This window comes from Syngnathoides biaculeatus, chromosome 2 (assembly GCF_019802595.1).
Source record: "Syngnathoides biaculeatus isolate LvHL_M chromosome 2, ASM1980259v1, whole genome shotgun sequence".
Taxonomy (NCBI): Eukaryota; Metazoa; Chordata; class Actinopteri; order Syngnathiformes; family Syngnathidae; genus Syngnathoides; species Syngnathoides biaculeatus.
In genome coordinates, this window is record NC_084641.1 from 2401168 (window position 1) to 2524664 (window position 123497).

General features: G+C 41.5%; 6 protein-coding genes across 14 annotated transcripts; 3 read left to right on the forward strand and 3 right to left on the reverse strand.

Annotated features, from left to right (window-relative positions):
- Positions 1 to 16596: 16596 nt before the first annotated feature.
- kcna10a (potassium voltage-gated channel, shaker-related subfamily, member 10a) lies at positions 16597 to 18318 on the forward strand. Its single transcript, XM_061807660.1, has one exon. The coding sequence runs from the start codon at positions 16597 to 16599 to the stop codon at positions 18316 to 18318; it is 1722 nt and encodes a 573-aa protein (XP_061663644.1).
- An 11650-nt stretch (positions 18319 to 29968) lies between these two features.
- On the reverse strand, positions 29969 to 33520 carry pnpla1 (patatin-like phospholipase domain containing 1). The gene is made up of 6 exons (XM_061808302.1): positions 33313 to 33520; positions 32985 to 33217; positions 32810 to 32875; positions 32032 to 32241; positions 30365 to 30425; positions 29969 to 30246 (listed from the first exon to the last, which is right to left on the reverse strand). The coding sequence occupies exons 1-6, from the start codon at positions 33518 to 33520 to the stop codon at positions 29969 to 29971; spliced, it is 1056 nt and encodes a 351-aa protein (XP_061664286.1).
- Positions 33521 to 34698: 1178 nt separating this feature from the next.
- etv7 (ETS variant transcription factor 7) lies at positions 34699 to 45224 on the reverse strand. Of its 3 annotated transcripts, none has more exons than XM_061812801.1 (8): positions 45101 to 45224; positions 43789 to 43939; positions 41931 to 42095; positions 41727 to 41852; positions 40972 to 41082; positions 35668 to 35813; positions 35490 to 35590; positions 34699 to 35395 (listed from the first exon to the last, which is right to left on the reverse strand). In XM_061812801.1, the coding sequence occupies exons 2-8, from the start codon at positions 43904 to 43906 to the stop codon at positions 35206 to 35208; spliced, it is 957 nt and encodes a 318-aa protein (XP_061668785.1). In that variant the 5' UTR covers positions 43907 to 43939; positions 45101 to 45224; the 3' UTR covers positions 34699 to 35205. The 3 variants fall into 3 exon arrangements, with proteins under 3 accessions (XP_061668785.1, XP_061668768.1, XP_061668777.1); XM_061812784.1 differs by lacking the exon at positions 45101 to 45224 and adding an exon at positions 44024 to 44299; XM_061812793.1 differs by lacking the exon at positions 45101 to 45224 and adding an exon at positions 44024 to 44299 and having other exon boundaries at positions 34701 to 35395; positions 35668 to 35810.
- Positions 44444 to 55440, forward strand: ube2t (ubiquitin-conjugating enzyme E2T (putative)). 3 transcript variants are annotated; one of them, XM_061812825.1, is made up of 7 exons: positions 44444 to 44581; positions 44900 to 45010; positions 51790 to 51859; positions 51945 to 52050; positions 53128 to 53226; positions 53515 to 53598; positions 53901 to 55440. In XM_061812825.1, the coding sequence occupies exons 2-7, from the start codon at positions 44902 to 44904 to the stop codon at positions 54018 to 54020; spliced, it is 588 nt and encodes a 195-aa protein (XP_061668809.1). In that variant the 5' UTR covers positions 44444 to 44581; positions 44900 to 44901; the 3' UTR covers positions 54021 to 55440. The 3 variants fall into 3 exon arrangements, with proteins under 3 accessions (XP_061668809.1, XP_061668817.1, XP_061668799.1); XM_061812833.1 differs by having other exon boundaries at positions 44462 to 44611; positions 53515 to 53592; XM_061812815.1 differs by having other exon boundaries at positions 44463 to 44611; positions 53901 to 55232.
- Positions 55441 to 55491: 51 nt separating this feature from the next.
- Positions 55492 to 96100, reverse strand: LOC133496776 (leucine-rich repeat-containing G-protein coupled receptor 6). Of its 3 annotated transcripts, XM_061812768.1 has the most exons (19): positions 95976 to 96079; positions 95585 to 95876; positions 82338 to 82409; positions 74953 to 75024; positions 71449 to 71520; positions 68525 to 68740; positions 68345 to 68416; positions 66067 to 66135; positions 65501 to 65572; positions 65302 to 65373; positions 64880 to 64948; positions 62449 to 62520; positions 62288 to 62353; positions 62140 to 62211; positions 61704 to 61775; positions 61428 to 61553; positions 61003 to 61157; positions 56866 to 56946; positions 55492 to 56735 (listed from the first exon to the last, which is right to left on the reverse strand). In XM_061812768.1, the coding sequence occupies exons 2-19, from the start codon at positions 95803 to 95805 to the stop codon at positions 55492 to 55494; spliced, it is 2895 nt and encodes a 964-aa protein (XP_061668752.1). In that variant the 5' UTR covers positions 95806 to 95876; positions 95976 to 96079. The 3 variants fall into 3 exon arrangements, with proteins under 3 accessions (XP_061668752.1, XP_061668742.1, XP_061668759.1); XM_061812758.1 differs by having other exon boundaries at positions 95585 to 96100; XM_061812775.1 differs by lacking the exon at positions 61704 to 61775 and having other exon boundaries at positions 95585 to 96100.
- A 19887-nt stretch (positions 96101 to 115987) lies between these two features.
- LOC133493815 (transcription factor Spi-B-like) lies at positions 115988 to 122175 on the forward strand. Of its 3 annotated transcripts, none has more exons than XM_061807690.1 (6): positions 115988 to 116140; positions 116221 to 116250; positions 118869 to 119079; positions 120898 to 121004; positions 121187 to 121343; positions 121444 to 122175. In XM_061807690.1, exons 2-6 carry the CDS (start codon positions 116242 to 116244, stop codon positions 121749 to 121751), a joined length of 792 nt encoding a protein of 263 aa, XP_061663674.1. In that variant the 5' UTR covers positions 115988 to 116140; positions 116221 to 116241; the 3' UTR covers positions 121752 to 122175. The 3 variants fall into 3 exon arrangements, with proteins under 3 accessions (XP_061663674.1, XP_061663696.1, XP_061663684.1); XM_061807712.1 differs by having other exon boundaries at positions 121241 to 121343; XM_061807700.1 differs by having other exon boundaries at positions 118872 to 119079.
- The last annotated feature ends 1322 nt before the right edge of the window (positions 122176 to 123497 follow it).

A 123497-nucleotide genomic window follows, 5' to 3' on the forward strand; every position in this document is an offset into this window, starting at 1 on the left:
CAGCTTTAAATATCTGCGCCGCATGAATTATTCATGAGCTCTAAAACTATGCAAACCATGCATGAGCCCCCCTTCAGATCTCCAGTACTCTCTGTTTTTTAACCTCCTCTATCTTCTTTGCAGGTGTGTACATGTGTTTACATTTGGCACTCGTCTCCTTTCCGCAATTATTTTTAATACCTCTAAAAGTATTCACCAGAAGCATCAGTAGTTCATTACATTATGGAATTGTATAGAATTGTGCATCAATTAGCAGACAGTAGTTTGTTTTACAATTGCATCCAGAACTCAAGTGTTTCTTAACTCTCACTCCATTAGCTTTGTCCAACCATGTCACAATAATAATAATAATAATAATAATAATAATAATAATATTAATAATGGCAATGCAACTGGTTGGAGCATTAGCCTCACAGTTCTGAGGACCGGGGTTCAATTCCGGCCTGCCTATGTGGAGTTTGCATGTTCTCCCCATGCCTGCATGGATTTTCTCTGGGCACTCCGGTTTCCTCCCACATCCCAAAAACATCCATTTATTGGAGACTGTAAAATCCCCTTAAGTGTGTTTGTGAGTGTGAATGGTTGGTCATTTCTATGCGCCCTACGATTGTTTGGCAGCCAGTTGCGTCTGTACCCCGGCTCCTGCACGATGACAGCTGGGATTGGCTGCCGCAACCCTTGTGGGGTTAATGGATGGATGGATGGATGGATGGATAATAATAAGGATAGATGGAAGGATATATATTAATAATAAGCGGCTCAGAAATTGATGGCAAGTTCACATCCTCATGAGGGTCGCGGAGAATGCTGGAGCCTATCTCAGGTGTCCACAGGCAGGAGTCGGGGTACACCCTGAACTGTTTGCTAGCACATAGAGACAAACAGCAGCACTCACAATCACACCAAGGGGGAATTTAGAGTGTGTAATTAATGTTGCATGTTTTTGGGATGTGGGAGGAAACCGGAGTGCCCGGAGAAAACCCACGCAGGCACGGGGAGAACATGCAAACTTCACACGGGGGGGGGCCAGGATCGAACCCGGGTCCTCAGAACTGTGAGGCTAACGCTTGACCATTCCCCATTTAGTTCCAATCTGTGCTAATCGTCTGATAACGTCCTGGATTTATTGAAATGTGGTGAAGTTGAATGTGAAATATGTGGGGACATTTTTATCTGGTCTTTTGAGAAATCATGAAACAATAATTTCTTGTGCAATCATCTAGCAATGTAAAAATAACGTGGATGCAAAGTAGTTAGTAGTTGAATGTTCTAACGTCATAATGTGTCTATAAATTTCAGATTTTTAACATCTTACCAATAGAAAGTTAATATCAATAATTAATATTAGCTACGGATATAATATGGTTTAAAAACAAGACAGTTTGTGTTAAAATAGACTAAAAATAAATAATTTAAAAAATTAAAAACACATAGTATGACATTACATCAAGTAATAAATTAGTGATTGTCACAGTGTGGTATCGTCAGCCGAGGGACCATTACTAAGGTTATCCACAAGGTAGAACCATGTGAGATTGAACTCAATTTGAAGGGTAGCATGAAGCAATTTGGGGCTATCAAACCTGGGGTCTTCACCAAATCCAGTCAAGCAAGAGGTTGAGATGTAAAAATTAACTAATGGAACATATCCACCATTGTACTTTAAAAAAATGTATTTCAACAACATAAAATTCATTTTCAATTTCAAGCTGTATTTTATTTTTAGCCATCCACCCATCCATTTTCTTAGCCACTTATCTTCAGGAGAGTCACAGAAGCATTGGAGCCTATCCCAGGTGTCAACGGGCAGGAGGCGGGGTACACCCTGAACTAGTTCCAAGCCAATCACAGGGCACATATAGACAAAAAGCCACAATCACAATCACACATAGGGGAAATTTAGAGTGTCCAATTAATTCTCTCCTTAGGATGAGCAAATGTAAATATCAATTTTATCAGCAAGCGTGGAGAGACCCTAATCTGACCTCTGATTCAAATAGGGATTGCATACTTTCAGAAATGTTTACATTTAGAAATGTAAAAGGAGTGATTCCTGCATCAATTATCCATCCATCCATTTTATTTGCTGCTCACGAGGGTCACAGGGAGTGCTGGAGCCTATCCCAGCTGTCAATGGGCAGGAGGCAGGGTACACATTGAACTGGTCGCCAGCCAATCGCAGGATACATCCAGACAAACAGGCGCACTCACTATCACACCTAGGGGCAATTTAGAGTGTCCAATTAATGTTGCATGTTTTTGGGATGTGCGAGTAAACCAGAGTGCCATAAGAAAATCCACCCAGGCACAGGGAGACCATGCAAATTCCACACAGGCGGGTACGGGATTGAACCCGGGACCTCAGAAATGTGAGGCCAACGCTTTCCAGCTGATCCCGTGCTAGCTTTATTATTATTAGTTGTAGTATTATTATTATTACCACAATGGTGGACATGGTCCATTAGTAAATATTTTGTGATCTCAACCTCTTGCTTAATTGTTTGGATTTGGTCAAAATTACAAATTTTAAAAATGCACACTGTGAGAGCAAGGCCCCAGGTTTGATTCCCTCAAAATAAATGGGAAACATTTAGTCACTGAACAATGTAAATTTTCAACTCTTTGTAATATAAGATAACACACCGAGGCCTTAGTTGACACTTCACAACATTAGCAATTAATGAACTAGCATTTTCACCTAAAGCAACACAAAGTTTCAAATATAAGTTCTCATTACATCATTGGGTCTTTGGTGTTTGTCAATATCCAAAATTTTCTTATGTGCGGGTGTCACTTCCTCAAGGTTTTTTTTTTTTTTTTTTTACCTCTCGACTTCTCAGTAGCACCTGTTCATTTTGGAAGTTGTTTTTCTTTTCTAGTGTTGTTAGCTGAAGAGTGATTTACAGGTGACAGTCAGCCCCCATAGCCAGGGATAAAACACGTGGCTGTAATTTGGTTTGTTCAGAACGGGGTGTCGTAAAATAAAATTGGTACACCCACAGGTGTCAAACTGAAGGCTTGGGGGCCAGATAAAGCCTGCTACATCCTTTAATGTGGCCCGAGAAATCAAATCATTTTGCTTAAAACACCATTATTCTTGGTAAAATATGGACAAAATGTCCTATGTAAAAAGTAATAGTCATGATACGGCAACCATGTTTTTGTTACAGACACCCTTTTTACAGTACAATAACTTCAATGATAATTGTATTACCCTTGACTTTTTATTTCCAAACTAGTTATTCATCAATTTGTCGTCCATTTAATAATATAAGGAGTTGAATCAACATTCATACTTTAGAGTCATAATGGCCCTCGAAGAGAATCTGTTACCACAATGTGGCCAACAGCAAAAATGAGTTTGACACCCCTAAGTCTAGACCCCAGTCTATCAATATTATGTGAACGAGTCACGACACTAAGCAGTGGGGCCAGCAGAAGGCAGCATCGTCTCACTCAATCTGACGCTGGCGGCTGATGCTTGAGAAAGGTCAGTAAGGTCAGCTAATAGGGATGTGTTTTGTGATGGGGTGACGTCACATGATTGGGGCTTAAGATGACACTTAACAATGAAGTGAATCGCTCTGACTGAGCCATATAGGATACAAACCTTCAAATTCAGTGGTTAACATTCAGGTATTGTGCTATTCTTTTTGAAGAATGATGGAGAACAGTTAAAACGAGATTAGATTTCATTTTGTTGGACTTTTCCTGTTATTTTTACCCTCCTTATTTTGTGTGTGTGTTGCAGTTTTTTGTTTGTTTGTTTGTTTGTTTTTTGTCAAAGACTCATTTTTGCATTTAAAGTTTAGGTAAAGTTTGGTCACTATGCAGTAATGGACCTTTCCGAACTGTCAATCACTCGTACAATAATAGCCAATCAGACAGGCGTATTGTCTTAACCCCTGGCTTGACACGCCCCTCTCACCATTTTCTCCCACAAGCAATGCTGGTTGTCAGTAGTGTGTGCTTGGAAAAGTTAATGTTACGAAGAAAGTGGTCCTCAGATGCACTTGGGGAACATGCAATTCTGATGAAAGATATCCTGTTAGGTTACAAGGGGCCCAGTTAATTCATCTTCCAAAGCCTAAAGCACAGTTGACAAAATTTCTACGGTGGATTAAGGTTTTAAATCAACAAACACAAGGCTGTATGTTCGAAGGTAAGTGAGGGAGAAGTATCTTCTCTGAGTTTGATTTCATTATTATCAGTGCTTTATACATTGCAGGAGAACAATTTTCACTTTGTTAGTGGATCACTTACCTGCTGAATGAAGTCTGTAATGTTTTATGCCAAAGGGGTGGGTTAGTGATGCGTAAATGCGCCACGTCATGCAAGAGAAATGTCTATTTGCCCATTTGTATCGCAACAGACTTTTAAGACAGAGCACTGGGTTCCATCACGAGCCAAGTCAAACTTTTTCATCTGGTGACTACGGTACTGACTGAGATAATCATCATTGTATAAATGCACTTGTAGAAAATTGAACCTAACTCACTTATAAAGAATACAATGATATTACTCATGATCTTTCCAAGTAAAAAGTACTTACCCTGCTTTACATGTGCAGTACGATTCCACAATTTTATCCTGTTGGATTTCACAATGAATTTTGTGAGGCGTCAAACTTTTTAGCATTGATCGCCAACATTTCGCTGTAACTCTGATATTGCGTCCTGCTCCATCCAAAATCTTAATTCCGTGTACATATCCTTGCGTGAAATAGTTGAGACCTCTCTATAGAACTCTCTTGGACAAGTCTGGCGCATTTGGCAAAAAAAAATACCGCAATATTATCTGGAATATGCGATAGAGAATCAACTTCATACCTGTTTTGTTCAGTCGCCATTTTGGAAGCTTCCGGGACATGGCGACTGTAGCTAAGGGGGGCGGAGCTTAAGATCACCAGTCGGAAAGGTCCATTGTTATCTACATCTAGATAAAAAGATATGGTTGGGTAGCTGTGGTATAAAACAATTTTATGTATTTTTTATGACCTGTTTGACTCCATTCAGCCATCCTTTTTCTAAACTGCTCATGCTGTTCAGTCTTTGGGGACATAAGACAGACCATTCACATCACCATTAAGTGGGATCTGAGCTAAACCGAAATTTGATTTGTTGATGTAATGCCAGTGATCACTTTGGGCTCCACTACTTCAATGTCACCAATTGGAAGTCCAAATCCAAAATATTTTCAAGGGCCTTCAGAATTGTCATCAGTTTTTTGTGGCTGTGAAATTTTCATTTATGGTCTCGAAATGGGTGTAAGGTGTGAATGAAATACTTGAGGGTCTATTGTGTGGTCATTGAAAATGGTGTGTATACATGCTCTAGAAACACTAAGGTTGAGGTAGAGGTGACCTAAAGGCTAAAGACAATGACGTAAGTTTAAATTTGAGCTACAAATACATTCACAAAAGCTTTGGTGTTGAAGACTTTTACCAAGCGGGAATAAGAAAAAACACTCACATTAACAACATGCATATGAAGTATTTCATAATGTTTGTAAACAATAGGCACCACTGTACTTCCAATTGTCAAATATGTGAAGAATTACGAAACAGGAAAGCCCAGTTAACATTATCAAAAGCTTTCTCTCCAGGTACTGACATCACAATTGCAGCTAGGTTTTTACAGTTTGACATGATTATTAAATTTAGCAAACATCTGACAATATGTGTGAAACGTTGAACTTTAATAGATATCTGGTAAGAGTGTACTATCAACAAGAGTACCATTTCAAGTCTCTTTGTGAAGGCTTTTGAGATAATCTTGAAATCGACATTAATCAGTGACCTGGGCCAATAATTAGCCAGAAGAGTGGGGTCTTTACCTGGGTTTAGTAATACCTTAACTAAAGCTGTATTCATAGAGCACATTCACCTTTATCATTTATCTTATTGACTGTTCTAAAAAAAAAACGTATTGGCCAAAAATGTTTAATGAATTCAACAGGGATTCCATCTGGGCCAGGGGCCTGTCCTAACCGCATATTTCTTTCTGTGTTATATAATTCTGTGATGTTAAAGTAGCATCAAGGCTGTGTCTGATTTGTAAATTTAATTGAGAAATGTTTAGATCCTTAAGAGTTTCTATTACTTTTTGATCTGGATTGTACGAAGATGTCTATTAGCTGCTATAAAAATTGGTAACATTTTCATTTATTTCTAGCAGTGACTGGGTACAGTTGCCATTTGTTTGTTGAATAGCTGAATTTAATGACTTTTCGTTAGGAATTTTACAGATTTATTATTGTGCTCAAAGTTAGTGTACCCTAAGTGTTATAGAAAATCCACTCTTTTATATAATCCTTCAATCCATCCATCAGAATCAGAAGCAGCTTTTTTGGCCAAGTGTGTAAAAACACAAAAGAAATTTTTCTCCAGCAGTTGGTGCTGCCCTGGTATAACATTCGGAACAAAGAACAAGAGAGATTTCTGTTTATAGGAACTATTCCCTTATAAGAGTCACAGATGTGCAATATGTAAAATCTTCATTTAGAAGAGATAAGAGATGAGAATGTGTCAACATCCCACACTGTGTTAAGCTTGTACAGAGTGCCTTTACCCGGTCGCAGTTCCCGTTATAGACCAGTGCAATGACAATTCCATCCTTCCATCCATCCATCCATCCATACTCTTCTGTGAGGTGTTTAATTTTTTCATCAGAAAGAACATGATATTATTTTACCTCTCAAAAGAGCTTTTCCGGTTTCCCACAACAGAGATGGGGATTTGGGGTGAGTTGTTGAATTTCAGAAATTTATCCCATTCCTTCCTCACAAAAGTATCATAATCTGAATCCTCCAATAGTGATGCATGGCAATGCCATGTTGGTTGGGGTCCCAAATTTGATTCTACTTTCAGATTAAGAGAAATTGGAGAGTGGGGCTCCAGGGAGAAGTGATAGCGAGGGCGGAGGACTTCAAATACTTGGGGTCAGCAACCCAGAGGAATGGTGAGTGTGGTAAGGAAGTGAAGAAACGGGTCCAAGCAGTTTGGAACACCTGGGGGAAGGTGTCTGGTGTGTTATGTGACAGAAGAATCTCTCCGAGGATGAAAGGCAAAGTTTACAAGACAGTGTTGAAGACAACCATGATGTAGAGATTAGAGATGGTAGAAGTGAAGAGACAATGGGAAGCAGAACTGGAGGTGGCAGAAATGAAGATGATAAGGTTATCGCTTTGAGTTAGCAGGTTGGATAGAATTAGAAAGGAGCTCATTAGAGGAACAGCCAAAGTTGGATGTTTTGGAGACAAGGTTAGAGAGAGCAGTCTTCGATGGTTTGGACATGTTCAGAGGCAAGAGAGTGAGTATATTGGTGGAAGGGTGCTGAGGATGGAGCTGCCAGGCAAAAGAGGGAGAGGAAGACCAAAGAAAAGGTTGATGGATGTTGTGAAGGAAGCCATGAGGGCAGTTGGGGTTAGAGAGGAAGATGAAAAATGTGGATTCTCTTTTTAGGGGGTTTTTCATCTTCTATATGTCAACGGGACCAAAGCCATCCATATCCTATTGAAATATATTCAGACATTGTGACTGGTTGCTACTTTTAAGATTCGTAAGATTAAAAGCTTTTTCCATAATAATGATAGAAGTTTAACAAGTCTGAAAAGACCATGTGAAACAAGGTTGGATCATCTTTATTTGGAGCATACACATTGACAATTGTATAAAGCCTGTTAAATTTTGTCACCTGTATAATTATATATCGGGCTTCTGGATCCACCCCTGTAATATTTATTGTAAAAAGTAATCCTTTATGGACTTTGAGACTCCTCTTTGTCTGCAGTTATAAAATGCCCCCCAAAAAAAAAAAAAACAGGAAAATTACAATCAATGAGGCAACTTAATTATCTTTGCCTATGATCAAATGCCATTGACATTCCAAGACACAGAAGCCAAGTGTGACATAAAATTGGTTTCTACACCATAATTTTAAATACATTTAGAACTCTGCATTCTTTATTGTTGCTTTTATGACAGGTTTCAGGAAATGTCTTATTGTATTGACAAATTTTATTTCGAAAAGGGGCTAAAGATGCTCTCTTAAAGTCCTGTAACGCCAGGGTGGATAGGAAAATAACGAAGAAACACTGAACATACAAAACAAAAAGCAACAAGAGGATAATATGATATGGGGTTATGGTGGATTGTGGTGCGCAAGGAAAATTTCTGCATGACAAGTGTGTTTAGTGCGTGTGCAAGCAAGCAGAGCAGGAAAGCAGAAAGACAAGAGTGAAGGTTCATGCTGGTGGCATGGGTGATTCAGTTTTTTGTTTATCTAAGTTGAAATCGAAGAATGAAACATAATATGATACCTTTACCTCCTATTGTCATATTTGGGTCTCCTTGGTATTGAACTATTATTAATATGAATGATTTTTTGCCCTAATCAGAAATGAGAATGAGTGTCATTGCGATGGAGTGCTGCCAAGAGAGCATGAGGAAGCTTATGACAGAGGTTAGGAAACAACCTTTTTTTTAATCTCCTAAGTCTCTCTCTCTCTCTCTCTGGCTCTCTCTCTCTCTCGCTCTCTCTCTCTCTCTCTCTCTCTCTCTCTCTCTCTCTCTCTCTAGTCTGTCAACCCTCTGCACAGTTGTTGTTGTTGTTTTTTTTTTTTTTTAAATGAGCGCGAGGAGGGCATGCGGGGAATTGGCCAAATAAAGAATAATAATGTTCTCGTTATATCACTACGACATCTGGCTCCAGAATGACCTCTACCTGCCCGCGGGGGCCGTATTCGCGGCGCTGGTGCAACAGCGCAAGCTGCGGATGTGCCGGCTGCGTCCAGTGTGCGCCCACCACACCTCCGGTTCGACCCTTAGAGCCAGGAGAGCCAGACCTACGCTAGAAGAGTCGGCAAGTTTAAAGGTCTCAGTGGCAACTGAGGTAAGCTGCTTCTGTGACTTTTCCATCCTTGCACAAGTGCAAGAAACTGACTGAGCAACATGTGCTTCATTTTCATTTACAATATGTTGGGTTAATTTTGAACACCCACTTTGTTAAATTGTTACTTTGCCAGTGACACAAGTTCACCTTAAATTCACCTGTACCAATAGAGATGTGGTGTCACCATCCTTCCCCCTGCTCATTGGTCATCTCTTTTGCACATTTCATATCAATCCATTCATCCATCCATTGATCCATTTTCTTCGCCGCTTGTCCTCACAAGTGTCGGAGGAGTGCTGGACCTTGCATTTCATGTGGTCATTCACAAAACAGTTATATCGATTTACCTTTACGAGACCATGGAATCTTATTAGGTGGTTTTGTATTCTAGACTTTTACAGCTTGGGAACATAAACATGTATTTTTTGGGCCCTGGAAAGGATACGAAGAGTCAGTCCAACACCTGATTTGATACTATACATTACTGTGGATTATTTCTGGAGATACACAAATTGACTCCAACTGTCCTTTAAATCCTCTACTCTTCAATTTCAAAAGCTATGATTGTCAGTAACATACACCCATGACTAATTATTGGAATCCAGGATAACTGGATCTACTCTAGAGGTAAAATGATGCAGCTATTATTTCTAAGAAGTAAAGGTTAAGTCCGACAAATGTATAGTATAAAATCTATAACTTTTGAATTCCCATTCAAGTGTCACATTACTTCACGCTTAAAGGTATCTGGAAGTACTACTGAGTCCACACCATTTGAACAGCCATGAAGTTGAAGTGACAGCTCACAGAAAGATGTAAAAGTCCTTCATGTTTTAAATGTTGTTAAACAACTAGATTTGTCGCATTGAACGTTAGAAAGCAGTAGGCGTAAAAGCACACACAAAGAGTAAAAAGAGTGTTGTGTTTTTTCCTGCGTTCACAACTGCTTTATATGATTGTGTGGCATCTGGGATTAGTGTAATAGTCGGTCCAGATGGCTATATTTTCCCTGTCTGGCATAAAAAGTGGGCTTCTGGAAAATAATGTAACATTTCTGTAAATGAGACAGACTTAATCTCTTTCTCTGGGAAGATGGAATGGCGGGAAGGTATTGTGAATTTGGTAGTAAATGAGGTGACTTCAGATAAACCCGTTTGGCCTTGTTAGCATACGTACACTTACAGTTCTCACAGTATTTGTGGTAAATACTACATAAAAGGAAGCAATGCAACAACAATGCTCACAGGTTTAGAGTAAATACAATTACTAATGTTTTCACGATGTTTATAGACATATAATAGTGTTTCCGTCCCTGGGCATTGAATTTTAAACAGGCGTCTATCAGTTTACTCCCTGTCCACCGTTTCTGCTAAAATATGTTGTTTAAAGCGTTCCAAAACTGCAACTAACAGTGCCAATCATTTCAAATGTTTTTTTTTTTTTTTACCATTGGGTGTCCTTTTTTAAGCAATTGTTCAGTAGACGTTTGACAGTAAACGTCAACTGGGAGTGGCATAAAACTTCTTGAAGCCTCTCTTTTTTTGACGCATTGTTCACTGTATGCCATAGTGTACCTTCTATTGTGAAATGAGTTTAGTTGAATTTACTCCCACCATACAGCGCTTGTATCTCAAGTTTGGGCTCGCAAGTCAAATCAAAAAATATTGGCAAACTATAGTCGAGTCACTAGTATTTCTGTGTATGTATAGAACCTAAATAGGCTTATATTTGCTGTTTATAGACATTTTTCCAAGACGCTTTTCTTTTATTTGGAAGTGATTTTGTTTTGCTCAAGCTGTTGTTTCAGTGTGCGTGCATGCGTGCGTGCGTGTGTGAAAAGGCCAAAGACGGATTTTGAACCCAGCTGCTGTGCACAGAATCTTGGCCTGGAGCCTGCTGACACACCCCCTGTCAGCATGCATCCTCTAAATGCCTCACGGATACTACACATAAACAACATATGTGCGCCACACATGTGGATGAGGAAAGAGCACAGACGTGCTGTGTATTATCCTGGAGTAGAAGCCATCTCTTGTGTATGCAACGTTGACACACCTCTGCAAAATGTCAGCTTTTTGTGGATGCGGCTGTTTTTGAATGGTCGACATTTTGACCATTCTGAACTTTGTCAACATTTAGTTGGCTCTTTCCTGATTAGCCCAGAAGTGGTTCAGCAAAGTGTTGGTTTAGGTGTATGCAACACCATAGCCATTCATTTTCTGAGCGAAATTGTGGGTACACTTTGGACTGGGTGCCAGTTAATCAAATGACACATACTTTAGTATAGGAAAATAAGTATTAAAATATACAACTATGGTCAATTTAGAGTCCCACATATGGGAGATACAAAAATACAAACATCTTTTTTTTCACAATTTTGCTTCTAAACTTTTCACCACCGTGCCCTGTCAACTTTCTGTATCTACAGTATAAATCCTTGAATATATCCAATGTAGCTGTACACAATAAAATCTGGCTGGGAGTAGGGTGGGGGTTGGGGGAGTGATTAAAAATTCAGCTAGTCGATTTCAAAAATAGATACTGCAAAATTTCTGCCTCGAAGATCCGCTGGAACTCCCAAAAATGTTCTGGAAACAATGTTTACGCCCCCAAAACCAATGTTTCACACGGACATTTATTGCAGACAGACGCAACATTGTGCTATCAATAAACTTTGACAAAAATGGTAGAGGACTGTGTGTAAGGGATTTTTGAGACACTATTAGATGTGCAATACAGAAATTTGTACACCAAGTTTATACCATACACTCAGTACCAGCATATTCTGTTCAAAGATCCAAATCCGTCCTTTACAAATGAAATTAAAATACATGTTAGTCGTAAAACTTTAATCATTTATACATGGGGGGATTATTATTAGATTATTCTACAAATAATCAGTTGGAGAATTGATTCTAAAAAGATGATAGTGTGACACCTACATTCAATACAAGCATGTAATCTTCATTTTTTTTTTTATAATTTGGCTTTAAACTTGTGACCACCATTAACTTGCTCATCACCTTTCAATTATGACCTCATTCATTTATAGGCGATGCCATGTGTTGCCATGGAAGGAACATGAATAACCCATTCAAACTGCCATCGTAGCATAAGAGGCAACTTGTATTTCTCTATCTCAAAATGCTGGAGGATACTTTTATTACACTTTGGATGAATTGAAACCTTGCCAGGAGAATACATGATTCGTGTTGACAACTTATAGCAAAGATGCTAGTACACGCAAACTGCACTATGAGGAATCCCACTCGTGTACTAGCCAGGACGTGCCTCCACTGCACCATGATTGGATGTTGCATCGCAAGAAGGTCAGGCTACAAAAATTCTACAATATAAATAATGAATATACTCTATGTAGCACATTTGTACATTGTTATTGAGAGGTTTGGGGTTAGGGGTTAGGGAAGTTTACAAGGAGGTCAGTTGGATTCATATTAATAAATGTGGTTCCTTGAGATATGACTGTCCCAACTTGTTAGTTTTTGGAGATGCCAGCCATTGTTCGGCCAATTATTGGCTTTGATTTGCACGCACAAATTTGAGATATCAATGTTTGTATGGTGGCAGTGTACTCAACTAGAAACAAGCCCCAGTGTGGCAGACAAACCTTTAAAAGTGTGGCATCAAGATGTTTATTGCCAGCCGAAGTTGTACTATCAAATCAACAAATAGTATTACACACTTTATTTAAAACCACCGCATACTTTTTCCTCCAGACTATAACAGTTTACCTTAATGCAAACAGTCTAAAATGCTGTAGATTTGCTCAAAAACAGCATCTGCGTCACGGTTAAAAACCCTTTAGGCAACCAATATTTGACGACAAACAGCAGTGCATTCCATGTAGATAGACAATATAATAAATACCGCATGCATATATTTTATTCTCAGCAAAGAACACCGAAAGTAATTGTTTTCACCTGTTCCATCTATAGCCAACCATCCATTATCTGAATCTCTTGTCCTCACAAGGGTCATGGGACCGTTGGAGCCTATCCCAACTATCTTTGGGCAGGAGGGGGGGTACACCATGAAATTGTTGCCAGCCAATCGCAGGACACATATAAACAAACAACTATTCGTGCCCACATACACGGATTTAGAGCCTCTAATTAACGCATATTTTTGGGATGTGGGAGGAAACCGGAGTGGCCCGAGAAAACCCATGCAGGCACGGGGAGACCATGCAAACTCCACACCCACAGGTAACCCTGGTCTTCAGAACTGTGAGGCAGAAGTTAACCCAGCTATCTTCGAGACAGAGGCAGGATATACCCTGAACTGTTTCCCAGCCAACCTCAGGACACATGGAAACAAACAACCATTTGCACACACATACACACCTAAGGGCAATTTATAGAGGTCTATTTTTCTTATTGAAAAACTCATTACACAAGTTTGAGCTTTTGAGGGTAGGCTGGAAAATATTAACGGCATTTTCATTCAATTCAATGGGGACAGATGATTTGAGTTACAAGCGTGGTCACAGTATGAATTCAACTCATATCTCGAGGTGATTTTGATTGGCTCTTTTATGTATTGGTTTCTAAAAAATATTTACACTAAACAGCAAGGGAGGGTGTCCAGGTCATCACTGAAAAACCTTGATCTACAGTGGTGTTTACTTTCCAAATACAATGCACATGCTTAAAAGTGCTAATCTTGTTTTTAGAACATTATACGTGCCTGCGTGTGTGTGTGTGTGTACTTGCGCAGGGTTGGGGGGCGGGGCGCATGTACTTTTTGCGCTTGTCTGCCTATCTATGATGGCGAGCTGGCATCTGTGTTGATCCGACAGAAGAGATCCCTCGGCTTATGGCACTGTGCTACTCATCCTGCATTAATCCCAAGAATCTTGTCCCAAAATATCACCTCTACCAACTAACGTCCTCCCACAACTAAAGACACACTCCCACCAAATTGTAAGCAGGCATAAGAAAGAGTTGACAATGTCCAAAGTCAGCTGCACCCAACAATGTCTGTGGAGGTTCTTGTGACAAAAGACTAAATTACCTCATAATGCATCACACTTTTTTGTACTCAGCTACAAACATCTGGGACACTGAGGATACGATGTAATTTGTAATATATTGACCAATGCTGTATTTAGTGTGCTCACACCCCAATAATGCACAACCTCAAAATGTATATCCAGGAGAGTTTATTTTCTTCAATTAAAATGAACAAATAAAATCTTGAGTGAGTGCATGCAGATTTATTTACTCCTACACCCAAATCCGCTCTACTTATGAACTAGATTTATAGGAAAGAAGTTGCAATTTTGGACGTATACAATAAGCACATCTGCCCGGCTATGGAAGAGTTGAAGCTAAGCTAGATCTAGCGGAACATCTGTTCATGTTTGCAAACATCTGGTGAAGTCACAGGGGTTAGCTCACTATAATGTGATGTTTCTCAGAGCAGCATGCGATACAATATTTGTGGTGCAAAATTCAGTATCTCCTGTGACGTGAGCCACTGTTGTTCAAGTACATTAAAGTGTCACATGTGCTGCAAGCTATTATGTTATGGCTTTCTCCCTCATTGACTCACTGTGTATTAATAGAATGACAAGAATAGACAGAGCCCCAGGCGTTCATGTGGGCCCAATGTGACACCTCTGTTTTAGGCTGTCCCGCCACAAGTCCAAGGGCATGGAGTTTCTTCAGAATTGAATCGTCCCCCCACTACAAGAGTATACTATTGTCTGTCAACTTAGCACAATTTTGTCAAGCCCTGATAACCTTTCAATGAATTCCATTACCATGTTGTCATACAATCATTAATCACTCACATTATTCTTTTCTTCAAATAAATATCCAAGTAGGGGGAATATTTTATTGTGAGAATAACAAACAAGTTAAGATAAAGACATTAGAAGGTGTTGGCAAGAAGCCTGCCGAAGTTGTTCAGACATGCTCATGTCACAAACTAAAGTCAGCTTCCTACATGCCCTTGTCTTTTACAGTGTGCTGACAAAGTGGTATGCTGCTGTAATTTGTGCATCCTGGAATTTGACATTTGAACATTCATGAGATCTGCAACGGCCAAAAAGAGTTCTGCTTTCTAATGAAGAAAGATTGTTTGGACTACACAGCAGAGCGATGGAGTCTGCCTCATCTTTTGTTACTGATGTCATGAATGAATCATTAAAAAAAGGGCATGTAGGGTGAGGTCGCACAAATTAAAACCTCCTTTACATGAGTATGTATTGATAAATTGAGTATTCCAGTATTCATTGTGACTATCAAAAAAATCATATTGTCCTATATATCACATTATATTGGATCAAAATGAATATTGACCTTATTGTCAACCAAGTCTCTTATTTCCGGTGCACAATTAAGATGATTCCATTAACTATAATAAGCAGCGTGTTTGCAAATTACAATATGGTGTTTGTGCTTCTGTAAATAAGGTCCTTGTAGCCCCAGAGAACAGGATGTTTTGAGAATTACTTTTTGAAACAAAGACCGTATTTTGCAGCTATTTTGTATGAAGTCAGATGCTTAATGTCGGTGATTCACATGAATAGAAATTGGACAATCAAAGGATATTGGGTGCTCCAAATAGATCAGTATTACCTTGAGCAAAGGGACATATGCTGCTTTGTTCCCATTGGGCCTTATATCTTTGAGAAATTTTCTAATTTAAATATAGCTTTTTCAGTTATACACGCAAACTATTTTTTTTTCAGTTTCAGTTTTTAATCTGTTCGTATTCCAAAAATTCATCCTTCTGTTCAAGTCACTAGCTTCCCATACCATATCTTACCCATCAATCTCATTTATTATTATTGTGTAGCTTATTTTGCATTGTTCTCACCCAGTTCTTCCACCCACATCAATTCTCATTGAGAATTTTCACGTCAGACTCCCCCGCCAACCCCCCCCCCCACTCCCCAACTCCCAGATGGACGATCGGTCTGTCTTTTTGTCACACCTCTCAAGTCTCATTTTTTAATTGAGCATTGGCAGGCCACATTCGATGATACACAAAGAGTATAAGCATGCCATTTATAATTGAGAAAGCCACAGTCATTAAGCATATCATCTCCATACTTCTCATTTCAAATGAATGAGTAATTGCGCAGTTTGAATGATTGTGTTGGTAATATAAGGAAGCAAAACCTATCCTCATCAAGTGCTAATGTACGATATGCAGAGCTCCGTTGACGCTGCACTATCCACTTTACACCCTGAACAAGGGTCATCTTCAGAATGCAGTGGTTGCCTCTTGACAGTCTCTTCCCAATGCTTTAGTACTCTATAACTTTGAAAATGTGACATTTTAGCTAGATAACTCAGCTCTCCGTGGATGGTACTCTTTTCATGGTTACAATGACTGTGCCTCCTCTGCGACAGAATGCAGCAAGAAAAATAAGAAGGGAGTCGTTGTCTAATTTTCTGTCATTCAAACTCCCTGCTCTGTATTTGGATATTTCTTTTGGCTCCAACATAACTTGCCTTGTTGAGGGTATTAAAATAGTCATGATAACAATTCTATGCCAAAGTGATTAACTTCTAATGTCTCTCATTCCACAGGTGTGAATGAGCAAAAAAAAGAAGAAGAATGAGGGTCCAGAAGTTGCTATGTGCTGACTGAGCCACTCATCTAGCTGTGTATGTTTTGGTTTTGTTTTAAATCTTGGGGCCTGTTGGTGTACTTTGGCTGAACCGGAGTCATGGATATGGCCCTGGTGGACTTTGGGAGCCTAGATGACCTCGATGGTAGCCTCGAGGATGAGGACACTTACGCGGATGAGACCACAACACTTACTTTGGATGTACGGCCAGAACAAGACACACCAGGAAGCAACTACCGACTGCGAGCTCCGCAGTTTACCACCTGCACATCAACCCAGCCCAGTCCTGTTCCATCGTGCATGTGGGAATCCACATCATCAACACCACTCCCATTTATCCAGACACTGGAAGTACCCAATTCCCCGATGCTTACTCCAAGCATAGAGGGCAGAAGTAGTCGCTCCAGCATGATCTCCAACTGGAAGCTGCTCCTAAGCAGTGAAGGCACAAAGGAAAGTGAGATAATCTTCAGCCAACTTGCTAAGGAGTGCTGCGAGGACCTTTTTGTGGATAAAAGAGGACTGGATGATGGAGACCAAAAAGTCATTATTAACATTGCCGGTCTTCGCTTTGAGACTCAGCTCAAAACATTAGACCAGTTTCCTGATACACTTCTGGGAGATCCTCAGAAGAGAATGGACTATTTTGATCCAATGAGGAATGAGTACTTCTTTGACCGGAACCGACCCAGCTTTGATGGGATTTTGTATTACTACCAGTCTGGGGGTAAGGTCAGACGTCCAGCAAATGTTCCTTTGGATGTGTTTGCTGATGAAATCATATTTTACCAGCTGGGAAATGAAGCCATGGAGCAGTTTCGCGATGAAGAAGGATTCCTCAGAGATGTTGACATACCACTACCTAATAATGACATCTCAAGACAATTTTGGCTGCTCTTCGAGTACCCAGAGAGCTCCAATGCAGCTCGGTGTGTTGCACTGGTCTCCGTGCTCGTTATAGTAATCTCCATCATTATTTTCTGCATGGAAACGCTGCCGGAATTCAGAGATGACACTGACATAGTTGTGCCCACCTCCATAAAGCCTATCAACCTCTCCAGCACTTACACTCCTGTGGCTGCACCTAGTGTGATGCCAACAGTTTTCTCTGATCCATTTTTCATTATTGAGACTGCCTGCATTGCCTGGTTCTTCTTTGAGCTCTGCATAAGATTTGTAGTCTGCCCGAGCAAAAGAGAGTTTTTCCACAATCTAATGAACATTATTGACATCATATCCATCATCCCCTATTTTGTCACAGTGGTGACAGAACTGGTTACAAAGACAGAGGAGAGCTCCGGACAGAATATGTCTTTAGCCATTCTTCGGATAATCCGTCTAGTCAGGGTGTTTCGTATTTTTAAACTCTCGCGCCACTCCAAGGGGCTACAAATCCTGGGACAGACCCTCAAGGCCAGTATGCGAGAACTGGGATTGCTCATCTTCTTTCTCTTTATTGGAGTCATCCTTTTCTCAAGCGCCATCTACTTCGCTGAGGTAGACGAGCCGAACACCCAGTTTGTCAGCATACCTGATGGCTTTTGGTGGGCAGTGGTGACCATGACTACTGTAGGCTATGGGGACATGTGTCCCATCACGCTTGGTGGTAAAATGGTTGGGACGTTGTGCGCCATTGCAGGTGTACTGACTATAGCTCTGCCTGTTCCTGTCATTGTCTCCAATTTCAACTACTTCTATCACAGAGAGACTGAAGCAGAGGACAAGATGTCCTTAGCAGATGCTGTTGAGCAAGCCATCATGGCAGACTTGGGTACCAAACAAAGGAGCAGCACTTCACTGAATAAAGCCAATGGCATCTGACAGAAGGACATACGTAAAAATCAATACTGTTTAGAAGTTGCTTGAATTTCCACACTTTTCGCTTATAAAGTGTAAAAATGTTGGAAAAAGAAAATCAATTAAACAATAACAGTACTAAATGACATCCCATTTGTCCATGTTTCATAATGAATCTAAGGGTAATGAGCAGATTAATCCACAAAGTAATAAATCATTTTGCAGTTCTTGATTCTTTTGAATCCCCATGTTTGAAAACTGTTTGTTTTAAATTTTTTAAATTTTAAATTAGTATTTTGTTTTTTACCTTGACAAGGGTCGGAACAATATTTTTTTTTCTTACTAATGAATTGTCTTTTTAGGTGTTATAAATGGTGGTTCTGTGGCCGCTGTGCCTCAAAGTTCTGAGGATCAGGGTTCCAATGGGGCCTCACCTCTGTGGGGTTTGCATCTTCTTTCCATATCTGCGTGGGTTTTTTTTCTCCATGTACTCCAGTTTCCTTCCGGAGTGCCCGTAGCTCAGTGGTTAGAGCACTGGTTTGGTAAACCAGGGGTTGTGGGTTCGTATCCCTCTGGGGCCTCCACTCCCTGAGAAGGGTTGCGTCAGGAAGGGCATCCGGCATAAAAATTGTGCCAAACATATATATGCGTTCATCTGAGATGATATGCTGTGGTGACCCCGAAAGGGACAAGCCGAAAGAAACACTCACACACACACACTCCAGTTTCCTTCCACATTCCAAAATCGCGCACAGTAGATTAATTGAAGACTCTAAATTGCCCATAGGTGTGAATGTGAATGATTTGTGGATAAGTGCCCTGTGATTAGCTGGTGACCGGTTCAGGGAGTACCCTCCCTCTTGCCCAAAGATTGGGTCCAGAATGCTCGGAACCCATGCGAAAAATTAAACGTCTAGAAAGGTTGGCTGAAATAGTCATATCATGGTTTCGGAATAAATCTGGAGCCAACACTAACCCCCCTCCTCCCTCCCATATAAAATACAAAGTAGTGTTTTTCTTCTCTTCTTTTAGTATCGTGAAGATTTTTTGCAAAGCAACGCAGTGGTCGTCCTCATTTTTTAGGTTAAACATTTTTCACTGTTATGACATCATTATACTTATATTTAGTGTGTTTCAAATTTATCTGTCATTTCTAGCAGTTGAAGTTATTGTGAAGAGGTAAGACGAGTTTCAATTCCATGCAAGCAAACAAAATCTTTCAATAAATAATTCATGGGCGAATTGAGCAAATTGTTCTTCACGTCAGTATAGATTTGAAACTGACATGATACTAAAAACCTTTCTGTGGTAGATGGATCTTATTTATCCATCCATCTGTTCATCCATCCATCCAACCTATCCAGTGGCTTGCAAATATTTGTTAACACGGGGGGCCAACTCATTGATTTTATGCTCCCAAAAGCTCAAGTATAAGGCCTTGTAAAGTGAATGCCCACATTCAAAAGTTTGCCTATTCACAGAATTTTGGGTGGTAACCCATCTGTTAATTACAAAGAAAAATACTCAAATGATAACTCCACCTGTCGGAACTTCAACTTTTTTGTCAGGTGTAGGAAATCCTAAAAGCTCCTGAAAGCTTGATACAACAAAATAAATAAAAATCTCACAAAGTTTCCTAATTACATTGGGGTCTAATGTGCTCATGAGCCAAACTAGTAGTTATGCCAATAAAATTATATATAAGAATAGCTAACAGATACAATTCAATCCGATTCCCTGAAGGGGGGAAAAAAGAAGCAAATTTGTTTGTGCATGGATAGTAAAAGATCATAATATGCTCTTTCATCACTCTCACGGAAGTGTCCTGAAGCAGCTGACGTCAGCAGATCTGCAGGTGGTTACACAGTGTATTGATGTGTTTATTTTTATCTCTTGGCTCAATGGATGAGGACATTTATTAAAGATGTTTGCGCAATGAAAAAAAAAAGCAGTGGCAGTGAAACAATCAACTCAAGTGTGCTTTGAGTCTCTGTTTTAAACATACTAAATACTGTACAGAGTGTCCGATAAGTCTCCATATGTAGGAAAAATAAATGTATCTTGACATAAACCATTTTTATTTACATAATATGCTCTATTGCTTCTATAATATGATGGGTGTATGTCTTTGACCACATCTTGCTTGATCCACTTCCCGTTTTCATTTTTTAACTTGACAAGTTTTGCCACAGTGTCATGTGTGATACTCATCTCACGTTTTCTGTTAAATGCGCTTGCAACCATACGACTGCTTGTTGAGCCGCCCATCAGGATGATCTCACTTTGTTTCTCTTGATTCTAATATGGTCTTTGGGTTAACTGAAATATAAAGAAATACATGTTAGAACCATATATATATTGAATGTATATCTGGTGTATGGAGACTTATGGGACACCCTGGAGATAGTTTTTCCTGCAATCCGTTCATTCATTATCAGAACAAGTCAAAAGAAAACTGCAAAATTCGTTCGAGGCATTATCATCTAAGCCAGTGGCTCCCAAACAGCATGTCATGGCACGTTAAATGTGCCATGAGAGCTCTTCTGGTGTGCCAAAGGTAATTTTCAAATTTCACTCATCAAACTGCGATGTAGGGTGACCTGGTGCAATGTGCACATCTGGACACCCTTATGTTTGAACATGGTGTTCAATAAGGAGCACAGAAGTCCAATAACAGAACACTGTTCAGGATCTCATCGTTGCTGGCAGGGGGGCATTCCTCTCAATCACATACTTCCAGGTCTCACTGTCATTGCTCAGGTGAGCATTGAAGTCCCACAGTGGAATGATGGAGTTCCCAGAAGCAGGCCTCTCCATCACCGTTTGTAAGGACTCCAAAAATGGGGGGTTATTGTTGTGGCCAAGAACAACAGTCGTTATTCCATACCAACGTCCAGAAAGTGAGCCACATCGGCCAGGGCACTCCACAGGTGGTTTTGAGCACAGTTGACTTTCGGATTTGGCTACTGGAGGAGGGTAGCCGCCCAACATGATGTTGGGTGTGTAGCCAGCGATCTCGTCGGCTACGGCGGTTGGATGGATTGCCGAGAGGCCGTGCCCGTAGTCGTCTGCATCGACGGACAGCCGATGAATGTACTGCTCGATCGATGGCTTGATATCTCAGAGGGTTTTGCCCAAAACTCTGGGGCACACTACTTGCCTTGTCATCTCATAAAATTGGGGTAGTTTCAACTGCTGTGTGGTGCCGTTTGAACGGCTGTGAGTTGCCTAGGCACAAAGAGCAGTCAGGACCCATCCCCCCACCTGAAGGCAGAGGGAGGATCTCCTCTCATTCACCAGGATGAACCCCAACATTCAATCACTGAGCAGCAATAAATATACCGTCAGCAACTCCACAGTGGAAGAGAGACCAACCCCTCTCTCAAAAGGACTGGTACCAGAGCCCGAGCCATGTGTGTTGGCGAGTCTGACTGAATGTAGTCAGATTTTCTCAACCTTACACACCAGGTCGGCCTCCTTCGCTGGCGTAGAGGTGACATTCCACATCTCTAGAGCAGGCGCCTGTTGCTGGGGATCAGATCGCCAAGGTCCCCTGCCTTCTGCCATACAGTTGGTGGTGTTTTTAATCATTCAAATTCGGCAGGGCTCTTCACAACTCTTCTCTGTACTCTGCCAAGACATTTGTATTTTCACTTTACAGAGAATTCAAAGAAAACATGCAAGGAAATGTCACCCTCAATAGGAAAATTCATCCATGAGAACCCTCAGTAATGCTGGAGTCTTTCTGCTTTGAATGCAGTCTCCTTCCAGGTTAAGTTCTTGTTTGCCTCCTTTCACCTTTTTCTAAGAAATCTGTTGAACAGTTTGTCAGTTGATGTTCACGGAACCGAACAACATTTTAGTGGAGGTTAATAGTCTGCGCTCACGCTATCATGTTTTGTTTTTCATATATGACCTGCGCTGAAGTTTTATCAGGTCAATTATTTATTTGGAGCTCCAATGATGATGACTATGACTGGATTAGAAACAGTACAGCAACTATCAATCTGTTTATTATTGTGCTGGATCATGGGATTCTGAGTAAAATCTAACAGATCCACACAAACACACACACACACACACACACCATTCATTAAAATGTAAATGGTGTTTCCCAGTAAAATCTAACATCTGTTTCACTCTGGTGATTGCGTGAACAGGATTAATGAGAATGATCCCAATCGGGCCTCACAGATTACCCAACTTCAAGACAGATAAACAAACTGTCAGGGTATGTCACAAGCATTCTGACACTTCTCAGTAAACATTTTCAAACTCATTTTCCTCTTTTTTCTGTCTTTCCCACCGTTTAAATAATCCATCAATTTTCTATACCACTTCTCTCTATGATCACAGGAGTGCTCAAGCCTATCCGATCTATCGTCAGGCAAGAGGTGGTACAGAGTACACCCTGAACTGGTTTCCAGCCAATTGCAGAGATCTTGTTAAGGTCTTCCTCATTTATGAATTCTCCAGTCATCATTTCTTTAACTATTTTGGTGCCTTTACACCACAGTTCCTCTTCACATTATATTGCTGTGAGAGGCAATGCTTGACATGTGGGGTCCTACTGAATTATAGAACTGAGTTTTATGCTCAAATTGAGTGGAGCACTGGCGGCACTGTTCAAATCCTAGGTTGATTTAATTTAAAATAAATTAAAATAGACCAAAGTAAACCTTGAATGTATAAAACAATTCAAGTTAAAGGTACTGTACAGTAAACATCTGACAAATTTAAGCTGCCTCAGAATCTAGAGCCTAACCACATTTGCCAAAGCACTTTGATTTTTAATGCTGCACATCTCCTGCCGTACACCAAGGGAGCTCATGGCATGAGGAAGGGCTTTACACACCATCAAGCACATAACGTGGCTTTAATGCCTTCAACCTCCCTGTAATCAGAGGATAAAGTATACACAAACACAAGCTTGCATGTATGATAGGAGAAATATAATTTTCTAGGAAGTAGCATACAAGTGCAACATCAAGATGCTACAAGCCTGAAAAGCAATATTTAAACTCCTGAATGAAATATTGTATCTGATTTTAATGTCTGCGTTAACAATTGTAGACTCACATTTTATTTCATTCCAGAGCTTTTAAGTGATGTTTTTCACTATATACTTCACTGTCATGACTCAATTATCATGCATTTTGGTGGCCCCCTTTCAATCAAATCTGGCATGGACTTTGTCTGCACCACTGTCTACAGTTTGTGTCACCAAAGACCACAAAAGTATAATTTTTCCATTTTCCTTGACATTTCCAACTAAAATAGGATGAATACGAGATGGGTTTGAAACACATTTGGTATTTGTAATTTTACTTCTCACAATGCAGATGCATGTGGTACAGACACACACAAATACTCTTTTTTTTCTGGTTTCTGGCTGACTGGCTGGATCAATGGCTTGTGCAGAAGAGCAGCAGATGTGTGTGTTATGCAGATGAGCCACCCACAATCATTATATAAGAGGATCTACCAGCAGGTAATAGGCCATCTGTATGACACAGGAGCAGATATTAAACAGTCTGTTCCAGATCAGTACCAACACATTCATTCATCCATTCAGACAAGACTTTGAAAGGTGAGTAGAGGGACAGGATATCCTTCTAAGGGATCTGTAAGTCAATGACCTCACAGTACCCAAGAATGTTTTAGACTCAAGCATCATGATCCTAAAATTTAGGGTCGCGTTACAACTATCAGCAAACAATATTGGGCATAAAACAAACAAAAAAAAAATCCTGCACTTATTTTTACATTGTTTGCTTCAAGTGTTGAGTCAATAAAACTATGGATTTTTTACAGTCTATACAGTATATATATACACACACACACATCCATTTCCTTCGCCAGTTATCCTCACGAGGGTCAAGGGAGTGCTAGAGCCTATCCCAGTTGTCAGGGTACACTGTGAAATGGTTGCCAGCCAATCACAGGGCACATGGAGACAGACAACAGTCACTCCCACAATCACACCTAGGGGCAATTGACCCCTCCGTACAGGGCACTTAACCACGCCTCCTGAAGTGACGTCACGCCACGTGCGCTCACGTAAGACAAACAGTAAAAATGGCAAATACAATACAATACATTCTGAACTGAGACAGACTCTATGCTTCTGATTTCATTCAAATCAACGATATATTATATATTCTGAATACAATACATTCTTAACTGAGAGAGATGCCATGCTTCTGATTTCATTCAATCATTCACACGTAGCAATGTTATGCTAGCGTAGAACGTCTCATTCATTTATACGAGACGTGTATTAAAAATCAAATTTAGGGCATATCTTGGTGCAAACACAGTCTGGTTAAGCTTCGGCCGTGAGCCAGCAAGAAATCAATATGTTTGTGCAGTCCGATCGTCGCTAAATATCGCTCAACAAAGAATAAGTGTGTCAATCGTTCACACGTAGCGGTGTTATGCTAGCGGAGAATGTCTCATTCATTTATACGAGACGTGTATTAAAAATCAAATTTAGGGCATATCTTCGTGCAAACACAGTCTGGTTAAGCTTCGGTTGGGAGCCAGCAAGAAATCCATACGTTTGTGCAGTCCGATCATCGCTAAATATCGCTCAACAAAGAATAAGTGTGTCAATCGTTCACACGCAGCAGTGTTATACTTGCGAAGAACTTTGAATTCATTTATACGAGACATGTATTCAAAATCAAATATAGGGCATACCTTCGTGCAAACATATGTGTTCCGGTTGATATTAGATGGATTTATTTGTTGATGCGGTCTTCCACAAAGTTTGATCCATCGAAGGCATTTTTCGTACTGGGTCTTCGGTTTTAGAAAGGGTACGAATCGAACTCCACCAACTAGCCTTTCAGGATACCTGTCGTCACTATTACAAAGTCCGTGACTACACCTCTTAACCATATTTTTTGTTAAATAACCCAAATACACGATAAAACGCTAATTAAACCTATACTGGACCATTCAATGTTGTCAGAGAAAATGGCGGGAGCAAAAACGGGCTTTGGTCTATGCAGATCTCTGGCCTCTGATTGGTCAGTGACGCGGATTGCGCAATATCCACGGAGGGGTCAATTTAGAGTGTCCAATTAATGTTGCATGTTTTTGGGATTTGAGAGGAAACCAGAGTGCCCAGAGAAAACCCACGAGAACATGCAAACTCCACGCAGGCGGGTATATATATATATATATATATATATTATATATATATATATATATATATATATATATATATATATATATATATACATATATAAACATATACACACACACACACACAGAGTATACATATGCTTTAACATAAGTGAGAATAAAGTGGCTCACCCTTTGTGCTCAACACTCCACTCAGTGGTTATTTTACAAAATTGCATTTTAAGAACCTGTGTACAGGCAAACTATTAGTTCTGTTCTGATTGAATAAAAAAGGATAGGTCTGCATTATGATTAAGGAAATCAAGGTTAGAATGCGAAGTACATTTGGAATGTATGTGAGTGAAAGAATGGAGTGCAATGCATAAACAGCTGGATAACCATTGTTAAAAATTCAACAACTGCAGCATGACTGAGAACGTAAAAAAAAAACAAGCAAGTTGTTCAGCTGCTCACAGTGCACAAGTATTTTTTTCATGATATGCATTAAAATCATTAGGTCTTTCTTCCTATATGTGCTAGTCGGAGTCATAGAAAGATGAAGTAGGTGACATTTCTAACTTTCTCCGAAGGAATTATCTCAAATTCCAGCAGGGACACAGAAATATTCAAAAACTGTGAACATATCCTCAATTAGAGGAAACACTGTGCGTTTCTCAGATATTAGAAACTCTGTTTAATGTTTTACTGGATAAAATTTCCAAAGCATTGTATTTATATTACTGTGACAAACGGTAAAATGTGAATATGCAGTTTATGGTAAAACAAAATCCCAAATAAAAGAGCAGAGAGGAGATGGAAACATTTGAACTTGGTTTATTGATGACTGTTATTATTTAAGTCCAATAACTTCATTAAAAAAAAAAAAACAGCTCAAGGAATGACAAGATGCACAAACGTTCATTTTTGTGGGTCTACCCGGACACAGCCAACTGAAGCAAAACAATTCCGGCAATCTTAATTGTAAAGTGGCATCCAAACATGAACCAAACATGAAGTAATCTTAGTAGTTCCTCTGTCAAATAATCTCACATACAGTAGGATACGTTTACAGCCTACACCACAAGGTCGGAATAGTCATCGGACGTTCAACAAAATAGGAACAGTCCTGAAATGAATTGGGAGTCTGATGCCTGACTTTACCAGGGCAATGCTGAGTTACCAACCACAGTATATGTCTGCACATATTTTGTGTGTACATTCAAAACTCTGAAAATGAAATGCTTTATTGAGTCACCTCAGTAATACGACTGTGTACACGTTGATAATGGCACCCAAACCCAGTCACACACAAATGACAATGGCATGATCAAGGGCAATCACTCAAGGCAGGAAGTCCATTGGAGAGGATGTGAGGAAAAATCGTCAGGCACCAATTTACTGCCACAAACCACAATTTAAATGAGGCACTCATTTACAAAAGAATAAACCCAACCAATAAACCCAACCATTCAACTCCTCAATGAAAATATGCACAATGCACTCAGGGTTTATTGTATGTATATATGGTACAGCACATATTACACAGTGTACATATTGTGAATAGTTGAGAACACTAACGAATATGCTTTCTGTTTGGAGTGTGTCAAAAAACAAGCCTTAGCATTCTTAATTCTGGCATTTCATAAACTGCGTAATGGAGGTTTTGACCGCATACTTCCACACTTGATACTTTCAGAGTGAGCAGGACAAGATGACTCCTTGTGACGCGGAGGGCGACTGTGCTTTTGTGGAACCTCGTCTTGAGCTTGCTTCAACAACTCCAACATCAGCAGGATGGGCAATACCCTGTATGGTAGACCAGAGCAGATACCAGGCAGTAAACACATCAGTACGTGTAATTCGGAAAGCATCAAGCATTACGACTGTGCTGTGTAATTATTCAATCAATAAGGTGTCTAACCTGTCCTTCAGGTTTTTCTTGAAGGTAAAGAACAGTATACCAAAAAAGAAGAATGCAAACTGTCTGAGGCTGCACCAAGTCCAAAAAGCAAATTCTGCACTCTTTTGGAACAGCAAGTTGACCCTGTGCGGGACAGAAAAGACCTCAAAGTGCGTCATGCTGCTTTTTAGACATATTAAAGACACTTCCAGTTAAGAATAACACATCATCTCAACGTACCAGGACAATCTTAACATAGCATTCACGGCCTTTAACAAGAAAGAAATGTCATGTGACATTTTATTCATTTAATGTCAGCGATTCAACCTGGTATTTTTTTTCTTTATGTCTGATATATCAGAGTTGGGGGGACACGTGTAATAACTTATTTAAAACAAGCCCCACATGTTATTGTTTGACTGAGTATTAAGATACTCAAGTGTTTTGAGAATGTGAGGTAAAACATTGACAAAAATGTATGTTTGGTCCTTGACAAACCCATTCAAAACTGTTTCACAAGACTAGAGCTGAAAGAAAAAAATACAATTATTTGATACATTGTTTTGCCAAGCACACTGCCTGCCACGAAGATTAACACATAGAGGTTTTTTGGCTCTACTTATTTAATTGTTCTTATAATGCATTTTATAAAATCTACATCCAACACTCTTTCTTAAAGGTGCTATAAAAAATAACTATCACTTTTGAAGGTTTTTTTTTGGCAAATTTTGTAAATCCAATTGAAGAGTTTGTTTTCAAAACGCGACATTGGCATTTTTTCAGATTTACGAAACTCGCGTCAAAATTATCCAGCTCCGAATGGTAGTTATCGGGATACTCTGATTTTTGTTGAAAGTGCGACATATCGTTCTATATCAGCCAAGGAAGATCGCGTTTTATTTCAAAATGCGACATATCGAGATCTTATTTAGAGCAAAATGCGATATAATTTCGTTCAATCAGCGTGCGCTGCTGAAGCAAGCAGCATCCAATCAGAATTCGTCTAGAGGGAAGTTCCAGTATCTTCCACATCATCATCCAAAATGGCTGCGCCCACGTTTGAGAGAGAACTAAGTCTTGTATTTTGTTTATCAATGTTTAATAATATCGAATAAATGAATCAGTGATTGTGCTGGTTTACTTGCATGCTGTCCCATTGTGAGGGTGCTTTTCCTATTTAATTTTAATTCTTTATGAAATTATTGCAATTTAATACTTCAGTTCTCATCCAAGTACCATTGTATCTGAATGTAATAAACATACTGTTTTGTCTATGATTGTGTAATGCTTGAAGAGTAATTTTGTTGTTCAAAATATTTCACCAACGATCATTAATGAATGAATAAATTTTTATAATTCTATGCAATCTTTTTTTTGCCATTTTTTATAAGGAAAGTTATCGGCTATGACTTAAGAAAAGTTGACATTAAAAGGAAATCAACACCCTTGGAGTAGACTCAATTTCTGTCTATGAGCATTATGAATACTGTTATTATTACTACAGAGTTACATCCTATTCTGCAGTGTTCTTTCCCCCGACAGCGACAGCTATAAATAAAATCAAAAGAAAGCAGACTCAATGAGTCAGATTTCAAACAGTGAATTTGTGAGTTTGAAACTGATTTCATTTTGGAGATGTGTGTATGAGATCGACTACCTATTTTTTTTCTGCTGGTATCCCTCGCAACCCATATTAACCTTGGTAGACTGGTTTGAAGCAGTTTACTTTCTTAATGATCTCACATCAACTTATAAACAAAATTAATCAACTGAGTGACACAATGCCTGCAGATGTCGGATTGCAGAATCGCATACAGATACACAAAATTACAATGATGTAAACTCAGCCTTTCCAAGACCTCATACTGAACAAACAAACAGTTTCTAAATAACTGAAAAACACCTTTTTAAAAGAAATTCCCATTTTTTCATCTCCTTTTTCAACATCTGAGATTAGTGAGCTAATTGTGAAAATTGTGACTGGTGACTGACCCTTATTTCTGATACCCAACTCTCTAAATGTGGTGGTCATGGTCTTAAATATTATTTTAAAATGCTTGAAATGTTGAAAGGCAAATAGTTTTCATGATTGCTTATCAAAAGCAACTGATTTTTTTTAAAAAAATTCAGCTGCTCCTGAAAGTTTAAGTCGAAATTTGGATATGTCTCACTTTGCCAAGAATAGAATGTTTGGATATGTCTCATTTTGGAGAAAAAATGAAATTTGTCATCAAAAAAACTCGGTGAATATTAAAGCCAATATTTTTTTATAGTATGGTGTTTAGTTACTCTTTAGCATCTCTTTCCATCCCCCAATAGTTAGAAACATAAAGTGAGTTTATTGTTTTCACTTCAATACCAAGGCCTTTTCTCAAAATGAAAAAAACGGATATGTCTCATTTTGAAAACAAACTCTTCAATTGGTGTGTAAAGTTAACAGGGATGGAGAAAGTGGTGGTAATGGTGATCACATTCTTACATTTCTTCAGTCTCAACCAGTGCCTGGAACAACAGCATCAAAGGCAGCAGCAAGTAGGTCAAGAATCCAAAAGGTCCCAGCATGCGCTCATATATCGCCACATTGCCCATCAGAACTGTAACATCAATACTCTCATTTGACTTGAGTGGTTTTTGAAATGCAGTTCAGCTAAGTGTAACTTCAAATGAGTGGATACCATTCTTTGCATTGTCCAAAGAGTTAGGACGTTCTGTCACTCTTAGTTTTCCAGTTGTGGATTGAAGTTCAGCAGAAGTGTTGGACCGCTTGCTTTCATTATTTTGGAGAAAGGACAATGCTGTTGTCTCCATTTCATCATCCTCTTCTTCCTCTGGAGTGGTCTCTCCAAATTTTTGCGTTTTTGTGTGAAAGTAGCTGTCTAGTTCTTGAGAAATTGCGATCCTTTTTATGTTTGACACAAGCTCTGCAAGCAAGGAAAAACGATCAATAGATTAGACACTAGTTATCTATTTAAGAACAGCTTTTGTTTGTGTGTGTGTGTGTGTGTGTGTGTGTGTCCCTTTCAGAGGTAATTGACCGACCATTGCCCAGAAGAAAATGAATGGCATCTTTGTAGCCACTGTGATAGGCTTGCTCCACCGTCTGAATAAAGAACACATCGTTTTGTAAGGATATGTGTATAACTTTAAAGGAGGACTTTGTTCAAAATTCAGATGTACAATAAACCCTTCAATGAGAAGTAATGTTATTATTACATATATTTTGGACATTAATTGAAAAAAAAAATTGAAAATAAAGAACATTTTTGAAATCCATGCAAAATCTGGATATGTCCCAGCTTTCAAAGCCAAACCTGGAAGTAACATCCTTAACCCCGCCCCTGACATCGCCGGTGCTTAGCGTTACAGACCATTCGTTCTACCTAAATCAAGATGCCGACGTGTTGTGCAACAAAACTGAGAAAACGCACCCAAATTTTTCCTTCCTTATCCTCCTGTGAGGTCGACCTGACAGGATAAAGCTGTGGCTGTCACAGTTGAGGTTCATTCATCAGCGGGGAAATTTGCATGCATCTAATCATTACTGGTTATTAGCCGCTTAGTTATAGCCTCTCGTTCTGGTACTGTGTAAGCAACAACATACTTTATGAGGGTGCACGGTGGGGGAGCTGCTCAATCCCGTACCTCCGTGTGTGGAGTTTGCATGTTCTCCCCGTGTCTGCGTGTGTGTAACCTCCCTCCTGCCCGTTGACAGCTGGGATAGGCTCCAGCACTCCTGCTCGTGTGGCGAAGAAAATGGATGTATGGATATATACGTGTAACACAAAACTTCTCAGTTACTATTTATGCCGATCCGTACGTGCAACCACCACCCACCTACACGTCGGCAGCGCCACGCCCCTCCCAACAAGTCGAGTTCCGCTTGTGTGTCAAACGCCTGAACATTAAACATTATTTTCGTTTTGTTTGCTCAATGGCGGGAGTATTAACAACACGGAGTATTGACTCGCTGTTATACTCGCTTTGTTGGCTCTTAGCAGACAACACTTCCCAGTTACTATTTACAGTGATCGGCGTGAACAACAAAGGCCCATCCACCCCGACGCCGGTCAATCGCGAGAGGCTGGCTGCTTGAAAAGTACATCTTCATAGTCCATATAATGGATTATTGTTCATTGTTCGCGCCACACCCCCTCTCCAACACGTCAATTGCCGACTGTGTATATTCAGGCTCAAACACATAGGTTTGAACATTGTACATGATGCTATTTTTGTTTTGTTTGTTTGTAATTATTTTTCACAAAAATCGGTCACAAAATGCCAGATAGTGGACGTTCTCTGTTTGGTGAAATCCACAAGCAATTGGGGGTCAGAACAGCAAGCACTGCAGGTGTGGCAAACGTTGATTGGCTATCAGTTTTCCAGCCGGGCTCATTGGAATGTCTGTGCGAGAGAGGAATTTCGATAATACTTTTCCAATTTAGAGATGTTTCTTGGTGAAATCAGTGGATAACTCTGTCATTAAAAGAAACACTGAACCATCATCTACTAACTTTAATGTGTGCTCCAATTCCTATTAGATTGGACAAAGTGTTCCTTTAAGTACAGCCTGGAGGTGAATCATGAGGTTTTAAAGTGAAAGAAACCATCATGTTAATTATTCACGCACATATTCTACTTGTAATTACTTGGAGCACAAAAAGGAAAATATCAGTTCTTCAGCAACTGGTTGACACTAAGAGACTCACCTCTGGCTTTATGGGGTAGAGTGCGTTCCAGAATCTTAAGCCGTTAGCCAAATTGCCCTTTAAGGTGAGCCCAGTCACCACCATGTCCAACATGCAGGGTTGGTCTGGGGGACAAATGTCAGTCTCTCCAGAGAATGGAGACACTGTTAAAGTACGGCTAGGTGGTGCCAGAACTGGCTGGATCTTGCTGAAACCTCCATCCATATAATGCTGGAAGATTGTACAAAATACACCAGACCGTTCATCAATTCATTGACAACTAGTTGCTTATCAAATTAATTGATTTACAATTTTAAATAATCGATAAATCGTTTATCTTAAAACTCACCAAATCCTCTCAACAGTAAATATCCACAATTTGATTTATTATAATAATAAAACACACTGATTATCTTTGCATTTCATCAAAACAACACATGCAAATATCTTTTACTCTAGAAAACAACAATAAACATTTTTCCCTTTTTTTCTGCGTTGTTACAGACCAAACCAGTAACTGGCTCAAAATCAACTTTGGCTTGTGCATTCTTTTTTCTTCCCATTAACTTTTTTAATAGGGAAAGTTGCAAAAGTATGTATGTGAATTTTCTGGACTGTCAATTTGAAGTAATGTCCTGCTTTTTAATATAGAGTGGGAACTTTTGAAACATTTTCTTTTCAATCTGATTCATGGATTAATTGAAAAACTAATTGCCAGTTTAATCAATGATTAAAATAATTGTTAAATGAAACCCTAAAAAACACATAACTCATTATTTCAAAGCTGTGAAATACTCACTACTCCATTCAGGGAGGGAGGCTGCATGCCGCAATATCCTGGGACAAAGCAGCTACAAAGGAGAGTCTGATGTAGAGAGTAGGGGGCAAAAAAAAGTAGAACTGCCTTAAATCATTGCTCTTGTATTCTTTAAAACATGCTAAAAATCAACTGTTCAATTTGTAGTCCACCTCACCTGTACAACATCATCTTTGGAATGGTACTCTGTTATAACGGTGTACTCGCCATTATCCAGGCGGGTCACACCCACAGTGAGGCGGCCATTTGCAAGGAGATGTGCATCAGTGGGAAGATATTTATGCAAAACATACTTTAACCAGCACAAAACATCAACAGAGGGGTTGAACGGTCCAAGTGTAAAGTCCTTCATTGCTTTTGCAAAGTGCAGCATCTCATTTCTCATCGTAACTGGGGATTATGTTAAGAAAAAGTCAATCAGAAACAATGTTTTTTCACCACAAATTTAAAGAAAAACACTCATAAGATAAGACGGAGCCACTTACTCAGGTTGATTTCACAGACAACGGCAGCAGCTACCAAAGAGCCCGCTGATGCACCGAGGATACACGGTGCCTTGCGTAGTATCCATGGTGCATTATGGAGAAAGCACTGGGCAACCCCCAACTGGTAGGTGGCCAGAAAACCAGATCCAGAAAAGGAAATGGATGAAGGCGCTTCTCGAAAATTGACGCTGGATACCTCGAGGACCATTTTACACCCGTGGATTTAAGAACTATGTCTCTGGTTCAATGTTAACGCGGTCTAGGAGTGGCCCCCCCTAAAAAAAAAGTCCAGTTTACAGATGTTATCAAGCAAAAACTGGGAGAAGGTTTTGGTGTGACGCCTTTTTAAAAAGATCTCAATTAGCCATACCATGTTAGTCAAGCACATGTGATTCTTACGTGCATACAACACTCTTACTGTCTATTTGTCTGAAACTACTTTCCATGTGACACCATTAGAGGAAAAGCCTTCTTTTGGAATGTAGATTTCAATCAGGACGTGTATCTTCAAATTTGTAAATATATATCTATCCATTTTCTTGGCCGCTTATCCTCACAAGGGTCACAGGAGTCCTGGAGCCTGTCCCAGCTGTGCCTGCCAATTGTAGGTCACATGGAGACAGACAGCAGTCGCTCTCACAATCACACCTGAGGGCAATTTCCAATCACTCCATGCTTTTGGGATGTGGGAGGAAAACCGGAGTGACCGGAGAAAACTATATATATATATATATATATATATATATATACACCGTATGTATGTATGTTTTTACAGTATGTTTTTTTTCTAAACTAGTCTAGCAGATCAGATGACACGTTGGAAGTGTCAGCTGTGTTTTAGTTAGAGTAGTAGTTGCACAGAGTGATAAATGGTAAATGGACTGAGAAACTCGTATTTCAAAAAATAGATCTTTGTTTTAATTCCAGCCACAACTGATATAACTAAAGCCCACCACACACCAAGCCCTGCAGCTAAAAGTGACTAAACCTGAAAACAAAATTAGAGTGGGTGACTCCCAGCTGCACATCAGGTGATTGATCGTCGGACATATTAATAATCTTGCTGCAATGGAAAAACTGCCTCCCTATGTTTTTCTTGGGAAGCAGTTGTATGTATTTTATTGAACCACAAACTGTACATCATAATGAAAGTAAGGAAGGAAGGAAGGAATTATGTAAGGAAGGTGTTTGTTCCATTCATGGATTCCATTTCTGCATTTCTGCGACAGACACTCTCCATGCTCTATTCGCCGACACATAAGGTATTATAATTATTGTTAAATATTTTTGGATAACTCAAAATACTAACTTTACTCTCCGTACTATGAACAGATTCCGTCTGGATGTCGCTTGGTACTCAGAAAACGTAAACTCATGTGCATTTTGGAAAGAGAGCCCCTATTTCATCTGCAGATACAGCACATATGAAATCACAACTGAAATTCTAAGTTTGTAGGTTTTACTATAAACACAACATATACATATACTCTATAGTATATATAAGTATTTAATAGGTCATGACAATAGTGACCCATCGCGAGAGACATGAGGGACAGAAATGGGATGGATAGACACTGAAGTCAGAAATTGCATTTAATTTTCACGATTAGTATTGCTGATGAACATGACTTAAATTAAAACAAAGTTTCGATAGATTTCTCATACAAATAATTACACACAGTATGTACTCCATTACAATTTGCCACACATACATTCATGACCATTTTAAAACATGATTCTTTAATAATGATTATGATTTTTTTCCCCTCTTAATCGTGTTTAGTGTAATGAAAGTAAAAGTAATGATTCCTCTGAGGGATAATAAAGAAAGAAAATGCAAGAGGATGTACAACAAAAAAAAAGTTTCATATAATTTGTTATCCAACAGTTGTTCTATCTCACCGGGAAACCACTTGGAAAACACTCTGGAGGGGTACGATCAGGGGAAACCTCAAAACTTTCTTCACTGAAATCAGAAAAAGGACTGCTGTCTGGAAAATGTCTGTCCCGATGGGACAAGTGTGCTGGGGCCTCTAGCTGGTCATCCAGCTCTTTCCCGAACTCTTGTGGTGTTTTCAGAAACCTAAAAGTAATCAAAAATAACATGAAACACTATTTAAGAATGTGAACATTTTAAGAGGATGACGGCAGAGTGGCCAATAGAAGAAAAAGGAGACCTGAAAAGGAGTTTTTGCCCTCGCTCTTTTTTGATGATGTTGAGTTTGTAATAGTGCCTCAAAGCCCGAGACATTTTTTCATAGGTCATATTGTCTCGGTTCTACAGAAGACACACACCATCATTAGTGCGGCAGGGACCACTTGTCAAATATGAACTGCACAGAACTCGGTGCTCACCTTGTGACGTCCCCAGAGACGGGCCAGGCCGTTGGGATCCACCACCCTGAACACTCGGCTGCTACGGTCTTCCCATCTGATGTATTCTTGATATTGGTCATCGGACAGAAGTTTATAAACATAATCCCACAGTAGCCTGCACTCTGCTTCAATAAAGGGACAAAAAGTCAGGTAAATATTCTTACATCACAGGAAAAGGTTAAAAATATGATCAGGTATTAATCAGCATTGCATCTACTGTGTAAGAAAAACACTTCAGGGTTTGAAATGTTCTGGCGACTCAAATGTACTGTTTCACTAACTTTGGTGGCTCTCCATGTTGAAAGAATATGTATTTTAAATTTTCACTACTGTACTTCTATTGACCTTATGCATTTTTCTAGTGAGAGGAACAAGAGCAACAGTTGAAAATGAACTTTCAGCTGTTTGCTGAAAAGTACAGTCTCACACACACACACACAAATGTACAAAGATAAGGAAGGCCCGTTTGATTCCCCCTTGAGGAAAGTCAAGGGAGAATCAAACAGGAATGATCCTGATTATCACTCACCAAGCCACAGTACTTAAAGGCACACATCCAACACAATCATTGTTGCTTTGACTCAGCTTGTCCCAAAGTACAGCTTTTTAAAACCTGCGTTTTTTTCCCCCATTCTCTTTTACTATTGTGTTAGTTTAAACATATCAAGGATAGCCTCTTGAGATGCATCATCTCATTTTCGTGTGGGGCCTATCAACGCAGGCCAATAATAATAAGCAAGCAAAATAAGAATGTTAAAGAGAAATCCAGAACTTAAAAACATTATACTGTATTTTTTATTTAAGACTAAGTTGATATGAGGGTTACAAGATAAAGGGGAATCTAGCCAAAAGCCTAAATATTCAAATTCCTCCACTTTTTCTAATTCCGTTCAATTACTGAAAGTAATATACCAGTTTTTTGGTAAATCTGTTTGAGAGCAAGACAATATGAAGTATAATTCTTTTCTTATTCCAAAGAATCATATCGTTAGCGAACCCTTGTTCGACTCTTTGACTAAAACCAGATTTTTTGCATAATGTCCGAACTCTTGGAGTATATTACTGTATCACCAGCATACAAATGCATATGGCAGTCACAACAGACTCATGGGAAGTCATTGACAAAGACTGAGAGAAATATAGACTGAAAGTTCTCCTCATGCCTGTGTGGGTTTCCTCCGGGCACTTCAGTTTCCTCCCACATTACAAAAACATGCAACATTAATCGGACACTCTAAATTGCCCCTAGGTGTGATTGTGCGGCTGTTTGTCCCGATGTGCCCTGCGAATGGCTGGCATCCAGTTCAGGGGGTACCCCCCTCCTGCCCGTTGACAGCTGGGATAGGCTCCAGGACTCCCCGCAACCCTCGTGAAAAATGAAGAAAGAAAATGGATGGATGGATATTGGGAAGTCCAAAAGTAAGTAATTTATTTAAAAAAAAAAGATAATCAAAGATGTCAAATGCATTAGAAAGCACATCCAGCCATATTATGATCAGATGCTGATTATATGTGGTAAATTTTGGGAAAGCATTGGTGGTCAAATAATTTAGTCTAAACCAGATAGGTGGGGACATAATAATTTATGCTCATTAAGATATTTAGAGAATGTATTAACGATGTGTTTTTAAAGGAAGAGCTGGCGAAGAATGTAGTATCAGATCGAGTGATGAGACTAAAATTTGAAATTGAGGGTGTTGTGTATAATGTGGTTAGCGGCTATGTCCCACAGGTAGGATGTGACATAGAGTTGAAAGAGAAATTCTGGAAGGAACTAGATGAAGTAGTTCTGAGTATCCCAGACAGGGAGAGAGTTGTGATTGGTGCAGATTGTAATGGACATACTGGTAAAGGAAACAGGGGCGATGAAGAAGTGATGGGTAAGTACGGCATCCAGGAAAGGAACTTTGAGGGACAGATGGTGGTGGACTTTGCAAAAAGGATGGAGATGCCTGTAGTGAACACTTATTTCCAGAAGAGGGAGGAACATATAGTGACCTACAAGAGCGGAGGTGAAAGCACGCAGGTGGATTATATTTTGTGCAGACGATGTAATCTGAAGGAGATTACTGACTGTAAAGTAGTGGTAGGGGAGAGTGTAACTCGGCACCATAGGATGTTGGTGTGTAGGATGACTCTGGTGGTGGTTAGGAAGATTAAGAAGACAAAGGTAGAGCAGAGAACCATGTGGTGGAAGTTGAGAAAGGAAGAATGTTGTGCGGCCTTCCGGAAAGAGGTGAGACAGGCTCTCGATGGACAACCGAAGCTCCCGGAAGACTGGACGACGACAGCCAAGGCAATCAGAAAGACAGGCAGGAGAGTACTTGGTGTGTCTTTTGGAAGGAAAGGGGAGGAGGAGACTTGGTGGTGGAACCCCAAAATACGGGGAGTCATACAAGGAAATAGATTAGCGAAGAAGAAGTGGGACACTGAGAGGACTGAGGAGAGGCGAAAGGAGTAATCGAGATGCGACGTAGGGCAAAGGTAGAGGTGGCAAAGGCTAAACAAGAGGCATATGAAGACATGTACACCAGGTTGGACACGAAAGAAGGAGAAAAGGATCTCTACAGGTTGGCCAGACAGAAGGATAGAGATGGGAAGGATGTGCAGCAGGTCAGGGTGATTAAGGATAGAGACGTAAATGTGTTGACTGGTGCCAGTAGTGTGCTAAATAGATGGAAAGAATACTTTGAGAAGTTGATGAATGAAGAAAATGAGAGAGAAGGAAGAGTTGAAGAGGCAAGTGTGAAGGACCAGGAAGTGGCAATGATTAGTAAAGGGGAAGTCAGAAATCCACTACAAGGGATGAAAAATGGAAAGGCAGTTGGTCCTGATGACATACCGGTAGAGGTATGGAAGCAATTTGGAGAGATGGCTGTGGAGTTTTTGACCAACTTATTCAACAGAATACTAGCGGGCGAAAAGATGCCTGAAGAATGGAGGAAAAGTGTTCTAGTTCCCATTTTTAAGAACAAAGGGGATGTTCAGAGCTGTGGGAACTATAGAGGAATAAAGTTGATGAGCCACACAATGAAGTTATGGGAAAGAGTAGTGGAGGCTAGACTCAGGACAGAAGTAAGTATCTGCGAGCAACAGTATGGTTTCATGCCTAGAAAGAGTACCACAGATGCATTATTTGCCTTGAGGATGCTCGTGGAAAAGTACAGAGAAGGTCAGAAGGAGCTACATTGTGTCTTTGTGGATCTAGAGAAAGCCTATGACAGAGTACCAAGAGAGGAACTGTGGTACTGCATGCGTAAGTCTGGTGTGGCAGAGAAGTATGTTAAAATAGTACAGGACATGTATCATGGCAGCAGAACAATGGCGAGGTGTGCCTTAGGTGTGACAGAAGAATTTAAGTTGGAGGTGGGACTGCACCAGGGATCACCTCTGAGCCCCTTCCTGTTTGCAGTGGTAATGGATAGGCTGACAGATGAGGTTAGACTGGAATCCCCTTGGACCATGATATTTGTAGATGATATTGTGATATGCAGTGAAAGCAGGGAACATGCAGAGGAACAATTAGGAAGATGGAGACATGCACTGGAAAGGAGAGGAATGAAGATTAGCCGAAGTAAAACAGAATATATGTGCGTGAATGAGAAAGGTGGAGGGGGAAGAGTAAGCCTACAGGGAGAAGAGATAGCGAGGGTGGACGACTTCAAATACTTGGGGTCAACAATACAGAGCAATGGAGAGTGTGGTCAGGAAGTGAAGAAACGGGTCCAAGCAGGTTGGAACAGCTGGCGGAAGGTGTCTGGTGTGTAATGTGACAGAAGAGTGTCTGCTAGGATGAAGGGCAAAGTTTACAAAACAGTGGTGAGGCCGGCCATGATGTACGGATTAGAGACGGTGGCACTGAAGAAACAACAGGAAGCAGAACTGGAGGTAGCAGAAATGAAGATGTTGAGGTTCTCACTCGGAGTGAGCAGGTTGGATAGGATTAGAAATGAGCTCATTAGAGGGACAGCCAAAGTTGGATGTTTTGTAGATAAGATTTGAGAGAGCAGACTTCGATGGTTTGGACATGTTCAGAGGTGAGAGAGTGAGTATATTGGTGGTCGGGTGCTGAGGATGGGGCTGCCAGGCAAAAGGGCGAGAGGAAGACCAAAGAGAAGGTTTATGGATGTGGTGAGGGAAGACATGAGGGCAGTTGGGGTTAGAGAGGAAGATGCAGAAGATAGGCTAAGATGGAAAAAGATGACACACTGTGGCGACCCCTAACGGGACAAGCCGAAAGGAAAAGAAGAAGATTAACAATGTGTTTTTAGGATATTTTCATTGGTTATGAATAATTGAGATATGTCTGTAATTATTGAGGTCTGTGGGGTCACCCCCATTATGGATAGGAACTACTCTGACATATTTTCAGCATGAGTGAGTATTACCAGTTCCCAAAGATAAATTAAATAGTCAGTCAGCCAGGAGAAAGGACAATACGTGTGAGACAAGTTTAAAGAACTTAATCTCCAGACCATCTGGACCTGCACTGCATGCTGAATTTATTCCATCTGTTGAACATCAGTTGGTGAGATAGTTCTCAAGAAAAATGTACTTGACAATCTATTTTGGATCAGGTTACCGTTAGAGTTAGAATAACAAGACAGGAAGCTACAGATTGCAGAGAAATAGTGGCAAAATTCCTCTACAATTAGTTCCATTGTTAATTCTGATTTGAGCGGTGAGATATTTTTCTGGCTTTATTGATTATATTGTTGATTCTCTTCCGAAATGGCTTCAACTTCTTGAAATAAGTTGACAGTCTTTAATTATAACTTCCTCGAGCATTTGTATTATGAGGTTTGCATTTATGTCTCACTCCTTTGTAAGCATTCAAGTCAATAGAATCATCCATCCATCCATTTTCTGAGCCACTTATCGTCACAAGGTTCGCGGGAATGGTGGAGGCTATCCCAGGTATCATCGGGCAGGACGCGGGATACACCCTGAACTGGTCGCCAAGCCAATCGGAGGGCACATAGAGACAAACAACAGTCGCACTCACAAACACACCTTCAGGCAATTTAGAGTCTCCAATTAATGCATCTTTTTGGGATGTGGGAGGAAACCAGAGTGCCACGAGAAAACCCACACCGCCACAGGGAAAGCATGTCAAATCCACACGGGCAGGGCTGGGATCTGAATCCCCAGTCCTCAGAACTGTGAGCCAGACGCTCCAAGCAGTTACTGCAGCATTCTGCTAGTTTTAAACTACAGTGCTGTATTTGAATTGTGGTTGTGAATGTTTGAAGGGTGATTTAATATGAGGGAACAAAGCGTTACCTGGCAAGCGCCCATCAGGTTTGTGCATTTGTCTTTTAGGCTTCTCTTGGCAAGACAAATTGACAGGTTCTTCTCCGAGGCTCCTTTCTGTTTTGTCTTGTTTTTGTGGAGCTACCGAAATAGAGAAGCCGACAATCGGTGAAAAGTCACAAACATCTCACAATAGCTGGTGAAATTGAAACAGTGATAACGTTAAACCTTTGCAACTGTGAGGAGTAAAACTGAAAGCAAGTTTTTTACAGCAGCAGCTCAAGTTTTTTTTCAAGCTATAAAAGGGGTGCATCGAAATTAACTGTATGGCCATTTCTATTTCCTGAAGGTGTAGCATTATTGGTTCCTAAAGCATGCTGGCATTTATCCGGGTTTCGACAATGAAACCGCCTTTTTATTTTCAACAGCCCATGAAAATGAATGCATAAAATTCTAGTCTAGCATACTCTTGTTCAGCTCTCTGGTGAATTATACATTCATAACTTACCATTTAGAAGGGCCTGTGTTTGACAGTTTGACACGCTGACGGGTTTGTTACGTTATTAATAATCAAACAGTCACACTATTTGTTATAGTGCTGGTCCCCAAATTAACAACAAAACAGTGCAAACTACATTCTATTGTCTTGAGAGTACGCATGCAGAGTCCAAGTTTTTAAATGTTCAATTCCATGTGTGAATTCTTGAGTGAGGTGTTTGCATGGGAGGCACTGAACAAACCATTAATCTGATCAAGGTGGAAAACTGATCAAATAAATGTCTGACCTTTCATGTTATCTGGAGATAGGGGGAAGCACTCCTCAGTTTTCGGGTCAGACGTTTTTGGGGGTTCACATACAAAACCTCTCCGTTGCCTAATCACACACTGCAGGATCTCATACAGAACATCTCCTGCGAGCAAACACGTGGCACTTGTGGAATAAGCAAATGTAAAACTTAGTCATGTGTAAGACCTCTGCTCAGCTCTACCTGAGCTGGGGCAGCGGTATCTGAAGTCCTCTTTAGTGAGCAGGCACAAGGCTCGGCCATTCATCTCAAAGAGTCTCTTCTCTGGCCTCCGTAGTGAGTACTCCTTGTGAGCCCAGTGGAGCCAGTGGGAGACATCTTGCTTATCCCACAAAAATGGATTTATCCCTGTTGCAATTGGATGAGGAGACTCACTTCAAAAACAGTGTTTGTGTTATGTGGAACGGTTCATTCCAGAATTGGAGGACATTTTGGGCATTCATATTTTTGAGAAATCAACCATTTATCCATTCATTCTCAGCCTCGGTTATCCTGTCCAAGGTCAGGGAGCGCTGGACCCTATCCCACCTGACTTCAGGCAAAATGTGGAATATATCCTGAACTGGTTGCCAGTTGGTTGCAGGGCAAAATTAGAAACACACAACCTTTCACAATGCCACTGAGTGGGAACTGAACTCCACCTGCGCCAGAGTCAGTAGGGTTGCGGGAGTACTGGAGCTAATCCCAGCTATTTTTGGCCAGGATGCAGGGTACACCCTGAACTGGTCGCCCGCCAATTGCAGGATAGATAGAAACAAACTAGCATTCCCGCACACAATCACACCTACGGGCAATTTAGAGTCTTAAATTATTGCATGTTTTTGGGATGTGAGAGTGAACTAGAGTGCCCGGAAAAAAAACCCACATAGGCACGGGGAGAACATGCAAACTCCACAAACATGGAGCAGGGATTTGAACCCCAGCCCTCAGAATTGTGAGGCAGACGCTCTAACCAGTCATCCACATTTTACATCCATCCATCCATTTTGTTTGCCGCTTATCCTCACAAGGGTCGCAGGGAGTGCTGGTGCCTATCCCAGTTGTCAACAGGCAGGAGGCGGGGTACCCCCTGAACTGGATGCCAGCCATTCGCAGGGCACATCGGGACAAACAGCCGCACAATCACCCGTAGGGGCAATTTAGAGTGTCCAATTAATGTTGCATGTTTTTGGGATATGGGAGGAAACTGGAGTGTCCGGTGGAAACCCACGCAGGCACGGGGAGAACTTGCAAACTCCACATAGGTGGGTCTGGGATTAAACTCAGGACCTCAGAACTGTGACACCAACGCTTTACCAGCTGATCCACCATGCCGCCCACATTTTACATTTCACATTATACATTTTCCAAGAAAACAATACGAATAGGTGGGGGATTGGATTGAAAATATGCAAATAAGCAGGCGATCAGAAAAAAAAAATACAGTGAATAAGAGAACAAGTGAATCAATCGTGCATCCAGAATTACGAATACTACATGGTTCTCCACTGTGTGTTAGCTGGTATGCTAACTGGTCAAAAATTAACTTGATTATATTATTAGTAACATAAATAACTTTTCTTGTTAATTGTAATAATAGGGTTGCGTGACACTCTGTTATGGCTGAAATAATAGAAGAGAGTGTTTGCCTGAATACAAAAGAGCAATGACTTTGATGTCATTTCTGCTGGGTCATGAGGCTCACTTATTTTCCTCTCTAGATGGCTAATAAGGTTTTACTAACAGGGTTGAATGTTTAAGTATATTGAGGGACACAACTCCCATGCATAATCAATACTATTTAAAATATCCATCTCGCTATATGCCTGTAAATAAAACAAAAAGTGTGAACATTTACAATGAAAAAAAAATAATCCCAAACAAAAGTTGATTTTGGAAATATTTTACGTTCTATCTGATGTGAAAGTTGGTCATCAAGAGAGAAAGACATTAAAGAGAGAGAAAAATGAAACTTTTGGGTGGTTCCAAAGAGTTGCCGCTCAAAAAATATTCGAAATCACTTTTCCAATAGCTACGGTTACATGATCAACTGCCAACTCACGTAGCTCTCCAGGTAGATGCCAGAGATCATCCTGTGTGGGGGTACTGAACCTTGGACGCTTCCCTGGTGGGTTGTGAAGATACCCACTTGGTGGAACGCTGATTTGCGTTCTGTGCATGAAAGTGGGGGGACTTCTTTTTTCATTGTCTTCCTAAAACAAAACATTCACGTTCAAAAATGCTCGCATTCGTGACGTCTGGTAATCTTCAAAAAACAAACAGATTGACTTTCTTACCTTTACTAACAATGACATCATAATATGTTCCGCAGAAAAGTTAAAAAAAAAGTGAAAAGTTTAAAGTTCAAAAGTAAATGACTGAATATGCGTTCCCAAACACAATAATTTTCTTTTCCGACTTCCGAGAAGCACAACTCTAATATTTTCGTATTCAAGCCTTGCGGGAAATGAAAAGCGAAAGAAAGATAATCCTCGTGTGGACGGTGCGCAAAATATCCTGATTGGGCGAAACTGTTTATTCGTCACAGCACCACATTTTACACTGTTCCACTAAAACAAGAATAATGTTTTTTTTGTTTTCTTACTCAACCTAGTGAGTGAATAATACTTTAAGAGGCGTTCTGTTCTTTTGAGGTAAACAGTTAGTAAAAAGTAGAACGAAAGCACGTTGAACTGCAAACAATAGATGGCGCCCGTCTCCACCCAGCCAGTAAACCTTCCCCTCATTCAAAGACGAAAAAATGTGCGGCAGCGGTTGTTATGACGAGAGGGAAATATAAACCGATCTGTTGTTGACTTCATTTGTTATCGTCATTAAACGCTCCTCGAGAAACGGTACACAAGTGGGCAAAGGGACTAACAGAAGTAAATATACCATCGCCTCGACTAAAAGTTGTGTAATGTTATCCCCCCCAGTGTGGTTATTGGAGGCGGAATGGAATACTGTTGCCATTTAGTTCGCGTCATTGATTTAGCGAGCAACAACTAGCTAGCAACCTGTAAGCACTGCGTAGCTGTGTTTGTCAAATACAGCCAATAGTCTTTAGACTTTATGTAATGCCATGCAATGAAAGATACATTTACACCCTAGGCTTGGACACACAAATCGTGCGTAAACATTTCATGTTTGTTGACATGGAGTTTTTCTAACAGAAATGCAGAGAGCCTCCCGTTTGAAGAAAGAACTTGCAATGTTGACCACCGAGCCACCTCCTGGAATCACATGCTGGCGCATCGAAGACCGCATTGACGACTTACGGGCCCGTAAGTAACTTATTATTAACCTGAGGAAGGATGCTCATCAGGTAACTTCAATTGATTGTACTTGTCCGTATACCATTACTTCAGCCTTACCGCTCACGTTCTGTCCTCTTTGCACTGGCTCCCTCTTCATTTTAGCATCCATCACAAAATTTCAAGTCCCTACAAAGTGTTATCAGCTTTTTTACTTACTGTACCCCGTTTGCCTCAGTACAACGGGAAGCAAAGCTTAATGATTCTGATTTGAATCACTGTACTTCCTGCCATCCGAAACGTTGACACGTCCTCTTTTTAAAACCAATCTCAGAACTGTTTGTAAAATGAATAGCTATTGTATGCATGTATAATTGTTAACAAGCACGTTTGCCCATTTTCTCTTGTATGATTGTAACCACTATTTTGTTTGGTGTGCATGGGTTCTTTGAAGGGTGCTTGAAATACATTGTATTGTAGCGCCGGAGAAAAGGAGTCGGAGGCGGAGTGTCGGACACAGGAAAAGAACTTGCTTTATTGTTCGACATCACCAAACTACTCGCATAACGGCGGGAACTCTGTTAACCTTTTACTCCGGAAGCGCAACAACAAAAACAGTCCGTGCGGAACCCCGCGCCCCAACTCGAGGTCCCGCGGGTGAATTATGTAAACACCACACAAGCCCCCCCAGAATTCACCCATAGTCAAAATCCTTGTGCCGTGGAGGGATGATGACCCGACCCCGGCGGGTGTGCACTGTAGGGGCCGAGGGGGGCGGGGCCGCACTGTCCATTGAGTCACGGGACAAGGGCTCAGGCGGGGTCAAGGGTACCCCGGCAGGCGCAGGGGCACAGGGCAAAGGGGGACGACCCCGGCGCGGGGGAAGGGCCAACCCCAAAGGCTGGGCAATGTCCAGGTGCGCGGGTTTGACCCTGTCCACGGAAACAGTCTCGGGTCTGCCGCCAATGTCCACGAGCAGGCTCTTGTCCCCGTGCTCCAGGACCCTGAACGGCCCGTCGTATGGGGGGCGGAGAGGTCCACGGTGGGCGTCATGACGAACAAACACAAAATCCGCAGAGCGCAGGTGACGGGGCAGCAGGGCAGCTGGGGTGCCATGTTGCGACGTGGGAACCGGCGCGAACCCTTTTGCGGCCTCCAGCAGGGAGGACCGTTGCCTGGCTGCGGACCAGGGCTCTGTGGCGTCCGGGATGAATTCGCCGGGGACCCGCAGTGGCTGGCCGTAGACGAGTTCGGCGGATGAGGACAACAGGTCCTCCTTGGGGGCGCACCTGAGGCCGAGCATGACCCACGGGAGCTTATCCAACCAGTTGCCGTCCGTCAAGCCGGCACGCAGGGCTGCTTTCATGGAGCGGTGGAACCGCTCTCAAAGACCGTTCGCCTGGGGGTGATAGGCGGTAGTGCGGTGCAGCTTGACCCCCAAACTCTCGGCGACTGCGTTCCAGAGTTCAGAGGTAAACTGAGGGCCACGATCTGAGGAAAGGTCGCACGGTGTCCCGAAGCGTGCAACCCACGTGCCGATGAACGCCCGGGCCACGTCTGACGACGTTGTCGAGGAGAGGGGAACGGCTTCGGGCCAGCGGGTCGTCCTGTCCACCATGGTGAGCAAGTAGGTGAATCCGTGCGAGGGAGGAAGTGGACCTACCAAGTCGACGTTGACGTGGTCAAACCTCCTCTCGGGGACAGCGAAGGGCTCCAAGGGGGCTTTTGCGTGGCGATGCACCTTAGCCCGCTGAGAGGCCACGCATGAGTCGACCCAGGCCTGCACATCTTTCTTGAGACCGTGCCACACGAACTTCTGGGCCACCAGCCTCACGGACGGTTTCCTTCCGGGGTGGGAGAGGTTGTGGACCGCCTCGAAAACAGCTCTTCGCCAGTTTGCAGGGACCAGCGGCCGAGGCTGGTCAGCTGAGAGGTCGCACAGCAACTTGACGCCCGAGTCACCAACCGCGACTTCCTCCAGGCGCAAACCCGTGTCAGAAGTCTTGAGGGCCTGCACCCCGTGGTCCGAGGCCTGGTCTGCGCTCATGCGGGAGTAGTCGAGACCCAGATGCACAGTGCCGACGATCGCCCTGGAGAGGCAGTCCGCGACCACATCGGATTTGCCGGCGATGTGTTGGATGTCCGTAGTGTACTCAGATGAACGACAGTTGGCGTTGCTGGCGGGCGGACCACGGCTCGGCCACCTTGGACATGGCGAAAGTGAGGGGTTTATGGTCCACATATGCCGTGAACTCACGGCCTTCTAATAGGGAGCGGAAGTGGCGGATCGCCAGCCAGAGGCCGAGGAGCTCTCTATCGAACGTGCTGTATTTGCGCTCCCTGGGGACCAGCTGACGGCTGAAAAAGGCAAGCGGTTGCCAGGCGCCGCCGACCCACTGTTCGAATACGGCTCCAACAGCGTAGTCCGATGCATCGGTAGTGAGAGCGACAGGGGCCCCGTGAGTCGGGTGGGCCAGCATAGCGGCACGACTCAGTGCGGCCTTCGTAGCCTCGAAGGCTTCCATCCTCTCGGCCGTCCATTCAACGTCCCGGTTGGGGGCCTTGTCTTTAAGAGCCTCATAGAGCGGGCGCATGATGTGGGCCGCCCGGCGGATGAACCGGTGGTAGAAAGTCACCATCCCCAGGAACTCCCGGAGGCCCCGAGCCGAGCGAGGTTGGGGAAAAGCGGAGACGGGCTCCACCTTTGCCGGAAGGGGGGCGGCGCCGTTCTTGTCTATGAGGTGCCCGAGGAACTGGATAGAGGGCACCCCGAAAACACACTTCGCCGGGTTGATGATCAGGCCATGGTGCTCAAGTCTTGCGAAGAGGTCGCGGAGGTGCATCAGATGTTCATCCTCCAAGGAGCTGGCGACGAGGATGTCATCCAAATAGACGAACACAAATGGCAAGTCCCTGAGCACAGAATCCATTAAACGCTGGAAAGATTGTGCCGCGTTTTTAAGACCAAACGGCATCCTCAGAAACTCGAACAGTCCAAACGGAGTGATTACAGCCGTCTTGCGAATGTCTGAGGGGTGCACGGGAATCTGGTGATACCCGCGCACCAGGTCGACCTTGGAGAACAAGATTTTGCCTGCCAGGTGGGCTGAGAAGTCCTGAATGTGTGGAACAGGGTAGCGGTCGGGCGTAGTGGCGTCGTTAAGGCGGCGGTAGTCACCACACGGTCCCCACCCACCACTCGGTTTAGGGACGATGTGTAGTGGCGAGGCCCACGGGCTATCCGTGCGGCGGACGATGCCCAGACGCTCCATGTTGGCAAACTCGGACTTAGCGACTGCTAGCTTCTCGGGATCAAGCCGTCGGGCCCTCACGTGGATCGGGGGGCCCTTGGTCTCAATGTGGTGCTCGACCCCATGTTTAGTCGTGGCAGAGGAGAAAGTGGGCCGTGTCAAGCCAGGGAACTCACCAAGGAGGAGTTGGTACTTGGTGCCGTCCGATAGCGAACTGGAGAGACCACCATAAGTCGCCTCATTGCGGACGCAGGCGACCGTGGAAAAAGTCAGTGCATCCACCAGACCGCCCCTCTTAAGGTCCACCAGCAGCCCGTGGGCACAAAAAAAATCAGCGCCGAGGAGAGGGAATGAGACATCCGCAGTGACAAAGTCCCATGTGAAGCGCTGACTCCCGAAACACAAGTCCACAGTCCTCATGCCATAAGAGCGGATAGGGGAGCCATTAGCGGACAGTAGGGGTGGCCCATGAGTCCCGCCAGCGGCGTCCTCCGCAGTGGCCGTCAGGACGCTCCTCTGGGCGCCGGTGTCGCAAAGGAATTTGCGCCCGGAAAGGTTGTCCTTGACGAACAGCAGCCGGCTCTTCGCGCCCACGCTCACGGCAGCTGCGAAGCGTGGGCTTTGGCGTTTCCCGACGCGTCGTAGTTGCAAGGGGCGCGGCACCTCTTCGCTTTCGCACCGAAACGGGCATGGAAGTAGCACAAGCCTGTGCCAGCACGGCCGTCGGTGCCGAAGGGGCCCCTGCTGGATGCCACCCCCGCGCCCGAAGGTGAGTAACTGCGCGTCGCGGCCAGCGTCTCAGGGGAGAAGCGCTGGGTTGCCAGGAAGAAACGGTCGGCCTCCTCGGCCAGGGCCCGGGGCTCAGTGACAGTACTGTTCGCGAGCGCCGTTTGAACATGCGGTGGCATATGCCTGAGAAACAGTTCCATGAAAATGAAATTGGGCTCTTCCGTGCCCAGCAGGTTTAGCATCATTTCCATGAGTTCGGAAGGTTTGCTGTCCCCCAGTCCATTAAAAGCCAACAGACGTCGGGCACGTTCCGGCCGTGAAAGTTCAAAAACCTTGAGAAGGTGAGCCTTGATCCCAGCATACTTATCTCGGGCCGGGGGAGAGGTGATGAAGTTCACTGCTCTGGCCGCCGTTGAGCTCCCGAGTGCTGAGACAACGTGGTAGTAACGCGTGGAATCATCTGAGATCCCGCGGAGGGCGAACTGAGCCTCCGTCTGTGCGAACCACGCTGCCGCGGACGTCTCCCAAAACTCCGGCAATTTGAGGATGGCGGTTGCCATGTTCGTTTCAGTCTCGAAAACGCCGGGACTGACGTCGGGGTCACCAGTGTAGCGCCGGAGAAAAGGAGTCGGAGGCGGAGTGTCGGACACAGGAAAAGAACTTGCTTTATTGTTCGACATCACCAAACTACTCGCATAACGGCGGGAACTCTGTTAACCTTTTACTCCGGAAGCGCAACAACAAAAACAGTCCGTGCGGAACCCCGCACCCCAACTCGAGGTCCCGCGGGTGAATTATGTAAACACCACAGTATTATCATTATTTAATATTATTAAAATGAAAGGTGGTCTAGCCTTGCAGTCTGTTGGCCACAAATTGTGAAATGTATGATGACTAAGTTTGAGCTAATAGCTGACTTCTGTCAACAACTTTAAAAAGTTAGAATTGGGCTTTCCAGGATACTCAATTGTTTTTGTATTTTTCTTGTATATGTGCAGTGCTTCTAATTATATATTTTAAAAATATAGATCACCTTTATGAAGTGTTTTATCTTATATCACAAAAACCTGACATTGGAGAAGGGGGCCTGTAGACATATCCATTGGAGATAAAATTGTATTCACTAATGGGACAAGCCAAAAGGAAAAGAAGAAGACTCACATAGCTTCATCCATCTATCCATTTTCTTTCCCTCTCATCCTCACAAGGGCCGCGGGGCATGCTGGAGCCTATCCAAGCTGTCAATGGGCAGGAGGCAGGGCACACCCTGGTTGCCAGCCAATTGACCCCTCCGTAGAAATTGCGTCATCTGCGTTGTTGACCAATCAGAGGCCAGAGATCTGCATAAACCACGCCCCTTTTGGGGTCCACCGTTACTTCAGACAACGTTGCATGGTCCAGTATAGCTTTTGTTAGCGTTTTATCGCGTATTTGGGTTCTTTAACAATAGATATGGTTAAGAGGTGTAGTCACGGACTTTGTAATAGTGACGACAGGTATCCTGAAAGGCTAGTTGGTGGAGTTCAATTCGTACCCTTTCCAAAACCGAAGACCCAGTACGAAAAATGTCTTCGATGGTTCAAACTTTGTGGAAGACGGCATGATCAACTGAATCCATCTAAAATCAACCGGAACAGATATGTTTGCACGAAAGTAAGCCCTATATTTGATTTTCAATACATGTCTCATATAAATGAATTAGCAGTTCTTCGCTTGCATAACATAGCTACGTGTGAATGATTGACACACTTGATCTGTGTTGAGCGTTATTTTGTGATGATCTGACTGCACAAACGTGTCTCTGTTCGGCGGCTAGGGAGCTAAGCTAAACCGGACTAGCGAGTCCTAAAAGCCTTCGACATGCACCGAGACACCAAGACTGAAGGAAGGATGTTTGAGGACACTAAAGTAGTGATTATCGTACTCGGTCGGGACTTTAGTAGGTTCGGCACTAATTCAAGAATAATTATTGAGGCGAGCGTGTGACGTTACTCAAAGAAAACAAGAGAAACAACTCGTAAATCAAGCCTCGCCTTCTTCTTTTCCTTCATACGGCGGTTCACAAACGGCTATACAGATAGACATACAGATTCTGCACACAAGTGTGATAGGTAACATGAAAATAGGAAACTGTCAATGACGAATTCGTCTTTGGGTTATAATATATTATATTATGTGGCTTCTCCTCTGACTCCGGAAAGATCTCGCGCATATATCGATGGTTTCTCCGTCGATTTGCATGGAAATACCATTGAAATACCCCTCGCTGAAATACTTGAAGCCCTGTTGTCTGCTTTTCAATGATATTTCACTTTTCGCTAAGAATCCGAGTGAGAAAATCGCTCTAGTCTTTTCTTCCTGCGCCGCTATTTTTGCTAATTGTTTGTCTGAGGTTAGCACACGTGGGGTGACGTAACTTCAGGAGACGTGGTTAAGTGCCCTGTATGGAGGGGTCAATTGCAGGGGACACCAAGACAAACAGCCACACTCACAATCACACCTAAGGGCAATATAGAGTGTCCAATTAATGTTGCATTTTTTTGGGATGTGGGAGGAAACCGGAGTGCCCAGAGAAAACCTGCGCAGGCCCAGGGAGAAGATGCAAACTCCACACAGGCGGGTCCGTGATCGAACCCGGGACCTCAGAGCTGTGAGGCCAATGCTTTCAAGCTGCGCCACCGTTCCACCATGCCGCCAACATAGCCCACGTTTTATATGACTAACACCACTAAATGTCAGCTGCTGATTTTTTTTTTCTTTTTTTATTGTTCTGGTTTAATTGCGGTCGCTTTTTTTCTTATTTTATTTTTATTTTTGTGTGGTTAATAGAGATACTTGGCAGTGCAGGAACTCCATATGAAGGTGGAGTCTTCTCCTTGGAGCTCAAAATCCCAGAGAGGTAACATTGGTTCATTCATTTGTTTATGACTGTTTAAATGCTGCCCACTCTTCTCAGTGAGACATAACAGTCACGTCTTTTGTAGATACCCCTTTGAGCCACCCAAAATACGATTCTTGACTCCCATCTACCACCCAAACATCGACACTTCAGGACGTATCTGCTATGAGGCTCTCAAACTCCCTCCAAAGGTTCTATCTAAACTGGATGTGTGTGTGTGTGTGTTTGTGATATGATAATGATACCCCAAGGAGTGTATTGAGACACTCCACAATGTGTCTGCACTCTATTGACACTTTTGGTTACTCAATAGTGACCCCTGCAGTAGTTCTAAAATCATTGCAGGAAAACAAAACGAAATTAAAATAGAAAATCTTTCATACTGCAAGCCCAACATTATGAGCCTGTGAAATTAAATTTAACAGCTTGTCCTTTGCTTAAAATACAATATCATTGTCTAATTTTATTTGCACAATTTGTTGCCTGGGTTGTTTATGAGAAAAGTTTAAAATTTGCTTAAAACCTTGTGTAAATGGTAAAATGAGTTGATATGTAAAATATAGCAAATTGATCTAATCAAATTCAGTCAGAATTTTTAAATTATGTATAGAATTGTGTTAATTTAAGTCTTCAGTCTTAAGAAGTAAAAGACTAAAAATTGATTCATTTATGCATTTTAATTGAGGAACAAAAGTTTTGAAGTGTCTTAGCTCCAAAGCGATTTGTCCTCTTAAACACCGGTTCCACTGGCTTGGACAAGATAAATTCTTTCACAGGGTTCAAATGAAGATGGTGAGCATAAATATTTTTAGTGCGCCTGAAAAAGCTTCAGTAGATGTATCGGTCATTTTCACCAATGGTGAGTGGCTGACAGTTTTTGCTGATCATGTTAATCACGGCCTCGTCTACTTCTTGGTTGTTCAGGAAATGCAAAAGGTAATGTTTTAGCCACGTTGCCTGAAGAGTTGACAAAAAGTGGATCACAGAAACGATCATTTGGATACCTCTGAACACAAAGCGTCCACGGTGAAGAACTAAATGTAGATGGATAGATGAAATCTTTAAACACACCAGAGTATACTGCCAACAAATTTCAAAATGTCATATTAGTTGGAAACGTGAAAAAGAGGTCTTTATACTACAGTGGATGAATAATGGCTGATATGATAATTTTATTTATATATATATATATATATATATATATATATTTGTGTGCATTTTCTGTCTTAGTAATGTGGCGTGTAATATTTCTTGCCATGTTTAATTAGGGAGCCTGGAGGCCTTCCTTAAACCTTTCTACACTTCTTACCTCCATTCAACTTCTAATGGCTGAACCGAATCCAGATGACCCGCTCATGGCTGATATAGTGAGTTGTGTTTAATATAGTGTCACTTAAATAACATCATTCTTCTTCTACACAATGCATTAGCATAATCTTTTCACAGAATTCGTGCTCCTTTAATCTATGATTATATTTTTAAGCATGTAGAGTCGTCGTCTTTTTGTTAAAAGAGCTGTCCCTCAGGCTGTGATAGTCTTACATACTGTAAGGGGAAAAAAATCACTTCCAAATTGTATGTGAAAGTACTTGTGACACAGAAGAGTTGTTTAATACTACAGCGCACATTGTAGCACGGCTTCTGTTGCAATGCAGGCGTCGGAGTTCAGATACAACAAGCAGCTGTTTCTGCAGAAGGCCAGGAAATATACAGAGGCACATGCTGTTCAGAAGGTGACGGTAAGCCTGTTAATTCAGTTCAGTCAAATTTGATTTCTGCCAAATCAAAACCAAAATTTTCTTTTCCAATTTCTCACTGTAAATAGATTAAGAATCACAGTGTTTGTATACAATAATGATTACCTGTTAATGTCAGTACAAGTACCATAGTGATGGCAATAATGGAAGCAAAATACTCTTGAGAAACTTTAACAGTGATATACATTTTTTTTTAATTTTTTTATTTTTTATTTTTGGTATATTTCATCATGCAAGACAATAGTGGTGAGATAACAAAGTCACGTACATCTGTCTGTGTTTAGGGAATCTTGGAGGGAAGCACCAAACACAATGTCCCAAAACAGAATGGACCATCACGGAAAAGAGCGTCTTCTGATGCTGAGCAGGAGCCACACGAGCAAGCAAAGAGAACCCCTTTTTAGTTCCAACCACCTTTGATTTAACTGCATTCGTTGGCACAGACTTTTCAGTATATCTGCATGGTTTTAATTGTTTATTTTGCTGTTTGAGATGTATATACATATATGGATGTTTGTCTTTTAATAAATACACTTTACTGTGGTGATGGTTTTAAATAGCAGTGAGGGCAGAATTGTTCCAGTACAGAATATAGTTTTATTCAGACATATGCTTTCACTTGTATACAATCATATGTACAAACTACATGGCAACAAATTGATGAAATAAAATGGGGATTTAGATATTGAAATGTGAAATATTTGGTGTTTTATCATTGGAAAAGAGACAAGGATTTAAAAGCTATCACGAGTCAATACGAGTGATGCACCAATAACCCTTTTTTTTCTTCAGGGGGTGCTGAGTACATAGTATCTATAAAGTATTTGAGTATTTGCTGATAACAATTACTGATACTTGATAATGGGGCTGTCTTGCAAATTTCTCACGCTAATAAAATATTGTTTGCAAACAAATTATATGCGAGTGTACATGTGTATGTATAGACATACATACATGCACACACAGGTCTGTGAGAAAAATGCCTCCTCTAAACCGGTCGGTGATCCAGAGAAGGTTTGGGGACATTGCCCTGCAGAACACTGCCGGAGGAAGGCCAGGCAGGGTGGGTGAGCTTGGCGGTAGGCATGCCATTACACAAAGCTTTGCCTGGTACTGGTTTTGGTGCATGCCTAGTCAATACCATGCTAAGTCAGAGGTAGTTTCATTGGATACACTGCACATGATGTTGGTCTACACTGAAAAAAGGCTAAATCTCCTTTAGATCTTTGATTTTTTTTAAATCAATGTTTTGTGGAGTTGATATTCAAGATAGAACAATCTTGATTACATTCATTATTTGCACACATTTGAGATTGTTAGCTTACTCAGGTTAATGACCTGATACGCTTGACAGTGAATCCCTTTATTGTCCAGTAAAAAAACGAGTAGTATTAGATACAAATATAGTAAATCATAATCAGGCAATATGTAACTTTGATACTGCATGCCCATGATCAATCACATTGTGATATAACATTTATACATACAACTCTGTTCTTGATATATTTAAAGTCCACCCTGCAACAAGTTCTCCAGGGCATCAAATTTACTGGATGGCTTTCAGCTTTTACTCGCTCTATCTCGAAGATATGCAAGTCTGTGACTGATGCAGTCCACCAGATAGGTACTCAAATTGTTCTTTTTTTTTTGCATAATGGTATTTTAATTCCTTGTTGCAGAGGAACGGCTTGTGGCACTTTCTCTTTTCAGAGTAACTCTACCATGCATCACTTCTCAAGAAAACTCAACAGTTCCACATGGTCTGATTGAGAGATTCTTTGTGGATTTGAGCCACAGAACTGGTCTTCCTGCTGTGCTACATGATTACTTGTGAGTGCCTAATGCCCTGGTTTTTCAGGCAGATAGCTTGATAGTTTATGGATGTGGAGCAACAGAGTGAGTCATGGTTGAGCGATCCATTGGGCAATTGTGGCAAATATCTTGAATCGAAGTCTTCAGACATTCTTTGTCATTAAGGCTCCCTTGTTCCTTTACTCTGTCTATACCTCTGACAGTGGGTGTCTGGCAAGAGATTAGAGGAACTGGAAAAGTAGAGGAGCACTGAGAAAGTTGAATTGGATCCATTTCAGAGTGGACAGTAGAGCCTCTACTGCACAGGGTATCTGCATCAGCGAGAGACAATTGTGTTGATGTTTCAGAGCAGGAACTCTTTTCTGTCTCCACTGAAACCAGGGAGTCTATGGTGCAGTTGCGGTGAAGGTGAAGAGGTGCTTTTGGGCAATGCCAGAAAAAATACTGGGAGTCGTGTCGTGTGAAAAGGAGGAATAGTAGGGGATTTAGGCAAGCAGGTAGAGGCTGAAGAAGCAAAATGATTGATTTTAGAACTTCCTCGCCCAGAGATAAGAGACTCAGGAGTGAGCAAATGGAGAGGAAAGCTACTGGCACATACAGAAGGCCATTTGTGAATATTAGCCCGGCTACATGTTTGATCATAGCACAATCCCACAGTCCCTCACATTCTCCTCTAAGTAATTCCCAGTAAAGGCGGATGTATGAACATGTTACTATGAGTAGGCACAGGGTGTTAATCATAATCAGCACTAAGGGAAAAACCAAGGAAGATGTTTGCCGAGGGTTAGGTGGTAGCGGTGTGGGTAGGCAGAAAGGTGAGGAGCCATACTCCCCAAGTCCAAGCAAAGGAAAACAAGCTAGAATGAGTGAGAGAGTCAGACATAAAAGTGCAAGTATACGTACACTTTTCAGTGAGGGTGATTTGCCATAGCTTCGGGCACACGTGACACTCACTCCACACTGCACAGCTGCCAGCGTCAGTAGCAACACACTTGCCTCAGAGGCAACCACCCACACCCATCCTGTCACCTGACATCCAGGCCCTCCTTGCCAGGGGGCACCATGGTGGCTAAAGTCTCCCATTGTTAACCCGTCTACAAGAGCCAGGGTGCTTGTACAAACACCTGTCAGCAGATTAGAGGCACCCATGCAGGCCACCGTGAATCTTAGTGGTGACACGGAGCAGGGGGAGCTGAATAGAGAGAGAAGTAGCACAGAGTTCCCTAGGAGAGACACCAGGGAGATTGTCCATAAGCCAACACGAACCAACCAGCTTCCCATCAGAGAGTCACAGGGACGAAAAGGACCTGTGACACCAAAAATGTCAAATCCATCAGCATTAGATAAAATCACTCAATAGAGCACAACTACTCCTAGCAAAGTTTAAAGAATACAACTGAATTCTCAAACTGTGATTGTAGTGATAAAAATACAGACCTGGTGTTGGAGTGCACTGGACACTGGCCTGAAGTTTGGAGTCCTCTATTTCAAGCTGAAATTCCTCAAGATCAGGATCATCTGGAAACATTGGGGTCATCAAATCATATGTACAACCTTTCGGAGGTAGGTAGATTTTATAGTAGATAGGCGGAACAACACCCGATGCAAAAGTCCATAATGGAGTCTAAAAATAGATTGTATACGCCATAATGGACAAAAACAAGGAGAGAGCATTATTGTAATGGAGTAAAAGTATCTATTCTTCACATACATACCCAAGTAAAAACTATGTTGCATTCAAACAACTCCAACAAGTAGAATTTGTCCAAAATGTTACTTGAGTCAATGTAACAGATTAGCTGTAGCGCATTACTTCCAACCTCTGCCCATTGGTAGCCGCCGTACAAGGATTACACCAAGAGCACAGCAATGACTCATCCAGGAGGCCACAAAGAAACTCAGAAGTCTTTTGAAAAACTGCAGGCTGCCTTACCTCTCTTAAGGTTAGTGTCCATGACACAAAAATAAAGAAGACATTGGGAAAAAAAGTGCAACCATGGGAGAGTTCCAAGGCAAAAACCGCTGCTGACCCAAAAGAATATCAAGGCTCAGGTTACTTTTAAGGGGGGGAACGAATGATTCCCATGACTTTTGGAGAATATTATATGAACTGAGAAGATGAAAGTTGAGGTTTTTTTGGAAGGGGTGTATCTTGTTACATCTGGCATAAATGTAGCATTTCAGAAAAAGTACTTCACACCAACAGTCAAACATGGCGGTGCTACTGTGATGATCTTGGGCTGCTTTAATCCTTAAAGACCTGGACAATTTGCTGTGATTGGAAGTTCTGCATTTTAATAGAAATTCCTGATGGACAATGTTCAGCCATCAGTTTGAGACCTCAAGAGGAAGCTGGGTTCTGCACCAAAATAATCCAAAATACAACAAATTGATTTTTGAATGGCTTACAAAAACAAAATGGTTTTGGAGTGGCCTATTCAAAGTCCTGACTTAAATTCAATTGGAATGCAGTGTCGTGAATTACCATGATCTTGAAAAGGCCGTTCATGCTTGAAAACCCTCCATTTTTGCAGAATATGAGCAATTCTGTAAATTAAGAGTGGCCCAGAATATGTGTCGTTACTAGTTATAGAAAATGGTTAACATTCAGTTGTTGCTGCTGAGAATGGCCCAACCAGTTATTAGGTTTAAAGATCCATAACTTCTTCTCACAGGGCCAGGTAACTTTGAACATTTTTTTCCTAAATAAATAAGATAATTTAAAAAAACCATTTTGAATTCACTTGCGTTACATTTGTCTGGAACTCACTTTTTTTATGAACAGTTACAAATGCACTGGAAAAAAGAGGAATGGAGATTAGACGAAGACAGAATATATGTATGTCGTACCAGGGCAGAACCGACTGCCGGAGAAAAATTCCTTGTGTGTTTTTACACACTTGGCCAATAAAGCTGATTCTTTTTCTTTTGTGTACATGAATAAAAAGGGAAGAGTGATACTACAATGAGGGTGAAGGACTCGAAATACAGTGTTCCTCTGTTATTCGCGTGGTTACATTCAGCTCAGCATGCACATAAGGTGTGCCACATTATAAGGTGCCCCGTCTATTGAGGAGAGAATCTAAGACTTCTAACCGCACCTTATGGTTGTGAAAGTACAGTACATTATGAAAAAAATATTGAGAGCAAAATCCGTGACTATGCAGGGCCACGAATGGGTAGAGTAATGAGAACTACACTAATGAGCTCATCAGAGGGACTGCCAAGATCAGACCAAATTAGAGACAGAGCAAACTTTGATGGTTTGGAGACATCCAAAGGAGATAGAATGAGTGTACCAGCAGAAGTATGATGAAGATGGGGCTGCCAGGCAAGAGAGCCAGAGGAAGGCCAAAGAGAAGATTGATAGCTGTAGTGAGGGAAGACATGAGAGCAGTTGGTGTGAGAAAATGGATGTACAGTGAATAAAATTAGTTTTTGAACACCCTGCTTTATTGCAAGTTCTCCCACTTAGGAACCATAGAGGGGTCTGAAATTTTCATCGTAGGTGCATGTACAATGTGAAAGAGACAATCTAAAATGAAAAATCCAGAAATCACAATGTAGGAATTTTTTAACGATTTATTTGTGTGATACAGCTACAAATGAACACTTGAGAAAACCAATGTTAATATTTTGTCGCATAGCCTTTGTTTGCAATTGCAGAGGTCAAACGTTTCCTGTAGTTCTTCACTAGGTTTGAACACATGGCAGGAGGTATTTTGGCCCACTCCTCCACACAGATCTTCTCGAGATCTGACAGGTTTCTGGGCTGTCACTGAGAAACACGGAGTTTCAGCTCCCTCCAAAAATGTTTTATTGGGTTTAGGTCTGGAGACTGGCTAGGCCACACCAGAACCTTTATAAGCTTCTTACGGAGCCACTCCTTGGTTTTTCTGGCTGTGTGCTTCTGGTCATTGTCAATTTGAAAGACCCAACCACGACCCATCTTCAGTGCTCTGACTGAGAGAAAGATGTTGTTCCCCAAAATCTCACAATACATGGCCGTGGTCATCCTCTCCTTAATACAGTCCAGTTGTCCTGTCCCATGCACAGAAAAACACCCCCAAACCATGATGCTACCACCTCCATGCTTCACAGTAGGGATGGTGGATGGTGTTCTTGGGATGGAACTCATCATTCATCTTCCTCCAAACACTGTTAGTGGAATCGTGACCAAAAAGTTCAATTTTGGACTCATCTGACCACAAAACTTTCTCCCATGACTCCTCTGTATCATCCAAATGGTCATTGGCAAACTTGAGACAGGACCTGACATGTGCTGGTTTAAGCAGGGGAACCTTCCGTGCCATGCATGATTTCAAACCATGACGTCTTAGTGTATTACCAACAGTTACCTTGGAAACGGTGGTCCCAGCTCTTTTCATGTCAATGACCAAGTCCTGTCATGTAGTCCTGGGCTGATTCCTCACCTTTCTAAGGATCATTGAGACCCCACGAGGTGATATCTTGCATGGGCTCCACTCCGGTTGAGATTGACGGTCATGTTTAGCTTCTTCCATTTTCTAATGATTCTTTCAACAGTGGACCTGTTTTCACCTAGCTGCTTGGCAGTTTCTCCGTACCCCTTTCCAGCCGTGTGAAGTTGTACAATTGTGTCTCTGGTGTCTTTGGACAGCTCTATGGTCTTGGCCATGTTACAAGTTTGAGTCTTACTGATTCTATGGGGTGGACAGGTGTCTCTAATGAAGCTCACAACCTCACACAGTTGCATCTGATTCAGGATAATACATGGAGTGGAGGTGGAGTTTTAATGGCAGACTAACAGGTCTTTGAAGGTCAGAATTCTAGCTGATAGACAGGTGTTCAAATACTTTTTTGCAGCTGACCCAAATAAATCATTAAAAAAAAGCATATATCGTGATTTCTGGATTTTTCTTTTTAGATTATCTCTTTCACAGTGGACATGCACCTACGATGAAAATTTCAGACCAGTCCATGATTTCTAAGTTGGAACACATGCAATATAGCAGACTGTTCAAATGCAGACTGTTCAAATACTTATTTTCTTCATTGAAAGAGATAGAATTACATGCTCTGGCAACCTGTCAGATTATAAGATTTGTTTGATGATCATAAACATTAAAGGGGTGAAACTATGCAAAAATACAATTTGAGAAGGGGAAAATACTTTTTTGTGGCACTTAAGTTGTATCTCAATTAATCAGAATCATGTCAGAAGCTTAATCTAAATACTTCAGTTCATAAAGCGAGTCATACAGGGATGCACTACGCACACAGCGAATGAAATAGTTCATCATTTTGTATACATGTATAATTTTGCTGATTACATCTTACAGGCAAATGAAAAACCCAAGTTCACCATCTCTTCAAACTAGAGCATTACATAACGAATGACCAAGAAACGCTAAGTTGTTTTTTGTGTGTTTAATAAATCCTTTTAATGTAAGAGGACTGTTATTAATGAACTTGTCTACCCCTACTAATTAAGTGAGATGTTTATAAATAAGATATAAGATACGTACTGCGATTTCTTGAAGTGTTTTACATTATTCATTTTTATAGATGTTTTGAATAAATGCGTATTCTTACATTGAGTGTCAGCCTGGTGAGGGTAAATGCCGGAAGTTCTCCTGTGAGGGTCATCATCAGTGTTGCTTTGATCAGTGTCCCACGGGCCAACTGTCTTGTAGCTATCACAAGAACCATACACACAGCACTGGTAGGCATACGGCATCTCAATCACCCTGTAACACACAGCCCAGCGATGACTTGAAATCAGGCACATCACATATTTGAATCCAAGTTCACAGAGATTTTATGAAATAGCAAGAATGTTTCATGGCAATGAGTAATGTCCGTTGCACACCAGCCAACACGGCCAAACATGACAACTAGACGATCACAATTGTGGCTCGAGTGATTGACTGCTGCTGATTACGACTTTATTCTCAAAGTTCAGGACTGACTTTCTGGTTACACTAACTATACTGGATGTGTATATGTATGTGTTTTACCTGATGTGAGGGAAGAGATCAGGGCTGAAGGCATCATATAATTCAATGTTTCCCCTGAGCTTGAGATGGATGAGACCCTCCAGGCCTGTAGGTGGCACTGAGCTCAGTCTGTTTTCAGTAAGGTCCCTGGGAGGAATAAAGAAATGAGGAACTATGCAGTATTTTCCCTGTGGGGCATGAAATATTTATAAACATTGACATTCCATAACAGCAAATTTCTTACACAAGGAAAAATCAAAAATAACTAACTGATAGGCATCACCAGGTGTTACTCACAGTTTGACCAAAGAATGCAAAGAGGAAAAGGCATCTGTGTGAATCCACTGAATCTTGTTCCAACTCAAATCACTGACAGTAAAGTGAACAAAATATAACAGGATTTACATTTAGAATACAGTACTCTCTCTGTGACCAGTAGATGTCACTAAAGGTACATATGAGTACTTTAGATAAAGACACTCATTGACTAAGAAACTTTTTTTGAATTAATTTACCTTACAACATCTATAGACAGGACCAATTCGACCTTTTAAGGGTATTCCATTTATTTGAAAGGCCTGCACAGTGTTGTGTTTCACAATACCATAAATGTTTCTTCCCCTCTATTTTCCAAGTATTCATCTAATGACAGTTTATTGGGATCCTAACGTTCATGATGCATTTCCAAATCAAACATGTAATATCAAAACAGCAACAAGAAAGTTTTTCTTACAGTGCTTTTAAAGAGGCGAGCTCCTTGAAGGTGCTGGACTCTATTCTTGTGATTTGGTTATGCTGAAGCCCTCTGTTGAGAGAAATGCAAGCCATCTAAGGGAACTGTGATTTTGTGAAAATTAGGAGAAATTGTAGTGATCACTCACATTTCTTGTAGCGCAGAGCAGTGGGAAAAGCTTGGCAGATGCTGTATTTGGTTGTATGACACCTCCCTGCAACAACACACAAAAACTATTGATGTCGCTGCTCATTGTTTAACTTTTGTTTATCTGCAGTTTCCCCCCTCTTTTTTTGTATGTATACTTACAACACTCTGAGGTGAGGTAACTGTTCACATAGATCTAGAGGGAGAATTGAGAGACCCGCCTGAGTCAGTGTCCTAAAGTGAGAAAGACAGTCCTCTCATAATTGTTGGAGTGGACACAAGTGACAACCTTTTCCAATAACCCTGACATAGGTACACGAGAACTTTTCCTAAACCTGTCGTTGACAAGCTTAATAAAATCTGAAAAATGTATGCTTGTGCCATTATCCCTGTCAGTGCATGCGTTTCATTCTTTCCTGTTAACAATTTTCTTTTATATCGACAGGTTCTAGAGAGTAATGCTCACTTGTCTCATGTTTAAATTTGTTAGCCTTTGCAATGGTACTGATCTGACCACGGTTTTCTGGTTTGTTAGTCACTGCCCATCTGAGGATAAGCGGCTTGGAAAATGGATGGAAGATTTAGGTGGCACAGTAACGCGACTGGTTTGAGCATCTGCCTCACACTTCTGGGACTGAGGTCCAAATCCTGGCCCTGCCTGACTGCGTGTTCTCCCCATTCCTGCGTGGATTTTCTCCAGGCACTCCGGTTTCCTCCCACATCCTAGAATATGCATTAACTGGTGACTCTAAATTGCCTGAAGGTGTGAGTGTGAGTGCGAATGGTAGTTTGTTTCATTGGGCCTTGAGATTGGGTGACGACCAGTTCAGGGGTGCCCAAAGAAAGCTGGGATAGGCTCCAGCACTCCCACGACCCTTGTGTGGATAAGTGGCTCAGAAAATGGTTGGATGGATGTTTCCATGAAAAATTCATTCAATTAGGGAATTGTGTCAATCACTGCCAACTGTGGGCCTGTGAAGCCCTTTGAGACTCTTGTGATTGTGGGATGTGAAAAATAGATTTGACCCGACACACACTCAGGGTTAGGGTTGAAACCTACGGTGGCTGAGAAGTGCGAAACAATAACAAATTGTGACCGGAGACAAATTCCTCGTGTGTTGTTTCTACACCTGGCCAATAAGGCTGATTCTTACTCTGACACTTTTACATATTAAAAAGCAAATTAATAAATGAAACAAATCTACATTTCAGAAAACAAATGAACAAAACACGAAACAGTTACATTTTACAAAACAAACTCAACTAGACTAGACCATTGCATCAGGCTTCTAGAGAGAGAGGGTGTTGCCAAGAAATAAAAATTGCCATCTCCATAGCTTTGGAAATTCTTTCTAGTCACAGATTTTTACTTTTTCTCCACAGGCACATAGTACAGAGTGTCATCTTTTTCCATCTAAGCCTATCTCTTGCATCTTCCTCTCTAACCCTAACTGCCCTCATGTCCTCCCTCACCACATCCATCAACCTTTTCTTTGGTCTTCCTCTCGCTCTTTTGGCTGGCAGCTCCATCCTCAGCACCCTTCTACCAATATACTCACTCTCTCGCCTCTGAACCATCGAAGTCTGCTCTCTCGAATCTTATCTCCAAAACATCCAACTTTGGCTTTCCTAATCCTATCCAACCTTTTCAAACCAAGCGAGAACCTCAGAATCTTCATTTCTGTTACCTCAAGTTCTGATCGCGGAACACTGCCATACAGTTCAGTCGGGTTCGACGGCGTCGCTCGGTATGTGCCAGCCTTAACCCACTGTAAAACTAACTTTAACCCATCTTAAACTACCTTAACCCCAACTCTAGTCTTAAACCTAACCATAACAAACTGACTTTTTGTATTATTATTGTTATTATTTCATACAAATTTGATACATATAGTATATGGGATGGTCATCTTAGAGCATTTAGGTTAGCCCACGCTCCCCGTGATGTAGGAGCCACTTATGTTGAAGCGGGGGCCCGTCTTGCCAAGAAAGGGCATGGGATTCCTTTTTTTGTCACTTGTAATTTCCCTCTGCTTTTGTTAATTTGACTTGTGTCTTGTACATTTGTGTTCTGAAATGTAAAAGTGTTTCAGGCTTTGTCAGTTTTTCTGAAATGTACATTTGTTTCATGTTTTGTTCTTTTGTTTTCTAAAATGTCAAATTGTTTTAATTACACTTGTATTCTGAAACAAAAGGTCTTTTGCCTTTTTTTAGTTTCTGAAATTCTATTTATATTGTTTTGCACTTCCCAGACACCATAAGAATATATAACATGTATGTCAGAACACAATGTGGACATAGGGTTTTTTTTTTTTTTCGTCATTTGCCAAACCATTAAATTGTATGGTACCTTCTGTCATTTTAATGAGTATCGTATAGCCCGCTAACTATGTGACAAATCAGTGGATGGAACGGTTCCATGCGCAGAATGGAAAATGGTCTAATTTTGTTATCGTATGTCATCATCTGTGAACCAAGAAGTGGTTTTAGTAATGATTTAACCGTGGTGAATGTTCAGTTTTAGTTATCAGATATGTTGAAACATGGTAAAATTGTTATTTTGTGTAACTGTTCAATGTGGGGTGACACTCACAAAACTTCCAGGCTGGTTGTACCTTTCAGGTCAGGAAAGTTTTGAATTATTGTGGCGCCGTTCAGGGAACTGCAGTACAAAAAAAAAAAGGTGTAGTCGGAAAAGTGCTCACTTTCACTCGTGTACATATTTGTTTGTCCACCAGATTGTGTCTAACACCTCATTTTAACCATCACACTCTTCATCCAACATCAATACAGACTGCTTTGGCTGTCTCACTAGACATCATAAATCACACCGTTCAACATGTTGTTACAACAGACTCTTTCTTGCCACATCAGTACACAGCACGGTAATACACTAACACAACATCATTCAGTAGCCCATTACACACGTCCACTCTTGCTGCTTGGGATGTGCAATGATTTAAATGGTGTTTGGGCAAAATCACTGGAACTATTTTCTACTGACTGCATACTTACAGTGTGTGCAACTTTGGTAAGAACTGGAAAGCGGACGTTCCCACAAACTGGATGGGGTTCTCATAAAAATGGCTGCAAAAAGATATACAAATATATTATGGTTGTTCAGATAAAATGTGTTTGACATATTGTCCAAGATGTTGACTTAAGATAACTATTTAGTTGTCAATGTAGCTTTGAGCAAAATCATTAAGCTCACATGGTTTGGAGCTGTGGGTTTCCCGCAAAGGCCCTCTCGGGGATGGCTTTGATATTGTTGTTATGGAAGCCCCTGGAGACCAAAGTCAGTTTGCAATATAGTTAGGCTGTCTATCAGTACGGATCAGATTTTTTTCTGAGGGTGTGACACTGTTTGTGTGAAAGAGGCAAGTCATGTTGCACCTGCCATTGCACAGCTGAAAAACATTTTTGGTTACAAGAGATTTGAACATGAAAACGTATGTTGTGCGTATATGACACGTGTGCGGCATGGAACATCTGCTGAATTCGAGTGAAGATTATGTGAGTGTGTGCGTGCATGTACATATGCGCAGGATGGCGGGGTGGGGGGTGGGGTGGTGGGGGATCTGTGTGCAGCCAGCACCTGCTTTGGGTGAGAGAGATTGTATCCGTGTGCCACATTAAATTTACTTAATGGGATTAGTGGGGATAACGCAGTCACGATTGTCATGTTGGGCAGGTGCAATTTCTTGGGTGGGTGCATGTGCGTGTGTGCATGTGTGTGTGTGTGTGTGTGTGTGTGTGTGTGTGTGTGTGTGTACGCACAGTTCCTCCAGCTTACTCAGTGTCCTGATGGCCACAGGGAACTCGTGGAGATCATTGTAATTTAAATCCCTATAGAAGAAAGATAAACATCAAGTTGTCATGGTTAAATAAAACATTAAAAGCTCATGGCTTACTTGAGTTTTTAGTGCATAGAAATTGTAATTCAAGCATGTACAGTGTAATTCATTCATTCTTACCGCTGATAAACCAAAGACTAAGTCCAAAACCTTTGTGTTCTGATGAATTCCGACTTTCAATAGTCATATCAAATCAATTACTAAAACTGCCTACCATCTGAAGAACATGTCCAGATTGAAGGGTTGCATGTGTCAAGTGGTTTGGATTAAAAAACAGTTTTGATGACCAACTTCATTTCCATCTTTAATGACTTGCTTCTCAAAGCCTCCTGGTGCAAAATAGTTAAGTCCAAAAATCACATCTCCCATTTGCATATTGCACTTTCTCGTAATTTTGTCATAACACCCGCTTTTTTTTCGTGATCATTGAGGGTGCACCATACGTAGCTAGGCAGAGAGTGTGGGAACACTTTTTACAAATTCACCCTCATTAAATGGTTTTGAAGCCACTGCAATTTCATTAGAAATGAGGTTGCTTGCTTTCACAGCAGCATCATTGAAGTCTTTCATGTGTGGACAGGTGGCTGTTTCTTTCATTCACCTTTCTTCTCTGCTGTCCTTGAAAGTTGTAGTATTTATCAGCATGAAGACTCAAATAGTGGCAACAAATGTTATACAGTGTTCTTTGTGCACTGCAACATGCTGTGAACACACCAAACATACAGCTTTCCCATTCACTTCCGTGAATAAATAAGAAGATAACTATTTTTCTTGGAACACACTGCACTCTTGTGTCCACTTTTCTCTTTTTTGACAGATTATTGGGGCAATGAGGGTGCCAAAGCACACGTTAAAAGTACCATAGAAGCCGTAATAAATAGCGCGGGCAGTAGACAGCAGCTCATCCAGACTACTTGCTTGACTCTCACACTCTAAACTGTTATAAACCAAAGAGCCAAAATTCCAAAGTGTTCTGAAAGTTGAGAATTTTACTGTACAAATGTACATCCTTTTGCAATATAAAAGAAATTAAATCCCCCTAGATTATATCAGTCAGTTTAAAGATATGAATTAAGGTTCAAATTCAGCTGGATTTGTTTTTATTCTTTTCCAAAATGTCTTTGTTTTATACTTGTATAAAGCATTATCCCTGTGTTCTCCCAGTGTTTGAGGGGATGTGAAATGTTTGTCAGTGCTCAAATATCCTGTGTGTAATATACTTTGTCTCCTGGACGGCTCACATAATACAAGATGGGGCTCAGGGAGCGTGACTTTGCTCCAGAAGGTCACTTAAATTTTTCATAAGCAATGCTGCTGTGTGTGCCCAACCCTTCATACCGTCACATTCCCCATGTCAATGACACTCGTCTGTCAACCTTCATTTCACCTGTCTTTGCTTATGGTTTCAACACTTTAAACAATAACGACAAAAACATTATTTCTTTTATTTTTTTTCCTCATCTCCATTTTCTTAAAATGTGATGGTTTCTTGAGTTGTGTCAATTGCATATTGCTCACATGCATGTGCGCCCAAACACGCACTCAGAAAAAGGAGTGCACGTAATGTGTTATACTTCAGGAGGTTGCTCAGCAATACAGCATGAATATTGTTTTAATAAGACCTCAATGACTTATGATGGATACATCATACATGATGGATACTTCTCTCAGACTCCATTTCTTTCCCTACTCAAGACAATTCTTTTCTGCAGCATTCATATATCTGTGGGGCCGTGTTCTTGTTTGCAAATGGAATGGAATTCATTGTAGAGAACGTTGACTTCAGCATTTCTCGATGATGACATCCAAAACCGGGGTACTCAACTGATCTCTAAGGAAATTAAACAGCAACCTTTATTCTTAACAGTCCTGTTGTTCAATAGTTGTGTATATGATAAACCTTACAATACACAACACTTTTATGAAATTATACTTTAAATATTTTGTATTATTTGGCACGCTTAGTACTAGGATTTCACAAGAACATTAAAATCTGCTTTAAGTACCTTATAACACCCAAATTTTATTGTAAGGCACGTAATGAAAATAAATTGATGGCTCCTGGCAATTTTATTTGATTGCTGTAAACACTATCATACATATTGGAGGTTGATACTTGCTAATATGGGAATATTTGCAGACATTTTTTGGCCCAAAGATGTATGTCTTTGAATATATGAATAGCGGTGTGAGATACTCACAGAGTCTCCAGACTATGTAAACCGTCAAAACATTTTGTGCCCATGATCTGGATCCGGTTGTTATGGAGATGTCTAGGAAAAGGCCACAACTGTTGTTCAATGAATTTGAAATTCTGGTCTTGCATACAAATTGCAACCACCACCACCTCAACCAACAGAACAAATACATTCTATACTCACAGAACAACAAGTGCTGAGAGGTTGGCAAAAGCATAATCTGGGATATGATTGATCTGGTTGAGTGCCAGGGTCATGGCCTGAAGAGAAGGTAGAGCTTCCAATGCCGTTACTGGGATCTCTGTCAGGGAATTGTCATCAAGCCACAGGTGTCTTAGAGAGGGAACTCCTCGAAAGGCCCCAGCAGGAACTTCAGACAGCAGGTTAGCGTCCAGACGCCTGCGGGGTTAGAAGATAAATCTTGTGGTGGTGTGTTGTGGTATTCAAAATCTTTGGCTTCCAGGGATGTAATTATGAGGATTACACATACTTCATTTTTCTTCTATCTAAAGCATTTATGGTTTCTTCTGTGGAAAAAAAAAAACGTCACAGCCCTGTACAGCAGCTACCTTAAAATATGCTTGTTATTATTCATTCAGTTTTCTGTGAAATTTAAGATGAAGGGAGCGTCAAGATTCTTAAAATCTTCATCGTGACTTCACATTTAATTTGCTGTCACTGTCACATCCTCGCAAGTCTGTGACTGAGACAAAAGCACTGTTTCCGCTCAAATGATTCATTTATTACACTGGGTATGGACTCTTAATCTTTTCAATCTGACTAAGCCTAACAAACGTTTGTCCCCCTCTTGGTGTCCTCAAAACACTGGCCTGAGTGTGACATAAACAGCATGGAAATGTACTAATGGATACACACTGTCCAGGCTGATGGATGGTCCATCGGGGCAGATGTGAGAATCCAAGGCCACATCCTCTTTCTATTCTTCTACTTTTGGCCCTTCACACCTTCATTTATTTATTCATTCATTTATTACACTGGATATGGACTCTTAATCTTTTCAATCTGACTAAGCCTAACAAACGTTTGTCCCCCTCTTGGTGTCCTCAAAACACTGGCATGAGTGTGACATAAACAGCATGGAAATGTACTAATGGATACACACTGTCCAGGCTGATGGATGGTCCATCGCGGCAGATCTGAGAATCAAAGGCCACATCCTCTTTCTATTCTTCTACTTTTTGCCCTTCACACCTAATTTTAATTTCCTCCCCCTCCCTTTGTTCTATTTTAAATCCCATCTTTTTCCATCTAGCTACATCGAAAAACCACTGCAAACATGTCAGCATCACACAGGTTAAGTTATTCTTTAAACTTCCTCATTCGGTCTATCACTATGAATGTCTGAGTCCTGTGCTGCAGTTCCTTCTGTGCCTCGTCACTCCTTCAAGGCTTCGCCGAACAAACATAAACACAAAGTGAAAGTTGAACTTAACCTCTGAACTGCAGGCTTTGTTCCCCAGAGACGTTTTCCATCAGGAGAGGCTATAGAGGCAGATGCTCATCCATGACCCAACCAATGTTTTTGTTGTCTAATTCGTAAGAGAGGGTTTTTTTTCTTATTATTTCCATTTTATTTGTTTTATTTTTGTCCTTAACATTGTACCTATGCATCCTGTGTGGACATTGTTTGTCCTTGACCCAAATCACCAGATGAAAGCTGCGGAAGAACCTTCAACTTTTAGACTGCTCTCCGGGGCAAAATTATTATTGTTCCTTAGAGTAGACCTGCCAGGTCTCCAGAAGGTCTAGTCAGAACTCGGAATGTTTCACAGAAACCAAGAAAGCAACAACTATTTCCTGTCCATTACATCAAAGTCTGAAGTATGATTATGGGAAAGTGGAGAACATTCTCTTACATGATGCAGAAGTTGTGTGGACTTCTCTGTCTGAGTTCTCCAGATGAGCAAATGTGTATTCACTGATGCCTACTGATTAGCATAGTCCAGTAATTATGTTCTTTTACCTGTTTACTGACTGTCTCTGATATACAATGTTCTTCGCAACAGTTTTAGTTCTATGACGACAAGATAATTCTGGTTTGAGATCAAGTGATCATTTTTGAGTTATGAGAGCATCCTGTGCAGTACTGCCACTCTTTCTTTTTACTTAATTAGGTGTTTCATGTCAATGAGAGGCGCCGACAAGCTTTACTTTCCAAAGCCTTTCCAGCTTAATCTTTCTATGCTGGGTTTATCATTACTATAATGATAAGGTACTGCTTCCCTATGCAGGGGCTCTTTGTGTGTGCGTGTGTTTTCTCTTGACTTGAAGCCATCTCTAAGAGGAGTAGTTGTTCAAAGATCACATGTGTACTTGACTTTTTACACACAAGCATCGCACATTGAACGCACATACAGAGAACTGAATTTTGACTCATCAACAAAAGATGTAACCCTTTAGGCACGTATTTAAGGATAAGGAATATGCAGTGTATTTGAGCAGACCTTTAACAGAATGTAAGCAGGTGGACAGTGAGTTGAACCTGCAACCCTCCTTTACTAATCTCCAATGAAGCAAATCGCGTAATGCATTAGAACACATGAATTATTAATGTGGAAAGCAGGCATGTGGGGTTTGTCTGTGGTATGATATTAAGATTGACGGGTAAGGATAATACACAGATGAGCTCCACATGCACACATCCAGGCATACAATGCGACACATGTACATTGACACCACAGATGAGACAATTAAGACACTAAACACTCATTATTAGCAAAGGGATAGCAGTGTGGGTGGTGCAAGAAGAAGAGGGAGGAGTGGAAGAGGAAGAGTTGGGAAATTAATGGAAAATGAGGTTGTTTCACAGCTCATTGGAGATGTTCTCCCTTGCCTCCAGTGTCTGCTGTTTCCCTCATGGCTTCCAGATGCTACCAGGAAGTGCATTTACACAGAATGAGATTCAGACAGCTCTGTACTTGTACTGTACTGTCTTTTAGACTTTAATCTGCAATATGTCACAGGTATGGTATATTCAGTCGCGGTATGCATTGCTGAGGGTTGTGGTCTTTTTTTTTTTTTTGTGTTCCCTGCTGAATGAAATAAGTGTGATGTCTGTGTGTTTGCTATGTGTGAATTGGACTCACAATGAAACCAGATTGGGAAGGTCCCACGGAGTATCATCAGGAAGTCTTTCAAGGTGGTTGTTTTGTAGCATCCTGGGGGGAACGAAAATGACACATTAGTTAAATGAACTAAAGATGAAGAAATGGTGAGGGCACTTGAGGCTTCAAATAATTCCATTTTGATAGGAACATGACACTAACAGCAAAAGGTCAGTGAAGCTAGAGGAAACAATAAGCTCCTTGGGTGGGCTGTTGAGGTTATTCTCAGAAGAAAAGAGAAATGAGAATGTGGGGGGCAAGCAATTGAATACTCAATTTCCCTTCCTGTTCTCTGTTTCTTCTTTTCATTTAAGTTAGCTGAGCTGTAATAAGTCTTCAGACAACCCAGGTCATTGATATTGATTCGTGTATTGTTTTATGAAGAACCCAGAAACGTGAAACCCCAGCAAAGCAGTGGGGTACTGAAGTTTCATGGATGCACTACCTTTATTGAATTGATTAATAATGAAGAACGTAGGTTTTAATTTTGTGTGTGTGTGTGTGGGGGGGGGGGTTCTTTTTTTGGCTCAATTGTGAAGTGTATTGGAATGTATTGTTAGTCCTGTATGGTTTGAACATTTTTCATCTGGTACTATTGTACTGTGTATTGTCTGCGAGTTGTGTGTGAGTGTATGCGTATCTATGTGCATTTGTGTGATTGAGCCCATCAACAGCAACCTTGCAATTGCCTTACACAAGGTCAGCCATCCATTTTACTGACTTACAGTCCAATAAAGTTTATGAACTGAGGAAGGAAACCAACAGCTGAACTACTCTGAGGTCAAGGAGAACATCCAAAGTTGGCTTGCACTCATGCATGAATACTTTGTTCCTTTCTGATGGATTGAAATATAATTAAATTCTTCTCAGGGTGTCCACAGATCCTTAAAAATGACTGTCCTTAAATCTGACATTCAAAGAGCCTCACAAACAAATGTGTTCAACAGCTGACAAGAAGAATTTAAGAAAGTTTCATTGAGTTGTTAATACAATACAGTACATAAGATAGAGTTTTATAGCTTGAAGTAATAAAAGCTGCCACCTGCAATCCTTGAAAAAAAATCTCATATTTAATACATTTAATACAAGTAAACTGTTATATGAACATTTAGTTGATGAGATATCTTGGGTTTCATCCAAGTGTCCTTAAAAAGTATCACATTTTGTTTCCTTAAACCCGCAAATGCCCTTGTATTCTGGATCATAATGCTGAATTAGATGACCAGGCTCAAGAAACCGCTTAATAGCCTTGTCTAGCACCCAATAGAAATGTGGCCACATTTCATTAGCTTTTAGATGCCCCAACACACAGCATTGAATCGATTGCACCTGGACTGTTTGAAATGAATGAGAATATTCACATAGTACGTGAATGAGAATATTCACGGGCACATCGATATATATATTTTATGGCTCCTGTGCATGTTTTTGTAATTTACTGCTGTAGTATTTGTGGCAAGCATAAAAGTAGTTTGGCAGTGACTTCTCTGTCACTTGCAATCATGTTGGGTGGCATTACTAGGAGGTCCTTACAGTACACCTTTAAATGTGGCTGAGTGGGATTTACAGGAATAAAGGCGTTAATTCAGTCATGACGCGGAAGTTAACAATAGATTGACTTCTATACTATTCAAGATCACATTCCGACTCAAAATTCTTGATACACCAGCATGGCCTAAATGCTGAAAGCATGAAATTGGTTTGAAAAGGACAAAGAAATGACTAAGGCGATGCAGACCCTTGAAAAGTGTGGGCTGATATAATTTAGTCGAGGGTGTCTAACGTATGGGTCACGGGCCGGATCGGGCCCACAAACCGGTTTAACCCGGCCCTTGAGGTGATTTTGTAAAGTATAAAACGATGGCATGGATATGGACACAAAAAAGAACTGCAGTTTTTCAATAAAAGCAACCACTGTTCTGAATGTGTCCACCAGATGTAATAACAATTGTGTTTAGCAAGCAAACTGTTTATACCCGGGCAGAGTAAGTATCTCAAAGCGCAATCTGGATGGACTGTATTGTGTGCTGCCAGCGCTTTTTATTACAGCTTCCATGGTATGGTACATCAGTGACGCTAAGGCTAGTTACCTCTTTACTATTGAAATCGCACTGGCTTCAAAACCACTTAATGAGAGTGAATTTGTAAAAACTTGTATGATGAAGGCCAGCGGAGATTGTGTGCCCTGAAAGCCCAACGAGAATAATTTCACTGCAGTAGTCATAGTGCTGTCTGCCTGGCTACAGATGGTGCACCTTCAATAATCGCAAATAAAAAAGCAGGTGTTGTGGCAAAGTTACAAGAGGGTGCAATCTGCAAATAGAGGATGTGATTTTGGGACTTTTCACTGTATTTTGGTCCTGGAAGCTTTGTGTTGCAGGTCATTAAAATGGGTAACATCATCAAGGTGATCATCAAAACTGTTAATTTAATCCAATCCAGAAGCATGAAGAACCGTCAGTTTGACAATTTGAGAGAAAGACCACATCAATGGCCTGCCATACCACACTGAGGTAAAGTCATTCATCCAACGTGCTGTGCTGAGGCATTTCTTTGATTTATGAGAAGCAATTGGACAGTTCATGGAAAAAAAGTGCGAACAGGTGTGAGAATTTCATTCCACAGAATGGATGCAAGACCTTGCATTACTGGTGGATTTTACCGGGGACCTGAATAACTTGAAGAAAAAGCTATGAGCGTATATGCCTTTGCACTCGTTTAGGGAACACGATTGTGTTATTTTTACATGTATTTCTGCCTGAGAAATGACACCCTGATATAGGTCTGTGTTCTGTGATATACTTGTGCAAACAATTGAGGCATTATGTGTTTGTGTGTTCTTTTTCCTCGCAATTAAAATAGGTTTGAAATGTTTTAGCATTAATAGAGATGTGCTTGTATTATTTTGGAATGTATTAAAACAAAGATCACAATCGTTAAGTTTTTTTTAAAAGCTATAAAGTATATAACTTGGTACATAAAGGCTATGATTTACCATTTGGTAATAGAGTTCCCTCCATGTGGCCCCTGAGCTAGAATGAGTTTGACACCCTGCCTTAGCTCATTCTCAAAGATTCACCTGGCACCAAATAAAATTGTGGCCACATTTGATTAGCTTTTCCTGTAGTAATTCTGGCTGCACTATATGTGTTTTTTATAGCTGCTGTACGTGTTTTTCTAATTTACTACTCGTGACTACTTTGTGGCTTGTATAAAAACAGTTGGATCCAGCTTGTCTGTCACTTGCTGGAGTCATGGTGGGTGGTATGACGTGTAGGTCCTTACGGTATACCTGTCAAGGTGTATGAATGGGATTAAAAGAAGTGAAGGAATTAATTCAGTCATAGCAGAGCAGTTAGTGGTGCACTTGACTGTGTACAAGAGAGAGAACAACTCCACCCGAAGTTCTTGATAAAACCAGTCACCAGCATGGTAACAAGACCAAAGCCATCAAAGTGGTTTGGAAGGAAGGTAGAGATTACTCACAAAACTTTAAGGTTGTGGAGACCCTGGAGACCATGGCCAGAAATATACCTCATCTGATTTCCAGAGAGTCGCCTAGAGGCCAAAGAAGAGGTCAGAAAAAGAGACAAAAATTAAGTACAAGCATATACGGTACATAAATGTTTACAAGTCTCATAAGAAAAGTGTTGCCTTTTGCTTCATTCTATATTTTTGGCTAAAGGGATCAAGTGGTGCCATGACTTCATCTCCATGCTTTGGGGTGAATGTTGAGGTTGTATGCAAATAATATTCCATTCCCTTCAATGTGGTTGCTATTGGCCCCAAATGCACCCTGAAACCTTAAGCAATCAGAGGGAATTCTGATGAGCAATGTCTGATTTGAATAAGACTCAGCTCGGCAAGTACCGAAACTAAATACTGTATTTGATTGTCTTCCCGTGCATATGTTTACATCGTATGTGTGTATATGCGTGTGTGTAGGATAAGGTATATCCTTTTTATATGCACATGTGTGTTTAGTGTGACAGCTTGTGCAAGTTTCCATGTCCTTTACGTAACTGGGCTCATTCTCAGGAGCCTTGAGGATATTAAGGGAGAAAAACCACACACATTCATACAAGCAATCCAATCAGCTTGTTTATCAAACACGGCACCTAATGGTCATTTGTGAGTGTGTATAAGATGTCCAAATAAATAGCATTGAGTCCAGCAGTGTAATTCTCAAGGTCAGAAGCTGGAAGCTCAGTTTAAACACAGATTCGCACTTCATTGCTTCAGACCACCCACTTTTGTTAAACACGCACCCACACATTACATGTTACACGCGGGCATCATCTTCCTCACACTCTTGTTCTTCAGTCCGACAGACTTATGTCTCAGTCCAAATCTAGTCGCATGCTGATAGAATGCTGGCTGCCCTTCCAAACCGCCATCACTACTATCACCCAGATGGTAGCAGACAAGGGCTGTTAGCAAACCCGCTCTGACATTTGATATTCATGTCACCGTGTCTGCACTAGTGAACCACTCATTCTCACGTGTACCTGCCAATTCTCACACTTGAAGGGTGTGTTTATCAACACAAATACAGACACAAGCCACATGCAGCTTTGAGAGTACAAAATTGATTATTTACCGAGCCATTTTGGTGCCATTTGGTCATATGGCTTAAACCACAGTAGAAAATTTGAAAAAAAAAAAAAATAGATAAACTTTATTTATTTTTTGCAGCTTTTAGAGTCCTTGATGTGTACCCAATTGCTTATTGTGAAATTACTGTAATTATATAAACTTTTTATGTTGTATTTCATTCATAGAGAGTGTATAACCCCTTTAGTTGTTTTAGCTATTGCTCAAGATGGCCACAGTGACCATTTGAATTTGTACTTTAACAGGAGCAACTGTTTCTGTAGACCTTCTCAAGGCCCCATAAAATAGATTCAAACCGTTTTCTACATAGGCCCTCAAGCGTCCTGTTAAAAGTAAGTGATCAGCTGCAGATGCATTGCAAATATCCAGTAGGTTGCATTCAAGGGGAAATTAAGAACTGTCTGTGTAGTGGAGGTTGAGTGATTGTTTGTGTCAGTCTTTTACAGATTCGGGACGCTCGCAGTTACAGCCATGCTAGGTATGATGTGCAAGTCTCTCAGCCAACCAGCCTTTCCCTATTAGCTGCAACGCTCGTGCCAAAATTACATTACAGCGGAACAGTGCGTTCATTGGATACTACATTTGGTAAATGGATAATTATATCAAAAGTAAAGACGGATAGTGAAAATGTTTTGATGGTCTTGGTCGACATCAGCAAAACACCCTTAATTCTGTTGACACCGTTTCCATTACTTCAGTCTGTATATATATGCTGTACGTGCATACATATGGGCAAATGTTCTGCGCTTGAGCTTTCATGATCATTCCAAATCAATCTTATTCCAATGAAAAATGTCTTGCTCTTGTCAAAGCTTTGCCCCAGCTGTTTTTTCTTTTCTTTTAATTTGATTTCAGCATGGTTGTTGGCCCTTGAGCTGCATAGATAAAAACTCAGTGCTTAACCCGTGTGAAGTGATTCTCTTGCCTGCCGCACACTGCGCAATGCGGTCAAACCCGATGTTACTGGACCATTGCATAGAAATGAGGTCCCCCCCCATGCCCCATCCACATACATTGAGAGATTGGGAATATGGACGCCCTGTGTATACACTATATGGTACTTTACCATATTTATCAATCCATAAAAACATAGATGAAAAGTTATGATTTTGGTTGCTAAAGAGAGTAGACATGGGCGAAAATAAAAGCAGGATTTTAAGGGCGTGTCATTAACTCCATTCCTTTGAAAGTACCCTGCAAGGTACGTACCACTCACATACATTTTAGTCACAGGCTTCGCATTTTCCTTCATTGGCCGATTACACATTATGAATATAGTTATTGGTGTAAAATATATGATGCTTTATATAGTCTGTTTATATAATTTCAGACGGTGCATCGACAATTCAGTGTCTTGGTCGCTCAAAAACCCCCATAAATGTTTTTCTGTGTGTGTGTGTGTTTGTGTGTGTGTAAATGGAAGCTTATGTGCATTTGGATTGGCTATAATTTGTGACATTGCAACGGTGTGGGCCTATGATCCAAATGTTTAGCCGCAGTAAAAACAGTGGCAGACTTATCGGCCACTCATGAAGACTGTTGCCAAACCACACAGCCGACGCAACAGTTCAGTCGGGTTCCGCTGCCTTGCCTGGTGTATGGCATGCAAGCAAAGAGAGCACTCTAGCATTACCGTATTGTGAATATCATCACATCCATTTACCTCGATTTAATAAGCACTAACCAAAAGGCAAATTTTATATATTTTTTTGCGTTGAATAGTCTCATAATGCAGCAGAGCTAAAATGATGGTTGTGCTTGGTTTGCAGTCTGTTTACAAGTGCACAAGCACACAAAGACCTTTTTACACCCTTTATCCATCAACGGAAATTGGATCTCTGCCTCTGTTTAGAGGTCCAGTCTCAGGGTCAACCACTTAACCTGGCATTAACTTCTGGAATTATTGGAGAAAAATTAAACTGTCAGGGGAAAATTTATGCAATAACAAATGTAAACAGAGGAATCACGATATTGGCATCAGTAAAAGGAAAAATACAACTGATCTAGATAGCTCCCTTTGTGTAAAACTGGAGGACTAAGTACCCAAATAATACAATCTCATAACCTCCATGTTGTCCTGTGGTGGAGTTACAATTTTTTTGGTTTGTGTTAACGTTTGCATTTTGTTTGCATTTTGATTAAGTAAAAGCCTTATCCATCCTGTACGCTCCAAACTTTGATCGATGAGTGACTAGAAAATAAACTCAGTTCCAATACCTCATAAACGAAACCCTTCTATCAAAATCAATTTTTTTTTCTCCTGTTTTAGGAACAGATCAAAATGAGTCTGCGACCTTGTTCAAGTCTGAGATCCATGCATTTTGTCGATTAAATGCAAAAGATAATGAACAGCATGAGGCTTAAAAAACGACAAGCTCAGATTTCTGTTTGTGACATAGGTAAGTGTTTATTCAAGTACCCACCGTCTTCATGGTCGGTATGTGCTCACTCATCTCAGAAAAAGTGGCTGAGTGATCACGCAGCTGCATCATGTGCAAAGCTTTGCATCACTTGCCAAACTCAGACAAGTACAGGAATAAATTCAAATTATCATTGAAATAATTCCCGAGCATTCAGAACCTGAATTGTGCAGTTTTTATGCACAGTTGGTGCAAGGTGACTTTGTTAACATGAGCTTTCACGGACTTCTGGAAGTGCATTTCTGGGTCTGGGACGAGCGGCCCAGGTGGGCACTTGCATCCAAGCCGTGGAAATACATAATATTTACAAAATGTACGTGTTGTGGTTTACAACAACTCTTAAAATTGATAATGTTGAATGTACAGTATTTATGGATTAAACACCAACCCTTGGATTCACTGTCGCTGCAAGCTGTTTATCTTGAAGTGAATAAATGACACCTGCGTCTATAAAAAATGAAAATAAAATAATAATAATAATAACAATAATAATAATGTATGCTACTTACACTATGCTGCACTTCTCAAGGCACCCAAAGCAAAGTTTCCAATTGCACCTGATTCATTCAACCCACAGTTAAATCCCAGTAGTGTTAAGATACTTGGGTAGCCTCAGCTCCAACATGTACCACACCGTCTATATATAATATATAAATAATATCATACTCTTTTATTTCACCTATGTCTCCTCTGTGGGATTGTGAGTCACAGGCCGACAATCCAACGCTTGGTGAATTCTGCTTCATGACGAGAGTAAGACCCAACGTTGAATGATTCGAACGTGAGGTCGCAATAAATACTTGTCCGCCACAAGTCAAAGTCATCCTGTTATTACCTATTGTTTTTTATATTGACATTGAGATGATGAGCAAGCCAATCAGAGCAAAGCTTATTGACACGTCGCTTATTGACGAATCCAGCCATATCAACTGCCAGCCAGATGAATAGGACCAACTAGAACATCTTGAAAAAGGATATTTTGGGCAATTCAAAGCCAAATTATATTACAAACACAGTAAAATAGCATCAAAGTTTATCGGGGGGAACAAATATTTAATATATGTAATGGGAGGTTTAGAGATACAAATGTAAAGGTTGATTTTTTTTTTTTAAATGTTCTTTAGTGGAAAGTGGAAAAATGATTTTTAATAAGTTTCACCATGAACCACACCCTCTTAATAGGTAATGTAATAAGAGTGGAAAACTATTTTTAAATGAGGAGATAACATTTGAAGTTGAAGCGAAACATTTTGTAGATTCCTGTGTCCATTAAGTGAGGTTCAGCATTGCTTCAATTCCATCAATCTGTAGACAGGCAATTTTAATAATTTTGTTTGACTGACTGTTCTTTGCAGGTATTTAAAATGAAATGATCATACATTCATTTCATAAAACAGCTCTGAATGATCTCCAAATGAGAGGAATTAGAGGATTAGTCAGACCCTAAATAATGAGAATTTGAGGTAGGGCAGCTAAGACGAAGATTAAAACCACGGAGCATCAAAGAGATTTGCAGCATGCAGTTTGTTAAATGCAGTACTTGAATCACCTCTGTTTAATGTATTTTTTTTTAAATAAGATGCATGCAAATTTATACCAGAGAGGTAACAATATTGACCGAAATGAGAGGCAAACCAATTGTTAACAAGGATCTGCTGTATGTGGGGTAAAATATTTTATTTGCACTCCTACCACGCTGATCTCTTTTATGTGGAGAACATATAAATGTGAGGAAAGTATCTGAAGAAGTAACACTGACTTGCAATGGCCTAGAGTGAAATGGAGATGAAATGCACAACATGAATTTGAATGGAGGTGTATCTATGGAGGGGGGGCAGGGATTTAAAGGCAAACATCAAACAATGTATCTCTCTGCCAGTCACAACATGCCCAGTTGTGCCCTCTTCTGGCGTTTCCAGCAAATAAGATGCACGAACACCAGACTCTCTGTCTCACATCTTGTCCAGATTTGCTTATTTTTATTTGTTTTAGATATTCTAAAAGCATTTTTTTAACTTCCACTTTTCCAAGAGTGAAAATATGTTCTCCGCAAAGTGATTTTTTTTTCCCCCTCCGGGTTTCCTCCCACATGCCAAAAACATTCATTATTTGTCGACTCTAAATTGCCCTTAGGTGTGATCGTGAGTGTGAATGCTCGTTTGTTTCTATGCGCCCTGCGATTGGCTGGCAAACAGTTCAGAAGATAGCTGCGATAGGATGAAACACTCCCGTGACCCTTGTGAGGATTAGCAGCTCGATAAAGGATGAATGGATTTATCTCATTGTATTTGTGTTTTGTGGATGTGTTAGGCGGCGGTGGGACTGCACTTTCACATCTATCTGCATGTTATTGGGGGAGGTGAGCCTGGGGGCCGGTGGTGTTGGGAGCGGACCAGTGCTGTAGTTCTTGCCATCACCATAAATGGAACTACTACTGCTGCTTGTTGTCCTGAGGTAAAAATATAGACCAGTTTGAATCAGTAATAGTCATCTGGTGTTTTGCATCGACCATATTTGAATTAATTTGGGTTTGTAAGTGGTTAAACATACTTCTCAAGGTAAATTTCCTACAGATGTGCATACGCACCGTTTGATAGGGCTGATTATTTTATGGCATGCACAATTTTCAGTTTTTGTGCATACATACATTTTTATTTGGGAATCTTACACACACTTTGTTAAGGGAGGCACCTGGCCCATCTGTCTGTTCCACAAATCAAATGGGGCCCCTGGAGCACACAAGTTGGACACAATACACTAGGTCTAGTCTAGTTTTTATTCTTTTTTTTTTCTTTTTTCTTTTACTCCTATCAAGATTGTGTCAATTCATAAAAAAGTAGTGAAGAAGCTATAAAAATTATGTTGTTTTTTTTTATAACGAAGCAGATTTTGGTCAAGACTAATGTTTGCCAGTTTTATGACAAAGAAACTCTTTGTCAGCCAACAAATGACACGGAAAATATTTTTTTAATTCAGTGCGTAAACTTTAAGGTTTCGCCTCATTTAATTGAGAACAGGGCCGTTGTTTTTCAGTTGATGAGTGATTTAAAGTCAACAAAATCATAATCCAGCCGCTAAACTTGCACTTTCATCGTTAGCCCGTGTTTAACAGGTTGCAGCTGCAAACGTTTCAATAAACAAAACGGAAAAAAATTGGACTTCTTACACTCAGTAGACACACATCACAACTATATAACCCTATACATAACACACAATAACCACATTTTTTTTGTTACTGCTTTACCATTTTACATTTCACCTCAGTGCATACTTTATGCCAGAGAAGAACATCATTTACTGTCCAAATGTGCCATTTACTAAAGGACAGCAGTTTGCCTAGTTCATTAAATTGTGTTTGTTTGTGTTATGGCGATAAGAGTTCTCATGTTGTTCAACTAATGGGAAAGTGTGGTCTGTCTCCAATAAAAGTATTTGAAATGATGAATGTCTCGGTGGCTATAGCAAAACATTTCTAATGATGCTTGAGTAGCTGTTGTTTTCTCTACTAAGACTCATGCCTGCATGTGTGTTGCACAGCTGGCAAGACAGACAAGAAAGCATGGGATTTTTGTGGCACACTCAGAACCTGCTTAACGCTATGAGCACCAAATATTCACTCTAAGTGAATATTAGGTTCCTTTGAGCAGTCATTCCAGGGTGCAATAGGTTTTGCTTCAGGCAGTTTCTAAGGAGACATAAGAGGCAGGCCACAGTCATCAATCGCTGTCACTGAGGGGAGCACAGATCAGCCGCTCTGGCTATGACTTCCTTGTCATTTATGAGTTGTGACTATAGAAAGTTGTTAACTAAATATGAGCTGATGCATTCCATACTCACAGTTCTGTTAACAGGTGCAGTCGGTGGAAGACTCTTGGCTGGATCTCGCTGATGTTATTCATGCTTAGATCCCTGAAGAGAGGAGAGGGTAACAAAAGAATGAAAGTATCAATCAATGTGCAGGCTTTCTTATCAGTGGTCTTTGAAGATTGTCTGGCCATGTAAATTACACGTGGAGGAGCCGTATTTCATATGGTGATCAGTCATCCATAGTAGGGAGTAAAACAGAGAAGAGGTTCGATAGAGGTTAAAGGAGGAGGAGGAAGAGAGGGAAATAAAGGAGCATTTCCCCAGTGAATCTTTGTTGGGCAGCTAATTTCCTCCTCTTCCCAATGACTCTTTCTCTTTTCCAGATGTCTCCTTCTAACTTTCCTCTGATCTGACCCCACGGTTTCCTATCATACCTAGCTTTGTTCCACCCCCCCCCACCCCCAACTACTCGGGAGACCATATTGCTCCAGCTTTCTGATCATTGCTGTAAGACCGACACACCTCATCTCTCTGAATCTGTGACACATTCTCTGACTTTAGAGTTTGTTGGGGATGAATGTTGACGCAGCTGTGGTCGCTCAGGTTGGGGGGTAGGGGGGGTGATGCTTGTGTTCCTTCCCTGCATGCATGCACACCCAATGCAACAGTTTGAAATTGTACAGTCACAACATCTGTGGCAGCCTGTGGAAGAAACACATTTAACCTTGTGCCTCAGTCATGTTGGAGCTTTTGATGAACAATGCAAAAATGGGGTTATGTCAGCCCTATTCTTTGGCTTTATGAACCATAGGGCCTAGCTTGCTAGAGTTGTCAAGACGTGTTTCTACGTGTCCATGATACTATCCATTGCTAATGAAGTCAGAGTACCATGCGAGCAAGAGTAAACTCCGCTCCTGGAAGCCCCTCAAAGTTGGGAGCTTTGATAAGTCAAGCCATCCAAACTCACCTGGAATGGATTGATCGGTATGATCAATATTCAGCTCCTAAGGAGAGTGGAAAAGCCATTGCACGGCATCAATCCTTTTTTGGGTATTTGAAAAGACAGTATTTAAATGTTCTGATATAAACTCTATACTACTTCACTAGGAGAAGAGCTAATATGAAGCAATCTGTTGCACACTCCACACTGTCACTTGCTTTTGGGGTTCGGGTGGGTTGCCATATGATGAACTTGCAACATTTTGCAGATCCATTTGCCAGGAGACGTGTTGGGTTTGTAATTAAGTAGCCTTTTTATAGCTCAACTGACATTTAATATGTTCCTTATGAACCCTTGCAGAGGTCTAAGTGCAAAATAGAGCTCAGAAGGGTTCAAGGTGTTAGTCAAGGACACTTAATTGGGGGATCCCTTCAGCCAGTGTTCGCGGAAAATAGCTGTTTCTCTAATGTCACACTGCAAAGTAGGCCATCCATCTTGCAGTTGCGCTAATTACATTACCATTGCTACACTCAATTTGGCTGTTAGTTGTGTTCCATTTTTGTGTTTCAATGGTCCTCTGAATTGTTTGTATATCCTGTCATGACATTATACACTTACGCTGACAGCACAGAGGCCAGATGCATTGTGACAGATGTTGGGGCAATACGGCGTAAAAGGTAGCTATGGGCCGATTTAAATGTTTAAAAAAAATATATAGCGGAGCGGTGTAAGCCTCTACAAATGACAGGATTACAAATTAGTTGAGAAGTGCTTTCCAACTTTCAAATGGCATCAATAGGCCCTGAACATAATTTACAAAAACTGTTAAAACTGACCTGAAGAGTAAAGAAAATGTTATCAAATTGAATTGTGATTCATTGGTAAAAATCTAGTTTTAATTTTTCCTATCTCCCACTAGAGATCTATCAGGACCAAAACACAGCACCACAAATGTTTGCCCACTCTATAATCATCCTTTTCAATAATTTCCTTTTTTAAATTACTTTTCTGCATTTTTCTTTCTATTTTTTTCTGTCTTTACAATCATTCCAGATGTTGTATTTGACAAAAATGATGGGGCTGGTCTTCATTCAGCTTCATTTTTTGTCACATTTTTTTTGTCTGTACAGCTTCAATCAGTGATTTACAAATGAATGCAACAAAGTCATCTTGTTCTCGATGTAAGACAGAGTAAACATAAGTGACAACAAACTTCAGTGGCGGTTATATCATCCATCATATATCAACAGAGCGTAATCCCAAAATATGGTCAGACTGTAAATCTATTTGGTGAAACACTTAAACGGCATAGTTTAATTAAAATGACGGACGCACACACAGACTTCAGTCGGTTTCTGGGCATGTGCCTTCCCTTGAAGACAACTCTCAATTATCTGTTCTAAACAATCATTGTGTGAGAGTCCACAGCAATGACTGTCAGAATAGACGAGCTGCAACAAGGAAAATGTTTTAAGATAAAGATACAACGGTGAGTCATGGGGAAAGGTTGAATGTGGCTCAGTTTGGTTCTGCTCTCCAACGAGTTCGTTGGGAAGCCGGAGAGGGAGACAGAGACATTTCTCCTCTGCAGGCCAAGGCCTCTGCTGACAACTTGACGTATCGTTGGAAGGCGCTGTGCTATGGCTTGTTTTTAAAATCAAATAACAGCTGTGGCTTTTTTAAACCATGATAATTATGATTGATGACTACCACATGTGCATTGTGTCGGCTGGCGCTGTGACATGCAGATATTTTCAGCGCGAGTAAACGGCCACAACAGAAAATGAGAAAGTAAGGGTTTAAAGATTTTGCAGCCGCAGCAGTGTGTATAGGCGTTTTACAATTAGAACTGAGGTTTCTCTATTCCATTTGTGCAGAATTCGCCTGCGCGACTGAGTGTGTAGTTGCTGTCTATGTGCGTCTTGGACAATATTTTTCCCGTTTGTTGGTGGCTGGGGTGTGTGTGGTGAAATATCTGTCGCTCATTTTCACACCCTTTATTGTTTTCCACTAATCCACCGGACGTGGCGATTATAATTGCTGGTTAAACTCCACCAAGTCATACATGGAAAAATATTGCTGCGCTGGTCAGCGTATGTTTAAGAGGAGATTCGATTATGGGGGTTACTTTTTGTTTTTTGTTTTTTGTTTGCAGGAATATTGCGTTTGAGGATCTTGTCCTACCTTCACAGCATCATACCGAAACGTAAACTACATAACACTGATATTCCTGCAGGATAATACATCTTTCAAATGCCAGTGGTGCACAGGAAATGTCAGTCTCTATCTAATGCTGAATGATGACCTAAAGACAATTAGACAATTGCTCATCCCATCACAAACTGTTGTGAGTGGTAAAAGCTGTCATCTTATGTCCCCCACGGCTCTAGTGACTGAACGCAATATTACAGTAAACAATGACGTGTTGCACTCAGATAAATAATTTAAAGACGTTTTTTTTGGTGTATGTGTGTGCATGCATGGATATAGTCAAGGGGGAGTAGGAGCTAAAAAAGGTAAAGTGCTGGATGTTTGATGACTCCTATCCATCCATCCATTTTCTGAGCTGCTTATCCTCACGAGGGTTGCAGGAGTGCTGGAGCCAATCCCAGCAGTCATCAGCCAGGAGGCAGCCAACCGCAGGGCACGAGAAGACACACAGTCAAGCTCACAATCACACCTACGGGCAATTTAAAGTCTCCAATCAATGCATGTTTTTTGGGGATGTGGGGTTTTTGGGCAGAATTTGCAAACTCCACACAGGCACCGCCGGGATTTGAACCCCGGTCCTTAGAACTGGGCAGCCAAAACTCTACAGCTGCGACCCCGGTGCCGCCCATTTGATGACTTCAAACAGTGATTTATTCAGTAACTATTGCAAGAATTTGTCTTGAGGGGGAAATAGCCGTTCCTACCCGTCGGCTCTGTGTCCCTTTATCTTGTGCTACTCTGTCACCCTCTCTTCCCAGCACTAGTTTAAATTTCAGCCAGGGCGTGGCATTACATTGAGCATTTGTTACAATAATGTCATTTATCATAATTCCTTTGCGCCGTCAGCAGGACCACTGAAGTATGTTATCAAGCATGTGATCAAAGGCCCCTCTGTGCGTAGGTGTGAATGTGCCCCTAGCTCCTTTGTGGACAATTTCCAAGCTGGTGGCCTTTCTTGACAAGCGCGATGATGTAGCGCAACAAAACAACTGGCCACACGCTCATGCTCGCAGGTTCACCTGAACAGCATCCGCCAGCGGTCATAATCTGGACCCATGTTGGCTTTTTGTAAGGTGCAGGACAGACCACCCTGGTGGGTGAATATGCTTTCAGATATCAGAACAAATGGGATCGACAGCCTGGCATTTGTGTCTAGTATTGGTCGTCAAATGTGTCAGGCAGACAAAGCTGGGCAAGACAAAAGGAGATACACACTTACTTTGTGGAAAATACGTTTCAAAGTATAAAACTGGAAGTTACTGATAAACACATGGTCAAATGCATATCAACATCCATAAATTACTTATTGGATAATATGTATTCTTAAAAGCCAAAGGAAAACAAACATGTACATCATATAACAGCATTCATCTGTGCGTAGCAATAATGTGGCTGTGAGCGTCTTCAAGATGACATCAAAGCTATCTAATTTTGAATCCTGAGTAAAAGCTTGCACGCACTGTCATGCCATTGCCACATTATTAATTTTCCATTGCCTTTGATCTGAACTGATCCGTGGACAAGTGATCCGCAATCTGTTGATCTTCTACAATTAAAACAAAAACAGCATTGCATAATAGCAATCCAGAAGGACTAGAGTTTAGGATCACGGGGTTGATAAGGAGCTGCAGGTATTGTATTGGGACTGGTCGCTGGAGATGCTTGTCTGCGTTCTTAGCACTACCGATATGCCCTTGAACTAGAGCTTTGAAACTTGGGATAAAAATACGCAGCAGTGTAAAATTTAACGTAGTAAAAAAATGTGTTTTTGAATGTAATAATTGTGTCAGTGCCCTTGGCATTCACACAAACTTCCATGTTGCCCTTGGGGAGGATGCTTTTGTTGCACTGCGCAATTGCACAATTTAATCTAATGCAGTCCCAAAAGCCATCCCCTCAGGTCTTCATTGCAATTCCTTCATCATTTTATTTGCTTACATTCCAAATCCAAATCCATTACTCCCTTCCACCCAGTGATAAGCTAATAATGGTCGTAAGATTTGTTTCGTTCAAGGCAGATTATTTGCAAGCAAGTTTGGTGGAAAGCAATGACCAGATCCCTGCCTACAGGGCAGGAGTTCTGTATTTGCAATACTTTGAGCCGCACCTTGGCTGCCTTTTACTGTAACCATGACAGTAATGTCTCGTGTCGCATTCAGCCAGTTCCATCCTCTCTGCTTACCTCTTTAACAGTCAAAGCCACAATGATAGAGGATCTTTTATCCCACCTAATGCGACTGCTTGTCAATGCAGGGGTGCCACCTTCAACAGATGGAGCCAAAAAAAGGTTTTTGTGTGTCAGTGTGTGTGCACGCCTGAGGTCTGTGTTTGCATTTTACGATGATGATTTTTTTTTTTTTTAATTCGACCAACTACTCGGGCTTTCAGTTTCTGTCATGGTCACACAAGTTTGCACGTACATGTGTGTCCATACAAAAAGAGTGTAGTTAGGCGGCCACAATGCTGTCTTTCCCCTCCTCCTCCCTCTAAAGGTGTTTTCTTGCTCCCGTTTTCTTTCTCTTCTCGACTTCCTGGGAGGGGTACACTGCCCTTTGTGTCAGAAGGAACTTTCTTTATCAGGCCTTCTCTTATTCTCTCCTGTCTCTCATTCAAGGGCCACAAAGAGCAAGGGAGAGGGCGAGGAAGTCTTTCACCTGGGCAAGACTCTCCACGGGGACGAGTGAGATACAAAAGAGCACAGGAAACAGATAGGGAGGAAGAGAAAAGAAGGGATAAGTCAGAAAGAGGAGCCGTTCCTCATATTATATGCTCGTTTCCGCTTGTTGTAGTGTTGGGGAGAGTGACAAGCGGATGTCTAGGTGGAGAAAGCGGCTGTTTGTTTATTCTGGGGTCATGTCATGGGAAACCCGTTCTTGCCCTGTGGGAAGTCTCCATAGACTGGTATACTACACATAGGACACATACACACGTTTATGTCCGCTTCTTGTCCTCCCACACATGAGACGGAGGGGAGACGGGTGGAAGGTCAAGCACTTCAGTAATGGAACAGGAAGTGTTGGAACAGTGCGAGCTACAGGACATACAACTGCCTCTGACATGTGGAGAGCACTGACAGGCAGCTGTTGTGGGTCAGTGAAAAGAGCCTTCATAGTTCATTAACATTTTCTTGGTCTTTACATGACATATACCGAATACTAAGGCTGTCTTTTTTTTATGTCATTTCAAATCAGAGCCATATCTCATAAAGCTAATTTCTAGCCTTATCAGGATCAAGATTTGGGCAGTTGATTAACGAGTTTAAATAAACTGATCTGATCGTAAAATGGAGCAATATATCTATTAAAAATATTTCTCATCAGTCTTTGACCAAAATGGACCTCAAATCAGGTATCTTGCTGTCATGACAATTTACCAGCAAATTAAGATGATTGCAATGAGAATGGATCCTGTATGAGCACTCATAGCAAGTACTTTAACTTCTAGCTTAGTTTGTATTTGTCAACCTTTGTATGGACAACGTGATAAATCAGTAATATAGCACATCAGAAACACATTTATGAGTGTAAGGAGATGTGGTGGCTCTCAAAGGTTTACGATAAAAGAATGCGGGGTTCTCCGCAATATTAAATGGGAGGCCGGCCAGCACGAAGAACAAAGTTTTCGTGGGCCAACTCTTACCTCACTGCTCCTCCTCGTGTTCCCTGATTAAATGTTGGCGTTTTGGAACACTTTGTAGATGTGCCCCCAAGAGGAAATGCAGATTGCAGATAGTTTATCTGTCACAGACACCACTAGGAAGTCCCACAACGCTGACATGTTTTTTCACTGACCAAGAAACATTGGGTGCTTTCGGAAATTTAGTCCCATGCCTTAACCGTGATCTTCAGAAATGGGCGAGAGTGCAGCAGAGTGAGATTGAAGTGCATTTCCGAACAGAGCCTTCATTAGTGTAGCCTGTGTACTACATCATAAGATGCGTGACAGAGCTCAAACTAAGCATCTCTCAGACTCAAACATTCACGACGGCAGCGTGAGATGTCACTGGGGTAAACGAGATTTTCAGTTGAAATGTCTAAATTCGCTGACAAATTATGAGATTACAGCCAATCCCAAAATTTGTCAAAAGTTCTAAATAGCGACCAATCGGTAAGTCCTCAAATTTTCATAACACATTCTACCACATTCCAGGTTAATCATTTACAAAGATTACAATTTTACAAGTTGTGCAGACATCCTGTAAACTTAGCTCCAATATTTTTTTCCTGTAATTTTGAAGCATATTCCCAGGGTTAGTTTGTAAAATGAAAATTAATTATGACAGTTTGTGTTGGTCTCCTTTATGTTTTCATTTTGTTGAATGGCAGAAACAGGAGGACACTGAATCTAGTTTGAAATCTAATTCTGGATCACTGCTCCTTGCATGTAACGTGGCTACAGATAAAAATCTTGAAATTGAGGCAGCCTTAGCCCATACTAATGAAGACATGTGGCTGCTGTCATTTTGAAAGATATTTAGTTTGGCCCAGTGCCATGCATGTAAAAAGCACCAATTTTATTTTTTCTTTCTTCTTCTCTGACATGAAAATCTCGTCACAGTGACACAATTCCCAGCTGATGGAAAACATGTGTGTAGTCCACTTTTTGTTGCCGCTGTGATCTGACCACTGGATAGTTGCTTCTGGATAATTCAATCAATTTTTACCCTTGAAATTAGTTTTGACATTTTACCCCAATATCGTGTCTCATCATTTGTTTTATAGCTTTACGTAGTATCCAGTTTTAAAACATTTTCGTAGGCTAAAATGTGACAAGTTCCTTTTCAAAGTAACACTCTTTTGCACAGTGAAAATACAAGGGTACCTAGATAGTATGTAAAATGTATCCCTGGATCACTAAATAAGTGTGTTTTTTGGGAGCTCTATTTTATAAATGCTATTTCCTGTGAATGGTGCTACTCTTTTGTAGGGGGAAGTTAAACGATTTGTCGCAGCGTAGAATTGTGATTATAGTTTGCCCTCTTGTCTTTTTTTGGAAATTATTTTCTTTATTGGGAGCAGGTTTTAAAACATAAAACCCATTTGATTTGTTTCACAAATCAACTAACATATAATTACAATTGGCAGTGGTACAGCTTACAAGTGTATTTGTTGGAGGAAAGGAGATACTTTGTGGTCATTGGAAGTGCTCGGTCTCAGCGAATGGCAATGACCTATGGGGTCCCTCAAGGGTCAGTTCTCGGACCTCCTGTTCAGCCTGTATATGCTACCCTTGGGTCAAATTCTTCAAAACTTTAATTTTGACTACCATAGCTATGCAGATGACACACAGTTATATTTAGCAGTGTCTCCAGATGACTACAGTTCAATTGAGGTATTATGCCACTGTCTAAATCAGATAAATAACTTGATGGACCAGAATTTTCCTCGACTGAATCACAACAAAACTGAGACAATTGTTTTTGGCAATCAAGAAAAGAGAATTGCTGTTATTAAACACCTGGACTCTCTATCTTTAGAGAGTTTATAAGTTCTGCTACTGGTCTATAAATCACTAAATGATTTAGGTCCTGAATACATGAAAGAAATGCTTATGGAATACAAACTCAGTAGAGCTCTGATATCGACCGGCTCAGGTTAAATAGTGGAGCGCAGAGTCCAAAGCAAACATGGTGAAGCAGCATTTAGCTATTATGCTGCACACAAATGGAATAAGTTGCCAATAGAGGTGAGGTCAGCCCCAAGTGTGAATAGTTTTAAATCCAGGTTGAAAACTCTTCTTTTTTCTCATACTTTTTAGAATATATCTACTTTTTGATCATATTACTTGCACTGTATGTGGTTTTAAATGTCTTTTTTTTAATATTTTGTTTGTCATTTTTATTGTTTTTATGCCGTTTTAAATGTTTTATCTCTTTGTTTTCAAATACAGCACATTGAGTTACCTCGTGTATGAAATGCGCTATACAAATAAATTTGCTTTGCTTTGCTTTGCTTTGCTTTGCTTTGCTTTGAGTGTATTTACATGTATAGTTTATTCCAGTGCTGGGAAAGACAATAGCTTCTCTGTACTGGAAAGTGAGAAGTACAGATTCATGCAAGCACTCACACGTGCAAACATTCCCATGAATTCCCAGGCCTGGAAAAGGGCAGAATTGGAATTTGGGCCATGTAGGCCTTCTGAGTTCTTTTAGTCAGAGGTACCCCTCATTCACCCGTCACAGGCAGCACATTCCAAGCTCCCATATCATACATGCGTCACGCTACTGTGCCTCTAAACGTACAAGGAGTCAGTCAATGGCTACACATGCAATAAGCTTTTGCTTGCTTAAAACTGTTACTGATGTTTATTTCCAAAAAAAGATCCGTTCTTCATGAGAGATTAAATACAATTCAATGCTTGACCTCATCACAATCAGCTCACGTCACTTGATGTCCCTGATCCACATCGTCATTAAAGTTACCCTTCAAGGTGAAGTTGCAAATGAGTTGGATTTTTTTGGTTGTTTTTTGTTTTTACTACAGAGGACTTTGTGGCTGCTGTCTCTTCTCTACTTACCGCTTCCCCCCCAGAGTGTGTATGTTTCTACCTGTCTTCTCTCCCTCAGACACTTTTAAGGGCTTCCCAGGTTGATGTCAGGAAAACCACAAGCAGGAACACTAACTTCCCAATCCCTTCCAATACCCCTCTGGCACAAATATCTATTTTCTATCACAGCAAGAGAGCTTGTTATGTTCTCTGTGGGAATCTATAGAAGAGAGTTCAGTAATTAACTCAGCAGGCAAAAATATAAAAAAACAAAAAAACAAGAAAAGATAAAATTGCTTCTTCTTTTTTGTGGTGGCATTCGTCACCCTGTCCGTCCTATATAAAATCAGAGATGCATTATTCTTCCCGATCTGATTGTAGACATGCTATCAATGGAGTCTCTGTTCATACTTAAAAAATTCGAAACCCTTTTGACTTCGGTGCACTCGGTTGATGCCACACTGTATTGAGGGAAAGTTCACGCATATTTACAATTTCAGAAAATTCTAATCATATTTTAAAAATAAAATGTTTGTAGCTGCTCCAACCACTTATAAAGTCCAGCCATAGGTCTTGTAAAAAAAAAAAAAAGTCAGGCTGGAGCAAAGGAGGCTTGTGTTTGAGGAAGAAGCAGGCTACGACTATATGTACCGGTAGTTGTCTGGAGCCAGGACACTGATAACAAGACAGAGAGCCCTCTGCTAACGGTTTACAAAAAAAGAAAACTACAGACAGCTCTTTCTTCTTTGTGTTTTCTTGAATTCTTTTTACATTTTCTAAGTCTTACCTCAAACAATCTACCCCCATTCACCTTTTTTGTCTCGCTGTCTTTTTCTATCTGCCTGTCTCAGACATGTTGTTTACAGTGTGAACCCCCCCAGTCGCTCCTGATAGGAATCATTCCGTCAAGATAATAGCTAAATGACACGCACACGACAATTTCATTTACTGCCACTACGCAGATGGTGGATGTCTGCCTGGTGTGTGTGAGTAAACGGTCAGGGTGACTCTTGGGGAGTTTTCAGATGGTCTACACTCATACTCTAATTTTCACCTCACTTCTTGCTCAGGTTTTTCCTCTTCATCCTCCTGTTCATTTTATAGTCCTGCTTCATTTGAACTGGCTGGAAAACATAATTCTCTCAGCAGTCTGGGTGGTCTTAACATCCGCGTGCACGCGTGTACGCATGCACATACACGCGCACACACACGCTATGGTTTTCATCTGTCTGGTACTGTACTAGCTGCAGTTTCCATTCACCACTCGGAAAAAAAAAAAAAAAATCAACTCATCACTGCTCGATTCGAGTTGCGACTGGCTTCTGACTTACAAATGCTTTCACTGAATTCAGAACTCAGACAAACTTTATTGAATTGATATCAAATCACTCCAAACCTTCCTCTTCTTTTTTTTTAATCTATTGCATAAAGCGAATGTCTGATGTGTCCTGTACACAACGTCCCCAAGCTTAACACGCATTAGAGTACACACAGGTAGACACGGAGCCCGCGGCTCTCTCCTCTCATCTAATATCAAAGAACCAGTCTTTTCGCACGTCTCACATGACAGCTCATTTCGTGCATTGCCCCCAGAAACGACTTTTCGTCAGAAATCTCTGCCCCCTCTGCTCAGATTTGCTCACAGCACCTTTGCAATACCTCTCCAAAGTCAACATGCAATAATATGATACTGAACTAATTACAAAGTACATCGTGCATCTACCTGTTTACCGAGGGCTCGGCCAAGTGTGCAAATAAACAGCAGGAAAGAGGACGAGGGATTCATAGCGTGATTGGCCTCCAGCATACACTGTTGGGCACACTTTGAAGCGCTCTCTGATGACATGACTGGATGATGTCATACAGTTTCACAACCTCATGTGGATCGGGTTTGGAAAGTGGACTGTTCCCAAATAAATCCCTTTGACCTGCGAACTAGTACTCTGTGCTGCGAGACGTATCTGACCTCCGTAGACAGAGCGCAGTTGTCACGATTGTAATCCTTCATAAATCAGGGCGAAATTACAAACATTTGTACATTTTCTCTCCCGTGCTCTGTCTCCTGTGTGTATTGAGATTGTTTGTCTGTGTGTGTGTGTGTGTGGTGTGTGTGTGTGGTGTGTGTGTGTGTGTGTGTGTGTGTGTGTGTGTGTGGTGTGTGTGTGTGAGAGAGAGAGAGAGAGGATGTGCATTTGTGTTGGGGTGTATGTTTTGCTTGTGTGGTTTGATGCGGATCACCAAAGCGAGTGCCGTATCCTCATTTATTGCGGCGTGTTCCTACTGTCCCCACAACTTCATGCTTTACTGTGCTCCCTCTCCACTAAGCATGTGTTTTGGTGTAACTGCGTGTGGGCATGTGCGGTTGGTCGCAGAGTTTATTTATCTTGTTCTAAATCACCCCTCAAACTCACTAATTGGTCCAGTTCCAGCGTTAGGTAATGAGGGGAAATGAACAATTACGCTGATGTTTGTAGTCAATGATCATCGGAGTTCACGGGTGTATCTGTGTAGGCGTGTGTGCTGTGTGCTTGCGTGTGGTGAGACAAGAAGGGAAAAGTATTGCACAGAAGGAGTCTCAGGTCGTCACTTTGCCTGCGCGCATTTGTGGGTGTGCCCTACTGAGTGATTTCTGGATAGATTTTGGCCCATGTGGATTCCCAATGAACGTATGACATCTGGAAATTGGAAGCCACCGTCACAGATGTGGACTCGGCATCATTCACGCAGAGTTATCCATTGTATCCTGCATTTTTTATGACATCAACTTTTGATCTTTCCTTACCTCCTTGGAATTCCAAGTCTCCCACCGCTGTAATACTTGTACATCCCCATGTGAGTAACTGCTCCATCACAGTTTCCTGGATTTTACTTCAATCAGCTCAATATCAGTTATCACGACATGCCTCTAATCTGTCCTAAGAGGCCTGCGTAGAAAAGCAATTTGAAAGTTCTGGCAGCGCTGGAAGAAAGTCGTTCACATTCTGTGTATTGTCTCAAATCTTACTACGAGACACTCCTGGTGGGGAGTTGCTCTTTAGCCGGCTTATAGTCACATTTAGTTATATTCACATTAGGTCTCGTATCGGACCTTTCCAATACGTATTTTTGGAAACTCTCCACTTTTCCACAAACCTTTCCTTTATGAATCATAAATCTCACAACAAAAAGATAGCTGTTGATTGGTATTCAACATCAAACCACTAATTGAACGTCAAACACATTTAACCACCTGATCTTATGGTCTCCACTCCCAACTTTACTGTATCGTACAAGTTAAATACGCAGTAATTATAAGTTTATGCACTGCAGTGTCATGTGCAACTGCCTCAGACAGCTTCCCTCAACTGGTACCCAGTTGGTGCTGAGAAACATGACAGTGGAAGATGTGGTCCATTCATTCTTCCTTAGCTGTCAAAACAAACACACAACATTTTTGCGAATGCAAGCGCGCAGCCAAGTCTTGCCTGCTCCCTCTGACGTTTTTCCCCAGTTTCAACGTTGTGTTTAAAAATATCGTATGCACAGTCATATTGGATGAGGAAGTGAAGACTGACCAATAACTGATCAGGACAGTTGAAAAATGGAGGCAGGAAGGGATAATATTGGAGCAGTGCATTCTTTTCAGACTTTTATTACTCACAGGTAAGTGGCGAGGGGGCTGATGTCGGTCGGCACAGACGATAGTCCCAACTCCGAGCAGTCCACCATGAGGAAGATAGCGTCTTGTTCACACTGGCATGGCGACGGGCACAGCGCGGTTGCTGCTCCTTGCCTGTCCTGCATCCGGTCATAAGCCCCGACTCCAGGGGTGGACGCCCCTACTCCGTTGACCACGCAGAGAAGCAGAAGCGCGGGTAGCATGTCGGACCGTCCACTTGTTGTCTGGACACCTGTACGGACGCTCCTGGCAGCTCACTTTCTTCAGGCCTTGTCTGTTGTGGCAGTTGACAGGGAAAATAAGTTGTCTCTGTCTTTCTGTTTTTGCGTGTGTGTGTGTGTGTGAATGATCCTAATCAAAGAGTGAGACAAACTTGTTTCTTCAGGAACTCTGCACTTGCCGCTGTCACAACCTCATCTCGGGCTACCCTCACTTTCACTCCCAAATTTAGCTCCTTCTCATACGGCCTTTAGCCCCCCGCCCCCAAAACAAATGCACTCTGTCTTCCCTTTACTCTCTTGTGAATATATCTCGCCGTTTCTGCGTCCCACTCCTTACCTATTGTAGAAGGAGCGTGTGAGTGGTGAATGAGCTCCTCTCATTGGCCTGTAATTTAGGGATGGGCTGGAGCATCTCTAGGAGGTGGGAGGGGCCCCTGAGTCCTGAACTCGCCCCTCTCTTTCTCCCTTGCTTTGCCCTGTTTTATTTTGCTTGGAGGCTCAGTGTGAAGAGCATGACTGTTTGGGGAAGGGACACGGATTGGGTGGGGGCAGGGGGCGATACAGTTTGGTGCGAGACAAGAGGGCCCTTTTATGAATGGAAGTGTGAAAGCATTTGTAGCTGAGGAAAAGGGAGAAAAGTCTGGAAGAAGAGGAATGGAGGCAGTGCAGTGTGTTTTGGCTGTTGCGTCAATGTTAGATGAAAAGGATCTGAGTGTGACTGTTTGGAGGAAATTGCAATTCTGACACTTCGGCGCCCCTCCGTCACTTGTAAGATCAGAATGTGGGGTCTCGTAAGTCACACCCTCTCAGGTTTCTGCTGCCGGATTGTTGGGCTCTTGGACTGACCAAAAGACCACGCACATGACAACGTTAATGCAAACACACACACACAGATAATATTGTTATTGTTGTGTAGAGAAGAGAAGAGCTTATTAAAAACGAATGTACAGGCAGTGGACATAAAAAGTGTACACAAATTTCTGTTAAATTAAGTAGAATGAGACCAAGAAAATCTTTTAAAACTTTGTCCACCAAAGTTATGACCTACAACATGTAAAACTCAATTTAAAAAAAAAAAAAAAAAAAAAAATGAAACAATGCAGTTGCACAAGACCTGGAATGTGGCTGTGTTCAGAATGAATCAATCAGATTCAAACTCATGTTAAACAGGACTCCGCACACTCTTTCCACCCTTTAAAGTACGCCTGATTAACCCGGATTAATTGTAGCCATTCTCGTAAACCATTGCTAACATTTATTTGCTTTGCAGCAAAAGCCTGAAGGTTTTATGCTAACACTGACTGCTACTTCAAACTGTGGTTGATTCCCTCGACCTTGTCTTAGGCCCCAGTTCCAGAGGCCTCGACGCGTGATGCTGCCACCCCCAATGGTCACTGTAGTGTTCCTTTGCAGTGAGCAGCTCTGTTTTTCTGCAAGAAATACCTTTTGGAATAATGGCCATAAAATTCTATCTTAGTTCAGACCATCAGACCCTGATACATTTCCTCGCATAAACTTCGGAATCATTTTTTGTTTTTAGTATTATAAAAATTAACCAAAGTGCCATCTTTTTATAACCACTGTAACCACTGTTTTTTCTTTGATGTTGCAAAATGTGTCCTGCTGTTTGTGTCATAAGCTGTTCGCTAAGCTTCAAATTTCATCACCTGCACAGGAAGTTGCATAAGCAACTCATGATGTATCCAACTTCTGGGAGCAGACAGGCTTGCTTTTTAAAACATATTCAAAACATTTGTGTTTGTGCGGTGCAGGAAAATGTGTTCATCGTATGAGACATTTATTTCAGCGTTTGGATTGGGAAAGAAACGTAAAAGGTGCTTCTGTGTACGTACTGCACAAATGCAAATGCACATCTGCGAAGCCGTGACGAGGAAAGAGTTTTTCTGATTTGACCGCCACATTCGCTCTGAAAATAAAAAAAGAAAAAACAGGAGTAATCAGACTCAAAAGAAAATTTAAAAAAGGCAAATAACTTTGTACTCCTGGCCCTTTGACTCATCTCTGCCACTTCATCTTTGTCTTTCTTTTTCGACCATTCTCCGGAGGCTCAATAGTTTCTCATTAATTAATTAACATTCCTATGTCGCTGTGTTTTCTGAGGGGCCTTTGTTATGGGCCCACAAAACCTCTTTCAGGCTGTTCTTCACAGTCTCTCCCATGCTCTCTCTCTCTCTCTCTCTCTTTCTCTCTCTCACCCACTCGCTTGCTCTCTTTTCTTCCACTTTGTAATGGAATGTCTGTTTTTGCTCCCTCTGTCTATTGTCATTTTAAATATGGTGTGTGCGGCGGTGTCCAATGATGCTTTATGTGCGCTCTTTTACTGCAAAGCCCTTTGAGCAAATATTCCAGCAGTTCAAAGGAGAGCCAGCCTTTGCATACACATGCAAACACATGCAGTCCTTACCACTGGTGTGCACACACTTTAAAGAAAAAACTGCATCCACCTGCATGCTCACCCACTCCCTGCACTCTCCCTTTCCCCTTCCCCTTCCTGTGTACAGAGCTCTGTCGTCTTTTAAACGTTATTTAATTGTGTGGCCCAAAGGGATCTGTTTTTCACGCACACATACCCAGAGAATGTAAAGGCTGCATGTCTGGTCTTCTGCACATCTCAAGTCTTGTTTCTGTCTGCCTCGTTCTCGTTTTGGCTCCCTTCCTTTCTTTCATGTTTGCTTTCCCACCTGCCTTGTCGACTTTTTTTTCCCAGTCAAATTCTACTGCTCCCCTACAACTTTCCCGACTCACTGCAGTCGCGGAGCAAAACGAGCAATGATACTTGTGGTCTGCTACTGTGCTGTTATCGTATGCGTTGTGTGTCATCAGACCTTTATCTGGCCCGTTTAACATACGACGGTATCATCAATTATCATGACTACATCAGACAAAATTCTAGTGGTTGTCTGTATACTTTAACGTGAGTTAGCACATAGTCTCTTTCACATGGAGATCTTCATATCTTTAACAGAAGCTCATCTCACTGCATTCTGTATTTTCAAGCCCAAATCTAATCCTGACTTCCCTCCGAGGTGGGGGGGGGGGACCAAAAAAATCGTTATTAGTGACTTTCACTGATTTATTTGCAGTGCATAATAATGGAAACAAATAATATTGTTTTTATTCTGGTACGACTGTACCCCAGTGTATGTGAACAAGGCCCATAAAAGCATGCTAGGTGGAGTTTGGTGTCGAAAAATGTGACCTTAAACCTACGAAAAATGAACTAGATTGGCGCTTGGCCTCTCATGAAGGATGGGGACAGGGACATCCTACATGTTAGCTTCCATTTCGTTCCAAGGTGTTCTAACACTTTGTTCAATTTATTGTTTGAAGTTTTCATGAGCAGGAGACAACAAACTGCATAGAAGTGGAGGTTTGATCGAAAGCTGTCCACATAACGCTTTGCTTTGATTATCCTTCACTGCCTTCATTGGTTAACGCTTATCCGCAGGGCAAAAATAGACAACACAAACATTCACACATTTACGCTGATGAGCAATTTCCAAGCCTAATTAAATTTATTTACACAAAGCGAGATGCCGGCGTGTTTGCGCTCCTTTTATACTTGTCTCAAATATTCTGCATCGGATCAAAGGCAGCAATCTCGCCCTTCTCCTCCTCTGTGCTCTGCTCTCTCGACTGTAAACATTATCCAAACAGCGGCTGCCTTGAAGACACAGAGACAAGTAGCTACCTGATACCTGACACTAACTCGAGAGCACTCACCGTGGTCTGCTCGAAATAACACAGACACACACGGCGCTACCTTAGCTCCTTGCAGCAAGAGGAGTCCATTCAGTGGGTTGCCACTCAATCACCACCCAAGCCACTTTACCTTCGCACCTGTATCTCCTAACCCCTCCCGTTTGCCCTTCACTTTTTTGCACGCACCAAAATCGGCCCAATCTGAGCGCATATGTCAGCGTGCTTGGATCCGTATTTGTGCACGCCGTGACTTGAGTGGAGGCACGGCGAGCCGAACTCGCGTCTGCGCGTGGACTCGGCGGAACAAAGCGAGACGTGGCGCTTTTCTGGTGGCGGCAGGTGTGTTTTTTTTTTTTTTGTTTTGTTTTTTTTTGCTTTTCATGGGAAACCACCTGAAAGGCAACAAAAGGTTCCTCTTCTTCCACCCCCCGTCCTCCATCTTTACCCCATCACTCTCTTCCTCTCTGCATCTCACAGTACAAAAGGACACTATAAATGAAAGAAAGGTGGGGTTTAGGGGGATGAGGTAAGGGGGCAGAGATGGGGTTTGGGACAATAGTGGGCCTCCAGAGATGTGATTAGTCATGGAGTTCCATAAGGCCCTCCATCAGAGGCCAAAGTGTTGAACTCATCACCTCTGCTAGAGGCCTGTCAAAGTCCTGCAATGTGAACCAGCATAATTGTTCTTCTGGATTTGAGTGACCTCTTTCGGAGAGCAAGTTTGCCAGCGGTCAAGTTGTCTCTTCTGCGAATGTCTGCCCAACACATTCTGCATCACATTGATTGTTGCTCAAATGCATCGTCTTTCTCAACCTTAATTGAGCCGAGGCACATTTTTGACTTTTGAGAAAATCTCACAGCTACACTAAATAGTATTTGGAATAGCATTTCATTGTTCATCCTGTCTCTATCGGTCACCGGCATTGATTCATGAGTAAAGATTGGTTTTTTTTCTGGTTACATAAATAACAATTTTCACACAAATTAAGTGAAATGGAATAATTTCCCGAGGCGCACTTGATGATCACTCCTGGCACAGTATCTTGGCACAGTGCTTTGCAATTGCTCCTCTCATGAATAGAGCATTATACACTCGTGTTACAGTTCTGTTTATCAGGTTTTATTTTCCATGACAAACAACAAACACAAGAAAGGTATGTAGGGTGATTATACGTCTCTTTTTCCTTGTGGATAGTTGTTTTGTTCAAAGGACTGGGCTTGAATCCATCCATCCATCCATCCATTTCCTTAGCCGCTTATCCTCACAAAGGTCGGGTGAGTGCAGGAGCCTATCCCAGCTATTACCAGGCAGGAGGCTCTGTACACCCTGAACTGCTTGGCAGCCAATCGCAGGACACATGGAGACAGACAACAGTCGCACTCACAATTACACCTAGGGGCAATTTAGAGTGTCCAATCAATGTTGCATGTTTTTGGGATGTGGGAGGAAACCAGAGTGCCAGGAGAAACCCCATGCAGACACAGGGAGAACTGATATTTGCGGCTGCTAATATATTGACATAGTCGAACAAAGCCCACAGGCATACCTGCACAGCAACACTGAATGTTCTTTGATTTTGTTTGACCAGCGCCAGTTCGTGTGTGCAGTTTTGGATGACTTTTTTCTTCTTTTTTTGCTCGCGAATGCTATAACCGTAGCTCTGATCTATAACAACTTGATTGCCTGAAATTTAGTGCACTGATTCCTGTGGCAAAAGCTGCATCATCACGACTGCGAATGTTCTTATCACAAGCAGCATGTGTGTTTGTGCGTGCTTGCGATGAACGTCAGTCCTGCTTTTGCAGCCAGACTCACTATAGTAAGATGGTATCAAGTGTGTCAAAATGTAGGAAGACAAATGAGGAATGTTAACAGTGACTGAAAGCGCTGGCTTGTCTCCTTAGAGATCTAATCCAGAGGATCTACAGTTTATTTATGTATAACACAAATGTAGCTATTTTTTCATTAAAAAAAATATTTTAAAAATTCTCAACACAACAGCTAAGAAATAAATTAGCGCCAAAGTGCAGATTATTCTTTTGTAATCCGAATGCTTCCAATGTCTGTTTCAAACCGAGGCTCTGTAGAAGCTACTGCCGTGTGACGTCACATCTAGACAACCCCAGTTAAGAAAATGGCTTCCTATACAGACAATCATACACGCTGCGAGTGGGATCTCGAGGAGATAGACAGCAGTGATGAAGAAGTTTTTACGGAATGCTCTGTGGAAGAGATAGGAACTGAAGAGGAGGAATTTACATGCATTTAGCCCGTATTTTAAATAACGCACCCAACACTTGAGAGCACACTGCCGTAGTCGAATTTCAGGAAGACCTCAGCGTCAACAGTACCCTAAATTTATACAGTGATGTAGACACTTGTCAATACTAAACAATTGAACACGTACGTAATTACTTGCTACCGAAGCCAAGTGAACGCTGTACCGGGTTTTCAAAGCAGTCCTCCATGAAATGCTTGGAACATATTACTGTCCACTTTGATTTGTAAGTCCAATGTGCCCGCTTTGTCTTTATAAACCTATTCCATAACCTGCCTATCTATTCATCTTTCGGCCATTATGTAAGATGACTCCATCAGCGTTTCACACAGAACAGCCGTATACAACACACTTCCTCATCATCTTTGCTAGCTTTTTCACTCTCTGCCTAAATGTTGTCTTGGCGTGACATCACATTCCGGGGAGTTATGGAACTTGCCAAATCTAAGTGACATCTTTAACAAGATTTTGAGACTGACTTTGACGCTAATTTATTTTATTTCTGTTGAGTTTGGAATTTTTACATTTTTTTTTTACTTTAGCGACATTTGTATGATAGACAAATAAAATACAGGTCCTCTGGATTAAATCTTTAACAGCGCAATCCAGGATATAGACAGGTTTCAAGGAAATGCAACACAGAGGCTTCACATTAGCCAAAGAAAATTCCAGTCATATGACTAATGCCCTTAAGCAGAAAGAAGTCTTGTAACTATGAACACACACACAGATAATACGTATTGATAACACTCAGCTAATTGGGCCGGAATCAAATCTTACATCATATTGTAACCTGATCCTCGGGGTTCCAAGTGAAAAGTCAGAATTGATGATAATGATGAAATGTCGCCATCTTTTGCCACGAGATAGAACAGCAAGACGACGTCAAGCCTAAGGTGGTTTAGAAATATACAAACAGTGCAACGTAACAGCATTTACGTGCAAAATGGCCAGAATTATGTAAAAGTGAGTTGTTATGGAGATCATTGCATAACTACAACATTTTGGAAGCAAAGGTTTGGATGGGGCACGGTGGATGAGATGGTGAAGCGTTGGCCTCACAGTTCTGAGGACCTGGGTTCGATCCCGGCCCCGCCTTTGTGGAATTTGCATGTTCTCCCCGTGCCTGTGTGGGTTTTCTCCGCGCACTCCGGTTTCCTCCCGCATCACAAAAACATGCAACATTAAATGGACACTCTAAATTGCCCCGAGGTGTGATTGTGAGTGTGGCTGTTTGTCTCTACCTGCCCTGCGATTGGCTGGCAACCAGCTCAGGGTGTACCCTGCCTCCTGCCCGTTGACAGCTGGGGTAGGCTCCAGCGCCCCCCGCGACCCTCGTGAGGATAAGAAAAAAAAAATGAATGGATGGATGGACGTTTGGATGGGCTGGGCTCTCCTACTTAAACGGTGATGTCAAATGTGTGATGTCCCCAGTATATCGTGCGTAAACTAAATAACATTACAAACTGTTGATTAGTGAGGCACCTATTGCTGTATGTGCTGTTATTTGACAAAGCGTGGACATATTGCACCAAACCAAAGGATCAGCAGCACAAAGCAAGTGATTCGTTTGACATAGCTGTGCCAAAATGACATCGTCCTCTCTGGAAAAGGGAAGCCAAAGTATTGCCTGATTTACGCCATTGTTCAGACATAAAGTGCAGAACAAATTTGGCCTGCCACCACTGGAAATTCCTGAAATCGTACAAATCACAGCAAGAAACCCAGATGCATGCCGCTCCCATGGATCCACTCTTACTTATATTTTATTAGCATCATCCTGTCATTTTTTATATACTGAATATGTGTTCTCATACTTAAGGGGTTAGTTGTTCTTATGTTTCTGTCTAGTCTCTTATGAGGTGCGGCAGAAAATTTCCAGACCTTGTGTCACAATAGATATATTTCAAACCCAAAGTGCAAGATTTTACCTTCAACGTAATGCTCCATGCATCTGCGTCTTCATGCATTGCTGGAAAGATTCTTCGGGGTTACTCCGTCATTGCAGCCATCTTGATGTCGTCAACGTCTTCAAGGCATTTACCTCGATGACCCCCCTCATCTTGTGCTCTCACCAGGAAAATGTCTAGGAGATGTATCAGAAAAGTGACTATATGTATAAGAATTGAAGCCAGAAATTAACATGCAGTGTGCACAAACGGAATTTTTATTTATCTCACTATCTGAAGTAAAATCCAACTGTCCCGGTCCTGTTTCAGGTCAGTCAGGCTCACCAAAATTATTTAATTTTGTTAATTGCCAAAACAATGGAAAAGAGGATTATTTTATATTATTTTCTTCTAGGTCAAAAGTTTACATACATTTCCAAAGTGTTGAGGAGTGTTTCTTTTGAAATGCATGACTTCGGTCAAATGTTTTGGGTAATCTTCCCCAAGCTTCTGACAGTACTCTGCTGGAATTCTGATCCATTCTTCCTGACAGAACTGTTGTAACTGAGTCAGGTTTGTTGGTTGCCTGGCTCGCACATGCCTCTTCAGATCTGCCCACCAATTTTTGATGGAATTCAGATCAGGGCTTTGTGATGGCCACTCCAAGACATTGACTATGTTATCCTCGAGCCACTTTTTAACCATTTTGGCAGTATACTTAGGGTCATTGTCCATTTGGAAGACCCATTTGTGCCCAAGTTTTAGCTTATAAAATGAAGGGGGGGGGGGGATAAATAAATAAAATAATATAAAACTATGTTATTATTGTGTCATTTAACAAAATGAAATTAATTTAGTGATAATGACTGTCCTGAAACAGGATAGGTTTAGTCTGATTTGACTTCTGACAGTTAAACAAAAAAAAAAAGTGTTTTTTTCACAGTGTATGTAAACTTCTGGCTTTAACTGTGTCTGTATGTGTGTGTGTGTGTGTGTGTGTGTGGTGTGTGTGTGTGTGTGTGTGTGTGTGTGTGTGGTGTGTGTGTGTGTGTTTGGGTGTATATATAAGATAAATAGATGAACATATCCTAGCACACACTGAGATACTCTATGTGCCTATACATACAAAATAATCGGTCTGAATAACTAAATCTTACACAAACCAAAATAAGAAAAGAGGGTGATGATCATCTAATGACTATCTGGGTGAATCATAATTTTCTCCAAATATTCCTTGAAGGCCTGCCAGGTTCTGCCAAAAATATTAGTTGTAGTAATGTGTCGTTTCTACCACCTGACCAGCAAGCGGCATACTGTTAGGTTTTGTGCATGGTGAACTACCTGTAAAACAAGCAGAGTAAGATTTCAGTAAAAACAGGTTGCAATAGAGCTCGTGCAGGTGACGTCACCCTTTTCACGGCGCCATATTGCTAGTCAAACAGAGCTGCTTGACATTGTGGGAGACATTGAACTGGAGGAGAATATTTACATTACCCGAGACCCGTTGTGCTGTTGGTTGTCACAACAGACAAGAAAGATATTTAAAGAGGTCACTCTATAGAACAGTGAGAGGCCCCGTACCAACCCAGGGGTTATGGGTTCGTATCCCACTGTGGCCACCACTCCCTGAGAAGGGTTGGGTCAGGAAGGGCATCCGGCGTAAAAATTGTGCCAAACATATATGTGCGTTCATCTGAGATGACACGCTGTGGTGACCCTGAAAGGGACAAGCTGAAAGAAACTTTTACTCTAGAGAACAGTGATTTTCAACCATGATAGAGCCAAGGCACATATTTTACAATTGAAAAATCACCAAAAATGGACAGATTACTATATGTACTTCCTGCCATCTAATAGAAGAGGATTTTTTTGTTCTGTCTGACATTGTGCCTCACTGGCATAAATAGATCAATAAAGATACATTATTTCTTGGACATAAATATTTTTTTAGCAATTACATAAAATTGAATAACTTCCCACGCCACACCTGAAGAGCACTCACGGCCCATTAATGTACTCCGGCACACTGTTTGGGAATCACTGCTATAGAATACCATCTGAAAAGACCAGAAAAGATTGATGGATTTCGGCAATTAAACATGATAGATGACGCCCAACCAAAATGCACACACGCCTGTGTAGTGATCACTTCATTTCAGGTAGGAACTATTCTTCATCTCAAATTACCAATTAGTATCTATAATGCCAAATTCACTCATTTGAGAACAATGCGTATTTAAAAAAAGAAAATAAACCGTCTGTCACAAAGAAGGTTTACAGACCTTTACGGGTGGCAGCAATACGCATGTACTGAGGAGCCGTCTCCGTCCTCTTTTTTTTTTCCAATCATAGTTAATAAATGCGAGTTTATGTAAAACCAGAGATCATTTATTTAAATATTGGTATTTGTATTGAAAAAATCTGAATGGCTCCATCACTATGTGGGATTTTTCTTGATTGAGAACAGATCCAGCAACGAAGTATTCGTATGTGTCCAAACTTTTAGACGCTTTAAAACTTTTCCGTATAAATCTCGACGACTTACTCACCAGATACATGTGTAGATTCAGTTGTCTAAGACAAGTGGAAGCGAATAAACAGTCCGCTTTCTTATCGGGGAAAACTTCGCCATTAAATATGGTTCCTCTATGCCCAGTGTCTTTCATTTTTCCACATACCTTCATTTATTATCACCTTCTAAATGTTTAACAGTATTGGACAAAACTCTGGGCGTCGTGCTATAAGACATATTTTGTTTCGTCTCAACAGGCTTAGCATTGAACAATGCTTTGTTGGACCGACAATATGGCCAGTCACGTGATTTCGGTGACGTAGGTACACGAGCTCTATAGACTGTACTGAATCTCCGTTTCAGTCCATCACTGCACTTTATCATTTATTTAACAATACAACATGACAATTACGGTTTCCAGACATTGAAAATGTTGTTCTTCTTTTTGTACAATTGAATTACGATTTAATTAGAATCAGAAGTTTCAGATTACAAATATTTATTTACAATAACTCGATCAACCAATAATTGAACAAGATAAATAAATGCCATTTATCCATTTTCCAAGCCCTTGATCCTCACAAGGGTCGCGGGAGTGCTGGTGGCTCTCCCAGATAACCGGACAAAAGGCAGATTCCAACCTGAATTTGTCACCACTCAATGAAAAATAAATCAATGATTCCTAATAATATAAATATTTATTGGGTTGTATTTTTAAAGTGGGACTGGCATCCCTATAAACATTCTATAATAGATATTGTAATGAAAAATACATATAACAGTATTAACTTCAATGTCTACATGAAAAAAAAAGTAAGATGAGAGCGTGTCATCCATGCACAAAGTTGCGCAATTGTTGTTGCCATATTAGTCGCGTCCTCTGTCCTTGACGTCATCGTTACTTCCGCCGTTGAAAACGCGTAGTGACTGCTACTTTGGAAGCCGAACAAGATATTTCCATTTTTCCGACGCCCCTTCTGACACCGAAGCTGTTTTCGAAAAGGACAACACCACACAACCGAGTGAAGTTACCGGGCCAATATTACACTATTGTTTTGAGCCCTCAGGGCAATATTACATTATTGTTTCGAGCCATATTCAGATGATATCCGATCACGGCCAAACCGCATCCTGTCCGATCCAATCCCACGGCAGAGATGAGCCATCGTGGCCAGCCGGTGTGGCTTATGACAGAGCCGAGCGGTGCTGCTTTAGGCACAGTCGAGCCGAAGCGCTTTATGCTCGCACGCGACTGAGTAACGCATTCTCGACTGGGTTCTTCAGAGCCGCGCCCGACGAGCAGCGTTCACAGAAGCTGTGACTGCCGAACTGTGCGAATGGTGGGGCTGAGTTTAGGCGCCTGTGGTGGCATATAAGGAGGAGGGGGAGCCGAGCTACGTTGCTTTTAGGGGTATGTTCAAAGTCGCCATAGTGCGCATGAACACTATCCAGACATTGTTGGCTGGGCGACGCGCACATTAACACATTTTATACGCGGATCTTCTGCTACGTTATGAGAGACCGATCACGTGGTCCGCCCCAAACTATTATGTTTTTTTGGAGCTGTATACACACCTACCTGTTATTTGGAATTAGGAATCTCTCTAATAGGATGAAGCAAAGCAAAGCAAAATTATTTGTAGTGCATTTCATACACAAGGTAACTTAATGAGCTTTACATGATTAAAAGCATTCAAATACATAAATGAAAACATTTGAAAAAGTACAATCAAAACAGCTTTTAGTGCAGGAAATATCAATGAAAAGTGGAAGTACTCTAAAACACATGAGAAAAAAAGGGGCAATCTGGATTTGAAAATCCTCACACTTGGGGCAGATGTCACCTCTGTTGGCAACTTACTCCATTTTTTTTTTTAATTATATTAGCTAAATGCTGCTTCATCATGTTTGCTTTGAACTCAGCACTCCATCATTAGACCTGAGTCAGTGGATCTCAGAGCCCTACAGGGTTTTTATTCCATTAGCATTTCTTTCAAGTATTCAGGACCTAAATCTTTAGTGATTTATAGACCGGTAGCAGAACTTTAAAATATATTCTAAAGATGACTGGAAGCCAGTGCAAGGACTTTAGGGTTGGAGTTATATGCTCTGACCGCTTTGTTTTGGTCAGAACGCGAGCTGCAGCATTCTGAACAAGCTGCAGCTCTTTAATGTTCTTTTTGAAGTGCCCATTCAGAAGACCATTACAATAGTCAAGTCTATTTGACATGAAAGCACAGATGAGTTTATCCTGGTCTGCTTGACACATTCAAGGCTTCACTCTTGATATGTTCGTCAGTTGGTAAAAGTTTTAGTAATTGATTTGATATGACTGTTGAATGACAGGCCATAATCCATCAGAAAATCAAGGCTTCGAGACTTGATCTTTGCTTTTTAGAAATAGTGAATTCAGGTATTTAGGAACAGCAATTGTTTTTCTTTATTGCCAAAAAGAATTATCTCAATTTTGTTGTGGTTTAGTTGAAGGAAATTTTGGCTCATCCAGTTATTTAGCTGCTTTAGATGGTGGCACAACACCTCAATTGAACTGTAGTCATTTGGAGACACAGCTACTTATAACTGTATCATCTGTATAGCGATGATAGTCAAAACTAAAGTTCTGGAAAATTTTACCCAAGGGTAGCATATACAGGCTGAACAGAATGGCTCCCAGAATTGACCCTTGAGGGACCCCATACTGTATGTCATTTCCATATGTTGACACTGAGCACTTCCAATGGTTACAAAGTACTTTAGCTCCTTTCCTCCTGGTAGGATTTGAACCATTTAAGGACCGTTCCAATTGACCCCTCCGTAGAAATTGCGCGGGCCGCGTCGCTGACCAATCAGAGGCCAGAGATGTGCCTAACCACGCCCCTTGTTGTCCTCCGCCATAACCTCAGACAAAGTCGCATGGTTCAGTAGAGCTTTTGTTTGCGTTTTATCACGTCTTAGGGATCCTTAACAATAGGCTAAGAGGTGTAGTAACGGCCTTTGTAATAGTGATGACAGGTATCCTGATAGGCTAGTCGGTGGAGTTCAATTTGTACCCTTTCCAAGACTGAGTACGAAAAATGTCTTTGATGGATCAAACTTTGTGGACCGCACGATAAACTGAATCCATCTAAAATCAACCGGAACAGATATGTATGCACAAAGCTAAGCCCTATTTTTGATTTTCAATACATGTCTCATATAAATGAATTAGCAGTTCTTTGCTTGCTTAACATAGCTACGTGTGAATGATTGACACACTTGATCTGTGTTGAGCGATACTTTGTGAGGACCTGACTGCACAAACGTATTTCTTTGTTGGCGGCTAGAGAGCTAAGCTAAACCGGACTAGCGAGTCCTAAAAGCCTTCGACGTGCACCGAGACACCAAGACTGAAGAAAGGATGTTTGAGGAAACTAAAGTAGTGATTGTTGTACTCGGTCGGGACTTACATAGGTTCGGCACTAATTCAAGAATAATTATTGAGGGAAGCGTGACGTTACACAAAGAAAACGAGAGAAACAACTCGTAAATCAAGCCTCGCCTTCTTCTTTTCCTTCATATGGCGGTTCACAAACGGCTATACAGATACACATTATACAGATTCTGCACACAAGTGTGATAGGTAACACGAAAATAGGAAACTGTCAATGACGAATTCGTCTTTGGGTTATATTAAGATCTATTTACGTACGGTTAATTGTTTTCCACAAATGTATAATATGGAAAATATAACAAATGCACTCACCCTGCTTGACATGTGCAGTGAGCTTCAGATATCCTTGTAGGACTCAACTGCAGATGCAATGTATGTGGCTTCTTGGTTTTCCTTTGACTTCGGAAAGATCTTGCGCTAATATTAATGGTTTCTCTGTCGATATGCATGGAAATACCATTGAAATACCCCTCGCTGAAATACTTGAAGCCCTGCTGTCTGCTTTTCAACGATATTTCACTATTCGGTTAGAATGCGAGTGAAAAATCAGCTGGTAAATCGGACAATTTCGCTCTCGACTTTTCTTCCTGCGACGCCATTTTGTCTAATGTTTGTCTGAGGTTAGCAACAGTGGGGTGACGTGACTTCAGGAGGCGCGGTTAAGTGCCCTGTACGGAGGGGTCAATTAGTCCTACCCATGTTTCCAACCTGTTTAGCAGTTTATTGTGATCTACCGTATCAAAGCCCCGCTGAGATCCAACGAGAACAAAATTGACACCTTTCCTGAGTCAGTATTCAATCCTGTCCTTTAGCACTTAGAAAAGAGCACATTCTGTACTGTGATAAGTTCCGAAACCTGTTCTCAAAATGTCCATTCAAATTCAAGAAATTGTTTACTTGATTAAAAATAACGTTCTCAACAATATAGATGATGAAAGGGAGATTAGAAATGGGTCGATAGCTTGCAAACACGGAAGCGTCCAGTGCTCTGTTTTTTAGAAGAAGCTTAACAGAAGCTATATTAAGAGCTTTAGGAAACTCGCCAGACTGAAGTGAGCAATTATTTGCTGCAAATCAGATAGCAATGATTTTACAATAGTTTTGAAAAAAGTCAGATGGTATTAAGACAGCTCCTTGATGGTTTCAGCTGCTTAACAGTTTTATCTGAAGGTTTGACATGATGTACGTATGGATTAGAGACAATCGCACTGAAGAGATGACAGGAAGCAGTGCAAATAAAGATGTTGAGGTTTGCTCTATGAGTATGCACGTTAGATAAAATAGAAATGAGCTCATCAGAGGGACGGCCAAGGTTTGATGTTTTGGAGATAAAGTCAAAGAAACAAGACTTGGATGGTTTGGATACATCCAGAGGAGTGAGAGTCAGTACAGTATATTGGTAGAAAGCTGTTGAGGATGGAGCTGCCGGGCAAACAAGTGAGAGGAAGACCAAAGAGAATGTTGATGGATGCTGTGAGGGAAGACGTAAGGGCTGTTAGTGTTAGAGAGGAGGATGCAGGCGATAGGATGACATGGAAAAGGATGAGACGCTATGGCCACCCCGAACGGGGCAAGCCCAAAGAAAAAGAAGTCTGGTTTTCCGTGACATTTTTGCTTGCTGGTATGGCAAGAGGTTTTTTATTTTTATGCAAAAACGGGTGCCTTGTCTCAATAAAATTCAGGAAACGTTCTGTACTACTGTGTCCATGCTTGATTTGACTCCCAAGCTGGGGGTGAGCGTCTTTTTTCTTATCTTCCTGTGGAAACTGAAGATTTATGTGCACTCTTTGCTCGACTTTGTGTGTTATTCTGATAAGGCTCGTGGGTTAGTGTAGTTTATGAGTGTTTATTGAGACCACAGATTATAGAGCTGCCTACTGATGGTCCCAAACAATCTTCCGTGGGAATGCGACACCCTGCCTGTTCCCAATCCCATTCCTTATCTCCAACATTCTCCCATGAATTATGTATACTGGCCTCGCGTACAAGATCACTTTACCACTGCTCCGCTAATCCTACAAAGTAATGGTTCAAGCAGCTGTGTTATGCTTAAATAGATCATTTAATAGCATGTTTATAATTGCATTTGTAGTTTGCACGGGTGTAAAACTGTGCGACAGCTTTCTCTTTTAGTTTGCCGGCTGTGCCCACCATACGAGCAGATTCCGGGAAGAGCAATGCAGCGAGCGGCGTCGAGCTGATGAGCTGAGCCGAACCTCAAGTTTTGCATACACGTGTCCCCGATAACCCAGGACAATACCAACACCACGCCATCACCAACTGTTACTTTACACACGCGTTATTATTTATGGTCTGCTCCGGAGGACCCTCTTTCATGGGTGGGCCTGTGATCACTTTGCACGCATGTAAACAAGCACACACCACACAACGGCGCTAATGTGCAACCTCCCTTTTTTGTCTCACTTTCTGGGGAATTCCCAGTGAACTGCACACATACAGGTTGATTTGCTTATGTTCACTAATCTCAGAGTGGTGGGGGGTTTAGACTATAACTGTTAACCCACTACACCTGGACACACACACACACACACACACACAGCCACTTGTTATTGGGCCGCTTGTGTCCATGTTGATAAGCCCGCTCGCAAGCCTTTCAGGTGTCTCAACACCTGACACACCAGTGGTCAAACAGTGTGTGTGTGTGGGTGTGTGTGCGGGTGCTAGTCCCGAGTCCATTTCACCTGCCAAATGGAGACCGTTAATCCTTGAAGTGTCTCAAAGGCCAGGCAACTGATCACATTTCTCTCAACAATAGCTACAGTGCGCACACTCAGCAAAATCACCACAACAAATAGGTAGATTTTAAATTACCCCCATTCGCTGTTGTTAAGCATCCCAATCTCATATATCTCAATATATAACGCAACTGTCATCAAATTTATGATACCACAAAGTATATACATGTGCACTTCCGTGGCCTATTTTGCATACCAAATCATCCGTAAGCCATTTATGTTCAAGTATTTGAATTTGTAATTATTTCAAGGTGGTTTTGGGATTATAGATTGTGGTATCTTTAGGCTTTTACTTATTAATATATGCTATTGTAAGCAATTTTATTGAAGTGTCAGTTACATTATGTGCTATCCTTTTTGGCTATTCGCAACAATGTACAGACTTCACTGTACAACAATAGTTTTTACAAGAGAAGCTGGGAAAAGCTGCATTCCACTCAGCAGATTCTGGTTAGCAGTAGATTGTTTCAGGACTCCAGAGTTTGATTTTAATGGAACGTGTCCTCGGCTCTTTGTGTGTTTCCGATGACAAGGGTCAGTGCAGCGTTTGCTTTATCACCTTCTTTCAATCCTGCAGGTGCAATCCGAGTTAATGCAACTCTAACTGTCATTCAATTCACTGCGCCACTCAGGGTTTTTCCGAACATGCTTTCCCAGTCCATGTTTTTTCCAAAAGCTTTAAAAAAATTGGCAAACTTTTGTCCTCTACAGTTCATTTTAGTGAATTTGCTGTTTTAGAGTTTATACTGCTATCTTGGTCACTTTTGTAGCCCCTCGTGTCATTTTAACATGTTTAAATGACAACTTGTGACTGAAGTGTACTCAATCCTAAAGGGTTGTGTGCCGATGCTTAATCACTCAGTGTGATGAATTTGTACTCTAAACTTGGACAACTTCAATTTGGACAGTTTGTCATGTCACTGTACATTAATTATTTGTTATCACGCTGAGGTGATAACCTAGGTCTAAAAAGCACTGTTTAAATAGCAGCTGCCTCTCCCAATAAACTTCATAGAGTGTATTATCACTCCGTGGACACGACTGTCTGCATACAGTGCCACAGTATAACTCCTCACGTACACACCATACATACATCACTCCACAGACTGATACCGGGAGATACTGTATCATATTCAGAAGCATATTCTGTATTCTGGTGGTCTTTGCGCTTACACTTCATCACACTATTTGCAAATTGGGGAAAGTACTAAGTGGAATACTGAAGAGTATCTACAGTCGCGCTCACCATTATTGGCACCCAGGAATGTGGAATATCTCCCGAAGGAAATGAATCAAGTTAAACAACATTTTTCTACAGAGAACTTGTTTTGGTACAAAATAGCAATTAATAAAAAATTTTTTATGGAGAGATGAAACAAAAATGAGTTTAATAGCAATGCACACAAACAGCACGTTTATAGATGGCACAATGAAGCCTTTAAGGGGAAAAATAAACATCCTACATGGAACCGGAGGCTTTGAATCTCTCACAAGTGTGATGGCACAAGAAAATTATGAAGGTATTTTAACGTGAAGTGTCTCACCCAGTGTAAGAAAACTTGGTCTGAGATAAGGATCGTGGGTGCTTTAGTAAGGCAAAGATCCAAAGCGCACATTCAAAATTTCACAGGAATGTTGAAAATAAAATTTTGAAAAAGCCTTGTTTTCAAATGCCAACAGTGAGTCCTGATCTCAGTACACTTGAAAATCTTTGAGGGGAGCTGAAATCTGCCATTGGGGAAAAGGACCTTGCAAATGTTCAAGAATGTATTTGAACAAATTGCAAAGGAAGAGTAGAAGAAAGTAGTAACCGTAAATAATGAGTAATAATAATGAAGTAAAAGTAAAAATAAAATGGAAAATAATAAAGTAAGTAATAATAATAAGTGAGATGCCAACTGTACTGCAGTTCCCTTGTGCCTGCTCTACGTGACAGTACAACTGCTACGACTGTGAACTTGTAGTCCAGCGGTTTTAATATGAGCTGTGGTTTAGCTAGGGTAACTGTTGATTGCTTTAATAAATAAATAATTCATAAAATTCATAAAAAATAATTCATGGCCTCAAGGTCGATTCCTCTGGCCAGTGTTGAGAAGTCATGACAACTTCAAATGTGAGCAGATCAAATCCCTTGAAAGCACATCCAAAGTGAACAAACTTGTAAACATCCAATCTTCCATTTTCTACCGCTTACCGTGTTTGTTCAGGGTCACAGCTTAATTTGGGCAAGAAGTGAGTTACACCCTCAAGCTGTCAATCGCCAGCAGACGTATAAGCATCACATTCACCGATGGGCGATAAAAAGGTCGTCGGTGACGCTAACTTGCATGATTTGGAAGAAGCGGCAGTAGCCAGAGGAAGCTTTCGCCGGCACGGGGACAACACACAAAGTTGACATAGAAAGGCCCGATCTATTTAACCGAATTTAATGTCATCCATCTATACTCAAGTGAGGTACAAAAAAAACGTTAGCTATTTTTCTTATTATTCGCTCTACTTCTTTTCCAACAACTGGATCAAAAACCCAAACTTTATGAACCTAACAATTCATTCATCCATCCATCCAGCCACCCATCCATTTTCTTAGCTGCTTATCCTCAGAAGGGTCACGGGGAGTGCTGGACCCTATCCCAGCTGTCAACGGGCAGGAGGCAGGGGACAACCCAAACTGGGTTGGGCACTGCGGGCAATTTAGAGTGTCTAATTAATGCATGTTTTGGGGATGTGGAAGGAAACCGGCGCGCCCGGAGAAAACTCACACAGGAACGGGGAGAACATGCAAATTCCACACAGAGAAGGCTGGGATTGAACACAGGTCCTCAGAACTATGAGGCCAATCCATCCATCGATTTTCTTGGCTGGTTATCCTCACAAAGGTCACGGGAGTGCTGGTGCCTATACCGGCTGTTATTGGGCAGGGTACATCTTGAACTGGTTGCCAGCCAATCGCAGGGCAAATGGCGACAGACAACAGTCGCACTCACAATCACACCTACGGGCAATTTAGAGTGTCCTAGGAATGGATATTTTTGGGATCTGAGCGGAAACCGGAGTGCCCGGAGAAAACCCATGCAGGCACGGGGATGAACATGCAAACTCCACACAGGTGGGGCTGTGATTTGAACCCAGGCCCTCAGAACTATGAGGCCAACACTTTCCAGATGTCCCACTGTGCCGAACTTAACAATACCCACTATTATTGTTTTTTTGATGGAGATATTAGTTCAATAAATATGACACTGTAGTCAGATGTGTATTCTGTATTATGACTTTACTAACATAGCCCTACCAACCATTTTTGACATAGATGTTAATGTAATTAATATATTACTTGTTCAGGCATTTCTAATACTGTATTTAGGGTGCTATAGTAATTTTTGAGCGCCACTAGATGTCATTACAGTGTCTAGGGGTTCCTAATACTGTTGCAAATCTTTATTTATGCTAAATTTTATTCAAAAAATCTACCATTGATGTTATCTCTCTGATAAGTTAGTGAGCACTAACATCCTAATTACCTGACCTGAATCAGCCTTAATTAGTCAAATCCCTCCCATTTGTATACTTTTGAGCCAGTGCGATTGGTCAGAGGATGAACAGAAGGAGGATGCTTCTGCCAAGCCTATAAAAGAGAGGTGACGCTCAGGTGGGGCATCCTTCAGGTGACTCTTTACATTCTTGATAACTGAGGGGAACACATCAGAGGAGGACATCGCCAGCGCCGTAAGGTAGGACGTTTGCGCCCATATCACTCTTGATCCCTTACAACTTTCATGTGGAAACATCCCCTCCCGTGTTCTTTTTCCAGACTAAAATTGTTTTGGCTGAAATGGAGACAGTAAGTTATTTTTAAATGCATGTTGTTTGTGAGTCACTTTATGAGCAGACAATATATATATGTATTCGCAACGATCATATCAACGACTGTATGGTAACTCCAGTTCATATGCTGTGCATATTTTAAAGAGCATTAGTTACAAACACAGTTAGTTGAATGTTTCCTGGTTGGTGCAGCAAAAAAAAAAAAAAAAACTTGCATAGATTTGATAGTCAAATTAAAATACAGATGGTTGCTGTGTTTCTGGCTCGCAAATAGCAACTAAGCAAACAAAACCTTGGACCGTGTTGATGAGATGCACGCTCATAACTATATGTGGACAGCGCTGGGAAAAGTACTCACACTGAACCAAAGGGGAAAAAAGTACTCTGGTTAAAGTAGAAGTACTGATTCAACTCCTTTATAGCATTAATAAAATACAATATATACTGAAATGCAGATGTAAAAATGACTTTTTGCTGACATACATTAACAGTAATCTTTTGTTAACTTGATACAACAACAACACAAAAATACTTCTCTGCTCACAAAGGTTTCTGTTCATAGCGCTTGTACGGGGGTGGGGGGCTACCTTACGTTGACTGAGAGTGGTATGCTATCACAACAACGTGTTCCCTTTGCTTTGCTAACGTTGAGTAACAAAAAAATTAAAAACAACTATTTGAACTAATCTTCTTCTTTTTCTTTTGGCTTGTCCCGTGGAAAAAAATGCACTTGTTTTTTAAATTTTCCATTTAGACAAATATTTTAAATGCCAGAACTTGATTTTGGGGGGTTTTAAAATATGATGTATATTCTTGGAGATGACAACATTAAAAAATTGCCTTGAAAGAGGGCAGGGGTGGGGAAAATGTACTTTCCCCAAATGGGTTGCATCACTACTTTTACTTCTCTATGATCACGTCAATCATATTTTCATTAAAAAAAAATAATAAAGACTGCTGTTGTGGCTCAGACAGAAGACCCGGTCGTCCAATGACAGAATGCGGAGGGGTTCGACTCCTGCTTCTGACTGTCCACCGTCGACGTGCTATGTTACATTAAAGTTGCTCCAAAGATCTGTCCAGATAAATGATTCATCTCATGTCATATTAAAGGGGAAATCCAGTGCTTTTCATGACCAGTGTATCCAATAGGTCATGTAATATGTGCCCTATTTTGACAATGTGATGTTAGATCCTCCCTCATTTAATAGTGTTTTGAGAAGATTTTTATTGACAATTACGAATTTTCAGGGGTGCGGATGTGACGTGTACCATACCACAACACAGGCTCGATTACATGGGACACCGTTTATGTCCAGTACCGATTTCTCGTATTTATCTTCGTCTGATGAAGAAATAGCAGTATCGGTTGATCGGGAAGACGGAGGAATACTTCTATACAGAGGAATGCTTCCATACAGATTTGAACCTGTGGCTGTTATTAATGTTGAATATTGGGATGGTTTTTCGGGCGGAATGACGCTGAGTCTGACTACTCAGAGTCCTACATGCGACATAAGTGCGTAAACAAAGTCTCCCGGGAGCTCCGGGCCGGCAGCCGCGGATGGTTCTTCGGAAGGAAATGACGTGGAGGCTGACGAGCGAGCTCCGATGGAGGGCCGCAAGGCGAGCTTTGGTGGTGGCGGAGGCCGTTAGTCCCGGACGCCGAAGCTCGGCCGAAGGCGGGCCGTGAGCTGAGCTTTGATGTCCAGGGAGGCCTTTATCCGTGCTTCGGCGTCCGTGGAGGCCTTTAGCCGAGCTTTGGCAGCGGCGGAGGCCTGTAGCCGAGCTTCGGCGTCCGCGGAGGACATTAACAGAGCTTCGGCGGCAGCGGAGCCCTTTAGCCGAGCTTCGGCATCCGCAGAGGAAATTAGCCGAGCTTCAATGTCGGCGGAAACCTTTAGCCTAGCTTCGGTGTCCAGGGCTAACGGCCTCCACCGCCGCCAAAGCTCGGCTCGCAGCCCGCCGCTGGAGCTCGCTTGTCAGACTCTGCGTTATTCCCGTCCGGAGAACCATCCGCGACTGCCGGCCCGGAGCTCCCGGGGGTCTTTGTTTACGCACTTATGTCGCGCGTAGGCCTCCGAGTAGACAGACTTCGCGTCATTCCGCCTGTGGAACCATCCGAATATTCAACATTAATTACAGCCACAGATTCAAAACTGTATGGAAGTATTCCACCATCTTCCCGATCAACCAATACTGCAATTTCTTCATCAGACAAGGACAAATACAAGAAATCGGCGATGGGCATAAATGGTGTCCCATGTAATCGAGTCTTTGTTGCGGCACGGTACACGTCACATTCACGCACGTACATTATGTGACTTGCGAAAATGGCAGCGCCCGTGAAAATTCTGAATTGTCGATAAAATCTTCTCAAAACACTATTAAATGAGAGAGGATTTAACATCACGTTGTCAAAATAGGGTACATATTACATGACCTATTGGATACACTGTTCATGCAAAACACTGGATTACCCCTTTAACAAAGCGCAATCCATGATAACTAATATGGCTTCCACAGTCTACCACACAAGGTAATCTTTTCTTAAATTACTTCGGCCGTATGCAAGAAAATGCTACCAAAGCTCACAGTCAGTTTCCATTTCACCGGCCCACTTTTTTGGTCTAGCAGATGGCTTCTGTGACCGAGTTCAGGTTTGCCGCAAGTCGGGGCCCTTGGAGCGGACCGGCGCCCTCGTCTTGGCCGGAGATGGACCTGGAGCTCATCGAGGAGTATCTGCAGGAGCATTCGCTGGAGGTCCAGCCCGTGCACACGCACACCTTGCCTTTGAGCAATGTGGTCCAATATGTGCACTCCCACCACAGCAACAGGATCATAGGTTGAACACCCTGCTATATTGCAAGTTCTCCCACTTAGAAATCATGGGGGGTCTGAAATTGTCGTCGTAGGTGCATGTCCACTGTAAGAGACATAATCTAAAGAGAAAAATCAAAAAATCACAATATATGATTTTTTTAGCCATTTATTTGTGTGGTACAGCTGCAAATAAGTATTTGAACACCCTGCTATATTGCAAGCTAGAAATCTGACCCTCAAAGACCTGTTAGTCCGCCTATAAATGTCCACCTCCACTCCATGTATTATCCTGAATCAGATGCACCTGTGTGAGGTCGTTAGCTGCACAAAGACACCTGTCCACCTCATACAATCACTAAGACTCGAACTTGTAACATGGTCAAGACCAAAGAGCTGTCCAAAGAGACCAGAGACAAAATTTTACAACTCCACATGGCTTTAAAGGGCTACGGAGAATTTGCCAAGAAGCTTGGTGAAAAAAGGTCCACTGTTGGAGCAATCATTAGAAAATGGAAGAAGCTAAACATGACGGTCATTCTCAATTGAAGTGGAGCCCCATGCAAGATATCACCTCGTGGGGTCTCAGTGATCCTTAGAAAGGCGAGGAATCAGCCCAGGACTACACGGCAAGACTTGGTCAATGACCTGAAAAGAGCTGGATCCACCGTTTCCAAGGTGACTGTTGGTAATACACTAAGACGTCATGTTTTGAAATCGGGACGGAAGGTTCCCCTGCTTGAACCAGTACACGTCAAGGCCCGTCTTCAGTTTTCCAATGACCATTTGGATGACACAGAGGAGTCATGGGGGTGGTAGCATCGTGCTATAGGGGTGCTTTTCTGCACATGGGACAGGACGACTTCACTGTATTAAGGAGAGGATGACCGCGGCCATGTATTGGGAGATTATGGGGAACAACCTCTTTCCCTCAGTCAGAGCATCGAAGATGGGTTGTGGCAGGGTCTTTCAACATGACAATGATCCGAAGCACACAGCCAGGAAAATCAAAGAGTGGCTCCGTAAGTAGCATATCAAGGTTCTGGCGTGGTCTAGCCAGTCTCCAGACCTAAACCCAATAGAAAATCTTTGGAGGGATCTGAAACTCCGTGTTTCTCAGCGACAGCCCAGAAACCTGTCTGATCTAGAGAAGATCTGTGTGGAGGAGTGGGGCAAAATGCCTCTTGCAGTGTGTGCAAAACTGAACAACTACAGCAGGAGTCACCAACGCAATGCCCGCGGGGGAATGGTAGCCCGCGAGGAACACATAAGGCGCCCGTGAGGTATGTTCTAAAAATACCATAGGACCACAAATTGTTACTATTATTTGTGCGTTAAATTATGTTTCTGACTTGCTTACGGGAATTTTAAAGTACCTGTTATGTAATTTACTACAATAAACTAAAACAAAAATATTTCATGTACATGTAATGAACTGAGTCTGAAATTTGCCGCAAACAGGTGACGTAGCCCTTCATATGATCGGTGCTCACGAAGTAGCCCTCAGCCCCAAAAAGGTTGCTGAGCCCTGAACTACAGGAAACGTTTGACCTCTGTAATTGCAAACAAAGGCTACTGTACCAAATAACATTGGTTTTCTCAGGTGTTCATTAACTTATTTGCAGCTGTATCACACAACTAAATCGTTAAAAAAAATCATACATTGTGATTTCGGGATTCTTCTTTTTAGATTATTTCTCTCGCAGTGACCATGCACCTACGATGTAAATTAAGCCCCCTCCATGATTTCTCAGTGCGAGAACTTGCAATATGGCAAGGTGTACAAATACTTATTTCCTTCACTGTATGTCAGTGTGGCTTCACCTTCTTGCCCCCTTCATAGAGAATAGCTGGTCAGGCCAACATGCCTATGAGTGGCACTGTGGTGCTTCTAATAAGGAGTTCGCGGTGGAAGCAGCGCCTCCGCTCTGGCCGCATCACAACCAATGGGTAAGGCGGAAATCCATCCAAGACGTTGCGTAGTAAACTTGGGCGACTTGTGAAATGAATCAAACAGCCTAACGAGACTTGATGGGGATGGCTCACCCCATTTTGGCCAATGATATGCTGCTGAAGACAAAAAAAAATTAAATCAAGAATAACATCTTGTGATTGCACAAATTTGCTTTTAGGATTACGTTGCGTGTTCAACCAAGGCAAACGTATGTATCGACTCAGATTCTCAGTCCAGTAGTTCCCAGTACCACGACTACCACGAGGCTCCTTCTCCGAGCTCGGATAGCGGAGGCAGACCCAAAAAGGACCCCTTAGTTCTGGCTCCAATCTCGGGTACATTTTTTCAGTGATGCAGTTTTGTGTATGACGCTTTGATTTCGACATCCTCTTTGTCCCCCCGTGATTTTATTCACATCCGCTTCCTCTTTGACAGGAAAGAGGAAGGAGCGCTTGTTCCAGTTCCTGTTTGAAATGCTGCAAACGCCATCCATGCAAAGCTGCATCTGGTGGGTCCAGACCTCTCTGGGCACATTCCAGTTCTCCTCCCAAAACAAAGAGCACCTGGCAAAGATTTGGGGTCAGCGAAAAGGGAATCGCAAGACAATGACCTACCAGAAAATGGCCCGGGCGCTGAGGAATTACGCCCGCACGGGCGAGATCCAAAAAGTGAAGCGGAAACTCATGTATCAGTTTGATGAGAAGACGCTGAGAAGCCTCCGGGGGGACACCGACACCGTGTAGGACAAAAATTCATTCCACAAGAAGCAAGATATGAATACTGAGTATTTGGCAGGCAGAGACAAGTCTGGCACAATGAAACCTCATGTAAATCTGATAGATTGTCTTCAAAGATCTGCTTTATAAGTGGAACCTCTTCATCTCCTGACAAATATTGGGTTTCCTGTCTTGTTACTTCTGTCATACAGATGTTTGTCAGAAAAGCATTTAATTGTTCCTATTTTCGTTTTATCCATTCAATGCCTTGAGAATGAGCTTTTTCATCATTGCTGTCAAAATATTAAGTATTTTGGAAATAGCTTGTCCTTGTTGGTGTCTCGTGAGGATAAGAGGGTCAGAAAATGGATGCATGGTAGGATGGATGGCTGTATGATGAAAACCATTTGGACAATCTAATCAATCTCACCTGGGCCACATTAATTCTAAAATATAATTCTACTCCTACAATAATTATGCCATAGTTTTTGATCATGTGTGTCTTTTTTTTTAATAAGAATTAAATTTAACAAACGATTGGTGTTTAGTTTTCCTTTTAATATTAGACACAATAATGACTATTTAATAAAAAAATATATACATGTGTTTTTATACTGCTACACAGTCACACATTTTCATTAATATTCTGCAGAGACCTTTCTTTACAATTCTCAGGTACGAACGGCAAAAATAAACGCACTGAAATGGTCATATTAAACAAGCAGGATTCTTGGCACATCGTAACGCTACAACAATAAAAAGCAACAGGGCCGTGACTGATGGGAATAACCTTTAATTTTTGTTCATGTTTTATCGTCATTATTTTTTTATGTAAAGGAGATATTGTTTTGATTATCAGAGATAACAGATCGCCTAACCGACCTCAATAAGTGGATCTTTGATTCAATTTTAGAAAAAAACCCTTTGTGGCCCTTTGAATTTGCCTTTTTGTGCTGAAGTTAATTCTGGGCAACCTGCGGTCCTGTTTGAGAAGAAATAAATGACAAGTTATGCAGGCAATTGCAAGAAGGGGAGGAGGACGTGGAGTTGATTTCGCTTTGACAAAAACGCGAACAAGTCAGGAAAACGTGAACTTTGGAATTGTGTCCTCCAGAGGGCGTCCAAGACTGCTCGGCCAACTGGAACCACAGTGCCGCCATAAACATGCAGAATCCCCAAACTGAAGTACATCTACGTCAACATCGTCGCCATGTTGGAAGTGGAAAAGTGGCGCGATTCGCTGTTTTACGTTCAAAGCTAGCTCTCGTGGGCTTACCTTTCTCAGGTAGGAATGAGCAATGACTTTGTGTTGTATTTTGCTGTTTGTCATTAACATAACTTTGCAAACTGAATGAGCTATGTTTGTGGCCACTGCTGCAAATTCCCCTTAATGAAACCGCCTCCGAATTCACACAAGTTCACTATTTTAAGTACAGTAGTCCCTGAGAAGGGTTGCGTCAGGAAGGGCATCCGGCGTAAAACTTGAGCCAGACAAATATGTGCGTTCATCTGAGATGACACGCTGTGGCTACCCCGAAAGGGACAAGCCGAAAGAAACTTACTTTAGTCTGATTGTTGTTTAGCTTATTTCTGTCATGGTATGTAACTTTCCCAACGACAAACAGCTGTCACTGTCAGACGGGTTGATTTTGGCTAGTTTTTCTCCAGTGAGTGCCATGAGTTGTATGCGTTGAATCAAGATAAATCGTTTAATTCCACATCCTTTAGTTCTAATCAGCTAAATATAAAGGTTAGTTGTATTTACGTAGGAAA

Bases quoted from the DNA above. Each gene is read 5' to 3' on its own strand.
- kcna10a (XM_061807660.1), top strand. From the start codon at position 16,597: ATGGATATGGCCCTGGTGGACTTTGGGAGCCTAGATGACCTCGATGGT.
- pnpla1 (XM_061808302.1), bottom strand. From the start codon at position 33,520: ATGGTCCTCGAGGTATCCAGCGTCAATTTTCGAGAAGCGCCTTCATCC. The intron at 33,218-33,312 runs GTAAGTGGCTCC...CATAATCCCCAG, and splicing joins TGTCTGTGAAATCAACCTGA to TTACGATGAGAAATGAGATG. The intron at 32,876-32,984 runs GTGAGGTGGACT...TCTCTACATCAG, and splicing joins CCAAAGATGATGTTGTACAG to ACTCTCCTTTGTAGCTGCTT.
- etv7 (XM_061812784.1), bottom strand. From the start codon at position 44,044: ATGATGTCATTGTTAGTAAAG. The intron at 43,940-44,023 runs GTAAGAAAGTCA...GTTTTGTTTTAG, and splicing joins TGATGTCATTGTTAGTAAAG to GAAGACAATGAAAAAAGAAG. The intron at 35,591-35,667 runs GTGAGCACCGAG...TGTCTTCTGTAG, and splicing joins GTCTCTGGGGACGTCACAAG to AACCGAGACAATATGACCTA.
- ube2t (XM_061812825.1), top strand. From the start codon at position 44,902: ATGCAGAGAGCCTCCCGTTTGAAGAAAGAACTTGCAATGTTGACCACC. The intron at 51,860-51,944 runs GTAACATTGGTT...CGTCTTTTGTAG, and splicing joins GAGCTCAAAATCCCAGAGAG to ATACCCCTTTGAGCCACCCA. The intron at 53,599-53,900 runs GTAAGCCTGTTA...GTCTGTGTTTAG, and splicing joins ATGCTGTTCAGAAGGTGACG to GGAATCTTGGAGGGAAGCAC.
- LOC133496776 (XM_061812758.1), bottom strand. From the start codon at position 95,805: ATGCTACCCGCGCTTCTGCTTCTCTGCGTGGTCAACGGAGTAGGGGCG. The intron at 71,521-74,952 runs GTGAGTAATCTC...CGTTCCCCCCAG, and splicing joins CTCCACAACCTTAAAGTTTT to GATGCTACAAAACAACCACC. The intron at 68,741-71,448 runs GTGAGTCCAATT...CTAACCCCGCAG, and splicing joins CTTCCCAATCTGGTTTCATT to GCGTCTGGACGCTAACCTGC.
- LOC133493815 (XM_061807690.1), top strand. The intron at 119,080-120,897 runs GTTGAACACCCT...CCCCCTTCATAG, and splicing joins CCACAGCAACAGGATCATAG to AGAATAGCTGGTCAGGCCAA. The intron at 121,344-121,443 runs GTACATTTTTTC...CCTCTTTGACAG, and splicing joins AGTTCTGGCTCCAATCTCGG to GAAAGAGGAAGGAGCGCTTG.